The 144,179-nt window shown below is 43.7% G+C and overlaps 2 protein-coding genes across 17 annotated transcripts; one reads left to right on the plus strand and one right to left on the minus strand.

Annotated features, from left to right (window-relative positions):
• Window positions 1-5,723: 5,723 nt before the first annotated feature.
• On the minus strand, window positions 5,724-108,629 carry OTOL1 (otolin 1). 9 transcript variants are annotated; one of them, XM_029616413.1, is made up of 7 exons: window positions 108,609-108,629; window positions 52,179-52,751; window positions 48,982-49,458; window positions 21,408-21,773; window positions 18,540-18,629; window positions 10,299-10,370; window positions 5,724-7,104 (listed from the first exon to the last, which is right to left on the minus strand). In XM_029616413.1, exons 2-7 carry the CDS (start codon window positions 52,747-52,749, stop codon window positions 6,206-6,208), a joined length of 2,475 nt encoding a protein of 824 aa, XP_029472273.1. In that variant the 5' UTR covers window positions 52,750-52,751; window positions 108,609-108,629; the 3' UTR covers window positions 5,724-6,205. The 9 variants fall into 9 exon arrangements, with proteins under 9 accessions (XP_029472273.1, XP_029472276.1, XP_029472271.1 ...); XM_029616416.1 differs by lacking the exon at window positions 108,609-108,629 and adding an exon at window positions 107,443-107,504 and having other exon boundaries at window positions 49,270-49,458; XM_029616411.1 differs by lacking the exon at window positions 108,609-108,629 and adding an exon at window positions 107,443-107,504.
• A 17,217-nt stretch (window positions 108,630-125,846) lies between these two features.
• Window positions 125,847-141,393, plus strand: SPTSSB (serine palmitoyltransferase small subunit B). Of its 8 annotated transcripts, none has more exons than XM_029616888.1 (3): window positions 125,889-125,907; window positions 126,297-126,414; window positions 139,682-141,393. In XM_029616888.1, the coding sequence occupies exon 3, from the start codon at window positions 139,708-139,710 to the stop codon at window positions 139,948-139,950; it is 243 nt and encodes an 80-aa protein (XP_029472748.1). In that variant the 5' UTR covers window positions 125,889-125,907; window positions 126,297-126,414; window positions 139,682-139,707; the 3' UTR covers window positions 139,951-141,393. The 8 variants fall into 8 exon arrangements, with proteins under 8 accessions (XP_029472749.1, XP_029472748.1, XP_029472750.1 ...); XM_029616887.1 differs by lacking the exon at window positions 125,889-125,907 and adding an exon at window positions 125,973-126,107; XM_029616889.1 differs by lacking the exon at window positions 126,297-126,414 and having other exon boundaries at window positions 125,847-125,907.
• The last annotated feature ends 2,786 nt before the right edge of the window (window positions 141,394-144,179 follow it).

Raw genomic sequence — 144,179 nt, forward strand, 5'->3', positions numbered from 1 at the left:
TGAAGGACGATTTGTGCAGTCTCCCACTGATGACCAGCTGAGGCCAGTGGCAGTGCTATAATGGGTGCCTCACTAGTACTATACATACTTAATTGGCACCCCAGTTGTAAAAAGCCAGGGTACAAATTTTAGTACCGAGACACAGTGCAACACCATTTTCCGCTGATCCCAGCTCAGGCCTCAGGTTGCAAATGAGCGGCCTCATGTTTTCATTCAACTAGGATGCCAGTGAACCAGGAGATGGTTTTAATTTTGAAAACGAGATCAAATTAGAAATTCTAAAATGATCTGATTCTAGTGTTCCAGCATTGTGTCATGTGTTTGACATAGTTTCATCTTTCTCTAGGAAAACATAGGATATTGAAAGTATGTATTTAGGGTATAAAAAAGATTTACCCACCCTTTGTAATATCATGGCAAATTTCCTTCAGATGATATTCGATAACTAAATTGTGCACAAACTGCCCATTAAGTACACATACAATCACATCAAGGATATGAGCACATTATTCAGTTCAGTTGCCAAGGCTACTGACACAATGGCATACTGAAACACATAAAAAGATGACAGATAAAAACTGTAAGGCCCATCAAGACTACTTAATTTATTTCTTGGTTCAGAGCCATAGATCACAGTTGATCTCTAGCATTCCCTTCACTTCTATATAACTGAGAATCCTCTTTGCTTTTCCAATGCTTCATTGAATTCTGCAACTTTATTTTTATTTTATTTTATGTATTTATACACCGACATTCGATCTGAGATATCACATCGGTTTACATTCAGGTACTGTAGGTATTTCCCTATCCCCAGAGGGCTTACAATCTAAGTTTTGTACCTGAGTCAATGGAGGGTAAAGTGACTTGCCCAAGGTCACAAGGAGAGACAGCGGGACTCGAACCCTGGTCTCCTGGTTCGTACTTTTTGTCTCCGTTACCTCCACTGGAAGCCTATTCCTTGCTTTCCCCACCTTTTCCATGAAGAAATATTTTCTGATGTTACTCCTGCGTCTACTTTCTTGGAGTTTCATATGAACTCTAGCTCCAAAGCAGGAATGGTCAACTCCATTCCTCTAGAGCCACAAACAGGCCTGGTTTTCTGGATTTCCACAATGAATATGACCTGTTCTGGTGCCAACCAGAAAACCTTATAAAAAATACACTCAGAACACATATGGTAATAGATCGATAGTAACAGATGTTGAGTGTGGGCTTGGCCCTAAGAAAACTAAATTACAATCACAAATTAGTAAACTTTCCATATCAAAACAGCATTAAAATACCAGCACTCAAAGTGTAACAGCCCTACTTATAAAAAGGCAATACTGCAAATATTACACCAGGCCCTACAACACCAATACTTCCCATAGATGAAACTATTGAAAAAACATTAAATATCGCTAACATGTACCTTGACATCATAAAACAATTACTAAACCAAATGGAGCTAGTAATCAACATAGAGAAAACAGAATTCCTACATCTAGAACGCAAAAAGACAGAGATCATTCAAAACACTATCACACTCACAAACAACCAAAAGACTGAACTAGAGGAGAAAGTACAGAACCTAGGAGTTATAATTGACACTGAATTAAGCATCAAACAATATATATCCTTAAAAGTTAGTGAAGGATATGCTAAACTTATGGTACTCAGAAGACTCAAACCACTTCTAACGTCAAAGAACTTTCGTTCAGTCCTACAAGCATTAATTTTTGCAAGCACCGACTACTGTAATGCGCTACTACTAGGCTTACCATACACCTCACTCAGACCACTACAAATTTTACAAAACACTGCTGCAAGAATTTTGACCGGAAAAAGTAAAAGAGACCACATCACCGAAACCCTAGCCGAGTTACACTGGTTACCTGTTGAGCAGAGAATACAATACAAAACACTTTGCATCATACATAAATTAATACATAACGAAAAAGCGGAATGGCTTAACACAGCCCTCCGCGTACACGTACCAAACAGAAACCTAAGATCAGCGAATAAAGCACTCCTTACTATCCCATCAATTAAGACAGCAAGACTAACACAAGTAAGAGAGAGAGCACTATCCTTGGCAGGACCCACACTGTGGAACACCATGCCACTAGAGTAAAGGTTGCAAAAAGACAACAAAACCTTCAGAAAAGGCTTAAAAACTTGGCTATTCAAGCAAGCCTACCAAACAGAGAAGGGGAAACAGTGAGGCAGGCGAAGTGAGAGGTATGAACAAATAAAGTGTGTAGCTATATTTCTATCTGTTTTTACTCTACCTTCTCGTTCTTCACCAGAAGAGAAATTGACACTTATAAAGTTAGAATTGTTTTTAAACTGATAATTCCTGGACAGTATTGTATCACAAACCAATTATATCATTTAGAAAAACTATGTACCGAATCATTACGGCACTTGTGTAAATTAATATATCTCAGCATCCTTATTTTATGTGCCCTATTGTAAACCGTTGTGACCGATCCTTCTTAACGACAGTATAGAAAAGATTTAAATAATAAATAAATAATAAATTCACTTCCTATTAGGAAAACAGAACAAACTGCTATAGATCTGCTGCTATAGATCCCTACACAGAAACTACATACTTGCAGAGTCCCTCACCTTAGTCACACATTCAGAACACAGACAGACTCTCACCAAAAGCAGAATAAAGAGATCATAAAGTATAAAGAGAAACACGCAGACAAACTGAACTGGAAACCATAACAAGCAAGACCCTACAGTGCAACAATGGAAAAACATAAACATCATCATTCATCATAAAATATCAAACAATAATATCAAGAAAAATAAAACAATCAAAATAGTAAAATCATACTAATGAAAAGAATAAATATTTCAAAAAACACCAATGACATATTTCAAAACATCAGACACATCAAATAACACCCAATGATTAAAACAAATAAGAACAGAAAATATTTCACACTCTCCATTCCTGGGAACTTTTGATTTCTAATTGTCCTGAGATTGTCATGGATTAGTGTGGGTCAGGGATGGAAGGAGTTTGCATACAAACTTTCTCTCTCTCTCTCTCTTATCCACACAGGCTCTCACATACATATACATACACACACATGCAGATTCTCTCTCACACACCCACACACTCTGACTGGCTCTTTGGCACTCACTCACATACACAGGCACTTTCTCACTCTCACACGTGCTCTCTTTCTCAGTTACATGCATACATACTCTCAATCACACACATGTGCCCTTTCGCACACACACCTGGTCTCACATACACAAACATTGATTCTCTGACACTCACACACAGATCTCTCTCACACATGCTGTTTCTCAGTTACACACACAGACATGCTGACTCAGATACATGCAGACACACACACATGCTCTAAATCATACACATGAACATGGTCTTTCATTCACTAACTCACTCACCCTTCCCGTCTATAAAGCACATATGGCAGCAGCAGGAGCCTCCTCTTTCAGTCCCCATAGCCCATGGAATGCTTCCACTTTTTTTTTGGCCCATGGGGGCTGTTAATGCTCTACCTCCAGCTCCTATCTGGGTGCAGCCCCACTGCTCTCTTCTGATCTTGACTGCACAAGGGGGGGGGGAGGGGAATGACAGCTACTCCTCTTCCTGACCACGTGGAGGGTGCAACTGCTGGTCCTCCTTCTGACCGTGTGAGGCCCCCGCTCCTTTTCTTAACTGTGGTGAGGCTTGGCTGATCACATTGCAGGCTGGCTCCTAGGCCTCCTGCTCCTCACTGCTGCCAGATCAACGATGCGATGTGCTATTCTTCCACTTCTAACGGAGAAGGTGTTTCCTCTTTCCCATTCATGGGACTCCTATACCACTTGCTCTTATGGGCCCCAGCATGAGTGGGAAGGAAATGATTCTGTCCCCATACCACCCCCCCCAAAACGGTGATGATCTAGGCAGCCACCAAGTCTCTCCAGTGCTTCCATCAGCCCTGGTTTCAGGAGAGGGTTCCAGTTCATCTTTTAGGACTACAGAGATCTGCACACCTGCAAGCAGGTATCAAATACGAGAGAGCTCAGTGAAGGACCCATCTCCAGAGATCCTCAGAGCCAGTGGGTAGTAGAGGAAAAGATTTGCAGTGACTGTAACATTTGTAATGTGTGCTGTCTTTTGTTTTGCTGTATGGATTGCATGATTATTTTTTTGGGGGGGGGGGGGAGGGGCATGTTGCTGATTTTTTTTTTCACCTGCATTAGTTATTCCAATGAAGGATTTATTTTTGAACCGCACCAGACTGGGTAGCAGTGTGTTATTCTTACTGGAAAGTATCAGAAGACCTTGCAACAGCCCATGGGCTAAGCCTGAAAGGAGAGCAAGATCTGGGAGTGATCATGTCTGATGATTTCAAATTGGCCAAACATGTGGATAGGGCAATGGCAAAAGCCAGAAAGATGCGTGGCTGTATAGGGAGAGGAATGGTCCAGAGAAAAAGGAGGTGATATTGCCCCTCATTTGGAATAAGGAGTTCAATTCTGGAGACCATATCTTCAAAAGAATATAGACTGGAGTTGGTCCAGAAGGTGGCTATTAAAATGGTCAGCAGTTTTCGTTCTAAAGCATAAGGGGACAGACATAAATATTTAAACATGTATACCCTAAATCAATAGCTCTCAATCCAGTGCTCAGGGAATGCCTGGCCAGACTAGTTTTCAGGATATTCACAAAGAATATGCATGAGAAAGATGTGCATGCACTGCCTCCGTTGTATGCAAATATATCCCATGTATATTCATTGTGGATGTCCTGGAAACCTGACTGGTCAGATAGTCCCTGAGGACTGGGTTGAGAACCACTGCCCTAGAAGAAAGGCAGAATAGAGGAGATATCACAGAGACATTTAAACACCTCCAAGGTTTCTAGCTAAAGGAGGTGGGACTCTTTCAAATGATGAGGGACAAGGATGAGGGTAAAAGGGGGTAGACACAGGAGAAATCTAAGAACAAATTTATTTACAGAAAGGGTGGAACAGCCTCCCCATGGAGATGGTGCAGACAAGAACAATATCTGAATTAAGAAAGCATGGGACAGGCACAGGGAATCTCTGAGGGAGTAGTAGAGTTGTAAAGATGAATAGTTGGTGTAAATGGGCAACCTAAATAGGCCACAAGGTCTTGTTCTGCCATCATGTTTCTATGTTTCTATAATGGCAAGCTATGAAGTGCATTTGAGACACTTGTCCACTTCTTGGGAAGGAAAATGGATACTTTGAGTTTTGTAAACTTTACCACTTTTGTAAACTTTACAACTTCTGCTTTAACAAGGCACTTAATTTTACATTTTCACTTGCCAGACCACCGGGCAACTCTGGTTTCCAGGATATCAGCCGTGAACATGTATAAGATGGAGTTCCATGCACTGCCTCCATTGTATTCAAATATATCATATGCATGTTAATCTGTGGTTATCCTGAACATCAGACTAGCAAGGACCAGGTTCTAGTACATTTTTCCCACCAAAAGCAGATAGCTGTGGATGCAAAGTATGTGTGCCAGATGGAAAGAAATGTTAGCCCTATCCATCAGGTCCCCATCAGTTTAACTTCCTGTATTTTTCTTTTTATTTTGTATAAAAAATATGGAATCAAATTTCTGCTTCTTGACCTTTGGCCTTTTATGATGATGCAATCAGCCTTTACTTTGTTCAAAATACATTCTTAGGTGTTTTAGTGAAAAAATTGTATAAATCAAACATAAAACAAGTAAGCAATGTAAATATACTTTTATTGTCAAATATTTCAAAGATGTTCAACAATTTCCACAGCAGATTAAGTACAGTCTGGTGACTTGCTGGCCACTATTATACATAATTCAAATAAAACTTTTCTTTTACATTTCACTAAACATATTTTCACATCTGTGGTTTCAGCTACAAAGTGTTTATATTTTTTTAGTCTATACAAGTTCTTTTAAAGAAACAGATACTTTCCATGTGCATTTATCATAATTATTTTCCAACATCTCAAAATTGGTGATTCAGTAGAGGAACAGACAATTTAAAATCAATGAACTTATGTGTGGTTAAATATAACTGATCCATTACAAATATTGTAAATATTTTTTATTTTTTTTTAAATGTACAATATACTTTATTTGAGTGACATATTTTTTTCATTATTTGCCCTTAAAGCTAGAGAAATATAGGATAGTTTTCAATTTGTTTTCATGGCATGGTTCTTAACATATTTTATAGTAAAGTCTCGGTGTCCTCGTCTGGATACAGAAGGTAACCTGTAAATATACTGTCATCTTCACTGCTAACATAGATCCCATTCCAGTCCCTGGCCACCTCTAGCCAAACTTGATCACCAGCACTTAATTTCATGATGACCATGGATGATGCCTGGTCTATCTCTTGGCTATAGAGTGTTTCACGGCTCTTAACTTGCTTTTTATTTTGGACAACAAGACTTATTCGAGCAGGCCGACCTCTCACTGTCACATGAAAGGCAAAGACATAAGCTCCTGGAATGGTGCAGTTAAATTTCCCCGATAAAGGGCTGTAATCTTCTTGTTCATTGTAAAAAATCCTATCAAATTTGACTGGAGCATTTGGCGGTGGAAATGGCTTGGACAAGCCAACGCTAAAAGCCGATCTTTCCGTCTTTGAGTTCTCGCCTTTGGAGCCTTTCTGGCCTCTCGCACCTTTTTTCCCAGGCAACCCCCGAGCCCCTTTGCTGCCAGGATTGCCCTTTGGTCCAAGGAGTCCCATGATACCAATGGGCCCAGTATCCCCTTTTTCACCTCTCAAGCCTGTCTCGCCATTGACTCCAGGGACTCCATCTATGCCATTCATGCCATTCTCTCCAGAGTCTCCTTTGCACCCTTTTTCACCCTTTATTCCCCGATCCCCAAAACTTCCTATTTCTCCTTTTTCCCCTATCTCTCCACAGGTTCCTTTTTCACCTGAATCCCCTCTGTCACCCTTGTCTCCTTTTTCACCATCTAGGCCTCCGAAGCCCTGGTCTCCCTTATCACCTCTATCTCCTTTAGTACCATTCTCACAGATATCACCTTTTGATCCTTTTTGTCCCTTTAAGCCTGGAAGACCAAGGTTCCCGTTGTCCCCTTTAGTGCCAACTTCACCTGAAAGACATAAACAGTAATGTTATTAATTCCATATGAACAATACGCATGCCTGGTCATTTTGGTTTGGTCTTTCTTGACTTAAATAGCACAGCATGCGCTAGAATGCAAATGTCACATTTGCTATGCAAGTGGGAGGAGTCTGGGCAGAGTTAATAGTAGTGAGCGGCTCCTAACGTCAAATGCAACGCACAGCAACGCGAGTTTTAACGCCAGAAATAACTGCGCCTTTTTTCTGTGCATTGTGCCCACATTAGCTGTGCATTACCGGGGAAAAGGTTTTTATCAGGTAGAGAGCACATTTTACAAATCAACTCCTCTTGTACCTTTCATCAATTCAAACGGCAGAAAATCTTCGGTGATGTCAACTTTGCTGTTCGTACCTCCTACTGTGTATGTAAAACTGCCACCCAAACCTACCCCACCCCCCCAAATCCCACACCCTTTCTTTCTCTCGATAAAAACCTTTTCCACAGTGGATTAATCCTCCGTGTGAAGCGCAGGTGCGATAACTTTATCGCTCCTTGTGGAAATTACCTATGCGATATGGGAGCAGGGTAATTACCTATATAGCATTTTGATAAATCTAGGGGTTAGTTTGCTACCTATCTTTGTGTTGAGTTTCCCTTTGAAAAATTACCTTGCTGGTCACTGGGGTATGAAAATGAGCTGTGGAGTTTGAAATTTGCTCCTTATAAGCAATAGTGCCAATGGCAGTGAGCATAAGCATTAAATAGGTTCTCAGTTGCCCATGTAGATAATTAAATGGTCAGAGCAGATGGTGAGGGTATTTTAAGGTAAACTAAGGAAAATTAATGAGGCTCACTGCCAAGGGAAATATCACTATTAGAACATAGAATAAAAAAATACTTTTTATTAAAATGTTAATTTGAATATTCATTTTTATTGTTACTTTCTTTTATTGACCTATTGCAACAAACTGGCTTTACCTGTCTCAATGCCTGCTGAAATTGGTCACCAAGTGACTGGAGCAAATATTCCATATGCCAAATTCCATTACTGTCCAGTGCTTTAATTAAGCACCATTTAATATTAACATCTCCAACCAGACATAACATTTCTTATCACTGGAATTAATTAAACATCCCATCCTTACATTTATGTTTCAAACTTCATGGAATATTTATAGATAGAAAAAAAACTTTCTTTTAGAGCAAAAGACAATTGCCAGGTATCTCTTGAGCGTGGAGACCTTTACATGGCACAATCAACTTGGAGAGTGCTTGTTAATCTTCAGAGTTGGGATCCTATGTTTTGGGATGCCTAAATTGTATTTCTTTTTTCTATTCATGCTTCTTAAAGGCCATTGAAGAGATTTATCTTCTTAAATTTGTTTTGCTTAATGCTGGAGTTCTGGGATGATTGAAGTTCTGAGATGACTGAAATGTGGGTTAAATGATTGTAGTTGTTTTTAGGTTTTCTGTTTTGCTTCCAATTATGAAGAAAATGTAATAAGATGAAATTCAGACCACAATTTCTTAATGCATGTGCTAAAAAGTAAAAATAATTTAAGTTCTTATGCAGTAACAATGGTATGCAATGCATTGGAAGTCAAAAAAAATATGCACAGAAAACATGCTTACTGTGCATAAAATATGATTTACATGCATAAATATGTTTTATACAGACAGCATATTTTGTGCATACAAATAGTGTTTTCTGCACATAAAGCATGAAGTATATGCACAAAACAATTGGGTCTTGATTTTCAAAAGCATTTACATGCTTAAAATTGGGTTTTACATGTGTAAATGCACTTTACTTGTATAAGTGACTTTTGAAAATTGCTACAATATAAGCCATTGGATTGTCCATAGGTTTTACCTGCATAAAGTGCACTTATGAAGGTAAATGGCTTTTAAAAATTGCTACAATAGTATATTAAATTTACACGCATGGCTCATTTGAAAATTCACCTAATTGCATGCATAGAATAAAATCTGTGCACATAGGGGCAGATTTTAAAAGCCCTACGCACGTAAATCCAGCTGGATTTACGTGCGTAGGGAAGATATGTGCACCAAGCCTATTTTGCATAGGCCGGGCGACGCGCGCAAGCCCCGGGATGCGCATATGTCCCGGGGCTTTGTGAAAGGGGTAGGGCAGGGGCCGGACCGAGGCCTCCAGCAAAGCGACTGTGCCGGGGGATCGCACACCGGCACTCAGCCGGCGCGCGCAACCTATACCCGCCCGGAGGTAGGCGCAACTTCTAAAATAAAGGTCGGGGGGTTAGGTAGGGGAAGGGAGGGGGAAGGTGGGGGGGGGAGGAAAGTTCCCTCTGAGGCCGTTCCGATTTCGGAGCGGCCTCGGAGGGAACAGGAAAAGCCATTGGGACTCCCTTAGGGCTCGGCGCGTGCAAGGTGCACAAATGTGCACCTTGCACGCGCCGACCCCGGATTTTATAACATGTGCGTGCATGTTATAAAATCGGGCGTAGATTTGTGCGTGCCAGGTTGCGCGTACAAATCTACGCCCGTGCGTTGGTCTTAAAATCCGGCCCATAGGATTTTCTCTGTGCATAAAATATGTTTTTTGCGCACAAAATTTGAATTGTGCACAAATTGTGTTTTATGCTTAAAATTTAAATTAGAGCAGTGCTTCTCATTCCAGTCCTCGGGCCACACCTAGCCAATCAGGTTTTCAGGATATCCACGATGACTATGCATGAAGGCGGTTTGCATACAATGGAAGCAGTTCATACAGATCTATCTCATGCACAGTCATCGTGGATATCCTGAAACCCTGACTGGCTAGGTGTGCCCCGAGGAGTGGGATGAGAAGCACTGCAGAGGATCTCCACACCATGACCTCCGGGTTCAACCCCCATAAACCACGATTATCCCTAGTAACTTTACGCCAGCTCTGACCAGAAGTTAAATTTCCAGCATTAAGAAAGCATGTTCTAAGCCTATGTACTTCTCTCCATCGGGGAAAAATAGCTAATGCTTTCGTTAACATGGTACTTAAATGGAGAAGTGCACAGTTTAACACAGGTCTGGGCTCCTATTTTTCGCACGCTGAATTCCTTGCTGCATCGAGTATTATCACATGCTTATTCACTGTGGATATCCTGAAATGCAGGCCTGTTTGCGGCTCTTGAGGCCTGTCCACCCCTGAATTAGAGAGAAGCAAAGAAAGAGAAAGAAAAAGCCGGTTTGGTGCATCTTGCATACCTTGCTCACCAGGCTTCCCTGGAAAACCTGGAATCCCATTTGTTCCTTGTTCGCCGTGTTCCCCTTTCTCTCCTAAAGGATTGTAAATTAGTTTTATAACTTGTAGTATCATATTTACGGCACAACATATTGCATGCTTTAATACACGTCTGTAACTCCTAGTAGTAGCTCTGTTTCAAATCTGACAAGTTGAAAAAGTCACACATTGTATAAAATAGGGGCACATTTGTTAAGGTTGCCAAATGACTTCAGATACATCAGACAAGGTTGCTCGAGTCCTGGATTTACCCTATTGCATGCAGGGACTTGTAGTTCTAGTTTCCCTATTGCATTCCCTAAATAAAAGTAAGATTACATGTCCTTGCAAATCTTTCTTTTTTTTTTTTTATTTCATTTACATACCACATTTTATAATGCTTCAAAGCTGACTGCATTCAGGTACTGTTGGTATTTCCCTAGTGGACTTACAAGGTAACTTTGTATCTGTGGTAATAGAGGTTGAAGTGACTTGCCCGCGGTGCGTCAACAGGACTTGAACACTGGGTTCCCTGGTTCACAGCCTGCTCTACTCTTCCACTTCAAATATGGAACACATTGATAAAACCTAACATTTGGATTGCAGATGGGTCTCTAAATGGTCCAAGCTGAACCAAACTTGTGATTCACCCATGACATTCAGCGCGCAGCCATTGTACAATGCTCGTGCCGCTGAGTCATGTGTGTGGGCAGACAAACCGATTGTCAGCAAACATGACAAATGTGTCTAAAATTGGATGAAAACAAGCCTCCATCTATGGAAAATCGGACTGCAAAACATAACTAAGATCTGACCAGTTCTTGTGTTGCTTGTGTTCAAGATACAATAGCTGGGGGAAATCAGCAACTGCTCTTACAGGGTGATCCAGTACCGAGCGGTAGGAAGAGCTGCGTTAGTGCCTATGGCACCCGCGGTTACCGCCCGCACAATGCAGCTCACCTACCGCTCGATCCTGAAGCCTAATTATATGTAAATGTAAGCCGCGTCCGAAAAGCCTTAGGCCCGCGCAACCCAGGATACTGGATAGAGCGCCTATACAGGATCCTGGGTGCGCGGGCCTAAGGCTTCACGCCACGCTGGTATCTGTCATTTCAAATGTCATTTGAAATGACAGATACCAGGAAGTCTGGTCCGATCGGATGCAAAAATAAGTTGCTTCGCCGCTGTCATCTCTCTCCCCTCCTCCCGAAGCAGGCCTTGCTCCGGGAGGTGGAGAGAGAGATGACAGTGGCGAAGCAACTTACTTTTCCATCTGATCTGACCCGACAGCGCTTCTCCCCCCCCTCCCGGAGCAAGGCCTGCTTCGGGAGGAGGGGAGAGAGATGACAGCGGCGAAGCTTTCCCCCAGCCCGGACCCGACCCGGACCCCCGACCCGGACCCGACCTGACCACTGTCAGTCTGTTCTCCCTCCTCCCGGAGCAAGGCTGCTTTCGCGCCCTGCTCCGGGAGGGGGGAGAAGAGGTGACAGCGGCGAAGCAAAAAAAAAAAGGGGAGCAAATTTTGTTTTTTTTCAAAAGCGACTTACTTTTGGGATCTGTCAAGATCCCAAAAGTAAGTCGCTTTTGGACGCCGGCAAAACTTATCTTTTTTGCAGCCATCAGCCATCAGCAGGAACACGATCTGGCTCCCGTAGCTCCTCCCAACAAGATGGCCGCCTGCACGGGGAAAGCGTACAATTGGCCACTGAAGACGTGACGTCACGACATCACGTCTTGAGCGGCCAATTGCACGCTTTCCCCGTGCAGGCGGCCATCTTTGTCTTCATCGGGAGGAGCTACGATCGCATGTGTTCCTGATGATGGCTTCAGAAAAGTAAGTTGCTTCATCGTTGCTAGTGTCCCCCCTCCTCCCGGAGCAAGGCGGCTTTTCGCGCCCTGCTCCGAGAGGAGGGGGGACACTGAAAAGTCGCTTCGCCGCTGTCTTCGTCGTTGCTTCGCCGCTGTCAGTGTCCCCCCTCCTCTCGGAGCAAGGCGGCTTTTCGCGCCCTGCTCCGAGAGGAGGGGGGACACTGAAATGTCGCTTCGCCGCTTTCTTCGCCGTTGCTTCGCCGCTGTCAGTGTCCCCCCTCCTCCCGGAGCAAGGCAGCTTTTCGCGCCCTGCTCCGAGAGGAGGGGGGACACTGAAATGTCGCTTTGCCGTTGCAGTCTCCGTGGCAGCCCCAGTCCGGACATCGGAGGGGGGCTGCAACGTTTTTTACGCTTTTTTTTTTTTTTTTTTGGCTTCGGGAGCAGGGGAGAGGACTGGGGCTGCCACGGAGACCGGCACCCATGATCGCGGCCGGGGCAGGCGAGCGGGGGCTGGGGGAAAGCTTTCCACCTACCCTTACCCATGCCTCTACCGCCTGGGTCAGGGTAGGCGGTAAGTTTGCAGGTTAAACGCGCGACAAAACAGCAGGGAAAGGTAGCGTTAGTCGGGGCGCGGGTTACGGGATGCTAGGTGAATAGCTAATTCGCTCGTTTGCATGCAACATCGCGCTAATTCGCTCGTTTGCATGCAATATGCATGCCGCAGGCGGAAGGGGTTGCCCAGGGAATTTAGGACGCGGTAGGAGTAGGTTAAAGGGGATTCGGGATTGCAGGAAGGGCTAACGCGGCCGAAAACGAAGTTAAAAACGGCTTAGGAGCAGGGTAAACGCGGCCGCACTTTACAGGATAGGCCTGTTAGTGATTTGATTATCTGATTCTTGTCAATTTCATTTGAAGTGCAGAATGTGTGTTTAACACATTAATCAACCAGTGGTAATACCTAACGACAGCAAAATGCCGCTCTTCTGAGCTCAACAGGAGACCTAGTCAAACGTTTCTACAATGCCATAGAAAATAAATTATTGATTTCATTTTAAAACCATATTGATTTGAAGAAATGTTGTGCTTGGGCCAGCTCAGCGGCAGTACTGGCATGGCTGTGAGGAAGACCCAGGTTGAATTCCTGAACCCAGTCTGTGCTCCATGGGCGGGCCAGAGCAGGGGATGCTGCAAAAGCAGAGCTCACAGCCCCTGGAAGGGGGGGGGGGGGGAGGGGGAGAGGGGGTGGAAAAGAGTCTCATCCATCGCTCAGTGGGGACTCTTAGTGGCTGTCAGTAGTGTTTCCCTTTCCATTATTGGCCCAAAACTTTGGAACTCATTACCTCATTTCCTCACCAATCAAGAAAACTTAAAATCCTTCAAAAAAGACCTAAAATCCTGGCTACTCAGCCAATCTTTTAAAGACTACACTTATTGTGGATCCATCAGGTCCAGAGGACGCATATAAAGAGCAGGTAGTAAAATACTGCACGGAGCGGCAGTAGCCACAGAGGCATTCACGGAGCGGGATGCCAGTGGCCAGTGGTAGGTGTCCACCTTCATGGAGCGGAAGGATGTAGGGCTGTCATCTCCCAATTAAATAAAAAACAAAAACAAAAAACAAAACAGGGATGGGATCCATCAGGTCTAGAGGACACATATAAAGAGCAGGTAGTAAAATACTGCACGGAGCGGCAGTAGCCACAGAGGCATTCACGGAGCGGGATGCCAGTGGCCAGTGGTAGGTGTCCATATAAAGAGCAGGTAGTAAAATACTGCACAGAGCGGCAGTAGCCACAGAGGCATTCACGGAGCGGGATGCCAGTGGCCAGTGGTAGGTGTCCACCTTCACGGAGCGGAAGGATGGAGGGCTGTCATCTCCCAATTAAATAAATAATAAAAAAACCCAGGGATGGGATCCATCAGTTCTAGAGGACGCATATAAAGAGCAGGTAGTAAAACACTGCATGGAGCGGCAGTAGCCACAGAGGCATTAACGGAGCGGGATGCCAGTGGCCGGTGGTAGGTGTCCACCTTCACAGAGTAGAAGGATGAAGGGCATCCATCTCCCAATTAAAAAAAGAAAAGAAAAAAAGAAAAAAAAACAGGGGTGGGTTCATGGGCTTATAGGTATTACCAATTATTAGGCTTTTCAATATTTGATGATAGTTAATGTGACTTTCAAGGCATTCTTCACTTTCGGTGCATGTCCGGCATGACTCCTTGCTTCAATGACAGGGGAAAAGAAAAACTGATACTTCACACATTTCCAGCATTGCCCTCTGCTTCATGGCAGAGAGCTATGCTGCCGCTTACCCAACTAATCAAACTTAATATTTCACTTGGAAGCAGCTCCAGCACTGCTCTCTACATTAATGGTGGGGGTGAAAAGGGAATTAGAACATAAGGTTACTAAGAGCCAAGAGAAACAGTTAAGTATGAGAACAAATGTGTGAAGCTTGCTGGGCAGACTGGATGGACCGGTTGGTCTTCTTCTGCCGTCATTTCTATGTTTCTATGTTTCTATAATGAACTTATAGTATATTAACATAGCCTGCTATCTTTCAATATCTCCTTCAATCAATCTCCCTGTTTCATGACGCAGATGTCCTCTGTGTTCAATGTTCCCAGATATCTCTGTTCACCTACTCAGGGTTTCCACCCTGTGTTATCCTGTTATACTCATTCTCCTTGTTATGTCTTTGCTCATTATTGTTAATTTTTTGATATTTTTAAATTTCAAACATCGTTCAATGTAACACGTTGTTCTGTATGTAAACCGGAGTGAAGGCAACTCTGCTATACCTCGGTATATAAAAAATGCTAAATAAATAAATAAAAATAAACTGGAACCTGTCCAAGGGCTATCACCGCAATGTCTGGGCTGGATGTGTTATAAACCTGGCGACCATCCCTGGGTAGCTGCCCGTGAAGACTCAGAGCTGCATAGCCCAGTGGAAGCAGGTTATGATTGAGCAAGAAGCACAAAGGGGCAGAAGAACACTGCCAGGCCCAAAAAAATAATAATAATGTGCTTTTATTTGTCATTATTTGTTTCCATTTTACAATAGCAAAATATGGCCTTCATGATGGTCTCCGCCCCCTCAGCACCATAACTGCTCTAATCTTCTCCCCATAAGGTTAACACGACCAGCCCATGGATTTTGAGAACAATTGCAGTGCCGGTATTTTTTTATTTTTATTTTTTTAGCTAGGGGAGCGCTCAGAGGAATTTGCTCGCATGGCACCATGCAGCCTTCATGTCGGGTGTTGCTGACCCCCTGCACCAGAGTCACGTGAAAGTGCTTGACAGGAAATGGAAGTCAAGTGTAAAGGTCACAGTAGGCAATCGCACAGAAGCGAGCACCCGTTAAAAGGAATCCTGCCAAGAAATCAATGTTTCTGGAATCGGACTCTCATAGCCCTCAGTACCTTTAATTCAAAAGAAACAGACCATAAAGCAGGATGGAAAATAAGCTGTGGGAAAACAGCAAGGAACTGAGAGAACTATAAGCGGTGCTGTGAAAGTGGCTTGTTACTGCGTACAGCCAGAAAATGTTTTATCTCAGAAAAATTAATGGATCCCTCTATCAGCCTAGTGCAGTGCAGCCCGGGAGCAGCATTAGTTAGCAGCGTGCTATGCCAGGCTCAATATTTTAGCATCAGAAGAAGGCAGCATCCACATCCAGCGCTAACAGAATGACGCTGTGAGCTATTCAGGTGCATTCTTAAGGTGAATCAGCAGAAGCCGGTGCCCTAAAACAGTGAAAAAGTCAGTATTGAAAGTACAGGTGAAAGGTGGTCTGAAGCGTAACCAAATGCATGAAGTCAGACAGTGAGGACATTTTATGCTGGCTTGTTATTAATACTCAGTAATTGCTAAACTAGTGATATGTGGCAGTGTTACGGTGGCCACGTGTAAGGCAGTCTGACTATGGAAACTCGGCCATGTGCAGCATATCAGGTATCCCTGTACTAACCAGCCCAAAGTGAAAAGGCCCGGTAGACGAATTCCTATCCCCTAACAAACAGAAATATGGTCTCCAGGTTTCCCTGTAATGCGCACACTTCATCCCCACCCCCGCAAACTGATATTGAACCTCCAAACCTAGAACCATTCCCCTTCTCCCCCAGCCGAAATCAGGCCTTGGCCTTACAAAACCCCACCTCCCCTGAGATTCTCAATTACTTTGACGAAAGCCCCCCCCCCCCCCCACCCCTAAGTCTTGGCTGGCAGAAAAGAAACAGCTTCCCTCCTTCCTGCTTTGGCGCCAAATCTAAAACGGAGTTACTCATTCTGACTTACGTGCTTGGCACAAATGGGTGAAAGTGTCACCGGTATTACTTTGAATGTCGTCCCACAGCTGGCAAGAAGCAAATTGGCTCCATCCTGTCAGCAAAGAACTGAAGGCACAGACCAAATCGCTAATGCAATGTTAACAAGGCAAAAAACAACAAGGGGACAACCTTGTTAACATTGCATTAGCGATTTGGTCTGCGGATTTTTGAACCCTAAGCTATAATTCTCAGTTTGGAACATAAACAACTGAATATCGGGACTAACACACTTCGTTCTTTGAAGCAGTGTAGTCTTCTATATGACTAAGGATTGATTTTGTTACTTTTTTATTACATGAAAGATTGTTTATGTAGTTATATAACCATCTGAAGCAACATGAGCCCCTGATGCAGCCTTGATTGGAGAAACTCGGCCGGAGTCGGGCTTTAAGAAAATGCCATACTGGGTCAGACCAAGGGTCCATCAAGCCCAGCATCCTGTTTCCAACAGTGGCCAATCCAGGCCATAGGAACCTGGCAAGTACCCAAAAACTAAGTCTATTCCATGTAACCATTGCTAGTAATAGCAGTGGCTATTCTCTAAGTGAACTTAATTAATACCAGGTAATGGATTTTCTCCTCCAAGAACTTATCCAATCCCTTTTTAAACACAGCTATACAAATTGCACTAACCACGTCCTCTGGCAACAAATTCCAGAGTTTAATTGTCCGTTGAGTGAAAAAGAACTTTCTCCGATTAGTTTTAAATGTGCTTTAGAAAATAAATGTGCTTTAGAAAATAAAATTCAACAATAAAATCCTTCCACGACATAAGGTTGTCCCCTTGTTGTTTTTTGCCTTGTTTATGCACTTCATACATAGGTGTGAGCTAAATGCTCATTAACACACGCTTAATGTGGGCGTTAGCACTCACACCTGTTAGTACAAAAGCCCCATAGTCTACCTAAGGTGAAAGATGTTTTCTGTTGGCAAATCCTTATAAAAGCAGGACAAATTATCTTCCCCTAGTTTCTTATGGTAATAAACGAAGGTGGTGGAAACTTGGGCCTGTGAAAGGCTAAGAGGAGACAGCAGTTTTGGCTCAGTCAGAGTCAGGAGGAGGTGGAAACAGCTTTGGATCATTGGGATTGAGAAGTGGCAAAAGCAGTTTTGCTTTTCCACAGCCACAGCCTAACCACAGTCCCTCTAACTGAAAACCTTGCTCATAGTGACAGGTGTGGAACATCTCAAGGTCCCTGCCAGGTTCTTATGGCCTGGATTGGCCACTGTTGGAAACAGGATGCTGGGCTTGATGGACCCTTGGTCTGACCCAGCATGGCAAGTTCTTATGTTCTTATGTTCCTACAGCAATGGGTCAGTCGGTCTCCCTTCAATCAGTTTATTAATCTCAAGGAAAAGTGTGCACATTTTATTCCAACTGTCCTTACATTGATTGGTATCACTTAACAATCGTCAAAGGAATGACGGCATAGAAGACAAGAACATTAGTCATAACCAGCAGCCAATGTATCTTAAACTATAAATGAACCCTTCTTATAACAAGATAAGCATGTCATAAAGTCTGCTAGTGTAGGTAACCACAGCATATCCTGCATCAGGACAGACAGCAAAGCATCTGTCGCAAATGTATCCATTCCTTTATAACATGAACTGCCCACATTTGTCATATATATACTTAGGGCTTAATTTACTAAGGCTTTTTTCTTTCACCATAGACACAGAATGGGAAAAAAATCCTTAGTAAATCAGGCCCTTAGTGTTAATTCTGCTGTGAATGTTGTTTAATACCCAGTATAATCAGATGGATAAATTTACAGTTCAAGTTAAATTAGTGCGCTAACATTTTCTAAAAACGTTTGAGAGTGCCCGTCTTCCAATGCATTTAGATTAGCAATAGAGTATATCAGCAACTGGTAAAGAAACGTGGCACACCAATTTTACGTGGCATTTAAAACAGTTCAGCCTGTACTTTGCAAGAGGAAACACATGGCAATGCTACCCCTGAGTCATGTACATCTAAAAAGAATTATCTGTCAGAGAAGCATGCATGCTGTTAGAAATGTTCCCTGACATTTTCTTTTTGGCCTATGAAAGCTGTAGAAATGAAAGCACATGCATACCCTTATCTCCTCTGTAGCCTTTCAGGCCTTGTGGACCAGTAGCACCTACTAAACCAGGCGGGCCAATATCTCCCACTTCTCCTTTAGGACCTGGACATTTTAGAATTTAAAAAAAAAAAAGGACAATCAGCTGCCATTCAGAAAATGACCGAAGAAAGCATGCAATTTCTGGTCCATAAATACGAATTTAAAAACATTATTCCATAGATGTGACTGTGCGATGTGATAGGTTCATTGGACGGCACACAACCTTTCAAGTATTAAAGAGTAGAATATTGCATGTCATTCAACTATCATCACTGCCTGAGATTCGTACCCTTCGTTTTCATAGCAAGACACTGGTTCATGTAGGCCGACACTGTAAGCAACACTATAGATTCTGATTCATTTTAATACGGGAAAAAAAATCTCTTTATCATTTGACCTGTGCCAATAAAACAGAAAGATATCAAAATGCTTTCTTTTACTTACTTTTATTAGAGCCTTTCAAAGCCTTTTATATGCATAAAACTCAGCTTTATGTATGTAAATGTCCAGCGAGCATAAATGTATGCATATATCCCGGTTTTGTGTGTCCTTTTTACACAAACTGGGAGTAGGCATTCCAGAGAGTGGACCCGGGGCAGGGCTATGACTTGCACACATACTTTTCTATTTTTGAAAGTATGTCTGTACGTTACCAAGCACCAGTTACGACCTGCATGAAACAGGTGTAAATTTGGGCATAGACAATTCTGCGTGAAGCCAGTCAATTTTATGAATATAGTCAGTAGATAAAAAATAATGGTCTTTTGCTGTCTATTTCCTTGTCCGTGAACACGTTTTAAAATTGTTATACGTTTTTGTAAATTATATAAAATATCACAATATGTCACTGATAAAAGACATTCACCTAATGCACAACCTCTAATATAAACGTACAAGTTGAGTAGATATGAGACCTCTCTGGTTTATAGTCCTGCTCACTGTGAGATATCTGGCACGGTTCTATTCTATTGACAATTGTCTTTTCCACTGATGTGGAATACGAGGAGATTGAACATGTAAATAATGTAAATTAAAACTCAAGATCTCAGAGACTTCAGCACTAGTTCCATTGCCTCTATGGTCATTAAAAAACCCATTGTGTTTTTGCTATGGGGGGTACATTTTTATTCCAGAAGATTAACTCAAAAAGCACACTAGACTATTTTCAGGACTGTCTTAATTCTTTGTCTAAACTCTAGTCCAAAACTGTGTGAATTAAATGTGTAATAAAAATGAGATGAAACTGGGTTACAACAGACATGAAATGTTCTAGGCCCTGAATAAATAGTCTAGTTTATTCTACTGAATGTAGTTTCCTTTCCTGTTCTTCATTAAGGTGCTTTACTGCCTTTGCTCACAAGATATTTTCCTACATCTATTTCAAGAGTAATATAAAATTATTAAATATATTAACTTTTTGGTTTGTATTTCAGACAGATATTTGGAGAGATTTTTAGGATGTGCATGGGGCTTTCAAGCCCCCGGGTATGCAGGTAACTTTTCAAAGGCCAACTCCCTGTGGATTTTGCCTTTCAAAGTTCAGGCCCATGGGAAAAGAGGATGCCTTGTACCCAGGTACTGTGGACCTGCCCTATAGCCTTCTTTCAAACGGGCTCCACTCCCATTTGCTTCATTTGAGCTGCAAAAGGATTTCTAGGAATCAAGGCTCAACAAAGAAGTTGGAGGTGATCTCTATGTATCCAAGCGGATCCACTCAGCAACCATGATTCTTTGCAAAAGGCTTCCAGAAAACCATGGGTGCATGCACTGGCCACATGGTCGTGTGCACACAAAAAGGGTTGAATTAGCACACACCTGAAAGCTTTTCCAAATATCAAAATATTCAAAAAATTTCAATTTTTGTAGATCTTTAATGAAATTTATAGCCTGTTCCCTTGTTGACGACTTTAGCGTTTAACTACCATGCAATTACTGAAGTATTTAACAAGAAACGTCAATGCTTCTTTTTTCAAAAGTGTTTCTTCCTAGTCTATGAAAGAAACAACTTTGAAAGCGGGGTCAGATTCACCGCAGATTAACTAATCTTGCCTGATGAACCAGCGGTAATGGCATGGCTTTCCTTGTTAAACTCATCTTTATCCTGTGCTTGAAATGCAGGAAATAATTTCAGTGAGGTTAAGTTAATTTAGGGATGTAAATATGGAAGCAAAAAAGGATTTACTTGTATAGTGAAAAACATTTCATGTAAGAACTTGACATCCCCCCTAAAATCCCTCTGCTTGTACTTCCTTTATCAAAGAGAGTCTGTCTTTCTGACCTATTTAATACAATACAAATGAGCACAAATTAAAAATGTTCATATATTTTGAAAATGTAAATGACATTTAAATTATGGCAAAAAAAAAAAATCATGCCATAGAAACTTTAGCTTCGTGTTAACATATAATATCAAATGCTAAAAAATACGTGATCACGGTTTTAGGAGTAGCATTCCTTTTTTGCATGATCTGGGTTTCCGGGCATTTCTAGCAATGGAGGATCCACATTCTTGCATGCATGGGTTTCACTGGTTTTCATGCTCCAGAGCAGCAGTTCCCCAACTTAGTCCTTGCGGATCCCAATCCAGTCGGGTTTTCAGGATTTCTGCAATGAATGTGCATGAAAATCCTTTTGAATACAACGGCGGCAACGCATGCAAATAGATCTCATGCATATTAATTGCGGTGGCAGCCCTGAAAACCTGACCGGGTCACAGCCCTCGAGGACAGTGTTTGGGGGGTCCCCCCTGCTTTTAGATGCTGGAGCTTTTCGCCCTTTTGAAATCCCAGAATGTAACGGGGACATTAGGAAGCATGCCCTGTCCTAGTAAATCTTAAATACCTGGCAATCCATTCTCCCCGGCGTCTCCTTTTTGCCCCGCGCCCAGGGAGCAGCAGTCACAGCAGTTGAAAAAGAAATCACTCGTCTCCAGGGTAAAATTTTCAAATGGAAAAAGCGTTGTGGCTGTCTTGAAAGCCGGATTAGCCGTAGATAGCTCGGTGGTGGTTTCACTCGTTTCTAATATGTCAGTGAAGCCGGTCTCATCGGTGGGAGGGACAACGGTGGCCTCCAAATCGTTTACGAGCTCGTAATCTACGGACTTCTTGGTGTACTTTGTTGGCTGAGTAGTTTTTGCCTCCATGTGGGCAATGGCAACAGTACAAACGAAGGTGACGGTGAGCCTAGAAATAAGTCCCATGTTTGTATCTGTAAGAGAAGATTTACGCAATAACAATCTTTGTACAAGATACATGTAAACTGTATTTAATGTTACGAGCTACATGGAATGTTCAATGTGATTGGCTGGAACCCAGCGCATCGCTGTTAGAAATGTCACTTTATACCCATTAGACTGCACAGAATATTTATATTTCTGCTTCTTTAAAAAAAAAAAAAAAAGGAAAGAAAAAATTATGAACTAATAGTAGCACAATCTTGAAGCAAATAAATGTGGTATTATCTGAGATTATCATCTCTGCCTGAGGGAGTATTAACAAACAAATCCCCTGTCCATCAGGAGATTAATAATAAAGTAATAATAGCAATAAGAATAAAAAATAGTAATAAAGCTCATCTAAGCATGGATCATAATGTGATTTACAACAAAAACACATGAGAAATATAGTTATCTGTACGGGCATAAAGTCAGGTTGCCCAATTAATTTTAATGTCTGATCTGCATAAAAGCCTCTGAAGGGGAGGGGGAATGAGAAAAATATGCATTTCATTATTACCCAATTACAGTTGAGATGATAAAATGGCCATTCGCGATGTCACGTAGAGACATGAATTTTCAAAACTTTATGCACGTAAAAATGAGCATATATGCACATACGTAGCCTCTACTCGAGTTTTCTGTATTTTCTAAAAGTCAAAATTACAGGTGTATTTTCACTTTTATGTCCACAAATACATGCATAAATAAGGGACATTCTAGAAGCATTCCAGGGCGGGGCCAACATTTTCAAGTGTAAGTTTGCTGTTTTTAAAGACACAGATGTACATTTGCAACTTACGCATGTATTTTTACATCTGGCATAAGTGATATTAAATATATTTATTGTGTAGTACTGAGTGGGTGGGAGGTCTGGGAGAACTGGGGGTGCAGTTCAGGCTGAATAATCAGGAAGGTCTCGATGACCTGAAGAAGGACTGGATGAACTGGTGGACTAATTGGTAAAGTAGCCAATTCAATTAACATGCGGATGTTTTTAAATTGTCCGACTTACCTACGACTCACTTGCATGAGTTAGTCCTGTTCTACTTTGACATGTAAAACATACACATGTATAACTGTAAAACAGGTAGGAAAAGTAGTGCATTCAATGCCTTAATGTATGTGGTTTCAATGCATTGCATGTATTCGTACATAAGCCTACATCCGCATGTATGCTGCGGGAAAGAGATACACATATGTTATAAAACACATGTATATCATATGTATGGGTTATAAATACTTGCGTATATCTGTTCGCAGCCATATACACATGTATATGCCACTGTACTTATTTTTTAGAAAGTTATCCTCAGCGTGTCAGAGAGAATGTAGAATCAGAACTCATGAGTACCAGGAGATCGCTTGACTTCCAGTGTTTCATGTAATCTTTTTTTTTAATTTTTCATTGACTGTTACAATTCCCAGTCCCAAAAGGCCCGTCCTCACCTCTCAGTGCCCAACTTGGGCCTCGGTCCGTCTCGTCCTGGCGGTACCCACTGGACCCCGTCGCAGCCCTACCACTTCCCAGCTCCCCAGCTCGGCTCCTGCCGGCCCCTCAGCAACTCCGTGGCGGAGGGATGCCACCACTTCGACTTCAGCGTGGGCCACCTCCCAGCTGCGGCAAGGGAGCGACGCCACGCCGCCTCATACAGTCCTGGCACCTAGGCACATGCACGCGCTGCTGACCCAGATTTAAAGTGGCCGCAGCGGGAAACCTTCCCCCGGCCCCTAGTGATGACGTCGCATACCCCGGGTATTTAAGGCAAGCCCTGACACTCAGAGCTTGCCTTGTCAATGGGTCTCCTCGCTCTCGCTTGCTTGAGTTCCTGAAGTTGCTGTTCCAGTTCTCCTGTTCCTGCTGCCTGTTTCGGACCTTGAACCAGACCTGACCTCACTTACCGCTGCCTGCCTCTGACCTTGGATTGGACCTGACCTCGCTCACTGCTGCCTGCCTCTGACCTCAGACCAGACCTGACCTCGCTCACCGCTGCCTGCCTCTGACCTTGGACTGGGCCTGACCTTGCTTGCTGCTACCTGCCTCTGATCTCCTGGACCAATTCCAGCTATGCTCTCCACTTAGCCTGGCCTACTGGGCTGGATCAGTGTCGTCATTGGCATTAGGCCTTCAGCCTCTCTCTCTCCAAATTGCCACTGTGCTCTCTCGTCTACTTCCTGGGATCATCCACGCAGAGGCCCACCTAAGACCAGCTGGCCCTAGTACCCAAGGGCTCAACCTGCGGGGAACATGGGCTGGTAGTGGCTAAGCTCCAGCTGGCCTCTGCTCCCCATCCAGCCTCACCACCTGACGATGTAGACCTGTGAGGGTTTCCCCTGCAGGTGGCACCAACGCCACCTCGGGCCAAGGGTCCACGGATGCAACAGGTTGCCAAGGCCATGGACCCAGCTGAGGCATCTGCCTTACAGGCTATTCCAGGCCTGGCACTCAAGATCCAGCAAGAACAGCAGTAACTTGAGGCTCTGGCATCTTCCATTGAGCGGCTCAATGCTTGTCTTGACTCCAGTCATGGTCTCACTGTGCCACCCATGGCTCCCAGCCTCCTGGTGCAGCCATCTCCTCAGAAGTCTCACCTTTCACTGCAAGCCCCGCCTTGCTTCAACGGTGACTCCGCACAGTGCAAAGGGTTCATTAACCAATGCTACATGCACGTCACACTCCAATCTGCAGCTTTCCCAGACTCCATGACAAAGACTACATTTATCCTCTCACGACTTAAGGGTAGGGCCCTATCTTGGGCCTCACCACTCTGGGAGTGCTCTGACACCCTCCTCCAAGAACTGCCTCGCTTCATCACCGAATTCTGGAAAACCTTCGATGATGCGGGGCAGGACCACGAATGCCAGCTACGATCTTCTGCATCTCCGCCAGGGTTGATGACCTCTACGCGACTGTGTGATAGAGTTCCATACACTGGCCTCTGAGCTGACTTGGCAAGAGGACTTCAGTTGCCCCATCTTTCTGGATGGGCTATCCGACCCACTAAAAGATGAATCACCGCCCGCGAGTTGCCCGACTCCCTGGAGGGGCTGATCGACCTAGCTGGTCATACTGATCATCAGGCCCAAGAACGCAGCCGTGAGCTGCAGCCCACCCGTCGGTCTTCTTCTAAAACATCTCCACTGGGCTTCACCAGGGAAAGACCCCTACCTGGGAACTTCTAAACCTCAGACTACCGAAGAGCCCATGCAGCTGGGCCAAGGCAAGTTATCTCCTGAAGAGCATCTTCGCAGGAGGCAGTCGGGGCTCTGTCTATATTGGGGGGCCGAAGGGCATCATCTGACCAAATGCCCAGTCCGTCCGGGAAACTCCCCGGCCTAGGGCCAGCAAGGGCCCTGACCCTAGGCACAGCCAATCTGGCCCTTCAGCTGTCACTTCCGGCCAAGCTTTCTTGCAGTTCCTGCTCCTCTCCTATGTTAGCCCTGGTTGACTCTGGGGCTGGTGGGAACTTCCTGTGGGAAAACCTTGCGCATCACCTACAAATCTCCATCAGGATGCTCGCGGTACCCCTGTCCATCATCTCTATACCTGGCGACCCTCTGCCAGGGAGGATAACCCTGGTCATGGTACCCGTCCAACTGCAGATCGATGCCCTTCACCACGAAGAGATTAAGTTTTGAACTCTGGAAAAGTTCATTCACACGATGGTCCTGGGTCTGCAGTGGCTCCAATGCCACTCTCCCCAATTCGACTGGGCCACCTTGCAGCTTTCTGAGTGGGGTCCTCATTGCCGAGAATCCTGTATGCAGCCTGTCGCTCCTGTGGAGGGTTCTCGGTCTCTTTCCCTTGCCACTGCAACCCCTGGGATACCTGCACCTTACTCTGACTACACCGACGTCTTCTCCAAACAAAAGGCTGACATTCTATCACCCTTGCGGAAATTCGACTGCGTCATTGAGCTCCTGCCTGGGACCTCGCCCACTCGGGGTTGGGTCTATTCACTTTCCATCCCCAAGACCTGGGTAATGTAGGACTACACCAAGGCCCCTCTCATCACCCGCAGGGGCAGGTTTTTTCTTCGTGACTAAGAAAGATGGATCCCTGCACCCCTGTATCAATTACAGGGGTCTTAATGCCATCACCCGCAAAGACAAATAACCACTACCCCTAATCAACAAGCTCTTTGATTATCTGCAAGGGGCCACCATCTTCTCCAAACCTGATTTACAGGGCGCCTACAATCTGGTCCGTATCCGGCCCACAGATGTCTGGAAGACCACCTTCAATACTCGACACGGGTATTACGAGTATCTTGTAATGCCCTTCAGTCTTTGCAGTGCCCCAGTGGTCTTCCAACGAATGATGAATGAAATATTCTGGGACTTGCTCTACTCCAAAGTGCTAGTCTACCTGAACGACATCCTGATCTATTCCCGGGACTTGCAGATGTACCACGAGGATGTACGCCAGGTTCTTCAACGTCTCTGGGACCATCACCTATACGCCAAACTGGACAAATGCAGTTTTTGAAAAGCCGAGCCTCCCCTTCCTGGGCTATATAGTGTCCAGGGAAAGCTTCACAATGGATCCCGACAAGCTTCAGTCCATCTAAGATTGGTCTCTCTGGCCTGTGCGCACTCCAATGCTTCCTGGAGTTCGCCAACTACTACTGCCAGTTCATTGCTCACTACTCAGTCATTGAGGCGCCTCTCACAGCCCTCACCAAGAAGGGCGTGGAACCAAACAGCTGGACTCCAGAGGCCATCTCAGCCTTTCTGACACTCAAAGAGGCCTTTTTTAAAAGACCTTGTCTGCATCACCCGGACCCCAACCGAAAGTTCTTCGTTGAGGTAGATGCCTCCTCGGAGGCAGTTGGCGCCGTCCTCAGCCAGTGCTCTCCCAAGGGCAAACTTCATCCATGCTCATTTAATTCCCACAAGTTCTCTTCCACTGAAAACAATTACGAAGTCAGCGATCGCGAGTTGCTTGCCATCAAGCTGGCCCTGGAAGAATGGCGTCCCTGGCTCAAGGGAGCGCAACACCAGTTCGTTGTCTATACCGAACACAAGAACCTCGAGCACTAGAGATGTGAATCGTGTGATCGATCATCTTAACGATCGATTTTGGCTGGGGGGGGAGGGAATCGGATCGTCGCGGTTTTGTTTTTTTTTAAATCGTGTAAATCGTAAATCGGGGGAGGGCGGGAAAACCAGCACACTAAAACAACCGTAAAACCCACGCACCCGTGACCCGAGAGTGGAAGATCACACCGGGACACACACCCCCCCCCCCCCACTGGACCCCAAGTAATTTAAGACATTTGGGGGGGGTTCGGGAGGGTGGGGGATTTATTTTAAAGGGTCGGGGTGGGTTTTAGTGTGCCGGTTTTCCCGCCCTCCCCCTTTCCCTCCCCCTTTCCCTCCCCCTTCCCCCGATTTACGATTTTTGACGATAAATCGGGAGAATTCCTATTGTATATCACCTCTAACGATTTTTGACGATTTAAAATATATCGGACGATATTTTAAATCGTCAAAAAACGATTCATATCCCTATCGAGCACTTGAAGCAGGCCCAGCGCCTCAACGCCAGGCAAGCCCGCTGGTCGCTCTTCTTCTCCCGCTTCGACTTTGAGCTCAGATACAACCCTGGAGAAAAGAATCTACTAGCAGACGCCCTCTCATGATCTTTTGAGTCAGTAGACGCACCTGACACTCCTCAGCATATCATTGACCCCCGCTCATATCCACCTGCTCGCCTCCACTCCATTTGCCGTGGGGAAAATGGTAGTTCCCAGCCAACTCCATGAAAAGGTCCTCCAATGGGCCCACGACTCCCGACTCGCCGGGCACCCCGGGCGGGTCCGCACCTTAAACCTGCTGTAGCGGTATTATTGGTGGCACAACATGATCCATGATGCCCCTGCCTATGTGTACCCAACAAAACCTGCCCATGGGCCATCCTTGGGAGCTCCTTCAACCCTTACCGGCCCCAGAAGCCCCATGGGTTCATGTATCCATGGACTTCGTGGTGGATCTCCCTAAGTCAGACAGCCATACCATGATCTGGATGATTATGGACCGTTTTTCAAAGATGGCCCACCTCATTCCTCTGCCTGCCTTGCCTTCCACTCCCAAACTGGCTCAGCTCTTCTTCATCCATGTCTTCAGGCTACATGGTCTGTCCAAGTACATCACCTCTGACTGTGGACCCCAGTTTGTAGCCCGGTACAGGCAAGCCCTGTGTCAAAAGTTCGGGGTCAAGTTGTGTCTCATCACCACTTACTATCCTCAAGCAAATGGGCAGGTGGAGTGCACTAATCGCTCCCTGAAGACCTTCTTGAGGGCCTACTTCAGCAAGTGACAGGACAATTGGGCGCAGCTGCTACCCTGAGCGGAATGTTTGCATAATTCCCAAGTCTGCGAATCCATTGGAGCCTCTCTGTTCTCCATCATTTACGGCTCTCAGCCAAAGCCTCCACTGCCCATACAACTATCTGTCTCCTCTCCTGTGGCCCAAGCCACTGCCCAAGCTCTACATGCGGTCTAGGTCTGTACGACCAAGATGCTTCAGGAGGGCGCCAACCACACCAAGAAGACCACGGACGCTCAACGCAGACCAGCACCTGTCTTCCTCCCGGGAGATAAAGTGTGGCTGAGCACATGCCACATTCGCCTGAAATTGCCGTCGCAACACATGGCCCCCAAATTCATTGGACCATTCTCGGTTGCCAGATGCCAGTCACCTACCAGCTCCGTCTTCTGCACGCTTTGCGCATCCACAACACATTCCACGTTTCTCTACTCAAACCGCTGATCCTTTCGTGGCCATCTCGCAAACCTCCTGAACCTCTGCCGCAGTCCTCTGAACCAGATCCTACCTACCAGGTGCATGAAGTACTCGATGACAGGAAGAAGCGATGAAGGTGGGAGTACCTTCTTTCCTGGGAGGGTTATGGCCCCGAAGAGAATTTGTGGGAGCCAGTCTCCAACAATCTGGATACACACTTCACACCAGGAAGCACAGACCCCCCCAGGTGGGGCCGTAAGGGGGGGGGGGGTACTGTTACAATTCCCGGTCCTAAAAGGCCCGTCCTCACCTCTCGGCACCCCACTCGGACCTCGGTTCTCCATGGTGGAGGGATGCTGCTGCCTCGACCTCTGCCTAGGCCACCTCCCAGCTGCGGCAAGGGAGCGACACTATGCTGCCTCATCTGGTCCCGGTCCCTAGGCACGCATGCCACTGACCCAGATTTAAAGGTGCCGTGGCGGGAAACTTTCCTGTGGCCTCTAGTGATGATGTTGCATACCCCGGGTATTCAAGGCAAGCCCTGACACTCAGAGCTTGCCTTGGCAATGGGTCTTCTCGCTCTCGCTTTCTGAAGTTGCTGTTCCAGTTCTCCTGTTCCCAGACCTGGACCAGACCTGACCTCACTCCCCGTTGCCTGCTTCTGACCTTGGACTGGACCTGACCTCGCTCACTGCTGCCTGCCTCTGACCTTGGACTGGACCTCGCTTGCTGCTGCCTGCCTCTGATATCCTGGACCAATTCTGACTATGCTCTTCACTTAGCCTGGCCTACTGGGCTGGATCAGTGCCGCCCTTGGCATCAGGCCTCAGGCCTCTCTCTCTCCAGAATGCCACCGTGTTCTCTCGCCTACTTCCTGGGATCATCCACGCAGAGGCCCACCTAAGATCAGCCGGCCCCAATACCCAAGGGCTCAACCTGCGGGGAATGCGGGCTGGTAGTGGCGAAGCTCCTGCTGGCCTCTGCTTCCCATCCAGCCTTCCAACCCGACAGTGGGGACCTGTGGTGGTTTCCCCTGCAAGTAGCGCCAACACCATCTTGGGCCAAGGGTCCACGAATGCAATAGATTCTAAAACAGGGGTTCTCAGTTCCTGTTCTCAAGGGCTGGAAAAAGATCTGGTTTTCAGGAAAATTAGTTTATCCAAATTAACCTTGTTCTTAAGTGAAATGTATGCAAATATATCTACTAAATAACCACGGTAGATATGCTGAGGACCCCTGCTACAGGATTTTCCTAATCTGTACTGATGACCTCACAGCCAAGCAGATTTTCAGGTTGTTCACAATGAATATGCATGAGACAAATTTGCATATTCAGTGTCTCTGATGTTTGCAAATTTATCTGAAAATCTGATGAGTTGTGGGGTCATCAGGACAGGTCTGGGAAGCCCTTTACTCCAACTTCAGTTCTCAAGGGCCACAAACAGGTCTGGTTTTCAGGGTAACTAAACTATACAAATTAGATCATATGTATGGAAAGAAATCTGATGAATATTTATAGTAGAGCTAGTTTGGCATGACAAATCAGAAATAAGACTACTATCTATTCCTAGACTGAGATGATTATTTACTGAGATCAGAATTGTTTAACTCTGTCTTATCAGTTAAAAATATTGCTCTTGTTAATATAACTTTATATTACAATTAATATTAGAAAAATACATCTTTAATGCAGGGAAACCTTTCTCATTGAAAAGGAACTTCTAGATGACATGAGGCTTCAAGGGGGCAGATTCAAGACTAACATCAGGAAATATGTTATCACAGAAAGGATGGTGAATGAGTGCAATTGCTTACCAGCGGAAATGATGGTAAAAAGTAGAATATCAAATGTCTATAAACCAATAAATAAAATAATTAAACCCAAAAGCGCATAAGGACCAGTGCTTTTCAATATATTTATAAATGATCTGGAAAGGAATGCGATGAGTGAGGTTATCAAATTTGCAGATGATACAAAATTATTCAGAGTAGTTAAATCACAAGTAGATTGTGATAAATTGCAGGAGGACCTTGCAAAACTGGAAGATTGGGCATCCAAGTGGCAGATGAAATTTAATGTGCACAAGTGCAAGGTGTTGCATATAGGGAAAAATAACCCTTGCTGTATTTACATGATGTTAAATTCCATATTAGGAGCTATCACCCAGGAAAAAGATCTAGGCATCATAGTGGATAAAACTTTGAAATCATCGGCTCAGTGTGCTGCAGCAGTCAAAAAAGCAAAGAGAATGTTAGAAATTATTAGGAAGGGAATGGTGAATAAAATGGAAAATGCCATAATGCCTCTATATCGCTCCATGGTGAGACCGCACCTTGAGTACTGTGTACATTTCTGGTCGCAGCATCTAAAAAAAGATATAGTTGTGATGGAGAAGGTACAGAGAAGAGCGACCAAAATAATAAAGGGATGGAACAGCTCCCCTATGAGGAAAGGCTAAAAAGATTATGGCTGTTCAGCTTGGAGAAGAGACGGCTGAGGGGGATATGATAGAGGTGTTTAAAATCATGAGAGGTCTACAAGGGGTAAATGTGAATCGGTTATTTACTCTTTCAGATAATAGAAGGAAAAGGGGGCACTCTATGAAGTTTGCAAGTAGCACATTTAAAACTAGTCAGAGAAAATTTGTTTTCACTCAATGCACAATTAAGCTCTGGAATTTGTTGCCAGGGGATGTGGTTAGTGCAGTTAGTGTAGCTGGTTTTAAAAAAGGTTTCAATAAGTACTTGCCAGGTACTTGTAGCCTGGCCTGGCCACTGTTAGAAACAGGATACTCGGCTTGATGGACCCTTGGTTTGACCAATTTCTTATGTTCTTAGTTTCTTATGAAACTGCAGGGGGGCCAAAAACAATTATAAAATTTCTAAATTACAGAACATAAAACATTGAATGTACCTAATAAACATTTAGGGGCTAATTTTGTAACAGCCTGCATTAATTTGCCAGCCACTACACGCAAACCTCACTTTGGCACATACATTCACTTTGACACTGAGCCCATATCAAATTTACCTGCACACACTTCTACCTGCTAGTGCGTGCACAGAGATTTTCCCAGAAAATTTGCACACCTATTTTTGAAAATTAAAAAAAAAAAATGTGCACGCCCATGCCAACTCCTTCCCAATGCCAAACCGCCCCACCCCCGGGAATGACTCCACTCAGTGCAGGTAGATTTATGTGCATACTGGACATACACGCATAGGTTTACCCGCATATCGAGTGGGCAATTTTATAATAGACCATGCGCACAAGTAATGCACTGTTTTACCTGCGGAAGTGCCTTTGAAAATGACCCTGCTCAGATGTTGCCTTTTGAAGATGTTTATCTTCAGAGAGCAAGTTATTAATTAATTAACAAAGGTAATAGCTCTCATCATCCCACATTTTTCCCATTGGATTTTACTCTGTTTTCACTCTGTCAATGGAATGAAATTTATGCTTTTTTTCAGTTTTCTGTTTAAAATTATTCCAAGAAACATACGTGACCATACATGCCGAGGTAAATGATGACATAAACTGGCACATTTACTTCGAAATATATTTAAAAATTATGGCCATAATCGCCAACCAATACCAATTTGGTTCCCCTACAGAATGGAAGCTGAGCTCGAGTTTCAGTTCGGTCTAGCCTGAATCCCAGTATCCCACGCACTTGATTTAAACTTCCCAGAATTCAGAAGGCGCTCAGATGAACATTAGTGTGATAAACAAGACCCATGCCTTAACCTAAACACTCCTCCCGCTGCTGAAATGTATTAAATTAACTGGATTTGGTTTTTCTTTGGAGGAACAGAATGCAAAATGTTCACATTTTAAACGCACAACAGAGAAATTGTTCCTTTCTATAATGGACACCTGGCAACCATACACCCATACGCCTCGCTGTTGGCATACGGAGCCATCTGCCAACCACCCACCTCTCAGAAAATTCTGGCAAGAAGCAAATGAGGGAAAGTGATCTGACATTAACATAACAAAGCATGTATTTCTTTGCTCTGCCAGGATTAAACATTTTCATGTGTCACATGCACAGCACTTCTCAGGAGTGATTTTTTAATTCTCCAAGCCTGTGACCCATCAGATGAAAGTTTCAAGGATGCAGCTGTGAAGAAAGGTGGAGCAAATAATTGGGTGCTCCATCAATGATAACAACAGCACCTTTTTTTCCCTCAGCCTTTATCATAGAAAGCAAATTCTGATCCGATATCATTTGATAATTAATGACCTGGTAGACATTTCATTGCTTAGCATCTGGGTCAATAAGAAGCTGTGTAGTGCAGGACTGATAAAAATCTGTGACAGACTGAACATTTAGGGCTCTGTATTAGAAAGGCCCTAAAGTGACTGATTGGGTTTAGAAACAGGTAAAGTGGAACGTGATAAAAGGTAATGGTCAATGGAGCTCACCCCGAGGAAAGGGGCATTACTAGTGGTTGGCCACAATGGTCAGTCTTCGGTGCGGTTCTTTCAACGCTTTCATTAGCAATATTGCAGCAAAGCTATCAAGCAAGGTTTCTCTTTTTTTTGCTGATGATATCAAAATCTGGAACAGGTTAGACAACCAGGAAGGTGTGGAAAACGGGAGGAAGGATCTAGCAAAAAGCTCGAGGAGTGGTCTAGAACAGAGGTTCACAAACCTGTCCTCGGGGACACCCCAGCCAGTCAGATTTTCAGGATATCTGCAATGAATATACATGAGAAAGATTTGCATGCACTGGAGGCGGTGCTTAAATATGCCTTCCGCTATGTACAGCAAATTGTGATATCTTCCACCAGAATGTCTTGTTAGCCTGTTGGAAAGCTGCAGTGGATTCCTTTTCAATGCAGCCCCACAAGCCTGTACCTTGAAACGTTGTTTAGCCTTGTAAACGTGGCATCTCTAACCTACAGGTTTTAGGCTTTCTCATAGCTAATATTAAATGCTGCCTGAGTTTTTACATATTCAAGTTTTTATATAGAACTAAAAAAAGAGAGAAATTCATCATTTTATCTGAATGAAAATGGAGCAAAAACACAAGAGTGGAAGTTATCTTTCTAGGGCATCTCTCTTTGCGAACAACCTGAAAATGAATCCTACCTGAAAAGCATCAGGGTCTGTCCGAGCCAGGAGCAGGACAGAAGATGTTCTGTTCCTGGAAACCTAACCGCACGTTCATGCAAGATGTTACAGGCTGGGCACTCACTTCCCCTTTCAGAATAGTTTTGCTGTTTAACGGTGCTCGATCTGATGGGGAACAATCCCTGACATTGTCTATGTACTGTAACTCAAGCAATTACTAAGGTTCACTGGAACAGAACATCAACTAAACTCTTAGTAGGAAGTTTGAAAAAAACCTCTTTATTCACAAACAGTGCAAGCTAGCAACCAAACAGAAATATAGTAATAAGATTATTTCGATGGTTTATTGTACATATAACGGGCTTAGATGGAGACTAACATGATGCACATTAACTCGGTGCAAACCGATCTACTTTTTCAATTGCTTGAAAAATAAATTCTACCATGATGGACAGATGGAAAATAGAATGCCTATATTTTTAACACAATGAATGATCATTTATATGGACTTTAATATAGCAGTTACTAAGCTGATATAATACCTCTGCACATTTGTTATATTAATGTGTTGCAACTGTATTATGTTTTGACTAAAGTTTTTTATAAATCTGCTTAGCAGTTGAAGTTACCCTCTCCCGCCCATGAAAAATGCAGAGATAGGATATTTCTCTTTAAACTGCATTCACTGTCCTAGTCCGCCAAAAGCAAACTGCAAATCAATGCCATTTTCATAAAGAATTCCCATTTTCATTATTTGCAGCTTCTAAGTGCAACACCAAAATGTCAGTATAAAGTACTAATCCTTTAAAAGAGAAAGTAAAGCAGGAAGGTTGGTTATCTCCTACCTTGCCACAGGTCTCCTGATTGCGAATATGATGCCTGGATGGCACATGGGGAAAGTCAATCTATCCTCATTAAGGCTCTAATTTATTTTATTGCTCTAATTATTTCAGCCTTGGCCAATGAGAGAGTGGGCACCTACGAGAAATAAAGGGATTGGCTATTTCTTCCAAAGGTAACAGAAGTTTCATTGAAATCTGAAACAATGCAAATAGTTTGGCTTGGTTTCTCCTGTTTCCTTGTTCCTCAACTGGCTTCACGCCATTGCAGAAATAATGATCCAGGAGAGATGATGTAGTGGCTTTCAGTGCAAACTGTCTGAAAAGAAGAACCATTAAAGGTCCTCAGAGTATTTCACATGTCTTTATCAATCTTTGCTGCACTTATACTTTTCTGAGAGGAAAGAGGAGGAATTGCAATGGCAAGACCAATAATAGATTTTTAAAATACTGCATGTCAGCTTAAGATTGCAAAAAAAAACCCCAAAAAATTATATTATGACAACAAGACATTGGCACAGATAACTTTCTGATGAGGGAGTCAACTTTGAAGCCCCTTGTGGCAGAGGTTAAGGAAAGGTCCTAGAAGGTAGACCCTGACTAAGAGGTCATAATGATTAAAAAAAAAAGTCTTACTTCAAAGTAATTACATTTCACTGAACAAATTTGATTTTTTTTTTTCCATTGCCATTACATGTTGGTGGATCCAAACTAGTTTTCTGCAGTTAAATAAACAAATCGATTGAGTGGAGAAGGAGCAAAGCAAACCAGCACTGAGCACCATGGCTAGGGATTGCCTTTCCTTACACCAACGTGTTTACTTGGAGTCTCGGGACCAAATTTATCCCAGGAATTTTGCGGTTTTATCTGCAGAAAACTTTTTTTTATAACTCAGATGCTTCGCGTGTACAGTGCAAAGTGCATGAAACATTAAATTAAATTCTCCCTGATAGACACATCATTTTTTCCTTCACACCTCTCACACAATAACAGGTCACTGAGAAAAAGAAGGCAGCGTCTAGGGGAGAACAGCACACACCTCATTTCTGCTTTCCCTCGCAGTATCTTATACGATAAATGCTTAGATTAGTGGACAGGAAACTGGCACCTGCTAAGCATGGAGTTTGTTTCCAATCAACCTCTTGCACAGGAAACTTTATATTCCCATGCTTAAAGCAAAAACAAAAACAAAACAAAAAAAAAATATATATATATATATATATGAGAGCCTGAGAGAGAGATGAGTGTCCAACATAGCCAGTTAGTGTTAAGTAATTAGATATAGGACGTGTCTCCACCACAACACTATCTTTCCAGGATATCTCTCTTCTCTAAGATAACTGGCTAGACTTAAGCCACCAGCTATGCCTGTTCACAAAAGTGGCCACCTAACTTTTCTGGCCAGTGTCAAACGTCCCCCTGACCTGACTGCAGCTCCCGAAATGCCCAGAATTTGAATGGCTGAAGTATTCAGAACATTTCATTTTAGGCATGATGACAAGAGTGAAGTAAGAAAGAATAAAAGAATGAAAACAGAATGAAGCAAAAACAGAAACACTGAATCTTCTGTATTCTGTCTCTCAAAGGTTTAATCAACAGTATTACTAGAAATAAATGGCCTTCAGTACTGTTTGCCCTGCATTATAAAATTTGTCTTGATACATCATGGAGAATAATTGGGTATGATATTATAGGATTCTGATTTAAAAAAAATAAAGACACCAAATTGTCACGGTTTGAAGGGGGAGGGTTTGAGGAAAGAACGCACACAAGCAAGAATTCCCTGCGATTCTTCAGGCCGTCCTGATGGACTGAAATGCTCGAACTGTACTCGCTGGAGAAAAAGAAATGGAAGGCACATGATAGAAACATTCTCATATTTGACAGGCTTCAATGAAGTGCAGGAAGGTGAAATTGTCCATAGAAAAAGAAATTCAAGGACCAGGGGGTCGCGAAATGAAGTTGCAAGAAGGAAGGCTGAAAGGAAACATGAGGAAATGCTTCTTTACTGACAGGATGATAGATGCCTGGAATAGTCTACAGGCAGAGGTCAAGGCAAGCAACACAGAATTGAAACATAGTTGGGAAAGACAAGGAATGAAGTGGTAATTGATAAGTGAAGGGTACAAGGTAGAAGAAATTAAGGAAGGGGCTTCAATGTTTGCTCAGTCTCATGAAATAATAGAGGACTAATGAGGAAAACATAAGCAAACAGGAAAAGGGTGATTGACTGCACCAGGCTTCCAAGAACACTGGGATTGCAACCCTAAAACACTGCTACAATGGCCTCAGGTTTCCAAGATGGCTGAGGTTACCTGTACAGAGTGGCCATTGTATTAACTCTAACATTAATGAGCATGCCTGGGAAAGGTAGAGAACAGTGGTGGGAAAAGGCTGAGAGTTCAGGTTAAAAACCTGAGGGGGGGGGGGGGGGGTAAGTTGACGTTGGTTTTGGAATGGGAATTAATATGCTCAAAGCGTTAGAAAACTAGAGAGAAAGGCAACTAAGCAGACTAGAGGGAACATTTGGTCTTTATCTTCTATAATTTGCTACGTGTTCCTAAGGTCTAGCTTTTAAGAAACAGTCCGTAACGTCATCAAATGAATTGGAAGTCACAGGATAAGGCTCTAGATTGTAAGTATCATTAGCTGATTGTTACGATATCGGCTGCTATGCCGCCTTGTCATACCTTGACCATGATGCCTCCCCACCAGCAGAGGTCTCCTCGGAGCTCCATTCCATGCTATCCATGTCAGCTCCTCACTTCTCAGCCTGAAGTGCAGCTTCCTCACAACCAGGATGTTGTGCTCACTCGCAGGACAGGTCCCTGAGCAACTCCACTCACTACTCTACTGCCGCTGAGCCAGTCCTTGTGGCATTGAAGTCGCCGATGATGATGTCCCTGCCTTGCGCCACTGGGCTGCTAACTCCACTCTTCTTCGTGGCTGGGATGCCACTGACCCCTACTTCTCGGTGTGGCTGGGGACACCACCGACGCTGCCGCTCCTGCCCTGTCTCTAGCTCACATACATGCCTCTCTTCACAATTTAAAGGGCCTGTGGCAGGAAAAGCCCCAGGGCCCTTTCTGATGATGTCATCCAGTCAGCCCTATAAAAGGGTTCTGCAATATTCACTCCAGGCCTTCGCAAGGATCTTCATGGTTGTCCAATGAAGAGATGTTAAAGTTAATACATTAGGGACTAAGTCACCTCTCTTCCACAACTGGTGAATAATTAAGCCATGTTCTGGTCAACTCCAATGTGAGCAATTGAAAGTGAAGAGGAAGCCATCACCAATTCTCTTAACATCTTCCTATCATTGCTTCGACTCTAAGATCAGATTCCATCGTTGATTGTCTGCCTGCTTGACCACGGACCTTGACACCTGGGAGTAAATCCTCTTCCTAAGCCATATTACAACCAGCAGACCCTGATGTTTCCTGATCCTGGTTCATGCCATGTGATTGACTTTCCTTTCTATTGGCAGAACTTGTGATATTGACTGTTCCATCGCAAGTCCCAAGTTATTTGATCTTGTACCATCCACTTATGAGACTAATAGTCAGCCTGGAATTCAGTACTCCCTGGAAAGCAGTCTTCCTATTTAGAAATGTGTTAAATTCCATCTGTTACTCGGGAGTCTATCCATTTGTAGTCTGGCAGTTTAACAGCAACTCTAGCCACTGAATGGTCAAAAATTGAATCCTCAGTCACCATCAGTGCTTGAGTAGCTTGTGAACAGTAAACTTAATTTGAGCCTCCTCCCAGTAATGTCCACATGGGAACCCAAGAAATTGGACCCATATTTTAAGATGCTATAGTCTAAATCTGCGCCTCCAGTCATGTCCTTCATTGTGTCCTCGTCCAAATGTCAGCCAATTTTCATCCAATAAATAAATATGAAGTGATGCCCTATGGCATCACTTCATATTTATTTCCTGCCTTATCTTCTTTCCAGCTTGTTGCAAGCTTCCAAGTTCTCTTCCCTGTTGATTGTAACTTTTGACTCATTCCTACTTACTGTTTATCTTTCGTTTACTTGAATAGTTACCCCAGTTTTTTATTCTTGTTAATTGTAAACCAATCCGATATGGTTATTTACTATGAAGGTCGGTATATAAAACTGTTAAATAAATAAATAAATAAATCCAGTATGTCTCAAATGGTTCCTCGCCTCAGTTCCTTTAACCAAGCATCTTCAGATCCTATGTTTGGACCCTTGACTCCCCCTGCTAGTATAAGGAATACCTTCTCCTCTGAAGCTGGAGAAATGAGGATTGAGGAGGGGGCTTTGAGGAGGGGGTACTGTTGCGTTTACTCACAGGACAGGCCTGCGAGTGGCTCCACTCACCATCCCACTTCTGTCGCCTCTGAGCAGGTCCTTGCGGAGTTGAAATAATCACTGACAATGTCCCTGAATTGCTTTGCTGGGCTGCCGACTACACTCCTCTTCATGGCTGAGATGCCACTGATGCTGACTCCTCTGCGTGGCTGGGGACACCGCCGACACTGCCGCTCCTGCCCTAATATCTCTAGGTGTGCATGCATGCCTCTTTTCACAATTTAAAGGACCTGCAGTGGGAAAAGTCCCACGACCCTTTCTGATGATGTCATCCAGACAGCCCTATAAAAGGGCTCTGCAATCTTCACTCTGAGCCTTTGCAAGGATTTTCATGGTTGTCCATGATTTCTTTGTCCTTCAAGTCTGCCACAGTCATGTTCCTGTCTTGATAGTCGTCATGTTCTTCATTGGATGTTTCTGGCCTTCTCATTCCTGTTCCATGTTCCTGGTCTCTCATTAGTTCTTCATCTAAGTCTCCACCTCGTCCAAGTCTTCTGTGGTTCACTTGTTCCTGGTATTACATCTTCCAAGTCTTCAATCAAGTTCCTGATAGTTGCAAGATGTGCCAATGTTTCTTTCTAACGCCACCACATCTTGAATGCCCACAGAATATGGTAAAACACAAGTTAACTTATCACTCTTGACTTTTTGCTGCAGAGTAAGCAACAAATCCCTGTTACTCCACCTTGCCCACTTTAAAGCTCGCCGCACCACTTTAGCCGGGTAACCCCTTTGAAGAAACCTCTGCTCATTTATTTTGACCGCTCTTTAAATTCTTCTGTGGTCGAGCAAAGCCTTCTAACCCTCAGAAACTGTCCAAATTTAATTAATTTTTGTGGCTGGTAACTGAAGTAACTTAACAGGGTATTCCTATCTGAAGGTTTTTTATAAATTATAAAAAAGAACTGTTCTGCCTCAATAGAAATTTGTATGTCCAAAAACAATACTGTCCTTTCCTCAAAGGTATATGTAAATTGTAGCGATGGATCACAAGTATTTAACCAGCCTATAAATTGAACAAACAATTCCTGACCTCCAGACCAAATTATGATAATATCATCATCTATAAAGCGACGCCAAAATAGCACATGTTGTTTATACAGAGAAACACTCAACCACTGCTTTTCAAACCACCCCACGTATAAGCTGGCTACACTGGGGGCCATGGTGGCCCCCATTGCCATGCCTCCAACCTGTTGGTGAAATTCCCCATCGAATAATATTTGAAAAGCAGTGGTTGAGTGTTTCTCCGTATAAACATGTGCTATTTTGGCGTCACTTTATAGATGACATTATCATAATTTGGTCCGGAAGTCAGGAATTGTTTGAACAATTTATAGGCTGGTTAAATACATGTGATCCATCGCCATCATTACCCATGTGACTCCTGTTCTATGTGTGCTAATGCTCACTCTAACATCAATATACCAATAGCCAAGCTGAAGCATTATGCCCCCACGATAAGAACTTCTTGTATTACTGACACTCTTGTTTACATGATTTGGTGTCCATGTGAATATGTTGGAAAAACCATGAGGAAATTAAAAACCCATCTAATCGAACACAAAAGCACTCTAAAATGTGTGAAAATGGAGGCTCCACTTGTACAACATTGTGTAGAGAAGGGCCATGTGTTTGAAAATCTGAAATGTACAGTGTTATTGGTCCTCAAGAAAGACAAGCGAGGAGGCAACCTAAACCTTAGGTTGCTACAAAAAGAGCAAAGATGGATCTTTAAATTACAGATGGTACACCCTGAAGGCCTCAACAAAGAAGTTGATTGGTCGGTGAATATGTAAAAGAGAAGCTGTTTGGTGTTGAGTCACAGTAAGTTGGTTGTTTAAATGGAGACACTTCCGTTAGATGAAGTTTGAGCGAGAAGCACCATTTGTTGAGGGAGTGCTGCAGGGTTGAGCCGGAAGCAGCTGAAAAAATTAGTAAGTCCCAAAGTTCAAGTGGTCAGATGTGAAATTCAATATTAGTATTTTGAATAAGATTTAGTATGAAGAAGGTTAATGTGTTCTTTACCCTGAAGCAGGCGATAATAGCCGCCGAAACATTGCAATGTTGGGAGTTATTTAAAACTAGCAACGCGGAGGGCAGCATTGGAAGAAAAAAAGAATAAAAAAGACGACTTTTGATTAAGAGTGGGAACACTGAGGTGTTGGTTGAGTGATGGCAAGAAGAACACTACGATGTTGGTGAAATCACGATAAGAAGCTGAGATAAGTTGAATCATTTGCACTTTTTAAGTTTTTTTCTATAAAAATATTGGGAAATAGTAAATGAGGTAACAACTAAATGCCAATACACACGAAATTGGTTGTAGCCCATTGCGGGCAAGAGTCAAATGACATGTGAGCACGTTAAAATCTGATACTAATTCCCTTATTTTAAAAAAGAAAAATTGTTAAAACTTTGAAGATTTTGAAATTCCTCATCAATGTTGTTTGTTTAGTATACAATTATACGGTGAGGATCTGGTAGCCTAATTAGAGAAATTGATAGTATATTGCTTTATACATAAAGGGGCAGATTTTCAAAAGAGTACGCATGTAAATCCCGGGGATTTATGCACGTGACCGTCCTTACGCGCACCGGGCCAATTTTCAAAGGCCCGGTCATGCGTGTATGTCCCGGGGCCTCGGGAAAGGGGTGGGGCGGGAGCGGGGTGGGTATAGAGGCCCCCGGCACAGCGGCCATTTCCTGCTGTGCCGGGGGATCGTATGCCAGCAGGGTGCTGGCGCATGCAACCTGCACCTGCCCCGAGGCAGGTGCAAGAGGTAAATTAAAGATTTTGGGGGGCTAGGTTAGGGCTAGGGGTGGATAGGTTAGGGGAAGGGGAAGGGAGGTTAGTGTAGGGGTTTGGGAAGTTCCCTCCCAGTCCGCTCCGAAATTGGAGTGGACTAGGAGGGAACTGAGCAAGGCCGCGGGTGTCGGCGGGCACAGGATGCACAAGTGTGCACCCCCTGTGCGCGCCGACCCCCGATTTTATAACATGCGCACACGTGTTATAAAATCGGGCGTCCATGTGTGCATGCTGGGTAGCGCGCACACATGGACGCGCGCACATTTGAAAATCTACCCCAAGGTTTTACTTCAGATGTAAATGCTTTCTGGAAACACCTAACTAAAGATAAGATGGCTTTTTTTAAAGATTTGATTAATTTTTAAAATAACAGTGACATAAAATGTACAGAACCTTAGGTACAGGGGCAGATTGGCCTATCGGGGAAGCGGGCATCCCCCGGTGGGCCGGTCGCTCTAGTCACGTGGTCTGCCGAGCGCGGCCGTGACAGAACCGCGCTCGGCAGGCCACGTGGTATCTCCTGGACCGGCCGGCGAATCCCCGGGCCGGTCGTCATCGGGAATCCACCCCTGCTTAGGTACATACCAGACAATACAAAAAGAAATCCAAGTCAAAGGCAGTCAAATCCTAGACTATCACCACATTAAATCCACACATTTATTTTTTGGGGGGGTGGGGGGGAGCATCGTAAAACAAAATTACATCGTTAAACAAAATGACAAAGAAACTTGAATCTAAGTGAGGCAAGACCTAAAATGGATCAAGCAACATTATCCTTGCCTGGTGCTGTATCTACCTCAGATAGTTTATGACAATCCAAAAAAAGATCTCAAATTTAGAACCACTATATTTAATCAAACATTTACATGGATATCATAACATGAAGGAAACACCTAATATGAGAACCTCCTATCTCATTCCTAAGAAAAGATTTATACACTGCACAGAAACTCTAGCCAAATCAGGATATAGTCATATTTTTTGCCACACTAATTCTACATTCATCTTTTGAAAATATAAATGCATTATCCTGCATATATCTTGTTCAAAAAAGCAAAGAAATTAGAAGTGTGACCCTAGTATGTACGTCTGACACAGATTTCTCCAAAAAAGCTAAGATGGCATTTTTATCTTTTAAATTTGATTTGTATTTTTCTTCGGTTGTCCAATCCTCTCCTGCAAGCTCCCATTCTGAAAAGAATTATTGTATGCTAGAAGAACCCGATTTCCTGTCTTGAAACTCCTAAATCCACGATCGAAATTCAACTGTACATATCCCATCCATCTTGGACAAAAAGAGAGGAAGCTCTTGGGTATTTCTCACTTAGTGGATGCATCATGTCAAATGTTGGCAACCTAGAGTTTATCAGTGACTCTTACCTACTATTGGAAATAACTGATTTCCACTTCTAGTCATAACCAATTACAGTTCTTATCAAATTCAGTTTTACAGGAGAACAAATTTCAGCCTGGTGCTCCATGTCAAAAAGGCATGTTATATTGGATATTATAAAACCTCTTCTGTACATTTTCACTTATTACCTTGCAAAATATACTAATTGCAAAAAGCATCCTTTTATCTTCATTGCTTCAGCAAACAAAAGTGTCTGTGTATAACAAAATATATTTTCAGAGAACATTTTACACCACTTCTTACTCAAAATGTCTGAAAATCACACAAATCTTGTTTACAAATGTTTTCATTTTAGTCAAAGCTGAAAATTCATGTTTAATTATCTGGATTTAAAGTCATGCATTTTTCCACAGCTCAGACACTGTAGTTGTGTTAACCAAAGAAAAGAACTATAATGATAGAAAAAATAATTACATAATTCAATTTTATTTCAACCGATGCTCATTTGTCACAGCAGAAAAACAACACCCACCCACTTTCATGAATGTTATCTCTGCTTGTCACATTGCATTCTTCTCAAGCAGGTGTGTCCTGCAACGTGCAGATGAATCAGTGCTTCTTCATCTCAAGACAAGTTTAATGCATACATAGGACTGATCACATGCACCTACAAAAATAGGCAAAGATTCAGGGAGTGTCACTCAGTGAGAAACAGACTGCCTGGTTTTCATCCATATTCTAACAATGACCCAAAATAACGTGTGACACTTCAGGCGGATAGGCAGCCTCCCCTTCCTGCATTTACTCTCTCAATTTAAAAAAGAAACTTACAAACTAAAGTAGAATAGTACTAAAGGAGCAGTGCAAATAGAATCGCTCAGGAAAGGTAACATTGTCGAAAATCTGTTAAAATGTGCAATGGAAAAAAGTGAAAGTTTGGAGACATATGCATTGCAAACTAGCTTACAAGTGAATTTTCAAAGGGTTATGTGCGTGGCTGGGTCTTGTGCGCACCGCGCGCATTTTCAGAAGGGCCCGGTTATGCGCTCAGATTACTTCTGCTGTGGAGGAGCAGTAAGGAACAAAACAAAAACAATTAGGGATACGTAGGGTTAGGTTAGGGGTCGAGGAGGAGAGAGGAAGAGGTAGGGTTAGGGATAGGAAAGCTCCCTCCCAGTCCGCTCCTTAATTGGAGGGGACTGGGAGGGAACCGGGGGAGGCCTGATTGCGTCGTGGCGTGAGGGCTGTAAAATTCTCCCCGCCGGCGCGTGCGTCTTATAAAATCGGCGCGTCCACGTGCGTGCACCGGGAACCTCGTGCACATGGTCGCGCGCAAACTTTTTTAAATCGACCCCTTAGCCAATAAAGTCAGGAGAAAGAAGCTGTTTGAGGAAGGAGCTACTGGGTATTTATTTTATTTATTTATTTATGTAAAATCTTTTCTATACCGTCGTTAAGCTATATACCATCACAACGGTTTACAGAAAGGCACATATAATAATGTTAAAGAAGTGAACTGGGTAATACGTTATACAATAGTGCCAACAGGTTCCGGTTACATACATTTCCACTATAAAGACTATTTGTTGACTGTCATAATAAACTCGGGACCCGGATTGGAAACCATCATGGACAGGGTGCTGGGCTTGATGGACCCACGGTCTGGCCCAGAATGGCAATTCTTATGTGCTTATGAGTTTATTCAATACCTGCAGGGCCGCCTTATACAATTTGAGTCCTTCTATAATAAAAAAGCGATTTTAAAGCTGTTCCCACCCTGGTGCAATATTTGCACCCGTCCCTTTGGTCAAGAAGGCAGCGATTGACAGGAATGCATGGCTTACTTAGCTGTGGGTGATTCTTTCCACATCAGACATAAGCAATAGCATTTTATTTATTTATAGTCTGCCTTTCAGCCACTTCAGAATGGATTGCATTCAGGTACTGTAGGGTTTTTCCCTGACCCCACAGGGCTTACAATCTAAGGGCCTGATTCTTCAAAGTATTTTCGCATAGACAGAGAACGGGAGAAAAGCCTTAGAGAATCAGGCCCTTGAGTCTGTACCTGGGGCAGTGGAGGGGGGACGAGGAGAAGCTGCGGGATTTGAACCACTGCTCTAACCGCTAAGTTGCTCCTCCTCGCCGCTCCATGCCATTCACCTAACAGTGTGAGCTTCAGAAAGAATACGAAATACTTTGATTAGATGGGAGGTGATTTTAAAAACTTACAGGGTCATTCTTTAATCTGCGATCGTCGGTACAGTTTTAAATCAGGGGAAGGGGAGGAGTCAATCAAATTGGGACCCAGCAGAGGAGGAGGAGTAAATTGGGATCACTCCTGCCCCATCTTGACTTCAAATACCCCACAGAAGGGGTAAAAGATGTCCAAGAGCTGGGGGTAAGGGCTTCAATATTAAAATTTTGGCAGCATTGGGATTTTTGCAGCAGGAGATCGGGCTGAGGAGGGCACCTGGTGTATTTGAAACAAAAGGAAAATCCCAATGATTTTGTTGGGGGGGGGGGGGGGGGTGTTTCAATTCATTTTGAAATAATATGTAACGAAAGAGGCTTTTTTGTTGCATTTTTCAATGTCACTTCAAAAAAAATGCACACCTCCCTAATGCTCAACTGGCACAAAACTTCAATAAATGAGCCTCACAGGCTACAGTACTCTCTTTGTTATTTATTTTTGTAATGAAGGTTGCCATATGCATTATTGCAGGGGTGGCCAACTCCAGTCCTCAAGCGCCACAAAGAGGCCTGGTTCTCTGGATATCTGCAATGAATATGCAGGAGATAAATTTGCATGCCATGGAGGCAGTGCCTGCAGATCTATCTCATTCATATTCATTATCGGCCAAATTTTAAAAGGCCTGCTCGCTTTAAAACCGGGAGATATGCGCATGGCCGGGCCACAGCCATGCGCATATCTCCTGGTATGCACTGAAGACCAGCTTGATTAAAAAGGTGCGGGACGGGGACAGGGTATGGACGGGGCGCGGGGCCGGCCGGCACAGTGCCATTAGGCGCTGTCCTGCTGAAGCGCGTGCCGGCAGCCGGCCAGCCTGCGCACCCTACTACTGCTCCGGAGAGTAGGTAGGTATTGAAACAAAAGAAAAACCTAGTTAGAGGGGTTTTAGGGGTCAGGGAAGATGGGGGAAAAGGCAGGAAGGGTAGGTTGGGGGTTTAGGAGGTTCCCTCCCAGTCTACTCGTTTATTGGAGCAGATTGGGAGGGAACTGGAGAAAGGGCCTATCGTATTGCTGCGCGCTTATACTAAAATTCCCCCTTCCCCCCTTCTGTGCGTGAGTCTGCACTCGCAGCACTTGCATGGGCCGATATGAAATCGGGTGCACGTGTGTGCGTGGATAGCGGATTTTATAACATGCACGCGTGTTATAAAATCGGCGCATCCATGTGCATGTGCCGGGACCCTCCGCGCAAATTTAAAAATTCACCTTTATGGTTCCCATCCTGAATACCAGACCTGTTTGTGACTTTTGAGGACCAGAGTCGGCCATCCCTGCATGAGTGAATTAAAGGTGCCACACAGGTGATGTTATACAATACCTAGAGATAAATGGGGTGATTATTTTATCCTATGTATTATGTTACCTTGTTTTGTGCAGCAGTTTAGAAGAGTGCTGCCCTGCATTTTTTCGTTAAGAATCTTTCTGTAAAGAAACCTGGTAATCACTCGCCATGGGAAGCTTTGTGCAATATTGTCTGTTTTAAAAGAAGGGGAAAAAAAAGCCTTTTCCCTTCTCGTAGCTTTCAACCCAATGTTTGCAATTGATTGCTATACTACTGTGACATTTGGAATTAGGATGCTAATGTCGCTGCAGGAGTGCAACTTCCTATATGGCACTGCAGAGATGGAACGGCAGGAAGCTACATATATTCCAAGTTCATAGGTTCTTTACGTCCCCTCTTCCGCTCCCAACATTAGTACTGCAATTCACGTCTTTTTTGTAATCTGCCTTGTGCCTTTCTTAGGAAAAGTTAGAATATAAATTGGAAATAAAGAAGCATATAAATAATAAATAAATCTATGGTGCTGAAATGATGGAACGCCAGGAATACAATGTCATACATGGTACCGCATGAATTCCACAGCTATAGTAACTTGGAGAGTCAAATTCCTACCATTGCATCCAAAATATAAACACCAAGGACTGTTTTTTAAGCCAGATATTCTTTCCAAAATCATAGTCTCATATGGTGATTTGCAGGGTTCATTTATAGCAACAGCATTTACAAATTCCCCACTAGTCCTGCTTCAGTCATAGTCTACTGTATGGGCTGCACAGAATCATTGCACACTAGGCAATGGCCATCATCAAAGTTGTTATTTATATACAAATCCAAATACAAAAGGAGTAGCACTATGCACATTAGGATCCACTAAGGTAACAAGAAAGTTCAGTCAATTGTATGAGATTGCAAGACATTTCCACTTTTATTAATAGTCGTATCAGAAGGCGTTGATTTCGGTCCCTCGCCATGGACCGTGTTTTGCCACTCCGGCTGCATCGGGAGGCACAGAAGTCCAAACCAATAAATGACAGTGTGTTAAAAAAAACAGTATATCCAAAAAAACAATGTCTCCAAACTCACAGTGGTCTGCTCAATCCCCCTTGAGAGTATGTGACAACATATTTAAGAGGGACCCCCATCAGGGAATTGTCAATAAATCTGCAAACAGGGACATGAGAAAGCGCCAGGAAAGTGCATTTCAGGGCTTCTGAAGTAAATACAAGCTACAACCAGGAATCCACTGGGGCATCCAAACATCGGGTGTCAGCTTCTGTCCCTCCCTACGCAGCCCGAGTGGCGAAACACGGCCCGTGCCAGAAGACCGAAATCAACTCCTTCTGATACGACTATTAATAAAAGTGGAATTGCCTTGCAGTCTTGTACAACTGACCGCCCTTTCTTGCTACCTTCGCAGATCCTAATGTGCTTAGCGTTACGCCTTCCGTATTTGGACGTTTTCCACGGAGCGTACCGCTCATCCCCTCCGCCTTTCTTTTTTGCACTAAATCCAAACTAAAAAGTGGCACAGAGACAAAGGAAGTGACCAGTGGATAGTAAGCACCAAAGAATAAACGGATGTTACAGCAAAACTGCATAAAAACATAGAAAATTAAGAAGACAGAGTGCAGGCCTTGTATTTCTAGCAACACCAGCACCAGTTCAGCACCACTCAAGATTTCACCCCTGCTCATTACTTAGGATACATTTATTGGTTTACAGAGAGGTTTTTTTCTATTGCACACCATTGTGAAAGATTTGAAAATTGGTATAGTAAAATAAACATTACCATTACCATGTTCCTACTATACATTTCACATAAATATATGTGCAGACAGATGTGGATATATGAAAATGTGTAATGAGAGAAAACGTCTTTCATAGGTGAAAACTGAAAGATGTTATTCAGAAAATTAATTTTTCTGCCCATTTTTCATACATTGCACAGACCTGTTGAAACAGATTATTATAGTTACAGTGGTGCTGCACAGATTTAAGCTATTTATGAGAATTCTGCATTTCTTTATACTTCTTTTAATGGCCAAGAATTTACTAATCGGGGATGGGGACCACGAGAAAACCAGAAAACACAGAGTCAGTGCTTTCATTTGCAATCAGACCATTTTGGGACCCATTCAATACCTGAAGCCAAACTTCATCATCCTCATTGAGATGAAGAAGTAGCGATCCAGATGCCTGACTTACCTGATGTTCAGCTGGCCTAGTCAAGGTTTGTAAAATGATTTTGCTGTTATGGAACAGTGCAATCCTCAGCGGTTTATTAGAGACACTTAGATGGTAATTAAAAGAGTAGATGCCGGCATTATTAGCTGTAAATACACCTAATTTCATGTCATAGACCTTCTTTTCATTTAAAAAAACTTTTTCGAATCTCACGGGTGATCCTGGCAGTGGAAAGCTCCTTTGCCTTAACAGACCAACCGAGAAGGCTGTGTCTTCAGGTTCCACACAGTCACATTTCTGACCCTTCTCACCTTTCCGCCCTGGGATTCCAGGTGGCCCGTAGTTTCCAGGAGGACCCACTCTTCCTGGAATCCCAGGATCACCTTTTGGACCCTTGGGTCCATATGGACCAGGCAGTCCTGCAGTTCCTTTAGGTCCCATCTCCCCTATTTCGCCACTTTCACCTTTATGACCTTTAGATCCCTTCTGTCCAAGGTTCCCTTCTAGACCAGTTTCACCCTTTGGACCTGGCATCCCACTCACCCCCTTGTCTCCCTTAGGTCCTGAAAGACCCATGGAACCTGGGCTTCCAGTCTCACCCTTATCTCCTCTTTGGCCCTTTGGACAGGAAGGACATGGCCCCCCTGGTTCTCCTTTCTGACCAGAAGGTCCTGGTCCACCTATGTCGCCTTTGAATCCTTGATCACCCTTTTCTCCTTTATATCCAAGTTCTCCTTTTAGTCCTTCAATTCCTTGAATTCCTCTTTTTCCGACCAACCCAGGCTCACCTGTATAAAAAGAACAAGAGTTATGGCAGAATGCATTTTAAACATAACATTAAATGTAATATGAAGCATTATTTTTCAAGGATAAAATTACCCAATCAGCACTTAACATCATGTTATATAACCATAAGACTTTAGGCTCCTATGTATTTTTCAATATTATTAATAATATTGCCCATGTCAATGTCAATAGTCCACCAAAGCCAATTTTCTAGTACATCCTATATTCCTATATAATTTTTAAAAACTAAGCAAGAATGGTGTCTATTAAATTCTTTAAATAAAAACATGTTGTTATACTGAGAATACTGCATTTTTAACTTCAAATGCATATCCACATTTGAATCATGTCAAAAAAGATCGTAATTGTTCTAGAGACACTGACCAGATTGAAAAAAAAAATCAGTATCTCTATGCCAGGTACTAATATTCTGGAACAACATAGATGGATATAAATGTTCTTCCTCACACTTGGCCACATATAAATTAGCAATATTGGTGTTATGATAGCAGTTCCTATCATAATGCCATGAATTTGCATACCATAATGTTGCTGAAAAGAAAAGTAATTGTAATCCAACACAAAAACACTTCCAACTCATATAAAAAGACAGTAGAAATATGGCAAAGCTGAGGGTGACTCTCACAAGTCGATCAAACTATCCTGTTGTGGAATTTTGTTTACAAAGACTCAACATCTAACGTTACTATAAAACGTCAGTTGAAGGTAACTGAACATCCTGTAGAATCCTAAGCACATGGGCCGGATCCTGTATGTACAATACGGCCAAGGCAACAAAAGGTTGCAAAACTAAATCATAAGAAAAACTAAATCATAAGAAATTCAAACAAGGCCTCAAAACGTGGTTATTTGAACTAGCGTTCACACAATGATATCCAACTAAACGGAAATGCCATTTAATTTGCTCCCCCCATTAACTCCCTTCTCCATGTCCCTACTACCCATTAACATTCCCCAAAATTATTCCTCTCCCTTACGCCCGCTCTATCCCTGATTATGATACTTCGATTGGTTTTAAATAATAGAATTTTCCTTTGTTCAATATAGAACTTGTTTTCCCTCTCAGCTCCGTTATTGTATTATATGCTCTATGGTTTTGGTGTTGGTTCGTAAATGATTTTTAGTTACTTCAAATTCATTCTTGTATGTTAAACATTCTACTAAGTGTTGGTTTACGGTCTGCACAGCCTGTTTTCCATCAATCCTGTTATTTGTAATTAATACTAATTAATACTGTTATTTGTAAAGCCTGTTGCTAAGTTATTGTTAATTGTAAACCGCGGTGATGTATATTCTTACGTACTGCGGTATATAAAAATCTCTAAATAAATAAATAAATAAATAAATAAATAAAAGTGATCCCTTAATTGTTATAATGGGTTGACCTGGTGGTGCAGTAAATGACTTATGAACTTTAGGAACAAGATACAGCACTGCAGTGCATTCATGAAAATTTCACAACCAAAAGTCTTTAACTTTTCCGGACATTCTAATTATGAAGGATCCGTTGTATTTTAAAACCAAGTTATATCCAAAGTGGACTGACAGGAACAATTTTCTCTATTATCATAGACACTATCTGAAGAAACTGAAGAATAGTTTGCTGATTATTGATTAGTCAGTTTTTGCGCCTCCACCACATTTGCTCTGATGATTTGGATTTCAAGGCAGCAACGTAAGATTTATACGGGAGATTTTTGGAGGGTGGGGTATATGGTCTCCTGTATAAAGGGAGCTTATAAGCGGGCATAATTTGCTAATAGACAATTCTTGCTACAGCATCGTCAGCCTGAGAAGGAGAACAAGCAGGTCAGTGTCCTTCATCATTCCATCAAATCAGCCAAGCTTGCAGCGGTTATACATACATTTTGGCATGTTTTATCTCTCCATGAAGTTTGTAATACGCCACTTTGCATAGCATGTACTCGGAGGAGAAACATTAAAGACCAAATTGTACACTCAGATCTACCTTTACAAAATGTGCACAGATGTTATCTCCTGGTCATTTTTGCACATTTGTTAGCAAACCACCGAAGAATGTGTTTGGACATATCCCATTACTGAGGTGCAATACAAGAGGCCTTTTTATACCACCTGCATGTCTTCATGGGTTGTTTATGCATTTGTTTGTCCCCGTAACTTCATTTATGTGGGGATGAAGAAATGCACTATAAAATGCAAGCACCCATGGTATCGCATCGTGTATGTTAGAAAATCAGGAAACCTTTGAAAGCAGTTATTTCTTCCAAAGGAGGAGTTACAAAGTACTGACTGAAGGAGTGTCCCAACTTTGCTACATGCCATAGTCACTTTATATTATTATTTTCAATCTGCTAAAATCAGCAAATGGTGATTTAGCGTTAAGAATTGCAGAATGACATCATGCTTAACTTTGCAGCATGTAGAGACTATGTCAGCTTCTGTTCACCGAAGAGATTCACTGAAACATATAATTTGACCAGGGGTGCCCAAGCTTTTGCATACAACTATATGCAGCCCTATTTTGAAAGCTGCATCTCGGTTTATCACCATCAAACGCAACTGTTGTCAGTGCAGCATTAGATCAAACCACGCCGCTTTTACTTTCTGAAAGCCTGTTTACAAAAACCTGTCTCACCATGCAACATGATCGAGACAAGTAAGGAAAAAAAGATCAGTTGCAAATGATGAAGGCAACCAAAGCATTAACAGGTAAGATTACCTGAGTCTCCTCTTTCACCTTGGTCTCCCTTTTGTCCTTCAGGTCCTGGGGTATTACAAGAGCACTGTTTCTCTGCTGTCCCGTTTTCCTTTGGTATATTGAAGAAAGAAGCTACATGATGATCGGATGCTGTGCCTTTGTCAGCACCACGTAAAGGCAAAGAGATGGCTTTGGTTTCCGCCTCCTCCTTTGCCACAATGAAAGGGTTTGTGGTGGTGAATAGTTCTAAATTTATTGGGTCTTTGGGGCCAGCAGGAGAAGACTTCAGCTCTTGTAGGCTAACGCTGTTTTCCACTCCATCTGCTGTATTGTTAAAAGGAAAGGTCGCCGGCGATGCCGCGGAGGTCTGGGAACTCTCTTGACTCCCACCACCTGTGACGGGATCAGTTTCCGTCGTGCCCAGGTCTGGATCAAGGGGAACAGTGGAGACTTGTTTAGGATCTTCAGTTTCCATACCGTTAAGTGTATCCATTGTGAAGGCTGGGTTGGAGGTCAAGCTAAAGAGGGTTGTTGATTTTACCATGACCCAGGCGCTGCAGAGCAAAACCGGTACCAAGAGTGTAGAGGTCATTCCTGCAAGGGACAAAAGGGCAGAGGTAAAAGCAGCAGAGGCACAGTCTTGAAGGAAACCACATAGTCTGGACTGATTGCCACAGGAGGCGGTATTTCAATGGAAAGGGGTTTGTATTTTAAATACACACCGCTGGTCCATAAAACTTGATTATAATCATTTGGGTCAAGAAGTTATATCACTACAATTGTAGTGTGTGTGACTTCTGTGCTATATAATATGAGATCCTGTCACAGGTACTGACACAAATCTAATAATTGATCAGTGCCAAATCCAAGCAAAAATTACTTTTACACCGAGCACAACTAAAATATGCAATTAAATTTACTCGGGATTTTTCCAGTGATGCATGCATGCACATTTCACATTACCTTTACTCAAATTTTGAATGCTATAGAAGATGAAGATCTCAAAGCAAAGTCAGGACAACCACCATAACCAAACCTCAGTGTGACAACCAGGCATTTAGTACAAGAACTAGTGAATAGGCCTTTTATGCTTAGATTAGCAAGTCCTGCCACAATATCAATGTAATTGGAAGTGCATTAAAAATGTAGGTATTTTACAAGAACAAAAAAGATTTTTAAACGGATTAGAGAAAGGTAATTGCCATAATTGCAACTATATAAAATGTGTTTCACAATATTTAGAAAAAGAAAAAAATTCTAGCTGAAAATTTCTTGTCAGGTTCTAAACTGAAATATCACACCACAGAAATTTTGTTTCATTAGTGGGAGAGTTTTGCCTATTTTGATTTTGATGATGGGAGGGTTTTTTTGTTTTGTTTAGGAGCTCTGCACCCTCAGCCCTTGAAATGTGCACCTATTTAAAAATACCAAGATGTCCTTATTTTAAACCCAATGGTTTTTCTCCTAAACCACCTCCCATAAGCCCCAGAGACCTAAAATGACCCCCCCCCCTCCCACCGCAGCTTAACCTCAATGTCCGCTGTCCAAAGGGGGCAGGAGTGAGTCCCCGTCATTCCTGCCCCACCAATTCTGTATTTCAAAAAAACTGCCAACTGCCCTAAGGCTGGTGGCATTCGGAAATACATCCATACCTCGAAATGGCACCAGCCTTCAGTCAAGAGGCACCATTTTGAAATGCAGAACCGGCAGGGCAGGAGCGACTGGCGTTCATTTCTGCTCCTCTTTTTATCTTAGACATTGCCAGTAAACTGGGGGGGGGGGGGGTCTGGGAAGTTAAAAATGGAAGCAGGTTTGTTGGCAGGAGGGCAGGCCCCCAAAATGAAATGAAACAAAACATTACATTTTGTTTTTCTTTTTTCTTTTTTTACTACAATGAAAGGCGCGTGCCTACTAGCAATTGACTGCGACAGCATGTAGACTTCAAGCACAGGAACAGAGTAGCAGCAAATCAGCCGATAGGAATGTCTTGGCCCACCCAGTCTGTCCAGTTGCATCTGCTTCTGTGTCATTCGGGCTCTGGTTGTCTCTCTCCTCTGCTCTCTCTCTCTCTCTCTGTCCCATGTATGCCTGAATTCTGTTTTGGTTCCTATAACTGCCGCTGGCAGGCAATTCCCGGCATTGCCTGCCCTGTCTGGGAAAACGTATTTCCACACATTGCATCTGAATCAATCACCTTCCAACTTCATACCGTGGACCCTTATTAATGAGTTCCTTCTTGAATGGAAAATGCTACCTTCTCGAACCTTAGTGATGCCTGCTGGATATTTGATTATTTCTTTCCTCTCTCTCTCTCTTTCCCGTCTTTCTTCTAGAGAGTATACTTTGATTTCCCTAACACTGTCCATGCAGGGCTTGCGTAAAGCACCTTGCACCATTTTGGTAGCCCTCTTCTGAACTGCTTCCATCCCCCTAATGTGATGCACAGGTGTGGGGGTCGAGAACTGAACACAGTTCAGTTGAGGTGGGTGTCAAACCAGTGTCCTATGGCCTAATTTTAAAAGGTGACAAAATACAATGAAGGTCATAATTAAGTTTTCTCACAGACAATACTATACATACACATAAAAAGAAAATACAGGTATTATATAACTTTAATGAAAAAAATAATAAATATACAAAAATATTCCTATTCAAATATCCTACCTAAACACACTAAAAACTACCTATCCTCACCTTCATTCAGTTTAATCCCATACATACTCACTCATACACTCCATTAAAATACCCTGTATCAATATACATCTACTCGAAATTACTATATGAAACTTACAAAAGTGTACAATTAATCAACATATATAATTAATTCATTAACAATTTTAAAAAATGTATTCCTTAATATAGTCTTCAAATGACCACTTTCAATTAATGCACATTAAGCATATATATCAGATGCTTTTTCTTCCTATAAATCCATTTTAAATGTGTCTTCATCCAAATGTATGTTCACTCCTTTTTACATATAGGCAGTCATCTAAGCGTGATTCCCATTTCCTTATTTATGTAGAGAACCATCTACATAATTTCTACTCCCAACAAAGAAGTCTTCATTTTGCCCTCATTAATATGGGCTTCATCAGGGGAATTTTAAAGATCCTTATCCCAATTGTTCAGCATTATGTCCTCTAGTAATTCTCCAAGCCTGTGGTTACCAACTCAAGCCGCACCTTAACTCACGTGGCATGATGACAACTATTTCCGGTTTTGAGTCTTCGATTTGCACCAGGTCAAGGAATGGAGTAGTACAATGATGTCTAAATGGATTGGAGATACATTGTGTTAATGAGTTAAGCTGCAGCTTGAGTTGGCAACCACAGGCTTGGAGAATTACTAGAGGACATAATGCTGAACAATTGGGATAAGGATCTTTAAAATTCCCCTGATGAAGCCCATATTAATGAGGGCGAAACAAAGAATTCTTTGTTGGGAGTAGAAATTATGTAGATGCTTCTCTACATGAATAAGGAAATGGGAATCATGCTTAGATGACTGCCTATATGTAAAAAGGAGTAAACATACATTTGGATGAAGAATCATCTGATATATATGCTTAATGTGCATTAATTGAAAGTGGTCATTTGAAGACTATATTAAGGAATACATTTTTTTAAATTGTTAATTATATATATTGATTAATAGTACACTTTTGTAAGTTTCATATAGTAATTTCGAGTAGATGTATATTGATACAGGGTATTTTAATGGAGTGTATGAGTGAGTATGTATGGGATTAAACTGAATGAAGGTGAGGATGGGTAGTTTTTAATGTGTTTAGGTAGGATATTTAAATAGGAATATTTTTGTATATTTATTGTATTCTCCCAATTTTAAAAGGCCCAGGTGCGTAAAAAACAGGGGTTACACACATGGCTGTACCTTGCGTATGCTTCGCACATTTTAGAACAGACCCGATCTAGCGCATAACCCCCATTATGCACTGAAGTGCTAGGCTCTGCAAAAGGGGTGGGCCGGGGGGCATGATCTGGGTGGGGGTGGGCCGGGACAGCACCATTAGCTGCTGACCCGGGGAAGCACGTGCCGAGATTACTTCTGCTCCCAGGGAGCAGTAAGTATTAAAATGAAAAAACTTAGGGACAGGTAGGGTTAGGTTAGGGGTCGGGGAGGAGAGGGGAAGAGGTAGGAAGGGTAGGGTTAGGAATAGGAAAGTTTCCTCCTGAAAATCTAGAGCTAGTTGGCAACCTTACTGGAATGGACTGGCAGGGAACTGGGGAAGGCCTGACTGCATCGCCGTGCATATTTTGCTATAACCCCCACCCCACCCCCGCGCGCGCGAGTCACGGGCCGTCCGCACATGCGCGCGCATGTTATAAAATCGGCACATCCATGTGCGTGCACCGGGAACCACACACACATGGACGTTCGTGCACCCAGGTCTTAAAATCGACCGCTTATTTTTGAACCATAAGCCCACAGCAACTGTCCTCACTTCAAGGAAGTTCATCTTGGGTAAGCATATCTGCATTTGTTTGGCAAGCTGCCTCTTGACAGTTTTGAAAAATAATCACTCAGACGTTCCTGAACAGGGGACGGGGTTGGGAATGTGCATGGCATGCCCATGGAGCCCATGTTTCCTTTGTGGACCAAATATTTGTGCATGGCAACGGGTGGCAAGTAGGATAATTCTACCAAATATTTTATTTAGGAGTTTGAAAACAACTCCAAATATCCCAGTATTCATCCAGCTTGCCAAAATTCAGCTCGAGAAGAAAATTGTTCTCTCTCACTATACTCTTTAGAGGTTTTCATGCAGTCTAAATGACAAAAATTCATTGCCATGTCATCCATCCCGATTGTACTGGATGAATATTTCGGAAGGATTAAATTACAAAGCACACTCGTGAATGACAATATAAATCCAAATTGTAATAATTGTTTTTAGTATTCGCTACACTCTTCTCTAGGTGGAGCGTTATATTCCGTACAATCTGCGCCCAGAATTGCTAGGTTTGATAATTATGTAGGACGGGCTCCCTAGAGAAAGGGGCTCAGTGAGGTTTCTTCCAGATCTCCTATGGCTCATTTGAGTCTTTCCAAGAGTGTATTTGCATTTCAGTGGATAGTCTCAGCAGCCATCTCCATCAGCACAATGCTCAGTGTATTGGAGAGTGAAAACAGTTAATTACAATGCTGGATTAAAAATAGTCCACAGAATGAGAAACTAATTGCTGTTCTCATGCCTCTTGCCTCAAAACATGCCCATCGCAGCACACTTGGCATTGCCCTGTAATGCTCTGGGAAAGACACAGTATGGCACAATGGCATCTGTAAGGCTCTGGGGCCAAGGGTTTTGAGAATCCCTCAAAAAAAGTCATTTCTATATCATCTTTAATTTCATTTTACTAAATGTGTTTTTCCCATTTTCCATGAAATGTGATCAGTTGCATAAAGTATTCTTAAATTAAAATGCAGGTGGCTTGCTTTGAAGAGATTCATTTTATACAATTAAAAAGAAATACAGCACACAATGTCTTTTCTTTTCTCTTCCCTTACTTGAAGAACGGGCTGAGTTGGTAGAGTATACCCCAGCGCAGAAGCTTTGCAGTAGCCAATAGGGTTGCCGACTGGCACCAGATTTTCAGGACAGGTTGAGCCAGCCTTGGTTTCACCACACTGCAAGCGGGGACTCATAGTCTTGGTTTTCTTAGAGCATGCAATAGGAAAGTCAGAACTACAAGTCACTGCATGCAACAGGGGTAAAGCCAGGACTGGAGTAACCTGTCCTGAAAATCTAGAGCTAGTTGGCAACCTTACTAGCCAGGGTGCTTTACTGATTATTCCAACTTGCAGGTTAGTACAGCCGGCTAAGACAGTGTGTCCCAACCCAACTTCTGGAGGCACACCTAGCCAATCGGGTTTTCAGTATTGCCACAATGAATATGCATGAGATAGATTTGCATACCCTGGAGATCTATCTCATGCATATTCATTATGGATATCCTGAAAACTCAATTGTTTAGGTGTGCCTCCAGGAGAGGGTTGGGACACACTGGTCTAGGATACAAACTAGAGCTTTCTCAGTGGTGGCCACTTTGCTATGAATAAATTACCACTGGATATTAGACTAGAACTGGATTATTTGACGTTCCAGATTAAAGTAAGAACGTGGCAGTTCCTTTAGGAGGCTTACTAAGAGATGAGATTGATATAGCTCTAAACTGGTGCTAGAATATGGCATGAGCTGTAAGTTCCTGATTCTGTGTTAATTGACTTTAATTGTGCGGTTGTCTGTCTTGGTTAGCTTGTTTTGTATTTTATTTGCTGGTATACAGTGTCTTGTGTGACCCAAAAGGGCCAGGAAGGCAATTTATAAATATTTTAAATAAATTAAACACAGTGGGCCGGATTTTCAAAGCCTTACGCGCATAGAGGGGGTTATGTGCGCCGGGCCTATTTTATAAAGGCCCGGCGATGCACGTAAAGCCCCGGGACGCATCTAAGTCCCGGGGCTTCGGAAAAAGGGGCGGGGCAGGGACGGGGTGGGGCCAGAGGCCTCCGGCACAGCGGCCATTTGTGGCTATATCAGAGGATTGCGTGCCGGCAGGCTGCCAGCAGGCGCAAGAGGTACGATAAAGGTCACGGGGGTTAGAATAGGGCTAGGGGTGGGAAGGATAGAGTAGGGGGAGAGGGAACGGGTGAAGGCTGTGGGCATCGGCGCACACAGGGTGCACAATTGTGCACCCCCCCCCCTGTGCGCACCAAGAAGGTACAGAGAAGGGCTACCAAAATGATAAAGGGGATGGAACAGCTCCCCTATGAGGAAAGACTAAAGAGGCTAGGACTTTTCAGCTTGGAGAAGAGATGACTGAGGGGGGATATGATAGAGGTGTTTAAAATCATGAGAGGTCTAGAACGGGTAGATGTGAATCGGTTATTTACTCTTTCGGATAATAGAAAGACTAGGGGGCACTCCATGAAGTTAGCATGGGGCACATTTAAAACTAATCGGAGAAAGTTCTTTTTTACTCAACGCACAATTAAACTCTGGAATTTGTTGCCAGAGGATGTGGTTAGTGCAGTTAGTATAGCTGTGTTTAAAAAAGGATTGGATAAGTTCTTGGAGGAGAAGTCCATTACCTGCTATTAAGTTCACTTAGAGAATAGCCACTGCCATTAGCAATGGTTACATTGAATAGACTTAGTTTTTGGGTACTTGCCAGGTTCTTATGGCCTGGATTGGCCACTGTTGGAAACAGGATGCTGGGCTTGATGGACCCTTGGTCTGACCCAGTATGGCATTTTCTTATGTTCTTATGTTCTTATAACATGCGTGCACCTGCGCGCGCCTGTTATAAAATCGGGCGTCCATGTGCGCGCACCGGGTAGCCCTCGCCCATGGACGCCCGCATGCTTCTTTTAAAATCCACCCCAGTGTGTTTCGGTTGCTTCATCAGAATTCTTCTGAAAATATTTTTTATCTACAGGAATTAGCAATCATGTTTTAATCTGCTCTTAGTTGATGCTCATGATTGATTATGAAAGATTGAAATACATTAATGCAATACCATCCAAAGTCAGGTCTCAGCACAGAAACCCTGCAGGAAATTCTAGGAGCACCATGAAGAGTCACGTACTGCTCTAGATTTCATACTGGAACTATCAACACATTTCAGTAATCAGCATCAGTAATCCCATATTCGCCAACAAAATATACTTTTAGTGCCTAGGGAGGCAAACTTCACTAAGCTGCATAATGGCAAGGTGCAGAGGTACTTTTGTACCCATTTAACTCTAGCAAATTTTCAAAGAGAAACTACCCGGGTAGCTTTTACACAGGCACAAACTTACCCGTGTACCATGCCCCTGCGATTACTACTGCTGGGGTTACAGGGGAGAAACAAGTGTATAGATCTGAAAATTAAGCTCTATGTGCGTAGTTGTGCCTTCTTTAAAAAGTGGCTAATTATATATCGTATTTAGTGGGGCACAATTTTCAAGCCCAGGGATGTAGCTGGCTAACTACATGATTAGGCGGTTTGATTCCTTTTTGAAAACTGACAGCTAAGAAATTGCACTATGCAACCGGCCTGACCATAGATGAGCTCAATGATCTAAAATGCTTGTATACCTAATTTAGTATCTGATGGTGAACTGAATCTATTATTAAGGTGCATTCCTAGGACACAATTCAGTATAATTTTTCGCAGCCCCCACGAAATGAGTTAAATGTCTGGCTAAAAAAAAAAGGTCCAAAAAAAACCAGCTGTTTCACGTCCTTTCAGACCTGTATGGGGGTAATATCTCATTAAATCAAGCCTTATAAAATAAATAAAATATACTTGTAGGAAAGCAAAACTAGTGATCGAACAGCAGCAGAATAGATTTTCTCCAGATCGCAAGACAAATAACAAAAGAAAACAGCTGATCTCAACTTCTTTTTCCACGAGCAAAAATGGAGGAGATGAACTTTAAAACAAAATAAATATAGGTTTATTTCGCACAATTCTTCTGCTACTAATGATGCCTGGATTGAAGAAATCTTACTGTAAGGATCCAGAAGGTCAACTGGATTTCCTCCATCAGACATTATTTTTGCACAAAACTTCCTTTATTAAGACGTACGTCCTCCATTGCAAAATAAAGATAACCAAGGGCCAGATTAACAGAAGAAGGAAGAAAGATTTTGGAACGGCTCCCATGTAAAAAGTCTTTCTTGACTTTCATGAAGTCCCCCCCCCGAACCATATGAAAACTGCACAGGCTCTTGGCCGTAAACACTAACAAGTCTTAGATTTTACCTGCAAACAATTCTTCAGATAAACAATCGTCTTCATCTGTTCCCTGAATGTGAAAAGGCAAACTGCCTTACTGGGCTCTTAAATACAGCCATGATTAACAAGGTCCCATTCTGCTGCGCACACACAAAATATATATATTCATGAAGCGCAAAACACCTCTGCCATAAATAATAATGTTTAAGAAGCCTCCACAAGGTAGCATGGGTTTGTGCATCAGTGCTTTATTATAATTAAACCTATTCAGAGTTTGTTCAGAGCTCAGAACACTGAGCCATTATTTACCACTGATTCTTATTATTTGCGGAGATAATAGGCCACCTTTCCTTGCTCACTGTATGGTGAAAATTCCTTTCATTGTTCAAGAATAAAGTTAGCATGTAATTTACCAGGAAACTGCTAGACTTCTGTTAAACCCCATGAATAGCAAAGCCTAAAGAAAATAGCTACTCTGGGTAAATGATTACTTCCCATGCATATTGCTTCAAAAGAAAGATTTGTTAGGATAAGATGGGTGGACAAAGAAATCCCACACTATCTATCTTGAAGCAAAAGATCCCCCACGCCCCACCCTCACCCTCATTGGAAAGGGTGACCATATAGATCCATGTCAAGGGGGACAATTGATCCAGTCCTAGTTTTACCCTATGGCATGCATGGAAATATAGTCTTGCTTTTCTTATGGAACTCCTTAAGGAAAGCAGAACTACATCCCCTTGCATGCCATGGGGAAAAAAACCAGTGTGGTCCTACTGCCCACTAGATGGTGCACTGGTAATGGAAGAGAGTGAGAGTTCAGAGGTGTTGGGTAGTGGTGTTCTATGATTTAACATGAGGAACTTGCTGGAAAAGGAAGTTCAACAGGAGTAAGGTGACCAACTGCCTGGTTTTGGACTGGACAGTCCAGTTTTCCACTTTTTTGTACAGTGTTCAGTTCCAACAGTACAACACAACACTGTAATGTCAGGTCGAACTGGCAGGGAAGAGCTCCGAATGCAGAGCCTGTACCATTGGCTGCCATTGGCCATCACAGCTTCTGTGCAGATTCAGAAAATGAATCTGCAGGAGAGGTGCAAGCAGTGGCAGCTCGGTTTGCTTGGAGCCACCACAACCATTCTCGCCACTGCTGTCACCTCTTTTTGCCATCATTAACACTGCTGCCTCTATTTGCTGATGTTCCTGCTGCCGCTGCCACCCCCACTGATTCTGTTTTCCACTGCCTTCGTAGTCAACCGCCACTGCTTCCATTTGCCGAAACCGGGTCACTAGCGGGCTCGAAAGGCCACCTCTGCTGCCTCCTTCCGCTGTCCTCCTTTTCTGAGTCTCGCAGCTACACTGGGTTGAGCTGCTCGAAGGAGAGAGCTGCCTGCCACTGGGAAGGAGCAGAGAAGGATTGTCGTCTGTCAGCCAGGAGGAAGGTGAAATGGGGATTCTCATGCTGCTGGGCAGGGAGAGAGGGACTAACAGGAAGAAGAGAAAGAGAGTGGAGATGCTGGGAAGATGGTCAGAGGGATGGTGGGCGATGGGTAAGAAGCCTAGAAGAAGCAGGCTCAGGAGAATGGGAAGAGCAACGGGATGATGGGCAGATGGTAGGGAGGGTGAAGGGGCTCAGGGGGATGGAGTACAGACGTAGGAGATCAGAGCAATGGGGAGAGGTCAGGTGGATGGTGGGAAGAGGGGGATGGTGGGGAGCAGGAAGATGCTGGACAAGAGAGATGGGGGAACAGTCAGAGAGGTGGTGGAGAGAGAGTTGAGGTCTTCTGGGGTGAGGAGCCATCTTTGGCCATAGACCGAGCTTAGGATCCACTGCATCTAGAGAGGGCAGGGAGCGGTAGTGTTCGGGTATTTTTCCATTGTTGCACTGCAGAGTTTGGTTTCTTGAGCTTTCCAGTGTAGTTTTTGGTTGCACATTTCTAATTTGTGGCTCCTTATTCTGTATTTTGTGAGGATCTGCACATGTACTGCATTTGTTATCAAGGTGAGGCATTCTGCTAGTGTGTGGTATCTGTTTAGGGATCTAAAGCAGTCTGGCTTGTTCTGGTTTTGTTTTGTTTTTTGGGGGGGTGGTTTCAATAGAAGATGTATTGGTTTTCAATTGTATGGTGTAATATTTGCAGAGCAGCTTTTGCCTAGGGTTGTTGCTGTTTGAGTCCTGAAAGTTAGTGCTGTTTTGGTAGGGCAGATTTGTTGTTTGCGGTAAACTGTATTCTGGGCATGCTATCATAGCTTTTATTGAATCTGTGTAAGCTTTATTCAGAAATATTGTGCATGAGCTATTGAGACAACACAGGACACATCTTCAGACGTGAATGGTTCTTATGTGACATCTGAAGAAAGGACCTATATAGTTTTAAAAGCTTGTGTACAAAATGAAATGAAAATGTTAGGTACAGGAATTATTCTACAGATATATTTAGGCAGCCTAGCTTGTTCTGTTTTCCTAAAAGGAGGTATACTGGTGATTTAGGGCCTGGTGTAATATTTGCAGTGTGAGGGAGTGTATGGGAACTACCTCAGAGCACCTTGAAGGACCAGTCACAGCTATCTGTCCCGGTCCTCCTTAAGAGCCAACCCAGCATGGGATTCTGGACCCAGGGAGGACCCCTGAGCACAGAATAAGTAAACAAGGCCCAGGGGTGTTAGGGAGGCTCCAGGGAAAAGGCAGGAAGCTGTGGCAGAGACAGCCAACTTGTGACATTTTGAACTGCTGCAGAGGTAAGGAGCCTTTTTATGTATTTTGTGTTTTGTACATAACGTTTGTATGTGGAAACAGCCAGGGTCTGCCTCCTTCTTTCCTCCTGGCTGTTTCCCAAGCCATGGCCACTCCCATTTACCACAAAATGTGGCAGCAGTGTGATCCTCATCCCCTAAGTGGAAAGCACAGACAGGCGCCCACTGCCACAGAAAAAATAAAAATCCCCAGACGCACAGGAATATTTTTCCTCTGGGGCCTGGCTGCAGGGACAGCTGGAAATCCTTTATAGCAGGTCAATGGGGCTAGCCCCGCCTGAAGCAGGAAGGGCAGTTCAGACAGTAAGGGCTAGACAGGCCAGAAAGTTTTTTTTTATTTTTCTTTCGCTCTTCTTCCAAGAAAGGCAGCAGGCTGCTTGTGCAGTTTGAGAAGCAGAGAGAATGGAGCAAGTAATACACACGCTTGTGGAGGAACAGAAGCAGTTATAAGCTAATGTACAAGCCCAGAGGGCTTAACAACAACATATCCTAGACAGCTTGAGTGCCCTACAGGCTTCCCTGATTGCTGTATAAGAAGCTGCACTCAAAAACAGTGATCCCTTTACAGAGGCCTTACAAACTAGGACCCTCCTACCAATGCCAGCTGTTCCCATGACATTTATTTATTTATTTAAATTTATAATCTGCACGGTCTGCTAATATGGTAAGGTTTTATCGCTGAAGTAATGACATGCTTTCATTTATTTTATCTTAAGTTTTTTTGCTTTATTTTACTTTTTATGTAATTTTTAGCATTATTTATAATTTTTAGTTTTTACTTGATTCACTGTATTTATGCTTTATTTTGATTTTGAATTGTACTTTTAAATTTCTTTTATTTTGGCTTTATGTAAACCGTTGTGAATGATTACAGAACAAAGGTATATAAAAGTTTCAAATAAAATTTCAAATAATAAATTTCATAGTCATTCAAGGCAGCTTACATAATAGACATACATAGTTAAAAACTTAAAAATAAAAAACAAAGACTGAAAAAATGAAGAACATTACAGCTCAGTCTAAAATGAAGTCACTATGCTCAATCCAGTAAAATGATTTGAAAGCTTCCAAGATAAAGTAAATTTTCAGCAGTTTTTAAATGATCTTAGGTACAGAGCTCGCCAATTGTGGCCCAGCTATGGATATTGCTCTTTTTCTTGTGACATCCAGTCTCACTAGTTTGATAGTAGGTACTTCCAACAGGTTTGTTTTTGGTTTTTTTTTGCAGAACGCAATTGCCTGAAGGGTTTATCTAAATGAAGAATAGTGCTCAACTACAAGGATGAATTGGTGTTTAAAAGATTATAGATAAGGGTTGACTGATATGTAATTGGAAGCCAATGAAGGACAGATAAGACAGGAGTGTTATGATCTTGGACAGGGGTTGTTGTTAGTATCCTGGCTGCCGAATTTTGAACTATTTGCAATGGTCAAATGGTAGACACGGGTACAGAGAATTGCAATAAACTAGTAAGTCTAATACCACACTTTGCAAAACTGAACAGAAATCTTGATAATTAAACAGAGGTTTCAGCCTTCTCAACTGGTGAAGTTTATAAAACGACATTTTAACTACCGCAGAGATGTGAATTTTCATGGAAAGGTTGGAGTCTATGACAATTCCTAGAATCCTAGCTGTAACAGTCAGCCATCCACAGGACTGGTCTCACCACAGGCACAGTGGGACCTCCGTGTGGCATAGACACCACCATCCAGCTTCCTCAAATGCCATCCTCAGCTCCACCGCTGCAGCCTTCCTTAGGAACATGCATGGACACCCGGACCTGATATAAAGGCCCCCACGGTGGGAACCTCGCAGCGTGTGGGCAGTTGACATCGGCGCCAGCTAAGTATTTAAACCTAGCCCGCATTCCCAGCCGGCGCCTTTGCAACAGGTCCTCTTGCCTTGTTTGCAGAGCATATTTCTCTCAGATCCCCGCCTCACTCCAGCCAGCCTTTGCCTTGCCTCCTTCCTGCCATGACTCTTCCTTGCCTTGTCCAGCCTTGCTCTTGCCTTCATGTATCTTGCCCTGCCCAGTTCCTCCTTGGATTGCTCCCCCATGCCTTGCCCATTTCCTGGATGCCAACATTGCCTGATCGCCACCTGTCTCCCCCGCTGCCTGGATTTTGAAGTTGCCTGATCACCATCTGCTTCAACCATTGCCTGGATTCTGATGTTACCTCATCTCTGCCTGCCCTGACCTCTGCCTGCTCATTGACCTTGACTATCCACTTTCTATGGGACTCTTTCCTAAGTCCTAATGGCCTCAGGACCCCAGGACACAACCTGAGGGGGAAGAGGCTGGTACAGGTGAAGCCCAGACCTGCTCCCCATCCAAGCAAGTCCACCCTCTGTCTGTGAGGGTCCAGCTGGGTCACCAGTTGGGCAGTGTCAATCTCACCACAGACAAGAGCTCAAATGCCATGAAAGTAGCCTTCCGTCCAATTCATAGGCAGTGTCTATGAAGCAGTAAGGTAACTGGGATTGTATAAGATGGAGATTTCACAGCAGAAAGTAGGATAATTTGGGATTTAGAAATGTTTAATTGTAACCTATTGTGTGTTAACCATTATCTTACTGAATTTAAGCAAAGAGAGACTAGATCTAAGGTGTTAGTCCAGGAGATAGAATACGGTATAAAGAACTGGATATCATCTGCATATACCAAAGATAGGCGGAAGGAAGACCAGGAACCTTTCTTAATAAACTTAAAATGGATTGCCCAACTGGCAAAGTGGCCAGACCAATTATTTGGGGAACCTACGGACAGGCAGCAACCAGGCTGCTTTTCAGGCTGCAAATCCAGATGGAAGGGCTAGCTATGAGTACGTGAAAGCCACTGTACTGCAAGAGAAGGCTGTACCCCAGAGGCATATCAGCTATGATTACGGAGAGGGACCCTTCACCCCGGGCAAAACCCCCAAAATCTTTTCCACCAACTCAAGGAAACTGGAAATGGCTGTAGCTGGATGAAAAATCAGCATTGAATTGGCCAACATCTTCCTCCTTAAACAATTCATAGAAGGCCTACAACCTACCATGCAACAGTGGGTACACCAGCGTTCCAAGGTTACTTTGAAGTTTACAGTAGAGATGGCCAATGACTTTTATGAAGCACAGCTAGCAGCAGAGCATTCTGTTATGCAAAAGAAACAATATGTGATGAAGTCAAAGAGCCAAGAATATAAGAATATAAGATATGCCATACTGGGTCAGACCAAGGGTCTATCAAGTCCAGTATCCTATTTCCAACAGTGGTCAATCCAAGTCACAAGTACCTGGCAAGTACCCAAACATTAAATAAATCTCAAGCTAGTATTGCTTATTAATTAATAGCAGTTTATGGATTTTTCCTCTAGGAACTTATCCAAACCTTTTTTAAACCCAGTTACACTAAATGCCATAACCACACCCTTTGGCAATGAATTCCAGAGCTTAACTATGCGCTGAGTGAAAAAAAAATTTTCTTCGATTTATTTATTTATTTGTTTATTTGTTTTTGTATACCGACATTCATTGGAATACATCACATCGGTTCACATTATAACTATTGGAATAGTAAGACTGGGGGGTCTTAAATGAGCTACTTCCTAACTTCATGGAGTGCCAGCTAGTCCTTCTATTATCTGAGAGAGTAAATAACCGATTTACATTCACTTGTTCAAGTCCTTTCATATCCCCCCTCAGTCATCTCTTCTCCAAAATGAACAGCCCTAACTTCCATAGCCTTTCCTCATAGGACAGCCATTCCATGTCAATTTGGTTGCCCTTAACATTCTCCAGTGCAACTATATCATTTTTTAGATGCAGTGACCAGAATTGCACATAGTAGTCAAGATGCAATCTCACCATGAAGCGATACAGAGGCATTATGACATCCATCGTTTTATTTGCCATTCCCTTCCTAATAATTCCTAACATTCTGTTTGCACACTGAGCTGACGATTTCAAAGTATTATCCACTATGAAGCCTAGATATCTTTCCTGGTTGGTAAATCCCAAGATAGAATCTAACATTGTGTAACTACAGCAAGAGTTATTTTTCTCTATATGCATCACTTTGCACTTGTCCACGTTAAATTTCATCTGCCATTTGGAAGCCCAATCTTCCAGTCTCACAAGGTCCTCCTGCAGTTTATCACAATCCGCTTGCGATCTAACTAATCTGCCTAATTTTGTGTCATCCACGAATTTGATCACCTCACTTGTCGTATCCCTTTCCAGATCATTTATAAATATATTGAAAAGCACCGGTCCAAGTACAGATCCCTGAGGCACTCCACTGTTTACCTTTTTCTACTGTAAAAACTGACCCTTTAATCCTATTCTCTGTTTCCTATCTTTTAACCAGCCTGCAATCCACAAAAGGACATTGCCTCCTATCCCATGAATTTTTAGTTTTCTTAGAAGTCTTTCATGTGGGACTTTGTTGAACACCTTATGAAAATTCAAATATACCACATCTACAGATTCACCTTTGTCCACAGGTTTATTCACCCCTTCAAAAAAATGTAGAAGATTTGCGAGGCAAGACTTCCCAGGGGTAAATCCATGCTAGCTGTCACCCATTAAGTAATGAGGAAACAAAGCAAGAAATAGCCGAAAGTCCTTAAAAATCTTGTTTTTTGATTGGTTGCCCGACTCTAGGCCTGAGTTTCGCCCATCAAGGGGCTACTTCAGGGGCTATAATAAAACAAATAATTTAAATTAAAAATTTGAAATAAAAATGTTTTGAAATTAGAACATTAATTGATTAAAAACACAGACACAATATTGACTTAGCATAAGCAATTAAGCATACAAAAAATAGAAATCATATAAAATAATTAGTAAAAGTAGATATCTATTAAATACAGGAAGGTACAAACATATCCTGAGAAATGGAGAGGAAGAAACAAGGAAAAAAGAAATTACAGTGATCAAAGCACGTGTGAAATCAATTATATTACCTGGAACAACAGAGTGTGGTTTTCAAATGCTCACTGTTATGAAAAACAAAGTATACAATTGGATCAGATCGTACCTTATCAAAAACTAGGTTGGCATATTCATGGATGTGCTCTATCCATGGAGGTTCATCGACAGACTTTGAAATAAAAGAATATTATTTTTAACTTAGTGAAAAATGTGGTAATAGTGATAATGAAAATTAAAATAAAATAAAAGTGAAAAAAATTATAGTGGAAAAATATATGAAAAGTGAATACCTCTCAAAAGCACAATTAGTGAACCATCGAGTTCACAATATCAATGCATCTGCACTGGTAGTGTGTGTACGTATAGCAGCATAGATTCACGATTACAATCGGAGCAGCTCCAGACTTCGACAGAAGGAGATGTGCACACAAGCTGCAACCGGTGTTCTAAATCAAATCAAATGACCCCATAAAACAGATATGAACATGAAATCTGATTGTACTTAAAACCTAAAGAAAACTATATCATTCTAAATTCACCGTGTAACTTAGGTAACTCGAACACATAGATCAGTATGCTTTCTAAACATGCAGTCTTTCTGACCATTTAAACAATCTCACTTGTGTAAGCGACGATAAAATTTGTAAATATAAGCCAAAGTATCAAAAATTGTGTTAATCCAAAAAACTTGAAACTGTACCCTTTATGAAAAAACAAATTAAAAACGTCATTAGTCTTTCGCCCAACTACGACAAATGACCCCATTTGATTTAAATTTAGAACACTGACTGTAACTTGTGTTTACGTCTTCTTTTGTCGTAGTTGGACCGGCCATGAGTGCCTCAGCAATGGGTCGACTCCTGTGAGTAGCTAATTGCTTGTGTTCCTGCTCCTGCATTCCTGGCTGCGGTCTTGCTCTTGTGGTTTTCTCCAGTGGTTCCTGTTCCTGTGTTCCTGGTCCCAGTCCCGATCCTGTTCTTAAGCTTCCATTCCAGTTCCTCCACTTCTTCAGCTCCTTCCTCCTGGATTGACTCTTCATTTTAGACCTCGGCTCGCCCCCTGACTTCTTCTTCTTCATGGATCATCTCACAACCTAGACTGAGCAATTTTGTGATTCCAGGAGTCACCTATACAAGTCCTGATGAACTCAGGGAGTCTGAGGATTCTGGTCTGGAGAAACCTAGCCAAAAAATTACCAATCTATAAGAAAACAGTAACCCTTGCCCGTGTACATGGGAACCAGAAACGATACCCGACAGCCTACACTGTGTTAACAATTTCAGCTGGTCAGACGAGCCTAGAAATAGGAATATTCCCTCACCTTCCATACCCCCATGGTACTTGGTCGGTACTACCCATAGTTTGAGACATCTAGTCTGAATCCTTCAATTCAGATTGTAATGAATGTCTCATCAGGAGAGCTCCCTGTGCAAAGGTTTGAGTTTGTACCACAAGACACCTAAGTTGGCGAAGGCCCAGAAGAAGTGGTGAAGAAAGTACCTCAGTCAGTTACAAGCTTAAAGGACTGCTGTAGATAAGACCCTGGTAGAAGAACATAAGAACATAAGAAATTGCCATGCTGGGTCAGACCGAGGGTCCATCAAGCCCAGCATCCTGTTTCCAACAGAGGCCAAAACCAGGCCACAAGAACCTGGCAATTACCCAAACACTAAGAAGAACCCATGCTACTGATGCAATTAATAGCAGTGGCTATTCCCTAAGTATAATTGATTAATAGCCATTAATGCACTTCTCCTCCAATAACTTATCCAAACCTTTTTTGAACCCAGCTACACTAACTGCACTAACCACATCCTCTGGCAACAAATTCCAGAGCTTTATTGTGCATTGAGTGAAAAATAATTTTCACCGATTAGTCTTAAATGTGCTACTTGCTAACTTCATGGAATGCCCCCTAGTCCTTCTATTATTCGAAAGTTTAAATAACCGAGTCACATCTACTCGTTCAAGACCTCTCATGATCTTAAAGACCTCTATCATATCCCCCCCTCAGCCGTCTCTTCTCCAAGCTGAACAGCCCTAACCTCTTCAGCCTTTCCTCATAGGGGATCTATTCCATCCCCTTTATCATTTTGGTTGCCCTTCTCTGTACCTTCTCCATCGCAACTATATCTTTTTTGAGATGCGGCAACCAGAATTGTACACAGTATTCAAGGTGAGGTCTCACCATGGAGCGATACAGAGGCATTATGACATTTTCCATTTTATTCACCATTCCCTTCCTAATAATTCCTAACATTCTGTTTGCTTTTTTGACTGCCGCAGCATTCTGAGCCGACGATTTTAAAGTATTATCCACTATGATGTCTAGATCTTTTTCCTGGGTGGTAGCTCCTAATATGGAACTTAATATCGTGTAAGTACAGCATGGGTTATTTTTCCCTATATGCATCACCTTGCACTTGTCCACATTAAATTTCATCTGCCATTTGGATGCATAATCTTCCAGTCTTGCAAGGTCCTCCTGCAATGTATCACAGTCTGCTTGTGATTTAACTACTCTGAAGGATTGCATGGGTATTTATAGAGATGATATAAGCAATGATAAGTCAGCCTTTCCCTTGATCATGATGAGGGAAATAGGGTCCCATTCCAGAGAGGTAGCTCGGGTACAAGCACATGCTCACCTTAGCAAGCCTGTGAGAGTGTATAGGAAACAACCTCAGAACACCTTATAGGCCTGGCCGCAATTGATGGTGGAAAAGAAGGACACACACTTGATAAAAGTGACTTGCCCATTTACTGGAGTTCACGAGGAGCGCCATAGGGAGATAGGAGAGAGAAGAGATGAGTGAAAGATGGAAATGTTTGCCAGTGTGCTTCAGACTTTTCTAATTCTTGCTGAAGAATCTGCCCCCAAGCTGCCACAGGAAATTATTGGGCTGTGTCTTAGAACTTCTGCTTCCCATTGTTCATCCTTCCAGAAGTGTTGAGGGGGTGGGGGGGATGTGAACGACAGTATCAATAGAGCCTAGATGCAGCAAAAAACTAAATCCGTTATTGGTCTGAATAGATTAAGGCCTGTCTTGTTCTTCCCGTGATAAAAGTCTCTTGAGAAATATGAGATCTTCAGGTAGTGTGTGTGTGGTGTGTGACTGATTTGCCTCTCCCAGCTTGTGCCTGCTCAGTATTTTTCCTTGCACATTCTGTTGCTACAGGATGAAAATAGAGAACAAAGCTCATGTTGTCTTCTTTCTGGAATTGATACCATCAAACTATGAGCTGGGAATGTCACACAAAGCCTTTCCTATTGTCTAAGGATGAACAGACCAGAAAGAACACATCCTGATCATTAGACTCTATTTCCATTGTGCAGTAACCAAGTAAAAAAAAAAAGTTATATTAAATGGTAAATGGAGTAGCTACAAGCTGAGAGCAGCCAGATATAACTACCTAAAAATCTAATTTTTGCACGATGGCTCTTGTTCACAGACAGGCACTTTAATGCCTAAAGCACAATACATAGCAATAAATACTCTTTCCACTGAGATTACTGTTATCATGAAATAAAATGTAATTGGTTCCTTGAGAGAAGAATGAGGGACCTTAGCTGGCCTATCCCTTTCAAAGGGAAACATAATTCCCCTTTCATTTTGAACATGCAATGTCCAGACTTTTCAGGCATGCTCCAACCTTGCAGAAACTCTGGAACAGCAGATTGCTGTGTTTTATCTTCATGAAAATCACATGAAATCACATGAAATCACATGAAAATCACATGAAAATCACATGAAAATCACATAAAAATCACATGAAAATCACATAAAAATCTTCATGAAAACACCAATGGCCACCACATCAGGAGACAGAGGCTGACTTCTTTTCTCCATCACCCTATGGTTGTTCACTGCCATCAGGCCAAATTCCTCCGTGAATTTCTTTAGCTGAACATTTTGCCTAACAACAAATGCCCAACAATTCTGTCGATTTGGAGATTCATGAGTACCGACAAGTGAATTGCAATGCACTGATTAATCTGGCAAGAAAACAAGGAAAAAAGAGGAACTACATTTATTATATCTTAGACATCGACTTGTTTTATAGTGAATATGTCCATTAAGATTAAATTTGGACATAAGTGCTTTGACTTTATGCAGAAATTCTCCCATTGAACACATCTCATACTCACTGTTCTGAAAATGTGTATTTAAAAACCATTTGGTGCAGCCAACAAATGGATTTCAGAAGTCTTCAAGTATCATTGTTGCTCACTAACTGGTTGATGCGTCAAGCTGCAGTAGTGATCTAAAGCACATTAAACAGCGTAGGTCATGCAAAAGAGCATTATCATGGTGTTATGCAATATACGTGGCCTAACACAGGTGCCCTCTCCTATTACAATGACCTGCTTTGCATGCATGAATAATGCAAATGCATGCAAAGACGGTTATGACTAGGCTATTTGATGCAAATATTTTATGGCAGCCAACCGAGAAAGTGGTCAGTCACGATAAAATAACACTTTTTCAATTGTCGGTAAATGTCACGTTAGAGCCCCGGGGCCCTCATGCGGGTCCCCAGGCTCCCACGTTACATTTCCTAGGCCATGCAAATAAAAGCAAATTGCCACAGCAAAATGGGGAAGTTGCCCCAGTCACATGGCTTGGCCAAGGTCAGATCGGCACCATTTTGAAAAATGGCGCCAACTGGGTCCAGAGCTAGGGGGCACCCCAGGCCCCTTCAAGGCACCAACGACCCAGTTATAAGGTTCAACGTGTGTGGGAGGGGGTTAGGGGGGAGACACTGAACCCCAATGATTTTTTATATACCTTTAGGGGCTGGGGGGGGCACTATACCACCACCTATTTCAAGTGCTCTTGATGTGGGGGGTCCTTGCCTACACTAATTCAATGGAAAGGGGGTGAGGGGTGCACTTTATTGCTGAAAGAGTTAGGAGGGCCATTGCCACTCATGGCATTTATTCTATTTTTTTTTATCTTTTGGGGTGGTCCCAGGTTTAGCCAGGGGTCAGCCCTGGCCTTTGCTCAACTTCCCCATTTTGCCCTGGCACTTGTTTTTTATTTATTTTTTTTTTTTTTGCAGTAGCCCTTTAAGGCAATGGCAGTCCCTTGAGGTTGGAGCCGCCATAGCATTAAAGGGCCACTAGCAACGTTCTTTTGGCCATGAGACAAAAGAACACACCATAGAGCTGCAAAGTCTTTTTGGTGGAGGGGCACCACTATCAAGGTGACACCCCTAGAACCCTTCATGTTAGTTGGACCCCTCCTGCAAACATCACGGCTTAATAAACCCAGGTATAAGGTGTTTTTTTTGCACGTAAAAAACCCAGGTGTTTCTTTTGACAGGACTTAGAAATGTAATGCAGGTCGCTAACAAGGTGCAGACTCTATAGGAATCTCTCCCTTCTCCATCTGCAGTCCACACCACACTTCACCTCTCATCTCATCTGGCCAGTCCGGGGCATGGAGGAGAAATTCAAGAGGCAGCAACAATGTGACGAAAACTCAGTGTGGGCCCTGTCAGCTCATGGACCCTGCAGCATCCTGGCCCTTTTGTGGGTTTCCATAGTAACAGAAAGCCCTGTGGAAAGAAGGGGTAGGAGTGCTGCAGGTCCTGTGGTTACAGGCCCCATGACAGGGCCCACACTGAGTATTCTTCCTTTTACCACCTCCATCTGAGGTGGTAAATCCGAGTAATAAATCTTTTTTAAATTAAATCATTCTCTTGCCAGACCTTGGGATGGGTTATGCTTCTTTTGGCTTCTGGTTAGTTCATGAACACAGTGAGAGTAGAATTTATTCGGTCCCGTCAAAATCTGGCACCATAGGTACTTGCCTATGCAGAAATCTAGGCTTGGTTGCAGCCACAGCTCAACGCAGCAGAGATGCCAAAGTTCCAGCCTCGCGTTGCTAGAAATTTCTGAGCTTAGGGGACAAAGAAGTAGAGTACCAAGGGTGTCTGATTAAGGGGTGGAAGAAGTATGCAAAGAGAAAAGGAAGGAAAAAAGAGGGAGGAGGCATCAGAAGGAGAATGAGAGATGTGCAAAGAGAAGCAGGAAGAGTATGAAAAGGAGCAATAATAATACATGAAGGAGAAGAAGCAGCAGCGTGGAGCTTGTCAGGGGGCACATGGACTACAGGCCCTGCAACAGCACTGGCCCCTTCTCCTACAAGACTTTCTGTTACTTCAGAACTGCATTTGAGGGGCGGGGCCAGGGCTGGATTTTTGCAGTGCTGCCTTCTGCAAACAATTACTGTCCTGCCCCATTTCCTTCTGTCTTTATTAAAAGGAGCATACCAATTAACTATGAGTACTGAGTAGAGAAGAGAATCAGGTTTAATTGGGTTATAGCTCCTCCATGAGAAAATGTAATGATAGAGTCCTTGTCTATAAACACCCATGGCGTTATTTTGTAGGTGTGGATTTTGAGTTGCCCTTCCCAGAGGCAATATGCTACTATGCTTGTGCCTCTGTTTGCTTGCTTTTTTTGGGGAGAAGAACCTTTGGGTTTCTTGGATACAAATTTGGGTATGGAAGAGAGATAAGGTACCCTTTGCCCTCTTAGAGAATCCAGCTTTTAATCCTTTTGTTTGGAAGAAGAAATTCTATCCGTCCTTCTTTCCTCATTTTGGGTTATTTTTTTAAACTGGTTTTATTTTTAGCATTCATCTGAGTTCCTTTTTGGACCCAGGGTCCTTAGATAATGTCATCCTAAGATACTATAGTAGTTTCTCATTGGAAGAGACTCAATAACTTTCCAGAGGTTAGTGAAGGAATGAGCCCTCATTCACTCCTTGGAGGAGAAGTTAGATGTCAGATAAGACCAGTAGCACCCATCCGATGTCAACCACTATACTATCACCTGGACAGTGAAGAGAGACGAGGGGAGATACCTATCAGGTATCAACAATGACATGAGATTGGACTGGGAAGTAAGGACTACATCTGGACAAAAGTTTGCCTTATGGGAATTTAAAGTATAAATTGGATTAGAGACCCCTGACTCCTGAAATTAGGAGAGAGCTTCAAAACTACCATTACAACTGGCCAAGGATCAGGCCTGGATTAAGAGCTACAGTAAGCATTACAAAGTCACAGATTTATTGAAGACCTACACATGTAAATAGATTGGATTGCATGAGGAGTTGTAAATAGTCATTTTCACTATTCCATCAACAATTCTCAGTAAAGTTAAGTCAGAAACCACAATCACCTTCCAGCGTGATTATTACTACTGTATAGAAAGTCTGTCTTAACAATACTCGGGGCCTTGGAGATAATGTTCCCCACAAGCGGATTGTGATAAATTTCAGGAGGACTTTGTGAGACTGGAAAATTGGGCATCCAAATGGCAGATGAAATTTTTGTGGATAAATGCAAGGTGATGCATATAGGGAAAAATAACCTATGCTATATAGAAACATAGAAATGACAGCAGAAGAAGACCCATCCAGTCTGCTCTGCAAGTTTTCACACTTATCTTTCCCATACTTATCTGTTACTCGGACCGCTGAGAGCAGGGCCCTTATTGGTAACTTTTTGGTTCTAATTTCCTTCCACCCCCGCCATTGATGTAGAGAGCAGTGCTGGACCTGCATCAAAGTGAAGTATCAAGCCTAGTTGGTTAGGGTAGTAACCACCGCATCAAGCAAGCTACTCCCACACTTATTTGTTTACCCAGCCTGTGCAATTTAGTCCTTGTTGGTTGTTGTCTGAATATAAATCCTCTTTTCTTCATTCTCCCTGCCATTGAAGCAGTAAGCTGCGCTGAATATGTATTCAAAGTGAAGTATCAGGCTTGATTGGTTCAGGCAAGCTACTCCCACGCATATTTGTTTACCCAGACTATGCAATTCAGTCCTTCTTGGTAGTTGTCTGAATGTAAATCCTCATCTTCATTCCCCCCTGCTATTGAAGCAGAGAGCTACTTGGATATGCATTGAAAGTGAAGTATCAGGCTTCTCCCACGCTTATTTGTGAATGCAAATCCTTTTTCCCACATTTCCTCTTGCCATTGAAGCATGGAGCAATGTTGGAGTCGCATTAATTTTGTGTATGTTTATTGAATAAGGGTATTAATTACCAGGTAGTAGCCATCATTCCCACAAGCCACCCCATGCCTCTTCTCTTCATTCACATCCTCAAGACTTTATGGATCCACAATGTTTATCCCACGCCCCTTTGAAATCCTTCACAGTTTTGGTCTTCACCACTTCTTCCAGAAGGGCGTTCCAGGCATCCACCACCCTCTCTGTGAAGAAATACTTCTTGACATTGGTTCTGAGTCTTCCTCCCTGGAGTTTTAAATCGTGACCCCTGGTTGTGTTGATCTTTTTCCAAAGGAAAAGGTTTGTCGTTGACTTTGGATCATTAAAACCTTTCAAGTATCTGAAAGTCTGCATCATATCATTGCTGCTCCTCCTTTCCTCCAGGGTATACATATTTAGATTCTTCAATCTATTCTCATAAGTCATTCGATGAAGACCCTCCACCTTTTTGGTCGCCATTCTCTGGACCGCCTCCATCCTATCTCTGTCCCTTCGGAGATACGTCTCCAGAACTGAGCACAGTACTCCAGGTGAGGCCTCACCAAGGACCTGTACAAGGGGATAATCACTTCCCTTTTCTTACTCGATATTCCTCTCTCTATGCAGCCCAGCATTCTTCTGGTTTAGCTATCACCTTGCTATCACATTGTTTCGCCAATTTCAGATCATTAGACACTATCACCCCAAGGTCTCTCTTCTGCTCTGAGCACATCAGCAGACTGAAAGACAGGTTGTCTGCTGTCTGCAGAAACCCATGAGCTCCCAGGGAAGGCCATTGCTTTACGCTGAAAGGGTTGAACCAGGGCTGGATTTAAGATTTAGTCGCCTATAGCACTGAATTTATTTATTTATTTTTTCAATTTTTTCTTTATTGAATTTTCATTTAAAACTTTTAAACAAAAATATCAAGAAGTAGTAAAGATGTAATCACATTACTACATATAATATAATTCCATAATCAAACACATCTCTATTACGTAACCCATAATGTTGGGGGAGCGAGCTTATACAAACATTGAACAAATAATCATAAACTGTTAGGAGAGAGAGAAAAGGATTTTCTATTGGCCTTCTATATTATTTCCTCCTGATGTATCCTTATCCAGCATAAAAGTCTCCAGTTGTAAGGGGTCAACAAAACTATATTTCTTCCCTCTAAAAGTAACAAAACAAACACATGGATATTTAAGGAAAAAAGTTGCCCCTCGGGCAAGTACTTTAACCTTTAGAGAGCAGAAGTGTCTCCTTTTAGCCTGAGTGGCTCGAGACACATCTGGAAACATTAAAATCCTTTGACCACAGAAATTCAAACCCCTGTGTTTAAGAAAATCCCTAAACACTTTATCTTTATCAGCTTCTAATAACATAGAAACAAACGAGGTAGCTCTTTTTTGTATGATGTCAATTGACTCTTCAAGGAATGTAGAAACACCAATAGTTGAAGTATCTGGATTTTCTTCTTCCACCTCTCTCCAATTTTTTTTGGAAAAGTAGAAGACTTTTGAAAAAACAGGCATTTCTTTCTCTTCATATTGCAATATTTCCCCGACGTATTTTCTAAGCATTTCACTAGGTGATAGAAGCCTAGTTTGCGGGAAATTAATCAAACGTAAGTTTTTATATCTCATGTTTTCAAGATTTTCTAACTCTCTATGAACAGAGAGTCTGTCTTTAATCTGGGCCACCCCAGTATTTTCTAACAATTTAACTTTAGATGTTACTTTTCCCATATCATCTTTCAGACTAGTTACTTCCTTTCTTTGTTCTTCTATCTGTAATTTATTCACATTAACTATACCTGACAATGATTCATTTATTTGTGATACATTATTATTAACAGTAGACATCAATTTCCATATATCTTTTAGGGTTATGTTATCGGGAGGATCTATAGGCCATTGCTCTGGCCTCTTTGATTGCCCTTTAACTGACCCTATTTCCAAAGTCAATAAATGATTACTTATCTTTGTTGCTCCAGAATTTATGCAGTCTCTTCCATTAGGTGGACCACCAAATTCTAATTGCAAAAAACCTTCAGGAATTGATGCCTTAGGTTGTGGAGGAAATGAAGGTCCTTCACCAGGACTGAGAGAAGCAGAAAACTGTTCCCCCAAAGTGTCCTCTCTTGGTGACTCGATCCGTCTAACGACGTGGTCGTCCATAGGGCCCCTGGGTGTTATTTGAGGTATTGGGAAGCTTTTTACCTTCCTTTTCCTCCCCATAAGATCCTAGGAGAGTAATCAGGAAGATTTCACCAACTATTTATCCCAAACACTGAAGGAAGGGCGACTTCTCTGACCTTCTCTGGACTAAGCTGGATAAAGCCACGAACCCCTTCCGAGGCACGCAGCTTAGGAGGCATGCCGGAGACGGCGGTGTACCGTCTGCTGTTTGAATTTATACTTAGTGAAAAAAGAAGACCCGTAGATGCAGCTGAAAACCAGAATCAAATCACAACATAAATATTCAGCTGAAAGGGAACTCTTGTTGGAATGCGTTGAGCAACCTTCATAAATAGCCTCAGTACATTTGTGGCTTATTTGGTGAAGTCTGTGATATTCTGGGCTGGTATAATCATGGGTTGCCCTTCGCCGGTGCGCGCGATTCTGTATTTAAATTAGGTGATGCGGTAAAAACAGGGAAAAGGAGGCACTAGGAACACTAGCGCGTCCCTAGCGCCTCCTTTTTGACAGGAGCAGCGGCTGTCAGCGGGTTTGACAGCCGACGCTCAATTTTGCCGGCGTCGGTTCTCAAGCCTGCTGACAGCCATGGGCTCGGAAACCGGATGCCGGCAAAATTGAGCGTCCGGTTTTCGGCCTGACAGCCGCGGGCCGAATTCAAATTTATTTATTTTTTTACTTTGGGTCGGCGCTAATTTCTGAAAGTAAAATGTGCGGCTTGGCTGCGCATTTTACTTTCTGTATCCCGCGCGCATACCTAATAGCGCCCTCAACATGCCTTTGCATGTTGAGGGCGCTATTAGGTGCTGCGGGTTGGACACGCGTTTTCCCTTACCCCTTACTGAATAAGGGGTAAGGGAAAACGCACGTCCAAGAGCAGGCTAACAGTGCCTCGGAGTGCATCGGCCTGTTGGAAAGTTGAGCAACAAGTTGAAGAAATACAAAAATGAATAAATAGATAAAGCAGGGAAGGGGGCTATAGAAAGAAACAGGAAAAGTCTGAGAAAGAAGACACAGGGTCTGAGAAGAAGAGAAAGCCGAGGAGAGAGGCAGAGAATCCCTCCCTCCCCCCACATGTCCGTCATACCTTCTTTTGGTCCTCAGAGTCCGTGCTTCTTACCCGCTGATCTTTTTGCAGCCAGCAAGCCAAGCCACGCAGGACACCTCACTTGCAAAGCTTAGTCAGCGACTGGTTAGATGAGTTTAGTCAATCACATAACTTTGGTTCTTGACCATGGTTCTCTGCTTCCCTTGGGCAGGGATGTCCATTACCAGGACTTTACCAAAGATGACAGGGTTCTGCTGATATTAGTAAACTGCTCCATCTATGCACTTATGGTCTACTGATACCCAGGGATATGCAGCCTCCAGTCCTCATGTATACCAATCTGCTAGGGTTTTCAGGATATCCCTAATGAATACGCATGAGATACATTTTCATGCACTGCTTCAATTATATGCAGATCTATCCCATGCGTATTCATTAGAGATATCCTGAAAACGCAAGCAGATTGGTGTTCACAAGGACTGGAGATTTTCTACCCTGCTGATTTTGACTGGACCTCTCATTACTAGTACAGGACAGTAATAAATCCAAGATTACTGTGTACATTGTGCTGAGGCAAATGCCCCATTAGCACATTTTCCATTGCCCTATATGCATCGTTGAGGTATCACAGGCCATGTGAATAAATTCAGGGGGGCAGATTTTATAAATCTGCGCACAGGCGTACTTTTGTTCATGCACCAGGCGCGAACAAGAGTACGCGGGATTTCAATAGATACGCGCGTAGCCGCGCGTATCCATTAAAATCCGGGGTCGGTGCACGCAAGGCTGCCCAAAATCGGCAGCCTGCGGGCGCCGAGCCACGCAGCCTGCCTCTGTTCCCTCCGAGGCCGCTCTGAAATCGGAGCGGCCTCGGAGGGAATTTTTCCTTCGCCCTCCCCCCACCTTCCCCTCCCTTCCCCTACCTATCTAACCCCCCCCCCCACCTCTATCACGAAACTTACGCCTGCTCAAAGCAGGCATATCTTTGTGCGCACCGGGCCGGCTGCCGCGCTCCATGTTCCGGTCCGGGGGCCGCTGCCACGCCCCGGAACGCCCCCTGGCCGGAACCACACCCCCCGGACACGCCCCCGAAACGCCGCGTCACTCCCGGCATGCCCCCCCCCCGACACGCCCCCTCATGCAAGCCCCAGGACTTACTCGCGTCCCGGGGCTTGCGCACGCTGCCGAGCCTATGCAAAATAGGCTCGGCGCACGCAGGGGGGGGTTGGGGTAGGTTTTCGGGGGGTACGCGCGTACCCCTTTGAAAATCTACCCCAGGGACGATAACTTTGATACAGCCATGCAGGCGCACATGTATGCGCATATAGTGGCCCGCGCCAAAGAACGCGGCCATATTATAACATACGTGTATATATGTGCACATGGTTATAAAATAGGCTGTACGCACATACATGTGCGTACAGTTTTAGATGGACACTCGCATGTGCGCACAGATGCCGCCTCTACTGCGTAAGTGGGGGGATTTTAGTAGATACGCGTGCAGACGCAATTACCAGTTTCCACAGTTTGTTCCCAATTAGCCCAGGTAATTGCAATTAGAATTTGGTGGTCCACCTAATGGAAGAGACTGCATAAATTCTGGAGCAACAAAGATAAGTAATCATTTATTGACTTTGGAAATAGGGTCAGTTAAAGGGCAATCAAAGAGGCCAGAGCAATGGCCTATAGATCCTCCCGATAACATAACCCTAAAAGATATATGGAAATTGATGTCTACTGTTAATAATAATGTATCACAAATAAATGAATCATTGTCAGGTATAGTTAATGTGAAAAAATTACAGATAGAAGAACAAAGAAAGGAAGTAACTAGTCTGAAAGATGATATGGGAAAAGTAACATCTAAAGTTAAATTGTTAGAAAATACTGGGGTGGTCCAGATTAAAGACAGGTAAAGGATAGGACTTCCTGACCCCCCCTAGTTAATTAGCCTTCCTATTGCCTTGATAGTCTCTATCCTTAAACCCTGCTGCCTAGCCTATTTTTTTTTTTGTTCTTGGACTCACATGCCATCCATAGTAGAAGTAGAATTATGTGGTAGGGGACCCCGGCGCATGTTTGTGCACATAAATATGCGCAGATTTCATTGAGAAATCTAGGAATGCCCGTGGCCCGCCCAGACAATGCCCTGCCATTTTGTTGCAAAAACGTTTTGTGCACGTACCGCGAGATAACCGCGAGATAACCGCATACTCGCACACTTTTTAAAATCTGCGCAGAGCGCCCGCCTGACTTCTACACATATCTCCCGGCTTTTAAAATTGACCCCAATGTGGGGAACTATATCCTAGTGGAAATCAGTAGTACTGAAGAACTGATTCCAGAATGTTCCAGCTGTAGCAGAAGGGTGCTGCTCTGCTAGAAGTAACTGCACGGGCAGGGTACCTCTGAGTGAGAAGGAGTCTCCTTTTTTGTTCAAGTAATCCTTACTATCTGCTACTAAACTGCAGAGTGTGAATAGTCTACCCTCTAAGGGGCCGATGCAAAACAGTGCGCTCAGCCGAGCCCAATCTTTAATCCACGGTTGGACACACGATTTGGACGTGCGTCCGCAGCCCCTTATGCTATAAAGGGATTAGGGCATCCAAAACACACACCAACCCACAGCGTAACTAATAGCAGATGCATGTTGATGAGGCTGTTATTCACCCCTGAACTAAAAAAATGTGCACCCAACCTACATATTTTTACACTCAGAAATTAACGCCTGACTATAGCAGGCATTAATTCTGAGCAGCCCAAAATGTTGTACAGAAAAGCAGAAAATACATCCTCTGACTTAATATCGTGGTGATGTTGAGTCGGAGGAAACAAAAAGTTTAAAAAGTATAAAAAAATTTCTTTTTTAAAGTGTCGGTGGTCAGCTTAGGGAAACGGACTCTCAATCTTACGAGTGTCCATTTTCCTAACCGGTGCACAGCCACCAGGTAGGAAAATGGACGCTGGTTAATTGAGTGTCCGTTTCCCTAACCTGACCACCGACACTTAAAAAAAACATTTTTTTTTTAAACTGTGCACCGGTTAGGAAAATGGACACTCGTAAAATTGAGCGTCCGTTTTCCTAACCCGCTGACCTCTCCTGAGCGCCTGCTGCCAAGGAAGCACTAGGAGGCGTGCAATTGTCTCTAGCGCTCCCTTGGCAGCGTGACTCCCCATTTAAATATTGCATCGCACACCCTTCAACTCTGAGCGCCCATGTTCCGCGTTCATTCATTGCATTGGCCCCTAAATCAGAAAAGCAGGGTAAGAGAAATACCATTCACAGCAATTGACTGTAATCTGTTATTTTTTTGTAAAACCTTCACTACAAAACTTCTACCTCAAAATAAAACAAAGTCCTTTGGAACAGCCACTGCCTGTGTGTAAAGTACTGCAGAAGTCAGAGTGAAAGGTTTCCCCACTAGAATTTTGAATTATTAAAGTTAAAATGTATGCAGCTGTGCTAGGCCTCAGAGCCATTTAGAGAAACCCAGCTACATAGATTCTTTATAGAATTTTCCTCCTATGCAGGAGGGGACAGTACAGTTCACTTCAAACTTTTTTGTTTCTCTTTGTAAGGAGCAGTACATTTCCACTACTGACTCAAGTTACCATCAGTAATTACTGAATGAGCTCCTCAGTGCAAGCCCAGATGCATTGCTAAGCAGCAGTTCAACTTCAAGACAATAAGATAAAAGTTAGAATAACCTGCACTCCCCATTTCTCATAGGAATTAACAGGATCTCTCAGGAGGGGTAGGCCTCAGATGTACTTTCCTCACCAGTGCCTCAGCACTACATGCTCTTTTGTTACTCAAAAAATAAAACACAAGATTCACTCCAGTTGACTACAATCATCTGGTTATTTTCTTGCACACATATAACTCGACAGATGAAGATTCCAGACTAGGAGATTGCTGTTACAATTCAATAGAATCTCAAAATGCTGATGCATCAAAAGATATTAATTCTGTCTGATCATCTGCATCAGGCATAATGCTCATGTACGTGAATGCAATCCCATCACAAAAAGATGGTTTTCTCCCTGCCTTGGCAAGAAGAGTCCAATTAAATTTGTTGGCATAGTCTTCACTGGAGTCTGCAGGGAACTGAGTCCTCCAAGAGTGTATGCTGGAGAGAGAGTGACATCTTGCCTGTTTCAAAGCTCTCCAAAGAGTGACCCAACTAGAGTTGGAGCATGCTCAGATAAGACTAAACCAAACATTAGTAAATCCACAAGGGGCACTAGAGTGCCATTTTAATTAGTAACCATGGATTACGCCAGCATGATCAGTATTATAGGGTTGGCCCAATAACTGAGAGGCAATCTTGAGCACTGCCATTCAGAAGCCCTGAATAGTATTCCTTGATCAGCTCTTCCATTCCCTAGATCAGCCAGAGCTCAGGATGCCTCAGAGGCAACATTACCAGACCTTAGGGAGACGAGAGCCCCAGTCATTATGCTACAGTGGCTAGATTTAAGGCCCCTGGACTACAGGGTTCCAGAAGGAGCCCTGGTGCACAAACCCCTAGATTGTCACTACAATCACTAAGGCTGTCAGCTGGGAGGGGATATAAAACAAGGGGACAATCCCCAAGTAGTTACCAATGAAACCTCATGACATCATCATCTAACAGAGGCCACTTTCAATGGAGCTGGAAAACCAAAGCAACAGAAGAACAACTGGTAGGGCCAGGAAAAAAACATGACCTTATATGAGGAAAAGGTCTATAGAGAGCTATTATAGTGGCTACTTGTCAGAATAAAAATAAGGACTGAAATCTTATGATGTAAAATGCATAATTTTCCATTAAAGTACTCATTATTAACAAAAGGATATTTTTCATGTCTAATTGCACATTTATTCTATCACCTTTCAAAGAAGGAAACCTTGAGCCATAATGTATTGACAAACCAGAAGTGCTGTAAGTACAAAAAGGCAGAATCCGTATTCTGCAGCCTCATGTGATCATTGGGTTCCTTAACAGTTTACAATGTAGTTGATGATGAATCCAACTGACATTATTTCTGTGGCTGCACATCTAAACGGTATTGGTCGGACAATACCATAGTTGACCAATGAGTTTGTCCATGTCTGGAACATAATGCTGAGGCAGAAGGTTGCCTGTTGTTGTACAAATGGCATGAATTAGACCCAACGTGAATAGAAAATAGTATTTTAGCAGATGGCTCAAACCAATCAGACTGTTGCCACAGATGGTTCCTTAGCTGTCTCTCCAATTATTGTTGCCAGTATATTTTTTTCAGAACAATGACTGCAAGTTCTCTTCATTCCACCAGAGAGCAACCTTCAACCACTTATTTGTCCACTGTTCTGCACGGTTGAAAGCAGCAGCTATTGTTCGACAGAGCCTATTAAACTGTGATCATTGCAAATCATCTACCAAAGAAAAATTACTTTTTAAATTTGATAGACAGCTGACAGTTGCGTGCACACATTTGATTATATTAGAAAGTGAACACTTTTGCCATCTAAATAAATGCAATCTGATCACAGTTTTTGTTAACAAGCATTCACTGTCAATTTCTATGTTAAATTACACCATTACATTTTAAAACAATTGGATATTTACGAGGGAACCATTTTCGTTTGATAAGTAACCTAATTTTGCATATAGCAAATACATTTGTTTTTTAATTTCTCTGCCTTGCTGGTGATGCTATGAACCTGAAGGCTTTTCTGCCTTGGGTTTTCACATTATTTGCACTCCACTATTGTGATGCTCCTTCTTTGTATGAATCTGAAGGGTCCAAAATGAAAAAAAAAAAAGCTGATGATAATTATTTCTAATCTCTATAGGATCAATTTACCCATTTGGAAGAGCCTTCAGGCAGGTCAGTAAATAAAAATATTTGTGATTGAAAAATGGAGCAGAGGCTGTGCAGCAGTCTGAATAGGATGACAAAGGGCATTTAGACATGGAGCTTAGTAGGTTAGAGCAGTGGGACGAAAACCAGAAAAGCCAGGATCCCACTGATGTTCCGTGTGACCACGGACAAGTCACTTCACCCTCCATTAGCTCAGGTACAAACTTTGATTACAAACCCTCTGGGGACTGGGAAATACCTACTGAACCTGTATGTAACTCTCCTTGAGCTACCAGTGAAAAGGTGTAAGCTAAATTTAAAAAAAAAAATTACATTTAACAGGGCATTTCAGACCAATGGAATGCATTAACTGTCTTCTTTCTCTATACATGAGCCTTTTCAGAGATGCAAAGTCACTCTGGCGATGTCAGTCCCTTACAGATACGATGGGAAAACTACACTGAGCATGCTCAGATTTCGATGCCAGCATGATCTAAGGGCATAAAGGCAAAAATGCTGGTCTGTACTTCTAATTCCACACTACCTCATTTGCATACTCTCTGAAACCCTTATTTACCCCAGTTCCATAGGAATAAATGGGGAAAACCGTGATACTCACAAACAATTCTTATTCCATCTATCCCATGTTACTGTTGCTAGTAATAACAGTGGCTATTTTCTAAGTCAACTTAATTAATAGCAAGTAATGGACTTCTCCTCCAAGAACTTATCCAATCCTTTTTTAAACCCAGCTACACTAACTGCACTAACCACATCCTCTGGCAACAAATTCCAGAGTTTAATTGTGCATTGAGTGAAGAAGATTAGTTTAAATGTGCCACATGCTAACTTCATGGAGTGCCCCCTAGTCTTTCTATTATCTGAAAGAGTAAATAACCAATTCACATCTACCTGTTCTAGACCTCTCATGATTTTATAGACCTCTGTCATATTCCCCCTCAGCCATCTCTTCTCCAAGCTGAAAAGTCCTAACCTCTTCAGTCTTTCCTCATAGGGGAGCTGTTCCATCTCCTTTATCATTTTGGTTGCCCTTCTCTGTACCTTCTCCATCTTTTTTGAGATGCGGCGACCAGAATTGTGCACAGCATTTTAAAGCACTTACGCTGGGTAATCTTGTCTAATATTAAGACAGCTTTTTGTTTGCAAAATATAAGAGAAATGCTAACTCATATTTTCTCCAATGGTTTAGTTTAGATACACTGATGTACCATAGTGGTATGAACCTTGGATTCCAGCTTTTATTTTATTTTCCTCAAAAATTAATCGGTGTTGATTATAACCAAGAAAAACAGGAGGAAATCACTGGAGGGGGGGGAAAGAGTCTTTTTTTTTTTTACAACTGATTTTCTGCCATTTGGTCGGTTATAACAAACTCTAATTGACTCCCTGGGAAAATCAAATAAAAGCTGAAAACAAAGAGTCCGTACATAACGGCTGGCGTGAGATAATCTAAAAGGAGATTATATCACAGCAAACTCTTCCTCTGTTCCTTAACTCTCTTTCTACTTCCCTTCTTGTTGTTTTCTCTCCTCCCCAGCAGGGATGCAATGCATAAATAATCCTAACTTTACGTTCATGCTCATGCTGGATGTATTCAAATGTGTGTGTGTGTGCACAACAGAAAATCATCGGTTTGAAAGCTGCAGTGCTGTCCAAAGATACGTTAACTCAGATATTTTTCTATTTATGGTAGCAATAGTTTTGTTAATGAAACTTGGGCCCAGAAAATTACTTGAATTTAGAGAGGGGAAGGGAATTTGGGGGCAGTTCTCATTTTACCCCTCGGTTTTCTCTTGCCACCACCTACATCCGGACAGCACACCCTGGCCGCTCAGAGGACCCTCGCTGTCCCCAGGTCTGGAGAGATGCCTCCATCCATTGGCTAGTTGCTACGTTCCTTCCCTGGGCCTGTGGCCCCACTCTTGCGCCTTAACTGGACCCAGCGGAGGGGAGATCCAAACCTGGAGCCCTTCTGCCATAACAGTCACAGGTTATTTTTACTCTATAATATGCCAGATTTCCATTCCATCTTGGAGTTTCGGTTCCCGCCCCTCCCCCCACCCCCATAATAGACGTAATGAAGCAGATTCCTTAGCAATGTAGAGAAAACAGGAGAGACAGGAGGGTTAAAAAGGGGATTCTATGAGTCCTAAGGAAAGATATCCTTGCAGAGAGCCTGGGGCTACCCTATGACTTGGGACGATTACCCAGGAAGCTCAAATTCTTAGACATCACTGAGATCGCTCTTGTCAAGGCTCTCCAAGGAGGACTCCATTGGGGTTTCGAGCAACAGAAGCCTTTCTGGGAGTAATAAGAGATGCCACTGTTTTTATGTACCTTACTAAAGCAGCACAAGGAACTGTACCTGTATGCTTGTTGCTTGTGGCATTTAATGAACTGTTTTTCCTGCTTTTGATTTTTTTTTTTTTTACTTTTTGCATGCATTTGTTTGCTCAGTAAATTCCTTTTTGCTCGGAACAAAAAAGCTCCAGGGGTGTGAACTGTTTGTTTTGGAGAGTGATGCTCATAAGGGCCCTACAGGTTAAGCCTGTCCCCCCTGCATGGATTCCTTATCCCCTAACACTGCAACAAGTGGAGCAGTGCCTCGCAGTGCTTGGAAGGTGACCTCCTCGAAAGGCATGGGAATTATATCAACAAAGCTTTTCTCCAAAACATTTTCAGAAAATGACTTTCCATCATGGATGGCACTACTTTTGCAGTACAGGGAAAAATAAGTGGAAAATGTATGAAGTTGAAAGCCATCCCCTGCCAGAGAAAGTACTAATATTTGAATATGCAAACATGCAAAGACAAGATACAATCACTTGTTCCAAAACATATTATTGCAGTTAATATATATTTGCTACTGTAATAAAATATACACTAATATTGCATATGCAAATATCTCTTCTGGTATATCAGCAGATTAGCGTAGTATAAGGATCATGGAGGACCTAATTATTATAGCTTAAAAATCTGGCCTTACATCATATATTTGTTTTTAGAATATTCTCTAGTGTGGTAGTTCCCAAATCTGTCCTGAGAGACCCCCCTATCCAGTCGGGATTTCAAGATATCTGAAATGAATATGCATGAGATATAAATTTGCATGCAAATCTCTCATGCATATTCATTGTAGGCAATGGCATCCTGAAAGCCTAAGTGGCTGATGGACCTCTAGAGTAGGTTTGGGAACCACTGCTCTAGTGCACTGTAAACTTTTCCAAACAAGAAACCAAGAACATTGATGTAAACCCATTCTAGTGCAATGATATAGGCTAGCACAGGCTGGTAAAATCAACTATAATAGAAACTTCCAAATAAAATATAGAAAACTGACTTGGTTAAGGTCATTCTAACATCAACTAGGAAATCAATCAGAAGTTTGCATTTCCATTGTCTCCTACAATTATCAGTGTTTACTGAGATTATTTCATAACCTGGTATTCATGTAGGTGTATCTGTGCTTTGTGCCTCATTTAGACCTCCAGGGGACATTAATGACGCATCACAGTCACACTTTGCTTCATGCATTCACTCAATCAGTATTACAACATCAAAATTATTAGTACCTGCTCTATCACGGTTGCAAGGGAAAGTACAGAACATTCATTGCTACAGCTAAATTTACACCCCTGTGGTCTATAAATGCAAGCTAGGACATTGCAATTCCTTTCAACTTTTCCCTTCCAAAGATTAAAGAGATATTACAACTAAAGCAAGGCTTCCCCAACTGTTAGCTAATGTGACAAGGAAAAAGCAAGTCAAATAAGAATATTGCTACAATAGAAATTCTTACCAAGAAAGAAAAATTACAAAACAGAAAAATACACGCCTTAGTCCACAACAGCGGGGAGAGAAAATACAGGAATAAGGGGAGCAGGGCAATAAGAAATCTGGAAAGGAGAACAAAGCATAAGTTGCTATAAGGTCGAGGTTCATAATATTTTTAAACGCCTGCTAGGGGCACTGAGGTTAGAGATCTCTTCTGATCTAGGAAAAAATGTAGTTGTTCAGGAAGAAGGCAATTATATCTGTTATCAACATAAGTGATAATACATTTACCCGGATATCTAAACAAAAATGTGGCACCCAAAGACAAAACTTCCTGACGCATAGCAAGAAAGAATTTCCTTCTCTCGAGTAGATTTAACTACATCTGGGTAGACCTAAATATTTTATTTATTTATAGCTTTTCTATACCGACGTTCCTTTGCACATCGCATCCGTTTACAATGAAACAAGTTGGAAAAAACATAGAATTGGGATACAACAGGAGGTTACATCTTAAAGTTTCGAACATCTCAAGATACAGGTCAGTTAGGTTATAGGGAGGGGGTTGAAGCATCAAGGTGAGCGGAGAGAGAAACATATGAACGGCAGATTTAGCATATTTTAACATAAATATGATAAAAAGCTTTAACATGACTTAACATATATATATAATATAATTATTAGTGAGGAAGAAAACATTTAAAAGGATTTTTATTTAAAGTACTAATGATTTCTTTTGTTCAGGAAATGGTACTGTTTAATCTGTACTTTCTGAAAACAAATTGTATTTTTATTTTGACTTGCAGTGTTTCCCATAGAAGAGAGCATGAGCTTTACAAATGCAAAATTTCAAAATCATATTTAAATCTTGCTCAAAAAGAAAAGAAACCAAAAGAGTCTCTCTTTCTTCAACCTCTTCAACAGTGCTCTCTCTAAAATAGCAGACACCTGCAGGGGTGAATTAGAAACCAAAGGTCAGCCACCCCCTCTCTTCTGCAGGAGTTTACTAATGGGTGGTCAGGTTTCATCAGGCAATCCTAGTACTTCAATGAAATATTTCTTCAGAGTTTCTTTAACTGGGGTCCCTGGTGTTGCGTTTCCCGGCCGCACTGGTGCCGCGACCGGGCCTGCTCACCTGGCGCGACCGTCTACCAGCTCCTCTCTCAATCCCAGCTCTGCTTGACCGCAGCATCCACGAGTGTTCCCAGGCCCATCGGGGCCTTCCACCTCGCAACGTTCCTCGCACCGGGGCTTGGTGTCCTCCTCGGCATCGGCCCCACCCCCTAGCGCGTGCACGCGGAACTCTAGCAAACTTAAAGGGCCAAGCGCAGGAAACCCTCGGGCAGCGTCCGATTCTGAGCCCTGTATAAATGCAGGGCTCAGCCACTAGCTCATTGCCTTGGCAATCGGGTTGTACACTCCGGTGTTCTCTAGTTTGCCTGTTCCAGTGTCTCCTGTGTCTCCTGTTCCAGCATCTCCTGTTCCTTCATCTCTCCATTCCTGGTAGTACCCTTCAGACTGATCTCACGGTACTGACCTTTGCTTGCTCTTGACCTCGTCTGACTGCTGCCTGGACCTGACCTCTGCCTGTTCATTGACCACATCTGACCGCTGCCTGGAACCAACCTCTGCCTGTCCACTGACCTCGTCTGACCGCTGCCTGGAACCGACCTCTGCCTGTCCACCGACCTCATCTGACCGCTGCCTGGATCTTGACCTTTGCCTGACATGACTACTCCCGGATTGACCTCAGGTACTGACCCCTGCTTCGGCTGACCATTCTGGACTGATACCCTGGCCTTGATCCTCGCTATCCGCTCGGACACTCTCTTCTGGCCTCCTGCGACCTCTGGACATTCTTGCTTGGACATCAACCGTGCACCCTTGCTTGTGGTGGGCACTCTCCTGCGCTTCCTCTCTAGGAGATCCTGCGAGGCCCACCTAAGACCAGACGGCCCGGGTAACCAAGGGCTCAACCTGAGGGAACCCCGGGTTGCTATTGGCGAAGCTCCAGCTATCCTCTGTCTCCTTGCATATCCAGCATAGCTCTCTGCTTCAACGGCAGGGGAGAAGAAAAAAACTGATACCTCACGCATATCCAGCATAGCTCCCTGCTTCAACGGCAGGGGAGAAGATAAACAACCAATAAGGGCTGTATAACATAATCTGGGTAAAAACAAATAAGCATGGGTGTAGCTTGCTTATTGCGGCGGTTACTACCCCTACTACCTCTAACTAATCAAGCTAGATATTTCACTTGGATGCAGCTCCATCACCGCTCTCTACATTAATGGCGGGGGTGGAAGGGAATTAGAACCAAGAGCTAAGAGAAACAGATAAGTATGGGAGAAGAAATGAGGGAAGCTTGCTGGGCAGACTGGATGGGCCATTTGGTCTTCTTCTGCCGTCATTTCTATGTTTCTATGTTTGTGTGCTCCGTCTCCTGGTGGCAGGCGCTCTCTATGTTCGACCAGAGGGCCGTACCAATCCTGCACCAGGCCACCGGTCCACCTCCAGCGCAACACCTGGTAGCTTAGGAAAGCTAAGAAAACACAAATTCAAATTCCTTGAAAAATGTTCAAGCTGTTCAATTTTCTTGTGAACAAACCATAGACTGTCTAAAGAGACTTCAGCAGGTCTTACCAGGGGTTGAAAAGGACAACTCAGGAGAGAAGATCCATCTCAAGCTGCAGTGCTCCGTGGAGAGGTGTCCAATTGCAACATCTCTCCATTTCCTCCAAAAACGCTGTTAGGTGCGCCAGCCACGTTTGCTCCTCTGATGGCCCCTCCCGCCACAGCAGCAGTCGCATCATTTTCCTGTGACAGCCTCAGCGCCGCGGTATTGGAGACGCCCGGCTGGTGAGGATGAAGATGTTCAGGGGGACTGAGAGAAATGTCCCGTGGGTCCAACGCTCCCTCGGTGAAAACCACAACAGACTGCTCTCCCCCTTCACTCATCGACCGGCTGAAGACCGAATCCAGTGTGAACTGGCCTGGGAGGACCACGGAGAGGAGCTGCCTAGGCTTCCCTTTTCACTCTGGAGGCATGAGGAAGAAGAAAAACAAGTGAGGAAAAGATGGCCTAGCAAGCAGCCATCTTCACTCTAATGTGACCCCATTTTAGCCCTTGAAAAGTCATATGACCCCAGAGAACGACCAACACAAATTAGCAGAGGTGCAATCCCCCTCCAAAAATCACTGCATTTTCACCCTTCCTGCACTCCAGCTCTCTCAACGCCTTCTCCAGTCAATCCTCTCTCTCAAACTTCACTCTCCAGAGACCTCCTCCCTTAATCTTATCCACTCCAGCAGACTGCCTCTCTCCTCACAGCTCCTCACAGCTCGCCAGTCCATCCCCTCTCTCACCCCTCCAGTCCTTTTAATATCCCCCAGCTGATCCTCTTTCACTCCCAAGCCCTAACGCTGGCATCCACCACTTACTCCTTGTGCTGGCGTCCTTTTCCTTGTTCCTCGCCCCCCATCCCCTTTTCCCTTTGTCGTTTATCAAGTGATCACACTACACAGTTATTGGTGTCAACAGGCCGCAGCTTTATTTCCATTAACATATCAATTAACATAGAAACATAGAAACATAGAAATGACGGCAGAAGAAGACCGAATGGCCCATCCAGTCTGCCCAGCAAGCCTCACACATTTTTTCTCTCATTCTTATCTGTTACTCTTAGCTCCTTGTTCTATTCCCCTTCCACCCCCACCATTAATGTAGAGAGCAGTGATGGAGCTGCATGCAAGTGAAATATCTAGCTTGATTAGTTAGGGGTAGTAGGGGCAGTAACTGCCGCGATAAGCAAGCTACACCCATGCTTATTTGTTTTACCTAGACTATGTTGTACAGCTCTTGTTGGTTTTTTTTTACTTCTCCCCTGCTGTAGAAGCAGAGAGCCATGCTGGATATGCATTGAAAGTGAAGTATCAGGCACATTTGGTTTGGGGTAGTAACCGCCGTAACAAGCCAGCTACTCCTCGCTTTGTGATTGCGAATCCTTTTTTTCTTCACCCCTGTTGTTGAAGCTATGCAGGATATGCGTGAAGCATCAGTTTTTTGTTTTTGTTTTATTTTTCCCCCTGCCGTTGTTTGTTTGTTTGTTAATTTTTTTTTCCCCTGCCGTTGAAGCAGAGAGCTATGCTGGAAATGCGTGATGTATCAGTCTTTCTCCCATGCCGATGCAGCAGAGAACCATGCTGGATATGCATGGAAAGTGAAGTATCAGGCACATTTGGTTTGGGGTAGTAACCGCCGTAACAAGCCAGCTACTCCCCGCGTTTTGAGTGCGAACCCTTTTTCTTCTCCCTTGCCGTTGTAGCAGAGAGCTCTGCTGGATGTGTGAAGTATCAGTTATTCTTCTCCCCTGTCATTGAAGCAGAGAGCTATGCTGTATATGCATTGAAAGTGAAGTATCAGGCATATTTGGTTTGGGGTAGTAACCGCCGTAACAAGCCAGCTACTCCCCTCTTTGTGAGTGCAAATCCTTTTTTCCATTACCTCTTGCTGTTGAAGCTTTGAGCGATGTAGGAGTCACAGTAAGCATGTGTATGTTTATTTAATAAGGGTATTGTGTCAATAGCCATCATTCTGGCGAGTCACCCACTCTTCATTGGCGGCCTCTTGACTTTATGGATCCGCAGTGTTTATCCCACGCCCCTTTGAAGTCTTTCACAGTTCTGGTCTTCACCACTTCCTCCGGAAGGGCATTCCAGGCATCCACCACCCTCTCCGTGAAGAAATACTTCCTGACATTGGTTCTGAATCTTCCTCCCTGGAGCCTCAAATCATGACCCCTGGTTCTGCTGATTATTTTCCTACGGAAGAGGTTTGTCGTTGTTTTTTGGATCATTAAAACCTTTCAAGTATCTGAAAGTCTGTATCATATCACCTCTGCTCCTCCTCTCCTCCAGGGTGTACATATTTAGATTCTTCAATCTCTCCTCGTACGTCATCCTATGAAGATCCTCCACCTTCCTGGTCGCCCTTCTCTGTACCGCTTCCATCTTGTCTTTGTCTTTTTGTAGATACGGTCTCCAGAACTGAACACAGTACTCCAGGTGAGGCCTCACCAAGGACCTGTACAAGGGAATAATCACTTCCCTTTTCTTACTCGATATTCCTCTCTCTATGCAGCCCAGCATTCTTCTGGCTTTTGCTATCGCCTTGTCGCATTGTTTTGCTGTCTTCACATCATTAGACACTATCACCCCAAGGTCCCTCTCCTGCTCCGTGCACATCAGCCTTTCCCCCCCCCATCGAGTACAGTTCATTCGGATTTCCACTCCCCATATGCATGACTTTGCACTTCTTGGCATTGAATCTCAGCTGCCATATCTTAGACCACCCTTCCAGTTTCCTTAGATCCCGTCTCATTCTCTCCACTCCTTCCGGCGTGTCCACTCTGTTGCAGATCTTAGTGTCATCCGCAAAAAGACAAACCTTACCTTCTATCCCGTCCGCAATGTCGCTCACAAAGATATTGAACAGGACCGGTCCCAACACCGATCCTTGCGGCACACCACTTAAAACCGCTCTCTCTTCAGAGAAGGCTCCATTTACCATCACACATTGTTTTCTGTCCGTCAACCAATTTGCAATCCAGGTCACCACCTCGGCACTCACTCCCAAGCTTCTCGTTTTATTCACCAGTCTCCTGTGCGGAACCGTATCAAAAGCTTTGCTGAAATCCAAGTAGATGACATCTAGTGCTCTTCCTTGATCCAATTCCTTGGTTACCCAGTCAAAAAAGTCAATCAAATTTGTCTGACAGGATCTTCCCCTGGTGAATCCATGCTGCCTCTGGTCCATCAATTCTCCAGACTGTAGATAGTTCACTATTCTCTCTTTCAGCAGTGACTCCATTACTTTTCCCACCACCGAAGTGAGGCTAACCGGTCTGTAGTTGCCTGCCTCTTCCCTGTTCCCACTCTTGTGAAGCGGGACCCCCCACCGCTCTTCTCCAATCACTCGGCACCCACTCCCGTTTCTAGGGATCTATTGAACAGGTCACACAGCGGACCCGCCAGAACATCTCTGAGCCTCCCTCAATATCCTTGGATGAATCCCATCAGGCCCCATGGCTTTGTCCACTTTCAGGTTCTTTAGTTCTTCCCACACATTTTCTAACTGTAAAAGGATTTTCATCTATTCCCCTTCCCTCCAGTTTCTTGTTGTTTAGAGATGGTCCTTCTCCAGGGTCTTCTTTAGTGAACACAGAGCTGAAGTATTCGTTTAATATTTCTGCCATTTCTTCGTCTCTCTCTACACATTGATCATTACCACCTTTCAATTTTCACTATACCACTTTGGACCTTTCTCTTTTCGCTGATGTATCTGAAAAATGTTTTGTCACCATTTTTATCTCCTTGGCAATCCTCTCTTCCGCTTGACTCTTTGCCAACTTGATTAATTTCTTTGTCTCCCTCAGTTGATACAAATATTCTTCTTTGTGCTCCTCCCTTTGGGATCCTTTATATTTCTTGAATGCTGTTCTTTTAGCTTTAATTTTGTCAGCCACCTCCATTGAGAACCAGATAGGTTTCAGTTTTCTATTGCTTTTCTTTACATTTCTAACATATAGAGCAGTTGCCTTGGTGATTGCTCCTTTTAGATTGGTCCACTGCTGATCCACATCTCTCTCGTTCTCCCATCCTTTAAGTTCTTCCTCCAGGTAGTTCCCCATTTCCTCAAAGTCTGTGTTTTTGAACCGTAAAACTCGGGTCTTTGTGGTTCTTTTCCCTATTATTTTAGTGATATTAAACCATACCGTTGATGATCACTGCTGCTGAGGTGGGCGCCCACCTGGACATCTGAGACATTATCTGCATTAGTGAGCACTAAGTCGAGTATAGCTCCTTCTCTCGTGGGTTCCAACACCATTTGTTTGAACAAAGATACTTGCATGGCATCCACTATCGCTCTACTATTTTTAGTTTCTGCAGATGGGATTTTCCAGTCTACATCTGGCATATTAAAGTCACCCACGATCACCACTTCTCCCTTCTTACCTATCTTATGGATGTCTTTAACCAGATCTCTGTCCAGCTCTTCCTTTTGGTTTGGAGGCCTGTAAACCACTCCAATATAAATGGATGCTCCGTCATCGTTTTTTAGGTCGACCCATAGAGCTTCTTCAATACCCCAACTTCCTTGTAGCTCAGTTGCTTGGATGTTGTTTCTGACATAAAGAGCCACACCTCCCCCTTTTCTATCCTCTCTGTCCTTCCTTAACAAGTTGTAGCCTGGTATTGTTGTATCCCATTCATGAGATTCTGTGAACCATGTTTCTGTGATAGCAACAATGTCCAATTCTGCCTCAGCCATTAGGGCTGTATAACATTTAACATATAACATTTAACTTCCTTGGGGCCACCCGAGCCGGTATGTTGTCCGTGACTGCCCGCCGTAACCAAGCCAGGCGTCCTTTAACCCTGGGCCCCCGCCGAGTCCCCGCTCCCAGGCGGGGGTCCCACTATTTGGCACATTCGGCGCCCCGCCTTTGCGCCCCCCACTGCGCGGACCGGCTCCCACGCCGTCCGGTGATGCCGCCGGCACCACTTCCAATATATCCTCCGGCCCGGGTAACCGCCATAACACGAGGTAGGGGTACCCTTGCCTCGTGTCCCCCCACTCAACTAATTAGCTGCGGCCTGTACCCTGCTTGCGTATCCTGCTTCTATGGCATCCTGCAATGCATTATTAAATATATCGTATCCAATATCCGACAAATGCACCCCATCCTCCCTGAAAAGTCCAGGGCACCTGTCCTCCGCCCATTTGTGTCTAATCTGTTGTATTCCTCGTTTTTCTGTCCACAGCTCCATTTGTCTGTTAATTTTCTTTCTGCCCCTGCTCCATAATTTGGAGTCTTGCCACTTGGGCCTTGGTATTATTTCCGACCATACCACTGTTGTCTCTGGGTACAGATTCGCTATGATACTTAGATCGTCTTTTATCTTGTTGATCAATCCCTTGCATGTTATCGCACTCAAGTCATTGCCCCCCAGGTGTATGATCATTACATCTGGAGCCGCCCTATAATCTTTCAGGCGCCGTAGTAAGGGCAATAACTGACCCCATCGCATGCCGGGCTTTCCTGTCCATACAACGCCCCACCCTTGCGTTGCCAGTCCCAGATTTTGTCCGTAAGGTCGCCCCATCGCTCGCTTCGCCGCCCAACGAATGTACGAGTGACCCACAATCCATGCTATTCGGTGCACTCGTTGCTGCTCTGTAAAATATAATCGGGAGATTAGTTATCATTTACAGTAGACACTCTGTCCAGCCTCACATATGCATTGACTGCATTGGACCTCCATCTTCCTATTTTCTTTATTGTGTCTTTTCCCAAGCCAGCCTGTGCTGCGCTTGTTGCCGCTCCGATTCTGAAGGAATGTGAGCTGAATTTCGTCGCGTCCCACTTTAACCTGTTTACTGCCGCTCTCAATACTGCTGTGAATTGAAATCTTGTCAAGGGAGAACCGTCGCTATGAATCAGGAAGTGTTTCCCACCCTCTGGTCGTACTGTTAAGTATTCTCTCGCATTTAAAATGGGGCATGTACTACAACCCACCACCTGTTTTAGCCACACCGTGGTGCCCCTTGCCTGCTGATCCGTCTTAGACCTATGTATTTTTATGCTTAAGGCCATCTCTGTGCACTCGACGTTCTTGCGCAGCAATCCGCCCTGCCCGTCATCCTTCTTGTTGGGGGCCACCAGTTCGCTGACTCGTAGGGCTCCGAAGAAAGCCAACGTGAATGCGACTCTGAATAGCTTGGTCTCGTATGCGGATGTGCAAACCTCTGCCAAGGTACCCCATAACATTTTCAGCTTGAGGTGTGTAATCGGGTGTCTTTCGTCTCTGGTCGCGCTGGTCTTCCTTGCCCATCCTGCCAGCATCTTTTTTATAATGAAGTATTTTGTGGGGTCTCCCCACCCGCGTGCCTTAAATAAAAAAGCTGCTCCTGCTAGCCGCTTGATAACAGCATTTCTGGAAACTCCGTTCTCTATAGCCGTGTCTATGAATTTGATCATCAGCTCCTCTGCGGCTGGACCTTGTTTCCATCCGTTCTTCTGTAGAAAGTTGGTTACCTCCTCGAATCCTTTACAATACGACGCCCAGGTTGACGGTGCTACCGATCTGCTGAGTAGTTCCCTCGTTGTTGTCGACCAATTTCCCATAGTTGTGCCGGCATTGCAGTTGCTGTTGTATCCGCCGTGGGTACCTGCTTATGAAATAGATGCCATTTAGCACGAGACAACGCGTCCGCCGCGCCGTTCAGAACCCCTGGGACGTGCCTAGCTCTCAGTGTTATATTGTGGCGCAAAGCCTCTAGCACTATCTCCCTCAGCAAGTTGACTACCATTGGGCATTTTGCCGACTGCGCGTTCAGAACATGAACAACCGCTTGGTTGTCGCACCAGAAAATAATGTGTCTATTTTGAAGTTTCTTGCTCCACAATACTAGCGTCACCCAGATGGGGAACAGCTCTAGGAAGGTTATGTTCTTTGTTATACCCTTCTCTCTCCAGTCCTCTGGCCACTGCTCCGCACACCACGCTCCTTGGCATAGTGCTCCAAACCCCCAACCGCCTGACGCATCCGTTTGTATGTTCAATTCTGTGCTTGACATTGGTGGGTCCTGTATGACTGCCACGCCATTGAAATTCTTTAGGAAGGAATTCCATATCTCGAAGTCTGCTCTTATTTCTTTCGATATTCGAAGATAATGATGTGGTCTCTTTATCCCTACTGTCGCTGTAGCTAACCTTCGCATGAAGGCTCTGCCCATGGGTATCACCCTACAAGCGAAGTTCAGAGTTCCCAAGATTGCTTGCGCGACCTGTAGTGTTATTTTCTTTGCTGCAAGCGTTTGCTGTAAAATGTCACGCAGCTTGCCTAGTTTGTCTTCGGGTAGTCTGGCTATCATCTTTTTGGAATCCAACTCTATTCCCAAAAATGATAAGATCGTTGTTGGACCTTCAGTTTTGTTGCTTGCCAAGGGCACTCCGAATTCCTCTGCCACCCTCTGGAAGTCAGCCAGCATGTCGCCGCATGCGCAAGAATTTCGTGGACCAATGAATAGAAAATCGTCCAAGTAATGGATGATGTTTTTGGATTCCGTCCTTGTCGCTACCACCCAGTGCAGGAATGAGCTGAATAGCTCGAAGTATGCGCATGATACTGAACACCCCATGGGCATGCATTTATCGAAGTAGTACTGATTACGGAACGTAAATCCCAACAACGGGAAGCTATCCGGGTGCACTGGAAGTAACCTGAATGCAGACTCTATGTCAGTTTTTGCCAGCATGGCCCCCCTTCCGCATGTCCGTAACATCGTCACTGCCGTATCAAATGACGCGTACTGCACGGAACACTCCTCCGGGGGGAGGTGATCGTTTACTGACTGGCCCGGTGGGAATGACAAATTCTGTATAAGTCGGAACTTTCCTTTTTCTTTCTTGGGGATTACTGCTAATGGTGATATGAACATGTGCTGGTAAGGTTGCTGCGTGAACGGTCCTGCCATCCTGCCGAGTGATAGTTCCGTCTCCAACTTTTCGTGGACTATGTCCTCGTATCTTGTTGTTGAGGGGGCATTGCCTGCGCTTTTTGTTATCAGGCGTCCTTGAAAAGGGATGATGAAGCCTTCCTTGAATCCTTGTCTAATTTTGTCTGCTTTTTGTTTATCCGGGTACAAGTCCAGCCATGGCTCCATAGCCTCCAGATTAACTGGTGACGGAGCTTTTCCGAACCGCCGATTCTCAGTTTGCTTTAGCCTTACTCCCTTCCGTTGCCCTTCTTGGGCATTTTATCATTGGGTGTGGGGCTGCGCAATTAGTGCAAACGTGTTTGAATTTGCAATCTTGGAATGAGCATACGGCCTTGTTGAACCGCCAACAAGTGTTATCGTGCGTCGTTGCCTGTCTAGTGGTCTGCCTATACGGAGATGTCCTTCTTGCGCTCCTTGCTCTCATTCCTTGGTCGGATGACTTGCGCGTCATGTGCTCGATCCAGAGGCTGACATCCTGCGTTCCCCAAGTCATGTGCTGGTTCTCCTCCATCTTGTCGCGGAACTTCTCGTCATAGTTCAACCATGACCAGCCTTCGTGTTGTTGGTATGTTCTCATGATGTGGACCGCATATGTCAGCATGGGTCCGTATTGCGACGGGTCCTTCCGCCCTACGACGCTAGTCATATATAAGAATGCCTTCGTCCAGTTGATTATGTTCTTGGGTATTCTGATTTCTTTATCTTTTGTTGTGGTTGAGTCTTTCGACTTCTTTCGTTCGCCAGATTTTCTTCTCCCTTGCAGGATGCTGAATATATCAATATACTTTCTCCTGCATATTTTCTTCCTCAGTTGTTTGGGCACTTCCTCCCAGAGTTCCGATAATGTAGTGAGTGCCGGTGGCCCCCTTTTCTCTTTATCTATTGTTTTAATCGCTGCGTGCTGTTCATCATCTGAACTCGATTCTGACGATGATGATCCTGTGGAGCTATCAGAGCTGGTGCTTGCCCTACGCCTGCGCTTCGCCTTGCGCTTTTTTTGTTGACCTGGTTACCTTCCGTCCCCGTGTGCCCTGACCCTGGGGGCGTCGTCTTATGCCCGTTGTCCCCCTCTTTGTGCCCGCACTCACCCGCACTGCCTTGTACAGCCCGTGCTTGCTGTGCCGCTTGACTAGTGGATGGCTGTTCCTCATCACGTCGCTGCTCTTGGGCTCCGCCCGGTACTGCCTGCCTCTCTGTCCGTATCGCATCCGAAGTCTGTATTAGCGTGTCCGCTCTTATTCCGTCGGCACCCGTGTTTCTGCCGGACCACGTCTCCTGCTCGCCTTCTTGATACCGTGATGCCCCAAGAGGTGGCCCCGGCCGGGGTCCCCATGGAGACCGGACTTGTTGTCTGGACCATTCCTCCTGTGGGCACTCCCATGGTCGTCTCGCCGGACCCCATCCGTGGTATTGACCTGTCTCACTCCATCCCGGTCTGTGGCTGTCGTACCATTCTGCACTGTCCAGATTCCGCCACCGGTGATCCATTTGATCGTCATATCCCCACTGCTCCCATGGCCGTGGCCCGCCGCCCTGGTAGTTCGGGTGACTCCTTCTGTATGCGCACCATTCTCCCTCCCAGCCGCTGGTGTGGCGCGGCGAAAGTCCTCGGGCGCCCCCTTGTCCTTCTGCCTTTGGCACGTGCGCACTCCTTCCGTTTTGAGTGTCATCTCCGGTCGTCTCCCCACGCGTTGGCTCCACCGCCTCCACAGCTTCTACTTCCTCGACTTCTGTCGCTTGCTGTTCCTTTCTTCTCTGGTCTGTTAACCTCACGGTGCCCCTTCTTCCTTTGTTGGTCACTCCTCTTGTTTTCTTCGCACCGCGTGAGCTCCCTGGTGCTGTTTTTGGGGTCGCTCCCCTCTTGTCATTGTCTTTCGCATGTGCTGAAGATCTAGTCACCATCCGTTTTCTGCCTGCTGTCTTGGCCGTCTGCGAAACTCTTGCTGTTCTGCGGGGGGACATGCTGCCTATGACTGCCTATGACTGCCGTAAAAAATCAGTGGGTTGACATTTGCCGTCCGTACCATCAATCTGCTGCCATGCATAACATTTCATATTATTTACTAACATTTACAATCCCAGCGTCTCATCCCGCATTTCAGTTCCCCCCTCCATATGCATCAATTAACCCCCTCCCTCCTTCTTTTAGCATTCCCCCCTCCCTCCTATCATCTTACATCTGCCTCCCTCTGCATTTATTTATTCATCTATAGACATATATATATGCACACCCCTACATGTCTATTTATTTTATCTATACATACACATACATTTTTTTTTTTTTTTTTTTATATATAGCGGCCTCCAATACCATGCCGCATATGCCCCCACTGCCGAGGACCGTGCTGCTCGCACCCTTAACGGCTGACCAGCGCCCCTCTGCGGCCTTCGCAACCCGGGCCCCCGGGGCGCGCGGGCCCTTCCTCAAGTGCCCAGGGTTCAGCCCCCGCTCATTACCCCCCCCCCCTTCGCCGGCACTGACTGCTCTGGCCGCCGTGCTCATGCCGTGCTTCTACATTCCCCTGTAGCCTCTGTAACCTCCTGCCTCTCTACTTCCCTGTATCTCGTGGGGCGGCCCGCACTGTAATATTATACATATATACATGTATACATTTTTTTTTTTTTTTTTTTTTTTTGCTTATTTTCTTTGCCCCTTTTTCCGCTCCTCTTACCCCTAGGGGATTGGTAGGTCCCCCCCCCCCTTTTTTTTTTTTTTTTTAATTCCCTCACTCATTGGGATTCAAGCCCATGACTTCCCCATCCACCTAGGCCGCCTCCTTGCTTGCCTGCTCATAGTCATGGTTGCTATTGTTTAACCAGTTTTTTTTTTTTTTTTTTTTTTTTTTTTTTAATACTTGCTGTTCCACGTGGCTCCCACTGCTCTCCAGATCGCTCCTGCTCCCTCCGTCAGTCGGCCTGCTCCACGTGGCACCCGAGCCTCCTGGTCGCTGCTGGGCCCTCCGGCTGCCGCGCTGCACGCTTGAGTCCCTCCTGTCCTCCCCGGCCGAATCGCTGCCTCCGAATCGCCGCGGCCCGAATCGCTCTCCCCTGCTTTCCGCGACCAAATCGTCGCCGCCGAATCGCCGCGGCCCGAAACGCTGTCTTCTGCCTTCCCCGGCCGAATCGCCTCGGCCCGAATTGCCGAATCGCCTCCTGCCGCTCGCTACCGCGCCTTCCTGCCGCTTGCCTTCCTGGTCCCGGCCGAGGGGTGAAAAGGGCAGGGGCTCTCGCTCGCGGCCCCTTTAAAGGGGGCGCCGCGTCATAGGCCCGCGCCTCTGTCGCCTGCCGATGACGCGGCGCCCCCGTTTGTGGCGCGTCACCAGCGGCGCGCCTGTCGCCGCTGATGACCCGCCCCCTCCTCCCAATGCGTTCCTGCCCCCCCACCCGGCGGCCGCCGCACATCGCGGGTGTCACGCCGTTACGGGGGCGGCTCTGTCAGTCGCCACGATCCTCCCAATTTCTTATAACCAATCCTGTTATTCAGTTCCTTTCACCCCATCCCCCACTCCCTCCTCAATCTCATCCCCCATCCTTTTTCTCTCACATTCCAGCCTCCCCTCCAACCCTTCTCCCAGTTTCCCTTACCCCTCAGTTCATCCCCTCTAATCTCCAGCTCCTCTCTTATGTATTCTGTCGTTTCCTCCTCTCTCCCCCCTGCACAGCCAATCTCTCTCCAGCTGATCCAACCCTCAAATACCTCCTGCATCTAATCCCGTCCTTCAAACAGTCCCCTCTTCCAAACTTCCCCCTGGCCAGGGTCAGCATCAACATTTTCCTTTGGGCACGGGGCCGAAGGTAGATGACAACAGGTGAGACGAAATGTCAGGCTGATGACAGGGACAATATCTTTTTCTTGGGTAAGTTCAGTGGTGGGTGAGGAGGGAGCAATGGCAATCGTCACTGGCCTGTGCACACAGCCTCTCCTCACGGCTGCTGCCAAGCCCAAGAGTCGTCTGCAAGTGGCAGCAGCATTAGCAATGAAAGCCATCGGTAGGGAGGAGGCCTGTAAGACGATGCAAGCTCTCAGGCCCTGCAGCAGCCCTGAAGCCTCCTCGCACAGGGGCTTTCCTGTCAAAATGAAACTAAACGGCCAGAACTAACGATGATGACATACGTTGACGAAACTGTCTGTCTCTATATGATTTCAAGTCCCGATTCACATCAATTCTAAACAAAAAAGCAAAAAACAGAAAAAGTGGTATTTTCGGTATATATATATATATTTTTTTTTTGCTTTTTTGTTTAGAATTGATGTGAATCAGGACTTGAAATCATATAGAGACAGACAATTTCGTCAACGTATGTCATCATCGTTAGTTCTGGCCGTTTATTTTAATTTTGACAGCTTCACTCATGTTTGTAGGATCTCTGCTGACCTCATTACGTTGACGTTTGCCATGGTTTAAAAGGACGGCTATGTTCAAGATTCCAGTTCCACTTCCTGTGAGATGTTTGCTGAGATGCTGAGTCCTGTGCAAAATGGTAGCTATCTATAAGTATTGGGCTGGTTTTTCAGTTTTTCACTACGGGCTGTTGTTATTAAACATACCTTTTCTTGGCCGGTAGGATTATAAAATTAAATTAAAAATAAGGACATAAAAACATTTTTGGACATTATGAAGATTAAAAAATAATAAAGGGTTTTTGTTTTTCTAAAAAATTACATCAATGAAGGTGAATGATAGAAAAGACCGGTTGGTTTCTTTGTAGACACAACGTCTGGCTTGCTGACACCTTCAATTAGGCTTTACTACTATTGAATGTAGTGAGTTTTTTGGTTCCCCCTTTTTTTTAGGATTATTACTCTTTTGGGAAACCTTTTTGACTCCATTTATATTAGGTAATTGAAATCTCCCATTATTACCACACTACCAATTTGGTTAGCTTCCCTAATTTCTCTTAGCATTTCACTGTCCATCTCATCATCTTGGCCAAGTGGATGGTAGTATACTCCTATCACTATAGTCTTCCCCAACACACCAGGGATTTTTACCCATAAAGATTCGATTGTGCATTTAGTCTCATGCAGGACATAAAGCGCCACACCTCCTCCCGGGTGCTCCTCTCTGTCATTGCGATATAATTTGTACCCCGGTATAGCACTGTCCCATTGGTTATCCTCCTTCCACCATGTCTCTGAGATGCCAATTAAGTCTATGTCATCATTCACTGCTATACATTCTAATTCTCCCATCTTACTTCTTAGACTTCTGGCATTAGCATACAAACATTTCAAAGTTTGTTTTTTGTTAGTATTTTCATTCTGCTTTTTACTTGATAGGGATAAGAATTTTTTAGCTCAGGAGAGTTTTTAGTTAGAGGCACTTGGACTGCTTTTCTTATTATTGGAACCTCACTGTCGGGATGCCCTAATTCTAATGCATCATTAGTATCCTTTGAAGATACCTCTCTCCGAACCATGCACTGCTGAGCGACTGTCGGCTTTCCCCTTTGTTCTAGTTTAAAAGCTGCTCTATCTCCTTTTTAAAGATTAGCACCAGCAGTCTAGTTCCACCCTGGTTAAGGTGGAGCCCATCACTTCGGAAGAGACTCCCCCTTCCCCAAAAGGTTCCCCAGTTCCTTACAAAACTGAATCCCTCTTCCTTGCACCATTGTCTCATCCATGCATTGAGACTCCGGAGCTCTGCCTGCCTCTGGTGACCTGCGCGTGGAACATGGAGCATTTCAGAGAATGCTACCCTGGACTTTCTGGATTTAAGCTTTCTACCTAAGAGCCTAAATTTGGCTTCCAGAACCTCCCTCCCACATTTTCTTATGTCGTTGGTGCCCACATGTACCACGACAGCCGGCTCCTCCCGAGCACTGTCTAAAATCCTATCTAGATGATGCGTGAGGTCCGCTACCTTCGCACCAGGTAGGCATGTTACTAGGCGATCCTCACACCCACCAGCCACCCAGCTATCTACATTCCTCATAATCGAATCACCAACTATAATGGCCAACCTAACCCTTCCCTCCTGGGCAGTAGGCCTTGGAGACACATTCTTGGTGTGAAAGGATAATGCACCACCTGGAGAGCAGGTCCTTGGTAAAGGATCCTTTCCTGCTGCACCAGGTTGATGTTCTCCAATCAGGAGACCTTCTTCCTCCAAGGCAGCACCAGGGCTGCCAGTCTGAAGTTGGGACTTGGCTCCTATGACCCTGAAGGTCTCATCTATATACCTCTCTGTCTGCTTCATCTCCTCCAGGTCTGCCACTCTAGCTCCAGAGATCGGACTTGTTCTCTGAGAGACAGGAGCTCTTTGCATCGCATGCACATGAACAATTTCTTACCAGCGGGCATCATCTTCACCTTTTCTTCCCTCTCCTCTGGCACCCTCACCTTCTCTTCTCCTAATTGCCCTCTCCCCACTCTCTGGAATCATCATCCCTTTCCCTCTCCATCCACTCCCATCATCACCTTCCCTTTCATCCACCCCCTCCCCCTCACCCCTGGCATCAGTACCTTTTCTCTCACCTACCTTCTTGTAATCAACACGTACTCTTCCCTCTCCTCTCCCTCCAGTCATGTCCAGCCTCCCTTGGCACATTCAGCTGTACCTTCTCTCTCCTATGTCCTCAAACTGGCAGAATGCGAGAGCAGCGCTTACCTGGTGTTGATGGTTCCTTCTCCGCCAGCTTCCTTCTGCAATCAGAACTGTACAGGGCCAGCAGGTCTCACAGGACTACCGTTCCCTGTGCAGTTTCAGTTGCAGAGGAGAGCCAGCAGAGAGGAAAGCAGCAGCAGCAGTTGATAAGCACTGCTCTCTGATCCTCCACCTCCCTCACCGGTGGAAGGACATCCTGCAGGCCAGGAAGGAAGGGAAATAAAGACTGCAGCTGTGCCCCAACTCCTTCCTTTCAGGCTTTTTTTCATCGCACACCTGCACTGCATCCACTATTTAACCATATAAAAGTTAGCCTGATAAGTTGGAGGCATTTTGGGGGATGTTCTGGCCATGTTCAGAGGTAGCTGGATAACTTATCTGGTCATGCTGGTGAGCAGTCCCAAAGTTTATCCAGCTATATGCAGCAAAGCGCCTAATTGGCAATGCTCCGCTGAATAACTTTGACAATTATCCGGCTGACATTAACCGGATAAATTGTCCGCTCGCCACACTGCTGAATAATGACCTCAAAGTATTTTTGAAAAACAAGTTTTAAATACTGCAGCTTAGTAAATGTCCTTCATAATTATCTAGGTAAAGTTATCCAGATAACTTTATCCCAGTGGTTTCCAACTCCAGTCCTCAAGGGCCATAAGCCAGCTGAGTTTTCAGGATATCCCTAATGAATATGCATGAACAGATTTGCCTGCAAGTGAGGAAATGTGTCTGCAGATTTCACTTGCATGCAAATTTCTCTCATGCATATTCATTCAGGATATTGTGAAAAGGGAATACAAATTATATTTACTTACTCATTGGTGGTCAGTGGTACTGTCCCTTTAAGGGAACTGAATGTTTACTGCAGGCTCTATGCCTAAAAAAAAAAAAAAAAGACTGGTGCTGTCAAATCATTGGAGAAAGATGGAGGAAGGAGGCATTATATGTGAGCTGCTGCTCCCAGGTTTAAAGTTTGAAGTACTTTTCAGAGAACTGTATAAACTTGATTGGTAGCAGTAAATTACATTACAAGACAGAGACAAGGAAGCTGAGCCTGATGCTGAAACCCAAATTTGACGTATGAGTGAAAGTATAAATGTGTTTTGATGATTTTGGAAATAAACTAAATGATAAGAGCTAAAAGGAACAAATAAAAGTAAAATATTCCTTTCATGAGAAGATAAGGAAATCAAATTAGAGAGAAAAAAAATAGTAAATTTAAACAAAAGAAAAGAAATGGAACATAAATTAACTCTGCAACTAGATAGGAGCTTGAGTGGAAAAAAATGCGTTTGTGAAAGGAATGGTGAACTTAAACAGGTTTTCTGTTGCCCTAAGGCTTATTTAACACTGTAATGAGTGACTGGAATGTTCAGTCCCTGGCAGTCTATGAAGAAGGTGGTGACAAGCACATAGAAGAGACCAGGAAACCAATTTATCTTATTGAATTGCCAAATAAAATAATTTCTTTAGATGGTAGGGTTAAAGGATCCCGAATAATAATTCTTCAGTGAATAAAAAATAGGAAAGTTAGGGAAACATGTTTCTTTGCTTTTTCTTTGTCATAACTATTTGTCACAGAAACATAGTCGGTATCTAGCAAATGAGGCATCCACCGATGTAGCATCACGGAAGGTCGGTGAAGGAGAACAGTCAGCCTCTTTTATTTTTTAAGTGAGTGTGGTAGGTTCATACCAGAGATGGATCAGAATAGATGGAGGACAGGCCCAGTGTGAGAGGATGTTCCAAAAATTGGCATGTCCAACGCACATAAGTGAGTAACCCTTGAACTGCATTCAACACCACATTTAACAATTCAGGCCAGAAAACACATCGAAAGGAAAGTACAAAACTCACCTGGAAGAAGACTCGTAATACTAATTTCAAGCTAAGAAGGTAGGAAAAATATTTAAAACAAAGAAACAAATTTTATATAGAATGGACCCTGAAGGTTGTGGGAAAAGTTATAAGTAATACTTACGTAATGTTAAAAATTTGTCCCAGAACCTGTAAAACAGAGAGAGAATAATGAAGTTATTAAAGAAGGTAGGCCATGTTAAGATGTCGGGGAGGAGAAGGGAAGAGGGAGGGAGGGTAGGTAGGGGGGGTAGGAAAGTTCCCTCCCAGTCCGCTCCTTAATTGGAGTGGAATGGGAGGCAACTGGGGGAGGCCTGATCTTGTCGCCGTGTGTAAATTGGCCAGATCTACCCCCTGTGCGCATCGGCCCGGATTTCATAACATGCATGCTCCAGCGTGCGCATGTTATAAAATTGTGCGCACGCCAGGTAGCGCGTGCACATGGAGGCACGCACGTATGTTTGTAAAATCTACCCCCATAGAGCTTAACGCATCCAAACATCAATCAACCATCAATCATCCATTCACAAAGCCCAGTTACACAAACATTCATATCATCTACTAAAAAATTAATCAGAACCAAACTGACAGATATATTTCCTCAAAATGCCTTTGAATTAGCATTTATCTAAACATCCCCTTACAAATTTTCTCAAAAGGGACCAATCCAGCTTAACAAAATGGCCGACCAGCAACATGCAATACTTCAAGTCCTTTCAGGACTCAGCTCATAAAATGAAGCTTCAAAGCAACTGTCATGGATATGAATTTGTAAGTGGATGTTTAGATAAATGCTAATTCAAAGGCATTTTGAGGAAATATGTTTGGGTCTGATTTATTTTTTAGTAGATGACCTGAATGTATAAATGGGCTTTTGTAAATGGATAATTAATGATTGATAAATGTTTGGATATTTTGAGCTGTACAAGGTCAATTTTAAAACAAGCGCGCATGTGCCCATCCACGCGCATATTGGCACACGAGTAAGGATATGCTTGGATTTTTAATCGTGCACGCACTTACTCGCGTATGTTTAAAAATACACCAACCGCACGTAAGTATGCTTCTAATTTTAAGAGGTTGCTTGAGCACAACTAATGCGTGTACGGTAGCGGATTTTAAAACATGCATGCGCAAGTCACATTCCCAGTTTCCCAATTAGCCCACCAGTTTGTCCTGTTAGTAGCAAGGTCTTTCAGATCCCTCTGGTTCTTCGTCGTGCACGCTGCCCAGTTCACCCAGACCCCTCACCCTGTCCTATAAGCCCTAAAACGTGAGATCTACAGACTTGCTCCTCATCAGGAGCAGCAGTAAAGCTGCACGGATATCTAGCATATGCGTGCTGCGGGTTTTGTTTTTAAAATTTGGAGTTCTGTGCGTAAGTCTTGGTCCCATCCCAGAACGGCCATGCCCCGTCCCCTTATTCCTCGCGCTTTTTAAAATCTGTGTTGCTTGCACGTGGCCCACATACTCACGTTTGTGGCTATTTTTGGACACCCCTGCTTTAGCCGAATATTCAGCAGGACAAGCCTCCCACTGAATATACCGTACTCAGCTAAGGTTACTAGCCACTCACCAGAGTCCCAATCCCACCCCCCACCCCTGGCCCCATCGTTGTTGTGGCTGTAGTAGCCCTGCTAAAAATGAGGGCCATCACCCCCAAGCCCCATAGCCCCACAAAGCTTTCTTTTATCCCCATGGAAGGATACGTATTGCTCATATAAGTCATACAATAGACAATAAGCATAAAAGCTCAATAAAATGATTACAGTAAGACATCATCTAATAAATAAATACTAAACACAGCAATTAAAATAAAATACCTCCTTCTCTCCTGCCAACCCATCCCCACTCACAAACCACCCCATCTTCTAATTCCATTAAATAACTACAAACACCTTCAAAGCAAGGTATCATCAACCATAAGGTCCCTCGCACCGACTTTCCCCATCAAAACATATTTCACATATAATAGCCATGTCCCATAACAAAATCAAACAATTATCAAAATAACCAGGCTTTCACCCAGGGGCAGCTCAAGTCAATCTTCTACCTGAGGCAAAGGACGAGATGGCAGTCCCCTGCCCCCCAGGCAGGACACAGGTCAAATCATGGAGAGGGCCAAGGGAAAGGGGCTCCCTTTTGAAGTCTGACCTTTTTGGTGATTTGAAATATCTGGGGAAGAGGGAAGGCAGAGGTCAGGATTCCCAGAAGACTGGCAGATAAACTGCCAGTGATAATATTTCTAGAAAGCTGCCAAACCTGCCACAACATCTGCCCCTTGGGGATATGGACGTTGGGTGAATGGTATGGGGTCTGCATGTGGAACGGACCAGTGCAAAGGTATTAGGCATCCAAGGCAAAACTTACAGCCTTGCTCCTCTCCTTTCAGCCCTCCCTACACATACAACAAAAATTAGGTGTTTAACGGTTTTTACATGTCCTCTTAACTGCTTCTACCGCTTAAGAAGAGAGATTTTTGTATGAGAAAAGGACTTTTCAAAGTCTTTTGAGGTAAAAATATCACTTACAACAATACATATATTATATTTACATGCACTGATGCTGTGCTAACCAGAAAGCCCTGCAAAAATACATGTTGAACCCATATGGTATTAGGCCTATTGTAAAATGCATTGGGTTTGAGCTTGGCCCTCAGAAATCCATGAGAAAATTGAATTTACAATTGTAATCTATTAAACCTCCCATACCAAAACAGCACTAACTGCCAACATTCAAACACTAACAACCCTACCTATGAAAAAAACAACACTGCAAATATTACACCAGATCCTAAAACACTAGTAACCGCCTATTAGGAAAATAGAACAAGCCAAGCTATTATAGATCCCTACAGAGAAAATACACACTAGCAGAATACCCCACCTCAGTTACTCATGCAAAACATAGACAGAACCTCACTAAATATAGAATAATGTGACCATAAAGTATAAATAGAAATATGCAAACAAAAACTGAACTGGAAGCCACAAGCCAGACTCCGTATGCAATGCAGCAATGCAAAAACAGAAACATCACCATTCTTCAAAACATCAAGAAATATAAACAACAATGAAACCAAGAAATATAAAATATCAACCATAATAGCAAACCATACTCATAAAAAGAATATTTCAAACAGCTGATAAATACAAAATCCAATAATTAAACTAATAACTTTTTTTTTTATTTCCCAAAACTCATGTAAATATTTCAAAGCAGCAGACACATCAAAATATCACCCAATAATTAAAACTAACAAAGATAAAAAAAACTCCCCATTCCCCATACCTGGGAACTTTTGATTTCCAGTCACCCTAAGACTGTTGTGGATTAGTGGAGGAGGTGAAACTGCACACAAACTTTGTCCTCTCTTATATACACATACTCTCTAATACACATGTTCATTCTCACGCATGTTCAGTCATAGGTTCCAGCTCTGTGTGTACTTGAGCGCTCCCAATATTGAGCAAACCTCCTTCACCGAGACCAGAGAGGGATACATTTGTGTCAAGTTTAGCACCCCTGATCATTTTGAAAAGTTGGTTCTCATGCTCACACTCCTCTCTCATTTAAACATGCTCACGCATTCTCTCACATACATATTCACTCTCACACACACTATCATTCTCACACATATCCTCACTCACACACATATATAAGGTTCACACGCTCATTCTCCTCCTTCAGAACACACAAGTGTAAGCAGCATCCATCTTCAGCCCATGCAGCTGACAGGACTCCACCTCTTTCCTGCTGGGTCAATGCCCAACGCTGCTTCTTCTCCTTTCAGCTGTAGTGACTGGGCCTCCTCCTTCCAACCTGTGCAGGCCCACACAACTTGATTTCCTTTTACAGGCCCACGCAGACAGGGAGAACATTGAGGAGCAATCACTATGGTCTTGCCAGTGTTTCACCATCCCCTAAACCAGGGGTCAGGAACCTATGGCTCGGGAGCCAGATATGGCTCTTTTGATGGCTGCATCTGGCTCGCAGACAAATCTTTAATAAAAAAGTAAAAATCTAACAAAATCCCCCACCCTCCTGATGCCCCCCAAGACCTCCAAAATTAATTTACTACAACCCCCACCCTCCTGACCCCCCCAAGACCTGCCAAAAGTCCCTGGTGGTCCAGGAGCGGTCCGGAAGTGATCTCCTGGACTTGGGCTGTCGGCTGCCAGTAGTCAAAATGGCGCCGACGGCCCTTTGCCCTCACTATGTCACTGGGGTCGACCAATGGTGGCAATAGCCCCTGTGACACAGTAAGGGCAAAGGGCCGTCAGCTGCCAGTAATCAAAATGGCGTCGACGGCCCTTTGCCCTTACTATGTCACAGGGGCTACCGCTGCCATTGGTCGACCCCAGTGACATAGGGCAAAGGGCCGTCGGCGCCATTTTGACTACTGGCAGCCGACAGCCCAAGTCCAGGAGATCACTCCTGGACCCCCGCTGGACCACCAGGGACTTTTGGCAGGTCTTGGGGGGGTCAGGAGGGTGGGGGTTGTAGTAAATTAATGTTGGAGGTCTTGGGGGGCGTCAGGAGGGTGGGGGGTTGTAGTTAGTATGGCTCTCACGGAATTACATTTTAAAATATGTGGCGTTCATGGCTCTCTCAGCCAAAAAGGTTCCCGACCCCTGCCCTAAACTGTGGTACTCTAGGCAAATGAAGAGTCTGCTTAGTGCATCCACCAGTCCCGAATTCTCTCCCACTCACACCCCCATTCAGTCTTTCTTTCTCTTTACTTCCCATCCTTTCCTTTTTTCCCTCAATCTCCTCTTCCATCTCACTTCCACCCTTCCCTCCCCTCTAACTCACACTCCCTTCCCCTAGCCTTTAACTCACACCCCTCTTTCCTTCCCTCTCAGTCACTAATCTCTTCCATCTCCTCTTAGTCACTCAACCCCTTCTCTTTCCTTTCTTCACACTCATTAACCACTTCGCTCTCACTCACAGCCACTCATCCCTTTCCCTTCCTTCCCAATCATTCATGCCCCTTCATTTTTCTCTGTTTTCAAAGAACTCCTTCCATCCCCTTCTGCCCTCAGCTCCCATCGGGTCTTCTTTTGATTCTTCCTGCTGGTGGGATGTAAGGACCTCACTGGCACATCAACATCCAGTGCTGCCGCAAGGCCTTCTTTTCAACATTTTTGTGAACGAAATTGCAGAAGGATTGTCAGGAAAGGTTTGTCTTTTTGCTATGATACCAAATCTGCAACAGGGTAGAGAGCCAGGAAGGTGTAGAAAGTATGAAGAGGGATCTAGTGAAGCTTGGGGGTAGATTTTATAATTTTGCGCGAGCGCGTACTTTTGTTCGTGCACCAGGCGCGAACGAAAGTATGCTGGATTTTATAAGATATGCGCGTAGCCGCGCGTATCTTATAAAATCCGGGGTCAACGCGTGCAAGGGGGTGCACATTTGTGCAACCTGCGCGCACCGAGCCCGGCGCGCACTGCCTGTTCCCTCCGAGGCCGCTCCGAAATCGGAGCAGCCTCGGAGGGAACTTTCTTTCCACCCCTCGCACCTTCCCCTCCCTTCCCCTACTTAACCCACCCCCCGGCCCTATCTAAACCCCCCCCTACCTTTTGTTGGCAGATTTACACCTGCTGAAAGCAGACGTAAATCTGCGCGCGCCAGCGGGCTGCTGGCGCGCCATCACCCGACCAGGAGGCTGGTCCGGAGGCCTCGACCACGCCCCCGGGCCGGTGCCACGCCCCCGGTCCCGCCCCAGGCACGCCCCTTTGACAAAGCCCTGGGACTTGCGCGCGCCGGCGGCCTACGCAAAATAGGCACGCCGGTGCGCGAGGGCCCTGCGCATGTAAATCCGGCCGGATTTACTCGTGCGGGGCATTTAAAATCCGGCCCTTGATGAATAGTCTAGGGTCTGGCAGCTAAGATTTATTCTAAATAAATGCTGAGTTATGCATTTACGTTGCAAAAGCCCCAGAGAGAGGTACAGTACTGGAGGTGAAATTCTTCTAAGCATGAAAAAAGAGCAGGATCTAGGGGTGATAGTATCTGATGATCTTAAGGTGGTCAAACAGGTGGATAATAGGGATGTGAATCGTGTCCTCGATCGTCTTAACGATCGATTTCGGCTGGGAGGGGGAGGGAATCGTATTGTTGCCGTTTGGGGGGGTAAAATATCGTGAAAAATCGTGAAAAATCTAAAAATCTAAAAATCGCAAAACCGGCACATTAAAACCCCCTAAAACCCACCCCCGACCCTTTAAATTAAATCCCCCACCCTCCCGAACCCCCCCCAAATGAGTTAAATAACCTGCGGGTCCAGCGGCGGTCCGGAACGGCAGCGGTCCGGAACGGGCTCCTGCTCCTGAATCTTGTTGTCTTCAGCCGGCGCCATTTTCCAAAATGGCGCCGAAAAATGGCGCCATTTTGCAGGAGGTCGTTCAGCGAGGGTTCCGGCGCCTCGCTGAACAACCTCCTGCAGTCGATCTCCTGCCGGCGCCATTTTCCGTACGAAAACGATTCGCGGCGGGAAATCGCTCCCTGACCCCCGCTGGACCTCCAGGAACTTTTGGCCAGCTTGTGGGGGGCCTCCTGACCCCCACGAGACTTGCCAAAAGTCCAGCGGGGGTCCGGAAGGACCTCCTGCCGTCCAATCGTGTTCGTCTATGGCCGCCGCCATTTTTCGGCGCCATTTTGGAAAATGGCGCCGGATGAAGACAACAAGATTCAGGAGCAGGAGCCCGTTCCGGACCGCTGCCGTTCCGGACCGCCGCTGGACCCGCAGGTTATTTAACTCATTTGGGGGGGGTTCGGGAGGGTGGGGGATTTAATTTAAAGGGTCGGGGGTGGGTTTTAGGGGGTTTTAGTGTGCCGGCTCACGATTCTAACGATTTATAACGATAAATCGTTAGAATCTCTATTGTATTGTGTTCCATAACGGTTTAAGACGATATTAAAATTATCGGACGATAATTTTAATCGTCCTAAAACGATTCACATCCCTAGTGGATAAAGTGATAGCACCTAGGGGTGCAGACTTGTCACTAAACTTGTGACGCTGGCATGGATGCAAAGTGAGGCCACCGCCAGGGTGTTTTGGGGGGCAATTTTTGCCCCAAATGTTTGCCACCTAAGGCAGCTACCTCACCCTACCCAAATATAGAAACATTCCTGCTTTCACAAGATAATCCTCTAGTGAATTGACTTCCCTAGAGAAGCTATTCCATAGAACTGGGGCCATGTCCAAAAAAGTCGTATTCCTAGTAATCTGCATATGGCAAATTTCACAGTAGGGAGGGAAAGGGAAATGTCTTATGACAAATGCAATAAATAAAGAGGGCAATATTTTACTAATATAAGAATGCCCATCACCTACCACAGCTTTAAAAATCATAACTAAGATGTTAAATTTGCCAAGAGCTGAGATTGGAAGCCAGTGAAGATCCTTAATCATTTGGGACACAGGATCATAATGTTTCAAATTAGCGATGAGCCTATCAGCCATATTTAGAAACATAGAAAAGTAAAGGCACAAAAAGACTGTATGGCCTGTCTAACCTGCCCATCTGTCCAACTAATTTAGCTTTACAATTCCCATCATAGTGGATAATACTTTAAAATCGTCGGCTCAGTGTGCTGCAGCAGTCAAAAAAGCAAACAGAATGTTAGGAATTATTAGGAAGGGAATGGTTAATAATGTCATAATGCCTCTATATCGCTCCATGGTGAGACCACACCTTGAATACTGTGTACAATTCTGGTTGCCGCATCTCAAAAAAGATATAGTTGTGATGGGTACAGAGAAGGGCAACCAAAATGATAAAGGGGATGTAACAGCTCCCCTATGAGGAAAGGCTGAAGAGGTTAGGGCTGTTCAGCTTGGAGAAGAGACGGCTGAGGTGGGATATGATAGAGGTGTTTAAAATCATGAGAGGTCTAGAACGGGTAGATGTGAATCGGTTATTTACTCTTTCGGATAATAGAAGGACTAGGGGGCATTCCATGAAGTTAGCAAGTAGCACATTTAAGACTAATCGGAGAAAATCCTTTTTCACTCAACGCACAATAAAGCTCTGGAATTTGTTGCCAGAGGATGTGGTTAGTGCAGTTAGTGTAGCTGGGTTCAAAAAAGGGTGGCATAAGTTCTTGGAGGAGAAATCCATTAACGACTATTAATCAAGTTTACTTAGGGAATAGCCACTGCTATTACTGGCATCAGTAGCATGGGATCTTCTTAGTGTTTGGATAATTGCCAGGTTCTTGTGGCCTGGATTGGCCTCTGTTGGAAACAGGATGCTGGGCTTGATGGACCCTTGGTCTGACCCAGCATGGTAATTTCTTATGTTCATATCACTCGATCCCCTGTGTTTATCCTATGCTCTCTTGATTTCAGATACAGTTTTTCTCTCCTCCACCTCTACTGGGAGACTGTTCCATGCATCTGCTACCCCTCTGTGAAGAAATTTCCTGAGTCTTCCCCTATCCACCCTCATTCCATGAGTCCTTTTCTAGAGCCTCTACTCCACTGAAAGCAGCTTGCCTCCTGTGCATGGAAACTTTGGAGGTATTTAAATGTCTGTAGCATATATCCCCTATCTCGCCTTTCCTCTAAGCCTAAGGTATACATGTTTAGATCTTTACATTTGTCCCCATATGCTTTAGAATGAAAACTACTGACCATTTTAGTAGCCCCCACCCTCTGGACCGATTCCAACCAGTTTATATTCTTTTGTCTACATTATTACAAATGAGGTCTCACCAAGGACCTATGCAGAGGCAATATAACCTCCCTTTTTCTGCCAACTATTTCTCTCTCTATGCAGCCAAGCATTTCTGGCTTTTGCCATCACTTTATCCACCTGTTTGACCACCTTAAGATCATCAGATACTATCACCCCTAGATCCTGCTCTTTTTTCATGCTTAGAAGAATTTCACCTCCAGTACTGTACCTCTCTCTGGGGCTTTTGCAACATAAATGCATAACTCAGCATTTATTTAGAATAAATCTTAGCTGCCAGACCCTAGGCCACTCATCAAGCTTCACTAGATCCCTCCTCATACTTTCTACGCCTTCCTGGCTCTCTACCCTGTTGCAGATTTGGTATCATAGCAAAAAGACAAACCTTTCCTGACAATCCTTCTGCAATTTCGTTCACAAAAATGTTGAAAAGAACCAGTCCAAGGACTGATCCCCGAAACACACAAATAGTAACACCCCCCTCCTGAGAGTGAATTCCACTTACCACTACCCTTGGTCACTTCCCTCTCAACCAGTTTCTAACCCAGTCAGTGACCCAAGCAGTCATGCCAAGGGTGCTCAATCTATTTATAAGTTATCCATGAGGAACCTTGTCAAAGGCCTAACTGAAATTGAAGTAAATTACATCGAGTGCTTTTTCTTGATCCAATTCTCTGATCACTCCATCAAAGAAATCGATTAAATTCATCTGACAAGTTCTACTTTTGGTGAAATTATGCTTCCTCGGATCTTGCAATCCTTTGGATTCCAGAAACTGCACCAGCTTTGTGTTCATTTTATGTGGTCCTGCTCCTGGCCCTTCCACAGTAAACACTGAACAGAAATATTTGTTAAGCAATTTTGCTTTTTTCCTCATCAGCCTCTACATATTCCTTTCCTTTACCTCCGAGTCTTACAATGCCACGTTTGCACTTCCTTCTATCTCTAACATATCTAAAAAAAAAAAAAAGTATTGTCTCCTGTTTTACCATATTTGCTATTTTTTCTTACAGTTGAATTTTTGCATTCCTCACTACTTTCCCAAATTCTCTTAGCTTTTTCAGAAATCGTTGCCTGGCTTCCTCATTCTTTGATCTCTTGTAGTCTATGCTCCCATTTCAACTTTTTTGGAAAACTATAGTTGCCTCTTTTTCCTCTTTCCTTTATTTACTTCCAAACAAAAAAGATTAGATGCCCTTAAAATATCCCCTTTTCGTTTTGCTCATTGCTCTTCCACTTCGCCTGTATTTTCCCATCCAGCTAACAATCCCTTGAGGTACTCCCCTATTTTAACAAACGTTAGTTTTTCTGAAGTCTAGGACCCTCGCCTTGGAATGAACCTTTAATCTTCCATGCTCTAATACTGACCCACACCATCCAGTCACTGATCACTGGGTCCACTACAACTCAGAGATACTGTCTCTGTTGGTAAGCACCAGGTCCAGTATCACCCTCTCCCTTGTGGTTTCTGTTATCAGTGGACAGAATAGTTCTCACCGCAGAGAATCCAGGATCTTCCCTGCTTCTAGAAGACACTGCAGCTGGAATATCCCAAACAATATCCTGCAGGCTAAAATGCCCTAATAGACTTTCCCCTTTCAAAGCAAGTTTGTGAATATCCTCCATTAAATATCCATTTCTTCTGTCTGCAGTGGAGGTCTGTATATTACACCAATATAACAAGATGTTCCTTTCCCTCTTTCCAGATTAACCCACAGTGCCTCCCCTCCTTACCTTCTAAGCCCTGCGATTCTGTTGCTTTGAGATTAAGCACACAAGAAGTTGCCATACTGGGTCAGACCAAAGGTCCATCAATCCCAGCATTCTGTCCCCAATAGTGGCCAATCCAGGATACAGGTACCTAGCAAATACCAAAAAGTAAATAAACCCCATGCTACTAATGCCAGTAATACACAGTGGCTATTCCCTGTCAATTTGATTAACATCAGTTTATGGACTTCTCCTCCAGGAACTTGTCCAAACCTTTTCTAAATCCAGTTATGCTGCCTTAACTACATCTTCTGGCAATGAATTCCAGAGCTTAATTATGTATTGATTGAAAAAGAATTTTCTCTGATTTGTTTTAAATGTGCTACTTGCTAACTTCATGGCGTGCCCCCTAGTAAATAACCAATTCACATTACCCATTCTTATCATCTCTCGATTTTATAGACTTCTAACATATCCCCCTTCAGCTGTCTTTTCTCCAAATTGAAGAGCCCTAACCTCTTAGCCTTTCCATCCTCTTTATCATTTTGGTCATTCTTCTCTGAACCTTTTCCTTACATGTATATATGCCATACCTCCTCCCTTCTTTCCTACCAGGTCCTTCCTGAATAGACTGTAGTCCAGTATAACTATATCCCAGTTTTTGTTTTCCATATACCACATCTCCATGACAGCTACTGCATCCAAGTCATCTTCTTCCATGACTGCCTCTTGATCAAGGGCTTTATTTCCTGTAATATGAACATTAGTGTTCTTTTTTTTCCCCATTGTTATACAATAATGTTTTACTTATCTTAGGGTTTTTATCACCCATCCCCCCTAGTTTAAAGTCATCCTCAGTCGGTTTGCCAGTCTGTGTTGACGAGTGGATCTTATGCAACTCCCTCTGGGGCAAATCCACATAGAGAGGAGTTGCAGTAATCCAACCTAAATGTCTCTAAAGCATGTACTACAGAAGTCAAATAGTGGGAAGGTAAATAATGCTTCAACTACCTAATCTTCCATAAACAGGCAAAACAAGATTTCACCACAGAATATATATATATATATCTATATAAAATGATAATGTGAGATAAATTCCTAAATTATGAGTTGGTAACTTCATTGGGAGAGTTATACTATCAATAACTACTTACCCACATATACCATGACAGGCAGCTCTTCCACAGCACTCTTTAAATTCCTATCTAGGCGACAATGCAAGATCCGCTAGCTTTGCACCAGGCAGGCAACAAGCGATCTTCATGCCTACCCATCTGCTATCTACATTTCTAATGATAAAACTGGCAACTACAACAGCAGTCCTAACCCTTCCCTCCTGGGCATGTGCCCTTGGAGACACAACCTGGAGGGCAGGTCCTAGTTTCAGGATCACTTCCTGCCAAACCAAGGCGATTGCTTTCCTTACAAGATAATCTTACTTCTCCAAAGCAGCACAGAGGCTGCCAGATTGGAGGCTGGACCATTCTACTATATCCCTGAAGGTCTTCTCTATATATCTCATATATCTCTTTGTCTCCTTCAGCACCTTCAGAGATCAGACTCAATCTCTGAGAGCCAGGAACTCTTTGCACCGGGTGCACACATACAACCTCTCTCTAACAGGTACATAATCATACATATGGCAAATCAGTGCAAAAAATGGATAGCCCCAACCCACTTTGGGACTGTGGTCTGCATCTTAATGTTATTGAATTGTTAAAGTTCTGAATTGAATTCTGAATTGAATTGAATTGTTAAAGTTCTGAATTGAATTGAATAAAGTTATTGAATTGTTAAAGTTCTGTTCTGAAGAGCCTTCACTGGCTACCGGTCGAACAAAAAATAAAGTTCAAAACCCTAACAATCCTACACAACACGATTTACAGACCTCGATAACATGCTCCAAACACACAAACCGCAACGCACGACAAGAACCTCTAGCAAACTGCTCCTAGCCATACCTTCCCTACCATCAGCTAAGCACTCCAACACAAGGAACAGAGCCTTCTCCATCGCAGGACCAAAAGCATGGAACTCCCTACTTAAGGTCACTCAGAGACATAAAATCCTTCAAAAAAGAACTCAAAACATGGATATTCAGACAGACTTTCAATGATGATGTTGGCTAAGCACACATCAAACACACACACCAGAGACTCACTGACTTTACCCTGTTTTTCATGGAACTTATGCATCAGCATTCGTTTATACCCTGATTAGACAATATTTATACATAGTCAGAATTGTTTACCCTCAAATCTTTCTACGATGTTTCCGTTACGTCTAGTTAATATGATACCGTTTTATTGTTCGTTGTCTGTATCAAGTTCTTTACCTGTATCAAGTTGTTATACTGTAAACCGGAGAGAAGGCAGATTGCTATTCTTCGGTATATAAAAGACTTAAATAAATAAATAAATAAATAAATAAATAAATAAAGTTATTTAAAGTTGTATAAGAAGTGGGGATGCTTACCCCAACTGAAATTATCCTAATAAATTAAAGGAACTTTATTATAATCAGTTTGTCAATGACCTGTAATAGGACTACAGTTAATCAGTTGCTAAGTTCAGAGTTAATTACTCACTTGATTATGTAAATCCTAAATTGACTCTTACTGTAAAAAAATGTCTTTCCTAACCTTCTAATTTGGGTAACTGTCTATATATGAAACTCTGTGACTGGGTGGGTGGGTGGGAGAGGGCTGAAATCAAACACTGCAGATTACTTCTCCAGGAAAGAGCACTCACACCTTCCCACAGTAAATTACTTTTGCAAGCTCTTTACACACAGAGAATAATAAATTTAATTCTCTGTTTTCTTTATCACATTTTATAGAAAGTTCAATCTTCTATTATTTTGCAAGCAAATCAATACTCACAAGTCTCGCTCTCCCCCTAACCAATGCAGCTTCTGCTATCAGCACTCCCTCAAGTCTCATAGTTCCATAGCATTGTTGAGATGGTGTGGGACTCTGGGAGTGTAAGTGAAGATAACATGGATTGTTGATCACTAATTTGTCATATGGACTGCAAAGCAGGCAGCTATGAGGTGACACATAGGCAATGCATAAAAAGAAGTATGGATCATCTGCCATGAAATACCTACAGTACCTGAATGTGATCCACTTTGAAGCGCTGAAAAAAGTGCAAAAAGCGGAATCTAAATCTAAATAAATAAATAAATCTGTATAAATAAGCACAAGATGAGATGGGAGCAGCTGGTTCCCCTCATGAGGCAGTGGGCCAACATTGTGGAGTAATCAGATGTCATCATTATTCATCTCACCGGGAACAATTTGGCCCCACTCTTTATCCAACTGATCGGCTTTATATAGAGAGACATCTTTCCTTGCAGTCAGTGTTCCAGGCACAAAACAGCTTTGGTAACACACATTATCTCCATACCGCACTGGCATTCTGAAAAACTTTGGAGTAAAATATTGAAAAAAATAAACCAACAGGTAGGACTTTGGGGAATGCATCATGGTATAGAGTGCAGATAAATCATGAGCAGTTGCCATTCGGATCATCCTTGGTTATTCATGGGGGGCATGAGGCTCACGTATCTGGCATGTGCATCAACATCCTTAACAACAATATACAGAAAATCATAGAGGGCACATTAAAGCTGGCATTATTGGACAGGGCAACAGCTATTGGAGTTAGGAGGCTCCCTGCCTGTGGCAGGGTACCTGAACCAATGGTGTGGTAGATGCTGCTGTTAGCATAACCTAAGGATTTCAAGTTGGAAATCTTGAGATTTATCACACCATGAAGGAGGGGCCTCCCTACTGTAAGCTGACAGCATGCGGTGGGGAAGGCATTGCAGTAGAGAGTTCACACCATGTTAGTTGGCCTGTGGTGATATGGTGGGATCGCTTCTCACAAATGTTGCAGGGGTGTGCAAGCCAGCGGAGAAAGCCAGGGCTTGAAGCAGATAGCCAGCTGGTTCCATGGTAAGCAGGAGGAATGCCCTAGTCGATCCATAGTGAGCCAGGAGAAAAGGTGCATATTAATACTGGGCTTGGCTCAGTTGCTACGAGGATTTTGTTTTGTAACCATTAAAATAAAGATACAGCCCTTCCTAAATGTCACTTGGTGTTGGTTTAATTATGTGCTGTATTGTATTTCTGTAGGAAGATGGGTTAGGCATCCTGACTGTCTATATTAAGAAAGTCCACAAACTGAAATATCCACTAAGGATATATGATAAAACTGCAGAGTAGCCCTTCCCCCACTCCTCCAGCATCTTTGCACCTGACTTTCACCCCCAACTCACGAGGGTGAGTTAGGATCGAACTTGGCCTGTCACAAGGGGTGGACTGATGTAATGGGGAGAACATGTTATTAATTTGTCACAGCTTGTGGGCAGGATGCCCAAGCAAGTAATACAGCAGATGCCTCTGGTAAACAATGGGCTTTGCCATGAAAGATTGCTACACCCATGGAGAGAGACATGAGGCTCCAATTGTGCGCTAGGGACATGGGCAGGGAAAACGATAAAGCAGGCCTATGAAGGCATGGTAGGAATACTTCTTGCAAAAGCAGAGCACGCAAGTTTGAGAAGGTGGCCAGGACACAAAGCAGATGGCCCAGCTTGCTCCAAGGCAGGCAGAAGGCTGGACCTAGCTCGGGGATAGCGAACTCAGGTGCCACAAACAGGCCCGGTATTCAGGATATCCACAATGAATATGCATGAGAAATATTTGCATGCACTGCCTCCATTATATGCAAATCTATCGCATGCATATTCATTGTGGATATCCTGAATACCAGGCCTGTTTGTGGCACTTGAGGACTGGAGTTCACCATCCCTGGTCTAGCTGATCCACAGCAAGACGGAAGGAAAGGCATATATTAATATATTAAACGTAGATTTGCCATGGATGCAGCTGGGGATTTTTGTGATTTTTTTTTTAAGCATTGTAATAAAGTTACTGACCTGCCTTTATAACACTTAAATGGTGCTAATTCAATTATGGGGCAGATGGTATTTCTGGAGTATGGAGGAAGGAAGCAGGGGGAAGACATTCCAACTGCCTAAATTATCACATGTGCACTACCCAGGCAGCTGGTTTTCACATACTTGTAGGCAGAGACACACACACAACAAACAGCCATTCACACATCACAGTACTTAAAGTGTCCCTGTAGAGCACTGTATTGTATATAGAAAGAGATCTGCCTTTCTGGGTCAGCTCAGTGGCTCGGTGACATGTGGTAAGACCCTAGTTTGATCCCCAAGAAGGATCTTTCACTGCCTGAGCCGGCTGGGGCTGTAGGGTGACTCCTTGTAACTGGATTCAGGGCCCAAGATTTCAGGGTCCCTACAGTAACCAGACACAATCCCATGCAATAATCTGAGCATTAAAAAAACTGTGTGTTGGTTTCTAACGCTCGGGTTAAATGTTTTTTTTTTAACTCCAGATGCAGTAAGCTAATGATATGCTGCGGCATCAGGATTTAAAAATGCACAAAAAAGTGAGTTCAGCGCAGGATGATCATGCATTTTAACACAGGAAGGGAGGGAAAGCTGTCTGTGATAGCCGCAGCCCCCCCTTAGGTGATAAATACCGATTTATCCATCTGTGTGGCAGTGGGAAGCAACTGCCAGATAGCTGGATAAATTGGTATTTATCTGTCTATCTGTGCAGGTCAATTTTACTTTGCCGGAGAAGCTTTTTATATCCCATCCATGGTGCATTGCAAAGGCGCACAAGCCACACAAGACATTTTTTGCATTGCGGAGATTAGCTAATAGCCTCATCTACATATACTTTATATCAGGCCGATACAGTACACCACACGGGAGAGCCGGCGAGCGCCCGCTCTCCCGACGCACGCCCAGGCCACTCTCCTGGGTGCGCGATTCACTAAGCAAAGGTATGCAAATTAGGGCCCATGGTAATAAGGAGGGGCTAGGGACACTAGTGCATCCCTAGCGCCTCCTTATTGACAGAAACGGAGGCTGTCAGTGGGTTTGACAGCCGACACTTAATTTTACCGGTGTCGGAAAATGGACGCCGGCAAAATTGAGCATCCGTTTTCCCAATCGCGGGCAGATTTTTTTTTTTCTTTATTTTTGGGGCCTCCGACTTAATATCGTTATGATATTATCGTTATGATATTAAGTCGGAGGGTGTACAGAAAAGCAGTTTTTTCCAGCTTTTCTGTACACTTTCCCAGTGCCAGCCAAAATTAACTCCGGCCTTTGGCAGGAGTTAATTTCTGAGAGTAAAATGTGCGGCTTGGCTGCACATTTTACTTTCTGGATCGCACGGGACTAACTAATAGGCTCATCAGCATACATTTGCATGTTGCAGGCGCTATTTGTTTCGGGGGGTTGGCCACGCGTTTTCGACGAGCTATTACCCCTTACTGTATAAGGGGTAAAAATAGCGCATCAAAAATGTGCGGCCAAACGGGGGCTAATGGTGCGCTCAGTGAAGCACACCATACTGCATCAGCCCATATGTGATTAGTGCTATTGGCTACCCACTTGATTGGAAGCGCATTTTGGACTCGCTAATCCCCGTTTTGCTTCAGGGGTTACAGATGCACGTCTAATCATGTGTTGAGCCAGCGCACGGTATCGCATCTGCCTGAATAAAAGTAAAGGTCTGTATCTTCATTACTACAAGAGAGAGCAACTTGCATGTTATAATGTCCCTTAGGCTTGCAAATTCCATATGATTAAGATGTACTCTAATAGACTTTCTTCTCTTTTATCGGACCTTCTATGACTATAACCATATTTCTGGCAGACAAGAATATTTTATAGCAGGTTCTGTACAGTGATGCAATGGAAAAAGCACCAGAAATTATTGCAATAATTACCAGTTGTACCCGGTACTGTTTTGCAAAAATGCTTATCTGCATCTTGGCGCAGTCCCAAACACACTCTCAGCCCTAGGTAAATATAAATGAAAAGCAATGTTTTTGCACCGTGCACTTCTGCCTGTGCTGAACTAATTAAAACAGCCCGATCGCTGGTTTTTCCCTCCGGTAAGTGCGGATAGGCTTTGCTACTTATAAGCACGAAAGAGCATTTCTCTTCAGTGGCCCAGAATAAATCCGCTGCCTCACTCTGGGGTTTGCTGCAGTACGGTGGGGACAGGAGAGCCTCAGGCTGCGGTGCTGCCGGGCCGGCAGAGCACAGCGCAGCTGAATCCGGTTCCTTTCTTGGGTTAAGAGAGAGACTGCAGGTAGCACAAGAGGGGAGGGGAGGGGGGGACCACTTCACCACCACATTCCTCCGCTGCCTCCTCGGGGTGTACATAAAGCGTGTCAGAAGGAAAAAAGCAAACAGCCAAGCATTATCTCCCGGGTGAGGTCTGCAGCATTTCGGTTCGTGTGATGTGATGTTTTGGTTTTGTTAATCGTTGATCATTTAGCTCCGCTTGGCTGAGCTCGCGCTCCCAGGGACGGGCGGAAGGATCCAGCCCGGCCGACTCACCGCGCGCGCGTTCCGGCAGCCCGGCGCCCATTCGCATTGATCCTGCGGACACGGAGGTGAGGATTCCGGGCGCGTTTACGCTCAGTTTTTTTTTTTTCCTTTGAAAGAAGAGAAGTTGTACGTTTTGTTATAAGATGACTGTGAGTTAAGCAGCGCTATAAACTTATTTTCTTCCCTCGTGTGAGTATGGGGAAGAGTCAGTTTGCATGGGTTTAATTCACTTTCGGGAAGGTGAGTGATTGGTTATTGCTATCAAAGTGCAATCCATCCTTTTTCTCTTACTCTATAAAAAGCAAATAAGTATTTACTGTATTCTTGTTTAATGCACAAACTTGCTTTTAGAGTATATGAGTAGGTTCTGCATCATTTGTGTTAGTTTTTTCTTTTAAACTACCAGTCATTTTAAGATCGTGCTTTAAAGCCGTTATAAGTGATTTTCCAGTTTCTTAAACTGTTTTCCTACAGGGAGCACCTTATGTTTTCTCTAGTGCATAAACCCGATTTTTGTCCCCTCTAGTTAACTGGAATATAACTTTTATATATTGATGCCTTCAGCAGAGGCTCGCCCTGCGGTGCTCATCCTCCTGCGCGGCGTTTCTATTCCTTCCACTTTCAGTCTAGGGACTGCGCAACTAATCACCGTGAGTGACTAAAGAGCTCTCTTAAAGCTTTGGGAGGTTTTAAGCAACGTTTACGCTTTTGTGCACATACCGAGGAGGGGTGGGGGTGAAGGATGTGTTTTTCTAACTTGTGGAGTTAAGAAGGACGTGCAAGATGCAAATCACCGGTATGGCGCGTTAAATGCAACTCCAAAACTACTGGAAATGCACCGTCAAGAGCGCACCTTTAACGAATAGATGATGCATTCAGCCTGATCCTTTTAAGAAATTAACTGTGCCTCCAATGTTATTTTACCAGTGATTCCTGCTGAAGGGCGGGGCCCTCCGTATTTCCAAATAGCGCGCGCGCTGAGAGAGTTAATGAAAGAACGTCTCCCGTCGATGAGATCTTTTACACTTAAAACATGTTTCTTATAGACAGGACACAGATGTATCTACAGTTTCACTGGGCACAGACTGAGTGGGTGACGAGTTCTGGTTTATTAACCACTGAAGTCTGGGATTTACACTCCAGAGCCCTGCAGTGTCCTCCTTTTGAAACCTCCAATAGTCTTTAGCATCCTGCAGATTTGAGCGTTTTCATTGTACCTGGCAATCTGCTCCTTTTCAAGACAATAGGCTTGATTTTTTTTTTTCTGTAGGAAAAACCTCCTTAGGCAAATCAGGCCCTCTGCATAATGTGGGGTTAGGAGCTTTGTGTTCCCAACATACAGGCTCATACAGTGCAGTGTGCTCTGACAGCCGGCATTTGGACGCGCGTTTTCGATGCGCTAGCTTTACCCCTTATTCAGTAAGGGGTAATAGCGCGTCCAACCCCCCCCCCCCGAACCTAATAGCACCCGCAACATGCAAATGCATGTTGATGGCACATTTTACTTTCAGAAATTAGTGCCTAGGCGATATTAAGTCGGAGGTCCTGAAAGTTTAAAAAAGAGAAAAAAAAGAAAAAAAAATTGAAATAGGCTCGCGGGTTGAAAACAGATGCTCAATTTTGCCGGCATCCGGTTTCCGAACCCATGGCTGTCAGCAGGCTCGAGAACCGATGCCGGCAAAATTGAACGCCAGCTGTCAAACCCGCTGACAGCCGCTGCTCCTGTCCAAAAAGAGGCGTTAGGGATGCGCTAGTGTCCCTAGCACCTCTTTTTACCGCCAGGCCTAATTGAAATAAATTTATTTACTGAAGCGCGCGCACAGGAGAGTGGCCTGTGCGCGTGGCGGGAGAGCCCGCTCTCCCGTGGTTTTTACTGTATCGGCCCGATTATGGGTCCAATGTACTAAAACAGATCCCAAATCTAGTCCTCAAAAAAAACTTCCCTCCACTCCATGTCTGTCCAGGATTTCAGGTGGAATAAAATATGCTAATTAGGCCAGTTAGACAATAATCATCTGATTATACAGTCCTGTCAGGTAGCTCCTACAAAAGTCAGAATGTGATTCATAACTTTAGGCTTGAACGCCGGTGTGGTCTGTCTCTCTTCTCTGGTTTGAAGTACACACACATTTAGACTGCTATTACCTTTTTTTTATTAATGTTAATAAAAGGTATTATATGCAAGGTGAGAATTCATAAGAAAGTCAGGACAGGTTCGGTTTATTGCTTCTGTGATCTAGGGCCATCTGATAGCCCTGGCATATCAAGAGAACTCTAGTGAAATATAAAAAGTTGCATTTGTCCACAAAGTGTTTGATCTTCAGTCAGTAAAGTTATCCACATGGTGAAATTCATAGTGGTCCATATGTCCACTTACAGTTTTTTGGAATCGAGATACTATAGCATTCCTCCCTGTAAACCTGCGATTGTAAGATGGATGTTATAATCCATTTTGCAACTTCCATTTTTTTTTTTTTGTGGTGGAATATAAATATGTAAATTAAATTATCTGCTATTTAAAATGTTCATTGCAAAACTCATTTGCTTTTCTTTCCTAGCTGTTTAAGGAGCGTGTTGAGCGATTTCAACACTGCAAATGTAAAATTCTCAATCAAGGATTCTAATAGAAATTAAGAAGAAAGTTAATGTCAATATTTTGGGCTGGGGAGTATATCAGAAAAATCCTCCACTCCATTCAGAGAATTTCTAGAGTTAAATGACTTTTAAATAGAATATAAGAAATTTTATTTCCATTGCTTCATTCAAAGCAGATTTGCACATTCACAAAAATATAATTAAACTACATTGATAGGTGTGTGTATAATAGAACCACACACAAAATTAGCAAAACTGTATATGGGCTTTCAAACATTCAAGGACCCCCATGTCACGTGTGCCTGAGCAGCTCCTAATTGGGTCTGCCTTCAATCTCATCCTCTCTTGGCTGATGTGACTGCCTGATAGTGGAGATGTTCAAACACCCATGAAACTGACACCTGTGCTCGGAGTAAACATCAAGCTTTTGTCCCACTCTGCAGTTTCTGTGTGTGCACCTGAAAGTCAGTCTTTCATTTTTTTTTTTTTTTACTCAGATTATCCTGATTGTGAGGAATTGTCAGGCAGGAATGTCAAACTCTGTTCCTTTTGACCAGGTGTCCTATCTGGTTTTTCTTCATTCCTGGCTGGAGAGCCCGGAGGAAGGGATCTTAATTGCATGTGATATTTAAAAGCGATTGGGCTGACTTTTTTGATCATTTTATATTCTATTGACTTCTAGAATGCCATTCACTTTATTTCTGACCAGAATAGGTTTAACTATTTCTTTAGTGTCTGTCTATGCATGATGGATAAATTATTGAAACTTTTTTTTTTTTTTAAATTACTTTCTAACTCAGGGTTGTGTTAAAAAAAAATAATAATTTTTTTTTTATTTTTGCAGAACTGCCTCAAGTAAGAATGTTTGTTTATACTCGAAGTGAAATAATGTTTCACATTATCTGCTTTTGTTTCTCTACCAAGCAATGAAGCAGTTACCTGACTATCCAGGAAATTTGTTTCCTGCAATAATGTCACAATAGAATGAGGCTAATTAGCCATATGGGTGTTCCTCATTTATGCTCTGTCGAGAGCTCTCATCTGCTCTTTTTCATAAATCATCATAATATACACTTGCATGCTTTCATCACCTTTTATTACCAAAGACTGAGTCAAAACAGGACATTGGCATCTGTGCCAGTAGCAAAATTAGCGACCCAGAGGCATAAAATGACTGCTTAAGTTGGTGGTGCACCAACAAATTTGCTGCTGCCATGTGACTGGAACTGTAAGGTCCTGACGGGCAGTTCTTGCCTCCCACCAGCAGGGGGGTCTATCTGGTCTTTGGAGACCTTCTGGTCAGTCCTCCCAGTTACTTGCTCCACACTGCGTGCTGGTGGCCATCTGGCTATCTAGCTCGACGTAATTACCAGGCTCTCAGCAAGTTGTTGGGGCTTGGCTCTCATTCTACGGTCCCCCCCATTGTTAAGAGTCCTGCTTTCAGAGTTCATATCTCTGTATTAACTCCAGCCTGTTCCTCATGTCTCTGGATCTACTGGTGCCTCTTCTTGTGTTCCTGTTTAGTTCTTGTTTGGATCCTACTAGTTAACCCCTGCCAGTCACCAGCACCTGATAGGAAGGTGACCCTCGGAGGCAGCTGTAAGAAAATTTAAAGCTGACACCCACCCCAATGATCTCTCTCGGGAGCAGCACCCCCTCCCCTATGGAACTCACTCCCAGAAGAGCTCCTGCCAAACGCGAGATTTGTCCTGGTTCAGAAAAGCATGTTAAATCCTGGCTCTTCTGCCAGGTCTTCTAATGCCAAACCAGAACTGCCTCCACCCTGATAAACACACACACGCTGACGGCAATAAACCGACAAGTAATGCATTCGAGCGCCTGTGCATGCTGCTATAACCTTTTGCCTTACTAAGATGAGGTATATTTATTTTATGCCTCGGTGCCATGGTTGATTCTAGATTTAGTTGCACGCTCATAAGATAAGAGTAGACATTCACTTTTAATTTCAAGTTACCACTAGTTTCTGTCCTTGCCATGCTAATTCAGTCCTGGCTGGGCATTTTCTTCTATCTGTCATTCTTATATCTTGTACCCACCACCTTGAGGTGGATATTTGTTCAAAAAGGTGGGTAAAAAAATCCAAATAATAAATGTTGCCCCTTCCCGGTCAGCTCTTGGGCCGGGGGCACATGGCAAGAGACCACGGACAACACAGGCCCCCCCATGATGTCCTGGGATTCCTGCAGAGTGAGGAAAAAGTCCTTAAAAGGGCCTTTCAGGCTGATGCAATATCAGCGTGTAAAAAAAAAAAAAAAAAGTGTGTCCAAACTGCGCGCATCCATCTGTCCTGGGCGCTCGATGCGATAGGAAAACGAGCTGCCGCGCTAAAAGGGACGCACAGTGGGTAACGTGTGCATCCCTAGCGCTCTGCATGGGCAACAAGGTGTGCGTCTAGAACAGCCTGGCCAGAGCTTCCCACCACCACCACCAGCAGGGCTGCTCCTGATTGGTCCTTTTCACTGTCACATGTCAGTGAAAAGGACCAATCCCCTTTCAGGACAGCCTTCTGGAAGAGGATTGGTCCTTTCACTGACATGTGACAGTGAATGGACCAGTTGTCGGGAAGTGAAGAAATGAATGAGTTAATATGAAGTGCCCGACACTTTTTATTAATGCATTCACTCTTTCACTCGCTGCTGGCAGGGGTTCCACTTGGGCCAGACCTTGGGGATGCTGCTTTCTGTGGCTCCCCCCTATGAGGAAGCACAGAAAGCAGGATTTATTTTTTTGTCAGCCCTTGAGCGCGCATACTTTAATGCCTGCTCCTGGGCAGGGTCTGTTGAGACCCCCAGACACAAACACCAAAGGTACTCGGACCAGCTAAAGCCACTAATTTGGGGACAGTCGTATTGGGAAAACTGTTTTTTGTACCAGAGAAAACCACTCGTTGATGCACATAAAATAATAAATAATGGGACCTATGATTACAATGTGCAGTGCAAACTTAACAACCATGCACTTTACAAAAATGCTAAAATGACTTTTTTTTTTTTTTTCTTTGAATTTCTAAAGACATCTGGGAGAAAAGGTTTGTGTGCTAGTCCTGCTTCCCAGAATCAGTTTCAACCCCCCTTTGGCAACTGCTCTGGCAAAAAAGGCCAGCTAGAAGTTGATTACTAGACAGCCTTCATGAGAGAAGTCTGTACAGACTCCCAGCAGAACAGTTGGGCTGCCTGATCCTCCTGAAAGCCTACCTGACCCATAAATCTCCATGATCTCCTCCCTGAAATCCTTGATAGAAGTAGTGGGCTGCGAACCAGGGAATCCAGGTTCAAATCTCCCTGCCTCTCCTTGTGATCTGGAGTCAGGGCCGGTGCAAGGGTAGTAGGTGCCCTAGGCAATGTCTGCCTTGCACCCACCACCCCTGCCAGTCTCTGGCCCGACGACTCCTACCTCGTTCGTGCCACTCACTGTATGCTTCTTAGGTTCGAAAGCAGCGACCTCTACCTATGTTATCCTCTTCTGTGCATTTTCTCTCCTTCAGCCTTTATTGGAGGCCCAGTTGATTTTTTTTTTTTCCTTCAGGTATACCCATACCAACACTTTCACCCAGAGGGCACACAAATGCATTAACACAAAATTCCATGATGGTACAATACACAATCTCTCATACCAGGGCATTGTTCACACTCCACAATGGTCCTAGATATACACCTCCCCATTATCATCCTTCCAGGCTGGTTTTTCCCCCAAACACAGCACTGAGGACTTCTTGAGACAATACCATTCTAAACTCTAACCACTGTGGTGAACCCCTCCTCTGGGGAAGGATGCCACCCCTGCTTTCCATCTGGCTAGGTTCCCTGGACCCCCCACATAAGGAATACTACAGGGTAGTTCCCCAATGGGTTAACTCACCCCACTCCTGCACTTCTTTTGTTGTATGGTGGTTCCTTTTGAGAGGGAAAACCCCCACTCTTTGTCTCTCTGGTATGTCCCCCATGGTGGTGAAGAAGAAGGCCCTGCTGATGTAAGACCACCATGGAGCCCATCCCCCACAGCAGCAGAAAAAGGAGTTTGGCGGTGAGGCCCAGTGCATGCATGTGAGAATGGGAGCCTTGAGTGTGGGTGTATGAGAGAATGGGGACTTGAGGGGGTGTGAGACACAGAATGGGTGGGTGGGGTGTGACAGAATGGGGACTTGGGTGGGGTGTGAGACACAGAATGGGTGGGTGGGGTGTGACAGAATGGGAACTGGGTGGGGTGTGAGACACAGAATGGGTGGGTGGGGTGTGACAGAATGGGAGCCTAGGTGGTTTGTGTGGGTGTGTGAGAATGGGAGCCTGGGTGTGCGAATGAAAGAGTGACCTTGTGTGTGAGTGAGAGCTTGTGTATAAGGGAATCTGTGAGAGAGTGCATGAGCTTGTGTGTCTTTTGAGAGGAAGAGGAGAAACAGAAGAGTGATCCTGGAGAGAGAATTAGGAAAAGATTGAAAGTGTGTGTTGGGGGGGGGGGGGGGGGGGGGGAGTCCAGGACCAACTGATTAGAAAATTAAAAAGATTAGACAACAGATTAAAAAAAATGTATGTATATATTGATGTTTTAGTAATTGGATTATGCCATCTTTTGGGTATTTTACTCTCTCGGAGTTCTGCTGTTCAGAGTCTGGCTTTCTTTGCACCTTTCTATTTCTAGTTTGTAGTCCCTTATTGCTGAACTAAGTAAAGATCAGTCTGTGTCCTGCCTGTATGTGTCTGAGCTGCAGGATTCGTTTCTCCGTAGGGATTTGTAGCAGTGCAGCTTATTCTGTTGTATTCATGTTCTAGGGATTGGTAGTATTTGCATTGCTGCTTTTTCATAAGTTTCCTGTTATTTGAGTCCGTGCTGTGATTGTTTGGTGAGGCAAGGTTCTAGGCATTTTTTTTTTCTTTTCCTCTGAGATAACTCCAGAATTGTGTGTGTTTTGATTTGGGTTTGTTTTTTTAATGTTGGGTTTAGATGTGAACGGTCACAGTTTTGCTCTGCATCCATTCTTAAGATTATTGCTATCTTATTGTAGTTATGATGATCTTTGCCTTTCTGGAAAGAGGATTCATGAAAGAATACATTGATGTTTGTTTTATGACATGATGGAGTGGATCTAATGTTTGTGTTCTTTGTTTGTTTTTTTTACATGATATTCTTGTGTATTTATAAACTGCAATAAATATAAATGAATCCAGATTAATACTTTTTTTAATGTTGGTACTTGCAATAATTGAATTAAAATATTCTAAAAGGCTTCACTCGCGATGCATAACAGCTGTTGTAGACTACTTAGCATGCACCCTACAATAGGTTTCTAAGGCATTATTTATCAATAAGAGTACAACTAGTAGGGTTCAGACCTGTATGCCTACAGCCCACCCAGAAAAAATCAGTTCTGCCTATGCTACTGCTTTCTGTACTCCCAGGCTCAAATGGGTGGCTCCATATGTAATTACTATATATAGTACATGGCAATTATGGCAAGAGAGTTAAAACTTAATTTGGAACATCTATATGAGCACAAGAATGTGGAGTTGGTATATGACCAGTGTTGCTCTAAGACAGGGCTCCCCAAAACTCTCAGGAACCCCCACAGCCAGTTGGGTTTAAAGAATATTCTCAATGGATAGCCTGGGTACGTGTAATGTATATTTCTCATGCATATTCATTGTGGATATCCTGAAAACCCAGCTAGTTGGGTGGGCCCTAGAACAGGTTTGGGAAGCCCTGCTATTAATCATTTGAAATGGAAATCTCGCATTTCTAGCTGTATATCGTCTGTTCATGTGATGAACTAGTCAACACTAAGAGGTCCATTTTCAGCTGCTGGTTAACTAGCAGGGTATATTCAGTTGTGCGGCTGAATATACCCGGCTATCTTAAAGTTGGCCGGTTATGTCTAACCAGTTAACTTTAGGACAGCCCTATGACCTGACCAAGGTTAGCTGCATAGGTTAAGTGGGAAATTCCCAATCTTGGGGTTAGTCAGATAACTTATGTGGTTAGCTCTGCCCCGCACAGAATGCCCTCCAGTTTATGCAGCTAACTTCTAGCCGCACAACTCATTAGTTAGACGGATAACTTTTCAGTTATCCATGTAAATGGCTTTTGAATGTCAACCTCTAAATATTTGTGTAACAATACCTAGTAATTTCAGTTTAGGGTTACCAAGAATTCTGTAAATCCTAAAAATGCTTTTCATATTTGTGAATTAGGATTTGTATAGGTAGGTGTAAGAACACACTTCCTTCTAGCTGGTTTGGTGAATCTTTTTATCCTATTGTGTTAAATACTAAAACAACTTTAATTATAATGGCATGAATACTGCTGTAATAAGACCTGTAATTGTTGCCTTATTGTCATTTTGGGGGCCGGTGCAGTGCAGCCGAGCGCACTGTTGAACCCGCAGCTGGACATGGGTTGTGTAGGTGCGTCCACAGCCCCCTTATGCTATAAAGGGATTAGTACCTCCACAACACACGTCTAAACACGCCGGGGAATCTAATGGCACTCATCACATGCAAATGCGTGTCGATGCTATTAGTTGTTCCCTCCACATGCTGTAAAAAAAAAACCAATGTGCGTCCAATATACACATTTTTGCACTCAAATTAATATCTGCCTGGAGCAGACATTAATATCTGAGCACCCCAAAAAGTTGTATAGAAAAGCAGAAAATACTGCTTTTCTGTGCATCCTCCAACTTAATATCATGGCGATATTAAGTCGGAGGAAGGAAAGATTAAAAAAAAAACTAAGTGCCAATGATCAGGTTCAGGAAACGGACGCTCAGCTAACCAGTGTCTGTTTTCCGAACCCGTGGCTCTGTACCAATTAGGAAAACTGACACCGATAAATTCAGCGTCTGTTTTCTTAACTGGCAGACAGCCGACCCCTCCCGGGTGCTGGCTGTCAAGGGGGTGTGCAGTCGACCCTAGTGCCCCCTAGTGCGATCCCCAATTAAAACATTGCATGGCTCTCCCAGGAGAGGTGCCTGGGGGCGCTGAACACTCATTGCCCGCTTTCAGGGGTTTTTTGTTTTGTTTTTTTTCCATCGGCCCCTTTTTGAGAGGTGATCTTCTATGCTTCTGATCTCTTCCCATAATAACATTAACCTGAAAATCCAATTTCAAGGTTCCACCTTTTAGCTGAGCTGCTTTTTGGTGAGATTGTTTTTTTTTTTCTGCACCGATTATTTTAAAATAGAAAATTATTAGTTTGCAGTAGATTATAGCTGATTCACCAAATATTAAAATTAAAACCTTGTTTTCTCATGAGAGGACATTGGCAACCCTCCTACCATTTGTATTGGTATTCTGAACATCGCAGAGCAGCTTCAAATGTAGAGCAGTCGGGCTGAAACAGGTTTTTTTTTTATATTTTTGTGGCATCCTGAGAGGCCGCATGTGATGACAACGAGCCAGGTCATTCCATGTCTTTCCATTGCGAATCTTGTTTCAAGCGCCAGGTTCTGAACCTATGAAGATACCACACCCCAAGGTGATTCTTGGTTAGGGAAAGCCTGTAATGGACCTGAAGAGCCTCTGGTTTTCAGGATATCCGCAATGAATATTCATAAGATGTATTGGCACATGCCAGGGGAGACTCCCAAATTTTATTTGATTTAAATTACGCCTTTTGGCATTTCAGGTACTGTTTTTCCTGTCCCCGAAGGGCTCCCTTTTTTTCCATTCAAGACATTTTGGGTAGGGGAGACCCTGATTAAAGTTCGTCTAACATGATGTAACTGTTTTGAGTGTGTAGTAGCACGGGGATGGCATTTATTGTGGGGATATGATGTCTTAACGTTGGGAATAAGCAGTGATGTGTGGGTTTAGGTCATTGGTGGCAGATATGTCCCAGGGAGGTATAAAGCTGAGAAGAGTTGGCAGGAGTTTGATCTTCCTTAGGTTGCTGTGGGGACCTCCAAGATGTAGTGGCCTGGAGTAGCCGGCCTGCAGGCTGCTGGGGCCCCAGGGACCACCCCAGTATGGAGTGTGGCCCTGCAGGGGGTTTTCCCCCTCCAGGGAAAAGACCCAAAGCCAAGGGTGTGGAAAAGGGGTGCTTCCTCCCCTTGAGGAAATGGCTAGGATGAAGGGGCGATTCTGTGCCCCTAGGACAGTAATCTTCGTGTCCGTCCCCCCCATGGAGATGAAGCTGGTATTGGAAGGGAAAAAGGAGTCTGAGAGAAGGATTGTACCTGTCCCATGTGTTTGGCGTGAATTGGGATTTGAAAGGATGTGTACCTAAAAGTAGGAGAATTTGGGTGTGTGTCGCTGTAAGGAATGTAATCCAATTATTCCATAAAATATTTGGTATGTGGAGTTGGAAAATCAAACTCCTATTCAAATGAAGGCTGAGGGCTTGCTACTTTTCACCTTGGAGGGGGGGTATAGTGTGGGGAAAGATTTACTGATGACGTGCCCACCCTAATCTCTTCCTGTACATCGGAAACCAGTCATGCGCTGGGAGAAGAGTTTGGGTTTATGACTGTGTTAATGCTTTGCTTGTGCCAGTACTGAGGGGGAAGGAGGCTTCTGTTCTCCCTGACCAGTCGAGGGCACCTGAGCTACCTCGGCTGTTTTGGGTCCGCTTCACCAGCTGCACGACCCATGATTTGGGAGATGGACCCTTACTCCAACAGGGAAACCCCCTTCCCACCATTGTATGTGCCCTAGGGTGGGTTACACATGCCCGGCCTCCATTGTAGCTTGTGCATGTTCGTTGTGGAGATCTGGAGTTGGCCATACTGTCTCTCTTTAGACAGAAGGGAAGGAAGGTCTTGGCCTTACATCTTGGCACTATAATTAACTATTTAACAAATTGCCATCAAAGGCCTAGGTGATGAAATACATTTGAGGTGTGGGGAGGGGGGAATTCACTAATTTTAGTGGTCTTTTTACCAAAACCTTTGCAAATCCACAGAAAACATGGGAGTTCTATACTAATGATTCATTATCTTAAAATAAAAAACTTTATCCAGTGTCACTGTTAATCACTTGCCTTACCTTTTTGATCATTGTATTATAGAGCCTATCTTCTAAATGTTTTTTAATTTGTCTAAATCACAGTAATAGACCACACCCCCCAAAAAAAAAAAATGTTTTTCATCTGACAGCTTTCCAAATGTTAGTATGTACATTTAATACGGAGTTTGAAAAATGCCCTGAACTTGATTCAGATAACCGTATAAAGCAAAACAAACATTCAAAAAGCTATTGTTTCCACCGAGGTAGCTTTTCACCACCCTCTGCAGCGTGATTGCGTAATCTGCTTCTTCTCATGTGACCAGAAATAAGCCCAGAGGACTCCTGAGTTCTGGTGCTGTCCGTGCTGGATCAGCAAAACGCCACGGGTCTTGCACACGCCTTTCAGGCATCCGTGGTGCATAAAAAGTGAAAGTGCAAATTTTAGAAAAGTTGTTGAAGCGCATTGTTGTACTAAAAACCTGACATGGAAGGGACAGTAGGGCAAAAAAAAAAAAAAAGAAGGGTCAAAGAGTGCCAGCAAACTTAACAATTCCCAAGCCCAGCGTGGCAGAAGGTGGACTTGTAGAGAAGCAGCAGCAGCCCTGCATTATGCACGGGTTAACTTAATATTCCACTGTGGCAATACAGATGCACAAACAGGTGGTGCCTTCTTGCTTTTAAGAAGAAATGGTGAAGCTTCACCCAGATTCCCATGAAAGCTGCTTCTGTACGAGCTCGTGCTCCCTCAGTTCGCACAGCAGCTGCTAGGAGCACCTAACGCAGGGTTTCCCAAACTTGTATTGGGGACCCTATAGCCAGTCAAGCTTCCAGGACATCCACAATGAATATGCAGGAGAGAGGTTTGCAGCCATTAAGAGACCCAGCATAGGCAAACTTTTTTATTGCCTGCTTATTTATGTATAATCCTGAAAATGTAACCCACTGTGGGGTCACCAGGAAAGGTTTGGGAAGCCGTGGCCTAATGAGTGCCAAGGACAGGAGTACAGGCAGATTGCAGCAAGAGACTAATAACTGGATCGAGCAACAGAGGAGACCAGCCTACTTCTAAACTCCCCCTTTTTTTTTAATTTTTTTAAATTTGGAAATCCATGCCTCATTTTATTTAAACAACCTGTGTATTGGGTAGTCTGGGTTTTCTTTAGTTCCAAAGAAACAAAAATGTGCTCAACAAGTTTAAGCAACTAAGCCCATAATTTAGTAAAGGGATCATTTTATATATTAGGGTTATTTTTCTGAAAATAAACTCCAGAATACCCAGTCATCATGTATTCCCATTTTAATTTCACATTAGCAAACAGTACCATGGTGATCCATAAGTAATACTTCCCGCATGCTTCCAAAGAAGAGTAAAATGGCATGGCAGGGGCCTATGTGTCCAAGAATATCACCCTTTTCCGGGTCTAAGCACTTCTGCACTTGAGGAAGCTTTCTCATCTGTAGAGAGATGATAGAAACCCCCCCACCATCACCATCAAAACGGCAAGTCGTCTTTTTATAAAAGCAACCTTGCAGAAACAATGGACTAATCCTGCACAGGCTGATGACATTGCAAATACTCAGTCAAGGAAGGAAGATGGCCACGAAAGCATATGCCATGGTTTCACAAAATATCCAAACTGAGGCTTCGTTAGGCTTTTAAGAATTAGACAGACTGGAATTGAGCCCAATCTAATACTCCTTTATAAATGCTAAGTATAAAGTCTGTTCTTGTTGATCTGGTTCCATAATTTTAAACAACTTTTTTTTTAATTTATTGCAGATCTGAAAGTTGTGCGTGACACCAAGATGGATGTAAAGCACATGAAAGAATACATTTCTTGGCTGTACTATCAGTATCTTCTTATCACATGCAGCTATGTCTTGGAACCTTGGGAACAATCCATCTTCAACACGATATTACTGACTATTGTTGCTATGGTGGTTTACACATCCTACGTCTTCATCCCAATCCATATTTCTCTGGCTTTGGAGTTTTTCTCAGGAATATGCGGAGGGCAGCACGAAAGTACTGTTGCTGTTATAAACTAAAAAAAAAAGGAAAATACTGACTACAGCAATGGACTCGGTACCAGTGCAAGATTGTAATCCTTCAAAATGCTGTTGCCTTAACGTTGATGTATTGGTTTGGTCTCATAACAGCAGGGATTTATCTGATACCCTATTTAGAATTCTGACTTGTTTGATAACTAACTGGAAACAAGTCTGTCCTTCTGTATGCCTTGACTATGGGTTGGCCAGTTCCTATTGCATTAATAGGACTCTTCGTTGTGCATGCATTTACTAATATTCTAGTGTGGCAATGCAGATGTACAAATAGGTGGAGTCTTACTGCTTTTATGCAGAAATTATATTTCATCAGCCTCTTGCAACTTTTCCAGCAAGCACAAAGTACTTCATCTTTTTTTTGTCAACTGTCATGACGTGAGCTCTGTTTTTAAATGATTGTGATGACACAAATTACAATGAAGCTTTGAAAGAAATAATGTCTGACTATATTTTAAGAGACTTGTAACTCACACTCTCCTTCATGTGGGGTGAGGTACAATCCAACCCATGCACACAAAGTGAAACCAACAATAAGCAAACATCTCACAATTTTATAATTAAGAGTAGGAGTTGTAATTGTGGTAGGCCGAACACGTTTTCAAAAAAGCTTTTTGGTACTTTAAGTCTGTGAGTCAGCAACTTCCATGAAGAAAGCAAGCAAGGAAGGGAGTTTTCCCAAAATCAGCCCTGCACCCCCCAATCTCTCTGCCTTGCAGATTTTTCTCCTTGTCTCTAGGCATTGAGTATGCTGCACACCTGTAGCTTCCCTGGTGGAGATAACCTTAGAGCTCTTGGACATGGGAGTGTAGATATTCTTTGGATACCATCTATTCTACATATTAACATTGTTCAGTAGTTTATGAATGAGCAGAGCTCATAACCTACTGAACAGGGATCCAATAGAGGGCTTGGAGAAGGGGGGGGGTCTTAAATGGTACTGTATAATGGTTCTAGTCAGGAGGTACGCTGCAGAGGTCTGCACAATCTGCAAAGCCCATAGCACACTAAGGGAGTGATTCATCATATACTGAATTATATTAATGGGGAGATGGGGGAAAAAAAAATCAGCATTTGAAGAACTGCCTTGAAAACCTGTGCGATTTAATAATAGTTTTAAATAACACTGTCTCCACCGCCTTAATTTGGGGCCACAAAGAAAGCAGACTATGAAATCTCACCCCTAGACTTCATCCTTGTTTCGATATGGATAATTTACCACCCTCAAGTTTAAAAAAAAATAGCAAGGGCTTCTAACATTGTAAGCCTATGTGGTAGTATCAGTTCAGTTTTATCAATATTTAATGTGAGTGTATTATAGGAGAACCAGGGGTTGATAGATGACAGGTAAATGAGAGCAAAGTTAAAATTTACAGACCAAGATGACATTGCTGAAAGAAAAAAAAAACGGAAGGTGGTCCCCATCAATCATATCGTTCAGTCCTAGACCAGCATGAAGCCTGCACCTTAGAGCCAGGTCTACATTGAAAAGGACCACTAAAAATGGTGGATCTTTTGGGAACTCCAGTAGATTTGGGGTACCATGAGGCTACGTCATCTCTTGTTCTGATCTCTCGTCTATGCTCCTTAAGGTAGGAATTGAACCACAGAACTGTCCCTGCTTTTCCACTTTCAGCTTCCAGATGGGGGGAGTTATACCCCCACAAGATCAATATTATGTCTCTTCCTCCACATTAACGGCAACTATGATGAAAGCCTAGTAGGGAGTTGACAGGATCCCTATAGTTGTAATGTGAATGAGGATAGAGGCACTTGTTTAGTTTCAGGATTTTGTAAAGACATATAAAGGAAATTGCTAGAATGTAATCATTTTGTTTTAACAAGATAACCACCTTATAAGTGTTATGAAATGAACAGCCCTGCATGTAAAGAGAAAACAAAATCACTTTAAATACCAATTATTATATAAATGCAGTGTCCAGTACCACAGCTCTTGACATACGGACAAGCCAATGAATATTTTGTATTGACTTATCTTCATCAGGACTAAAATATCAAGATTGATATGGACCTAGAAAGAATGCTACAACTATTTAACATTGGTTACTATGTAAAAACAAGCTGTTTCTGATACATCTGTCTGGCCTCCAGTGTTTCTGTGGCTAATGCCACAAGACAAGCAACTGCATACACACAATGAAATCATGTAAACCAGCCCTGGTCTCTGTGAAATTTGGTAGTAATTTGGATGCTGTCCTCTGCTAAGAACATCCTCCCTCCCCCAGGGGCATATTATTTTGAGTTCTTGCAATAAGTTAACACATGGGTTTATAGTCCCTAAAACTTAAGGGGCGGATTTTAAAAGGGCAGCGCGCGTAAATCCTTCCGGTTTTACGCGCGCAGGGCCCTCGCGCGCCGGCGCACCTATTTTGCATAGGCCGCCGGCGCGCATAAAGCCCTGGGATGCGCGTAAGTCCCGGGGCTTTTGAAAAGGGGAGGGAGGGGGTGTGTCCGGGGGCGTCCCAGAAAGGATGCGGTGTTTCGGGGGTGGGCCCGGGAGCGTGGTCGAGGCCTCCGGACCACGCCCCTGGGACCAGAGGACGGAGCGGGGCTGCCGGCGACGCGCGCAAAGTTACGCCTGCTTTCAGCAGGCGTAACTTTGCCGACAAAGGTAAGGGGGGGTTTAGATAGGGCCGGGGGGGTGGGTTAGGTGGGGGGAGGGCAAAGAAAAGTTCCCTCCGAGGCCGCTCCGAAATCGGAGCGGCCTCGGAGGGAACAGGCAGGCCGCGCTGGGCTCGGCGTGCACAGGTTGCACAAATGTGCACCCCCTTGCGCGCGCCGACCCCGGATTTTATAAGATACGCGAGTATCTTATAAAATCCAGCGTACTTTTTAAAAATCTGCCCCTCAGTGTGTGTGTGTGTGTGTGTATCTATATCCACACACATCCAAACATACACATACTGCACCGAACTAAAGCAAAGTTACTTAATCTTTAACAGGTGTCCTCTGAGGACAGCAGGCTAACGAGCCTCACTCGGGGGCCGATGCAATTATGTGGGCTAAAAGCGGGCGCTGACTTTTCAGCGCCCCCTTTTTTAACGCACGTGCGACGCCCGCAAGGGGCGCAATGCAATATTCAAATTAGCGCTCCTTCCTAACGTGAGCCACTGCGGCTGCCGGTTATGAAGACAGACGCCGGTAACCTCGGCCTCGGTTTTCATAACCTGCCTGTCTGCCAGTGATAAAAACAGCTGCCGAGTTTATCGTTACTGGCAAACGGCCGGTTCTGAAAACTGACGCAGAGTTTGCCTGCATCTGTCTTCATAACTCTGCAATCTGCTGAGTTTTTTATTTTATATATATATAAATAATATATTTCTGTACTTTTTTTTAAAGTAAAAAAAAATTATATATATATATATATTTTTTTTTAAAGTAAAAAAAAAATTATATATATTATTTTTTTTTTTTTACTTTAAAAAAAGTACAGAAAAGCATTTTTTCTGTACTTCCAGGCAGGCGTTAATATCTGAGCGATAAATGTGCATCTGAGACGCACATTTATCTTTTTGCATTCGGAGTGAATGAGTAATAGGCGCATTCACATGCATTTGCATGTGATGAGCGCTCATTCACTCCGCGTCGGACGCGCGTTAAATAGGTGCTAATCCCCTATTGCATTAGATTGTGGATTGGCGCCTGTTTATCCCATGTCCGACTGCGGGTTAACAGTGCGCTCGCTGAGCACACTGTATTGCATTGGCCCCTTAGAAGGATATTAGCAATAACCCATAGAAGGGTATGCTCAAGAATTTGTTCTTTTGCCCTAAAGGTGAGGGTTTCCTTGCTCACTTTAAAAGCCAATTGTAAGTGATGGGCCCTAATTTTGCTCCTCTTGAAGAATGACTACAGGCAAGCAACTTTTGTTTATCGGCGGACAAGCAGGTGCTGTGGTAAACCCTAGATCAGAGGTTCCCAAACCTGTTGGGGTGTTCAAGATATCCACCATGAATATGCATGAAATAAATTTGCATGCTAGGGCAGCAGTGCACGCAAAGCTGTCTCACACATATTTATTGTTGATATCCTGAAAACCTGACTGGCTGGGGGTCTTCCAGGACAGGTGTGGGAACCACGGCCCTAGCTAATGGAAGACACCCTGCTTTTGTTGGGAACTTCCTATTCCGATTTTATTTTTTATATGTAGAAAGGTAGCCCCCTAGCTAGAATTGGGTTCTACCTCTCCGCGC

Source organism: Rhinatrema bivittatum, chromosome 9, assembly GCF_901001135.1.
Source record: "Rhinatrema bivittatum chromosome 9, aRhiBiv1.1, whole genome shotgun sequence".
Lineage (NCBI taxonomy): Eukaryota > Metazoa > Chordata > Amphibia > Gymnophiona > Rhinatrematidae > Rhinatrema > Rhinatrema bivittatum.

Coding starts and splice junctions, on each gene's coding strand:
- OTOL1 (XM_029616411.1), bottom strand. Junction 18,630..21,407: donor CGGGGAGAATGGATTGCCAG/GTATTTAAGATT, acceptor TAAAATGTCCAG/GTCCTAAAGGAGAAGTGGGA. Junction 10,371..18,539: donor AGGCTACAGAGGAGATAAGG/GTATGCATGTGC, acceptor ACAATCCTTTAG/GAGAGAAAGGGGAACACGGC.
- SPTSSB (XM_029616885.1), top strand. CDS start 133,487: ATGTATGTATATATTGATGTTTTAGTAATTGGATTATGCCATCTTTTG. Junction 133,536..139,681: donor TGGATTATGCCATCTTTTGG/GTATTTTACTCT, acceptor AATTTATTGCAG/ATCTGAAAGTTGTGCGTGAC.